Here is a 144179-nt window from a genome sequence, read left to right on the forward strand (position 1 = left end):
AATAAAATATTTCAATAACTACTTAAACCTTTTTGTGGCTATGTTATTTATTTAAACAGAAAATCTATTTTGTCAGAATTATAAAAATAATGAAATATTTTCAAACAAGCTTGCAAAATAAACGTAATTTTATCAAACTTCCTCACAGTTTTTAGAAGATATTGTTGTAAAATATTAATTATTAAAATAAAATCTTTAATTTACAATGTTTAAAACACCTAAAAGTAAATTCTAAGCAAAATTAGATTTATTCTCAAGATTTAGAGTAGCTGCGCTAATTAAAAAAACATCTAGTATTGAAACCTACAGCTGATCAAAAATCAATAGTCATAAATTGGTGGTTTACAGATATCTAAACATATATATACACCTTACAGATTTATTTTTAAGATGGAATGTAAAGTATATTATACGAGATGTCATTTAGTCAAATTTTAAACAAAATAATTTTCATTAATTCATTAACAAAAAATAATGTTATAAATTTAAACTCACAATGAGACTATTGTGTATTTTAATATTATGTTCTTTCTGCAATCTAATTCAAAACAAACTTTTTCTCTCATTCAAGTCAGGGATGAGTTTAGTACCAAAAAAAATAAAACAAGTTAAAATACTTTTGATTTAATTTGATATTATTGTATAATATTTTTTTTTATATATAATTTAAGAAGTATATTTATAAAATATTTACCTGTCATAAAGACGACATATAAAAACAACATCCTTTTAAGGAAATTAAAATCTATTTTCAAAATTTTCAAATTCATTTTATGCTTAAGAAAGGACGAGAAGGAATTGAAATTCAACATTAACTTGTTATTTTGCTTGTATATTTATCATATTTGTTTACAGTTTATTGGTAAAGTTTGGTAATACTTTATTTCGAGTCTATGCCATTGTGCATTATTCAGCTAAACTTGTAAAATTGAACATGCAATCTTGTTTTTTTTGGGGGGGGTTTGTTTTGGTTAATTATGAGAAAATATATCAACAGTAACAAAAAACTGATAAATTTTCTCATAATTAAGTAAAACATACCCTATGGTTTAAACAAAATTAATTTTAAAGTAGTTTTTTTTGTGTCCCATTTATGCAGGTTTAACAGGAAGGGATAGTTCATCTGTCAAGAGTAATAAGGGAAGATTTAGCCAACCTCCCTGGATAACCTTTTCTATTTATATTACCTCATATATTTAAGACTCTTTGGTAATAGTTATTTCTTTCATCTTATTATAAACCGCTTTCCGCGGATATAGAATGTACAATCATAAGATTAAAACTAGTTTTTTTTAACCCCGAGGTGCCGAAGGCTTAGGCTTACTAGTATTACATCCAATTTTCTACGAATATAAATATTGGTTTTAATCTTCGCTTTTAGATAGAAGGGTATAAGTACTGGTATTAAATAGCATCCTTTCTGGAATAAATTTTATAAATTTAAGATTTAAAATTTATTACAAAATTAACACGAACATTTAAATAATAGCAAGTTTATCAAAACATTTATAGTAGATTACAACAACGGCAAAACCTTTGGCGTGAATTGTTTGCCGATGGCGGAGGTGTTACTGGTGCAAAGTATGCGTGCACTCGAACATTAGGCAAATGGTTTCTCAGACGCCGAATTCCTGCTCGTGTAATTAACTGACAATCATAAAGTTCAATTCTTTGTAAATTGTGACAATTAATGAGATGATGCAGAGATAAGTCAGTAATGAGGGGACAGTTGTCTAGTTCGAGGACAGTAAGAAACTCACTGGCACAGGATGCTGCTCCAAGATGGCGAATACCTGCAATAGAGAAAGAAATAAGGGTCTACTTACATTTTTAATAAAATGTTGATAAATTCAAGGGAAATAGCGATGCTGCAAAGTGCAATTAATTCATTCTTAAGGTAATTGTTATAAATATCATATTTATACATCTTTGCTCTTATTGTGTTATAATTTTTGTATATTAACTCAACGTCGTCGTCATTAGTGTCTCCAAATTGTTAATATTAAACAGTTTTTAAGTTATTCTCATTGACTGTTTTAATAAATCACATGATAATATCTTTAACGCGGCAAAGAGGATGTTGTGACTCGTTACTCGACATTCCACCAATTTTATTTAAGGAGCTACTCCCTTAGTTTTAAAAATCTTTTGGGTTCGGTCAATAATTAAAAACAAAAATTTCCCCTTGTAATTAACCCTGTGGTTGGACTTTTTTTCTTAAAATTCTCGTTTATCGAGGTATATCTTAAATTCAGTGCTTCTACTTTGCTTTTTCTACAAGAAATGCAAAAAAAAAAAATTACGACGGCGGAAAACGTCGGGAGCGGCGGTCAACCTACCATTTTTTTATCCAAATATTTTTTAAGTAGCTTTTCAGCCGCTATTATTTTTCAACACTGATTTTCTCGGCTCATGTAATAGAAAGAGGGCTGAAACTTCTTATCAACATTCCCATTAATACGGCGAATAATTAAGTATAAAACACCAATAGCGGTCAGACTGCTTTTACGCAGCTTTTTAGCAACTTTTACTTTTTACAACAGATTTTCTCGTATCCATTCCAATCCAGTGGATAGGAACCGGTTCTCATCCATACGAAAAAACTATGTCTAGCATCGTATTATATCCAGTTTTCTACGAATATAGAAATGTATAATCATAAGATTATACCAGTTTTTTAAGTCCGTGCCTTTAACACCTCGGGGCTAAAAAAACTAGTTTTAATCTTATAATTGTACATTCTATATCCGCGGAAAGCCGTTTATAATACGATGCGAGAAATAACTATTCTCGGATCCTACAAACGATACACATATGATAACAGTTAATATGCTCTATAAATCACTTTGTCCGTTTGTATATTTCATAATAGATTTTGTACTTCGATACTTAAGGATGTTGTCATCCTTGTTTTTTAATTTCATTTTTAAAATTTTAACGAGATTATTTTTCCTGGTTCCTTTTTAAACTGAAAAAAGACAAATGTCTTATCGTGTAAAGACATACAAACCTAGTGTTTTAGCAAAGTTGAAGTTCTCGAATCTTATACTAAATATCGTTATATCAAAAAAAAAAACAGTCTGTGAAAGAACTTGAGGTAGATTCTAAAAAAAGAATAATATAGATAGACCAAAATCATTTTATATCAGAAATCTCCATCTTATACCAACCACAAAATTATTTTTTTTTTAAAGCACGAAACCACGGATAAGGGATGGGAAACGCAGGAAATTATCATTTCAGGCCTATTTCAAGCCTACGCTCGAAAAAGACCAGTTATTGGATGGTGCATTAGTTCGTTAATTACTTTAATGAAATAGCTAACACGGGTAGGCTAAAAAAATCCAGGTTTTTGAAAATACCCATTAAAGCGGATTGCACAGTCTTAAAGTCTTGGTATACTGGAAAAAGTAAAATCAAATTTTCTACTTGGCCCTTTTTGAGAAAATCCGCAAAAATTTTTTTTTCCTATTTTCGTCTAAAATCCTCTAAAAATAAGGTAAAAAATGTTAGGGTAGGCTTTTTAAAACTGTTATTGCTCAGCCCATAGTTATCCTAAAAAATTTTTAGACATACCAATGGAAAGCTTATCTCTTCAATTTTTTAAAATTATAAACATTTTTAACGTGCATTGTATGGTTTTGTATCTATGTTGCTAAATGTAAAAAGTATCATCAATTACATTAACATGTACATGTGCATGGTTTAATTGTGCAACACCCCCTTTTTTCAGTATACCAAGACATGTGACTTTAAGGCTGTGCAAACCGCTTAAATGGGTATTTTCAAAAACCTGGATTTTTTTTAGCCTACCCGTGCTAAATAAGTGTTAAGAAGATATAGTATACAGGGGGTTTAAAAAAAAACTGCGTTTTCCGATTTTGGGAAACAACCAGTAGGAGTATGAAAAAAATAATTATATATTCTTATTCTCTAAAAAAAATATGGATTAATTTTATAAAAGGTGTTTATTGATTACTCTAAAAACAACGGCGCATTTTAGAGTTGATTAATTCTGAAAAGCATGAATGATAATTTATTCGGTCAGTTTTTAAGGCTTTTTATATTGTTTTATATAAAAAATACTATTTTATTTTCATTTCAATTTTTATTCAACTTATTTACAGGTTTACTGAAACATAAAACGCATTTTTTTATCATAGACAATTCCGGTCAAACTTTAAAACCTCTGCCCACTTTTGGCATCTAATTGAACTGGAACTACTTAACGAACATTTATAATCCACCCCTCCCCCCTTCAAATACGGATCAAATGTTTTATATTTACGGTCAAACCATAAATCTCAAGTGCATACATCAACATTTGAGTTATTAATTTGTAGGTTGCACTTTTAAGTAAATAAAACAAACTGCTGTAACTTTTTTGTTTTTAAAGATAACTTCTTGGGATAAAAAGTATTTTAATTTTTATGTTATAATCTAAAATACTATAAAGAGTTAGTCACCTAAAGTTTGTTCAACCAAGAGAAACGAGCAATATTGCAATTTGTAAGGATCTAAAAAGCGTTTTTCAGAGAAAAAAAAGGAAAATAATGACAAAAAATTAAACTTGCACTTTCATTTAACCATTTACCATATTATTAATGGGATTTTAAAACTTTTTTCTTAAAAATTTACAAGTTATTTCAATCAAATTGATATATCAAATTTAACATCAAGCATTTTTCTCCTACATGTACCTATCAGAAAAGCCGTATTTTTATAGATATTAAAAAACACCTTAAGCAAATCTGGTGTACATTTATACATAGAATATGGACCTATAATCATTTTTTTCATACTCCTACTGGTTGTTTCCCAAAACCGGAAAACGCAGTTTTTTTTTAAACGCCCTGTAGAATAAATTCAAGTAGCTAGTCTAAAGTAAAAATAGAACTTTGTATAAACCAATATATTAAGGGTTTCTGTTAAAATCAAGCTATGATGTTTTTTAACCCCAAAATTTTTTTATCTTTTACTTTAGTAATTTGAATTTTAAGGAAAGCTATCATTGGGTTTGCCTCAGACAGATTTTAGGATGTGTTGTTCGCATTTTATTAATTGAGAAAAAATTTTATTTGAAAATATTATTTTGTCATGGCTTATTAAAATTCAAAATAAATAAATAAAGGGGGGGGGGGTAAAATGTGGTGATTCATAACACAACATAACAGCAATTTTATTTTGGGCAACACTCCCTTAGTTTTAGTGATAATTGGGTAAAATCTTTTGGGTTGTGTCACTAATTACCCCAAGTTTTAGTATCTTTCTCAAAAAAATGGCGGGGGGACCGTCACTCCCGCCATTCTCCGCTGTTCAAAAATTTTTTTTATTGCATTTGGGCAAATTGGAATCATTTGAGACAATGTTATTTTTTTCTAAAATTTTTCCTTTTATAAGCAACCCTGCAAATTCTCGTTTATCAAGGTATTTTAGAAACAAAACTTGGGGTAGTTAGTGACACAATCCAAAAGATTTTACCCAATTATCTCTAAAACTAAAGCAGTAGCACCCAACATAAAATTGCAGGTGTGTCATGTTACAAGTCACCACATTTTACCCCCCCCCCCCTTTTTCAATCAATTTCATGTAAAATTTTTAAATGTAAAATACAACATTTCATTTAAAAACTACCAAATGAAAAATGCATAGCTACCCACTTTCAAAGAAAAACCCCTCTATTTTTGTTATTTCTAAATGGTACTTTTAGAAAGTTAACTCTGGGCAGATTTGATAATTAAGCTGATGTGATACAAAACAAGCTGATACTTATTGGTTTAGAGCAATAGCCAATTGGGAGCATCCACTAATGATGTCATTTAATTAGGAAATGGTAAAAGTTGCAATATCCCTTTCAAAACTAGGCTGGGACCTAATTTATAGCCAGGTTTTCTATCCCTTATCCCTGCAGGAAACATATACATGATTTTTAGCTGTCATTCGGGAGCAAAACTTAGTAGAATTGAAGACCTTATTATCTGACCCCCCCAACCCCCCCCACCCCAAACAAAATTCTTTTAGATTTATTTCACTTGTTGGCTATACCTTATTCCGGATAAAATCAAAGAAATATCAAGTAAGGTGATCTGACTACTACTAATTGAGCAATAAATGTTGTTTTTATATGTTAAGAACCCACCTTAAAACGAGTCCATATGAAGATTCCTGAAGCACTCCAAAATTAGTATCATTTAGGGTGTTTTAGATGTTCCATACAAATGACGGGAAAATATTGATTTTTTAAAAATTGGTGTAAGTAGTTAAAATCAAGGCATAAAAATACCTAAGGATACAGTGCCAATTATTATGAAACAAGAATGACAACATCCAAAAGTAACGAACCTCATCTATAATACAAAGTCTGTCCATCAGTCTGAAGCTTAAGATCTCAGTAACCACTGAAGTAATTGGGCTCTACTCTTCAGGGAATATAGCTATCCTGGTCCTGATGGTTTTAAGCTATTTTCTTGGAGAGTGAGACACACCTGTTGGGCGAAGCAAGTAAAAAAAAGTATGAGAAAAGCCTTTCATATAATAGACAGGGGGTGCTATTCAGCCAATTAATTCCATTTGACATTGCCGAAGATTCATCGTTTTTTTTAAATGGCTTTTTATAGGTTATTTTAGGTTATACTGGGTTAGGTGATTGCCCCGCAGGGTTAGAGATCCCCCAGGGGCTAGAAATAGGAGAAAAACTACTGTGAAAAATACAAAGAATCACACCTTAAGGTGCGTTGCCACGAAAGGGACTATACACAAACTTTTTTTGGTGTAACTGAAAGAGAAGTGGGTATGAAGGGGAGAAAAAAAGAGAAGGGGGTTGAGGGGAAATTTTCACTTCGAGTTATTTGTCAGAATCACAATACCATTTCACTGATGAAAGGAAAAAAAACTATAGATGCTCATTATAGCAGCTAACGCCAACTATGTTCCCAATAGAAAGCCTCGCAATGCTCTGTTGGAAACAATTATACGAGAAGAAGCATTGAGTATTAGTATAATGCTCACGTCCTAGCCCTGTTGAAGATGAACCACCTTGTTATAAAGATTGAGCTATTCTGCAGAATGCTCATGTCCCAGCCCATTTTTTGGTATCAAGACATTGTTAAGAAGAATGAGTTATATTCAAACGTTGTAATTTAGCAACACCATATGAAGAATAAGCTACTATGTATTGTAAAGTCCCTGTTCAAGCCCTGTTCACCATATTGTTATGAAGAATGTCCAAGCCAGGTTGCCGATAAGGAACATTGTTAGAACAAGTGCGCAAGTTACCATACTCATGTCTCAGCACCAGTCACCAATAGAATTCAACCTAAATAAAATTATTGCCACCTATCTACCAACATGGTTATGTATATTCTGACATACAATCACCACCTACCAGTGACACCTCTTAACCCATCTGCTTCTTGGTTGTGACCGCTAAGCTGTGAATACTATTCCTACCATTAGCAAAACAAGGGAAATATGTAGTATAGAATTGTGTCCGTGAGCCTATAAATTCTTGGAGAAAATCTTTTAGTTTTCTGTATATAGAACCTGTTCTGTTAAATTGCTTTCAAGGTTGAAGCTGATTGGAAATTAAGAAGCTTAATGATAAGTTGTAGGAGCCCCAAAACCTTCCAAAGTTCCAGGTGTGGTTCTGAAAAAAACAGGTTATGGGTTGTTGGAGCCCCAAGAACCTTCTAGGTCTAGTCCTGACCAAACTAATGGTTGGGCTGTGTAGCATGCGGATATGTTACTAGAACAAAAGGCTGTCTGATTGTGCTTTATAATTCTACTACAAATTTCTGTATTAGAGTTTACTCTAAATAATATTTGTTAATTGGTCCTTAATTGGATTTAGAAGTTAGAGGATCTATGTGTTGATTGGTTGCACAAACAAAACTAGCTGTAGAGAAGCTATAATACTTTTTTGTTTTTACAAAGAAAAGCTATGTGGATGAAGGATTGGATAGACAGAATAATAACCGTATGCGCGACCATACATTATTGATCTGGACACAAAATCATTAATGTCCCCTAACCGATTGCGAAAAATGATTCTTCAATATAAAGCATTGCTGTCCGTCAGACATGCGTAAAACCTAACTGTACATCGCTGTCATCGACGACTGAACCTCCCCCACGTCTCCCAAGAAGGCAACAGTAGAATATAATATAAGGAACGTGTTATTCAAGATTGAAAAAAGAAGATTAAAATAGACATTAAAATCGAGACTTCTTTGTGGAAAGCTTTTATGCAAGAAAAGACATATTTACTTTAAGAATCAAAGCACTACAGTCTCAGTGAAAACAAAGAGACAATAAAGTTATGAATTTGAATAACAGAATGCCGACATCGTTGTGTCCTGTACAAACGTTTGACCACTACACATTTCATTTTCAGAAAGTATATACTTTCTTGAAGCCAATCTTTACGAGGAAGGTATTTTTGGAAAGGGGAAAATGTGTAGAAAACACCCATGTAAATTTTAAAATCCGCAGAAATCATTTTTAAAAATTATTTGCAAAATTTTGCAATGTTAATGTGCAAAATTAATATCATGCCTTAAATGACATATCTTTAAATAAATATTTTTAGAAAAGTTTTCATGTATAGAGCATGCATAAGACAAAAAAATATCTTCAGTGTCAGTCATAAAAGCGAAGCACTGAAACGGTAGTACAAACGGACATTAACACCTATATAGTGTCAGAACTGAATAATCAGAATATAACTGTATAAGAGTCGAAGCAAAATTGTAAATAAATTTGTTGAAAAACTGCTTTATACAGAATAATGTTTATGGACATACTTACATTTTTAGGACTTGATTATAGAGTTGCTTCGCTTAAAAAATTATACTTTGTTGTCGCAGGAATCACTATACCAAAAATCAGATCAATCAGATGATTAGATCACATAAAAAGGGAGAGGTCATTTTCTAGTAAATCCCGTAAAGGTGTGTGTTATAAGGCCTAAAAATAGTAGTAGAACGATAAGGTGCTCTATATATTTGTATTTCCTATTGAATAGAACAATAGGGAAGAAATTTTTTTTTTTTTTTTGATAACCGTACCTGGAATATCTGAAATTTCTATCAAACGCTTTGTTTGGCTCAAACTGACACAAATAAAAAAAAATATAATTATAATAAATCAACCTGTAAAGAATGACTTCTTCCTTTGTTTAATGGTATAGATTGTTCTTAACCTTTACCTTGTACCTATAGAAAACATTATTATTATTATTATAATTATATTTTTTTTAAATTTTTGTCAGTTTGAGCCAAACAAAGCGTTTGATAGAAATTTCGTATTTTTTTTAGATAATCCAGGTACGGTTATCAAAAAAAAAAAAAAAATTTCCCTATTGTTCTATTCAATAGGGAATACATATATCTAGAGCACCTTATCGTTCTACAACTATTTTTAGGCCTTATAACACACACCTTTACGGGATTTACTAGAAAATGACCTCTCCCTTTGTTGTTAAAAAAGTAAAAAAATCAACATGTTTAAAATGGACGTAAGGACATTTTGGTAATGATTATAGAGTTGCTACGCTTTCTACATCGTACCTAACTACTAAAGGAATCACCATAAAAATTTGAAATCGATAGGACAATTATAAAATGCCTAAATTAACGAAAAAAGCTATCCGTGACTGACGGACGGACGTACGGACGGACCTACCCTAATTATAGAAAAGCTTCGCTTTTAAAAAGGCATTTCATTATAAAAAAAAATGCATATAAACAGATATTATGATTTTAATTAGTCAACAGTAACACAATAAATGATATAATAGTTATTTCTCGTATCGTATTATAAACGGCTTTCCGCGGATATAGAATGTACAATTATAAGATTAAAACTAGTTTTTTTAGTCCCGTGGTGCCGAAGGCACCGGCTAAAAAAACTAGTTTTAATTTTATGATTGTATATTTCTATATTCGTAGAAAACTGTATATAATACGATGCTAGACATAGTTTTTTCGTATGGATGAGAACCGGTTCCTATTCACCGGATTCGAATGAATACGAGAAAATCTATTATTTTAAATGTGAAAGTCAGATAAAGAATCCTTTTAAGAGCAAATATAGTACAAAAAGTAACCAAGGCGTTTCAGCAAAGTATGAATATCTAAAGAAATAAATACTTTTAAATTTTGATATACAAATCAGATAAAAGTATATAAAACAAGGATGACAACACCCATAAGTAGCGAAGCTCAAAAATTATGATTGTATTTCTGGAAAAAAATACTATAAAGCAGTGTAATATAATACCTTTATATTAACACCTTTAAAATCACGCAACCTTATAATCATGAAAACTTAAAAATCTAGAAATCGATCTAGCACCGCAATTAATAGACAAATATTAATAAAACTTTGTGAAAATATGTAGAATATAAAATTAATTAATCCTTGAAAATTTCAGCCCTTTATCTTGAAAAGGAGTTTAGAAAATCATGAAAACGTAAAAATCTAGGAATCTATCTAGCACCCCAATTAATAAAAAAATATTAATAAAACTTCGTGAAAATATGTAGAATCTAAAATTAATTAATCCTTGAAAATTTTAGCCCTTTATCTTGAAAAGTAAAAATCTAGGAATTGATCTAGCACCCTAAATAAAAAACAGACGGACAAAACATATAGAGTGGGAATCTTCACTAAAAAAAATCAGCTGTCTATCTTGAATAGGAGCCAAGAAAATCACATTTCCCCCAATTCATTAATTAAAAACAGACGGACATTGTGAATTTAGAGTAGCTTCGCAACTAAAAAAAAAAAAAAAAGAGATCCAAATCTATAAAACAGGGTATGTTTTTTCCCTCTGTCACTGACTATAGAGCACTTTTAGGTTTGATTATAACCAATGCAGCATAATAACACTCATTTTTTAAGGAAATTAAACAAAATGAATGTAATTATACAATTAAGCCAGTTTTATAATGCAGTAAGCCTTTTTGTGACTATTTTTTTTGTAGAAATTATTCTTTATGTCTGTAATTAACTTACTTAAAATCTAATGATTTAAAAATTCGTGATTAGGAACTTCATATTTACACTGTTTGGACATATAAATTTCAAAGAAAAAGATTAAATCCTTTAAGTTTAAATAATACTTTATTTATTTACATAAAAAAAAACGTTAAAACTATTAAAGATTCAAAAAAAAATAAGCCATTAATCATTAAATTCTGATAACTATAAGTGGGGTAAAATTGCTTTCAAAAAAGTTCTCATAAAAAAAACACACTGTATTTGTCGCTAGATGTCACAAAAACTTAATAATTATGATTTGCAGAAAGTATTCACATCATTAGAAAAAAAAGCCTTGTTAATCAAAAATAACTTTGTTTATAATTGCAGTAGTGTACATCAGAAAAGATGATTAAGTATACATATAATTTTAAAGTTAGAGAAATTGTGAGAAATTGATAATGGTAGTTTTAAATTTTTTCACATTTGTTTGGACATAAATGACAATTTTTCACAAAAATTGTTTCAATCGAAAACACTAGTAATATAAATATTAACGGGATTTTTTTATTGTCTAACTGTGTGTAAGTATCTGACGCTCTGTACCAAAGGATCTCGCTAACTGTTGAGCCTATATGGTTCTTATTTAGTAATTTACAATGTAGCTTCTCATGGATCCAGGGAAGGTCTATAACAATTTTGTGGGAGGTTTATACCAACCTCCAAAGATAAATAGAAAAAAATACATCCCCAATTTTTTTTACTTTTTATTTTTAAAACTAAAAAGAGCAAAAAAACATTTTACCTTCGTCAGTAATCAACTCACAATGTGAGAGAGACAATGATTCAAGGTAAGGACAATGGAAGGCCAATTGTGTTACTGTGTGATCTGTTATCAAAACACATTCTTCCAAATCCATTCTCTCCAGCTTGTGACAGCTTCGTGCTAAAGCCTAATTTAAAAAAACTTAAAAGGTATGAGCAGAATTATGTATTAACCAGTAGTTAAAATCATGCAGGAAAATGCTTTACATATTTCACTGGTTTTTACTTGGTCATGAATGGGCTACATTGCACAATGAAAATTCCACGATGATTTATTGACATTCAGAACAACATTTCATACGATAGGATAATTTTATACAAATTTATTCTTTGTGGCTGAAAACTGCACCAGCGGTTGCAGGTAAGCTTCTAGGTAGTAAAATTTTAAAAATAAAAAATACAAGGCATTGTTTCTAGTCTTCCATAGAGAAAAAAATATTTTTTCCTTATGTAGCCTTCCTACATGAAAAGTTTTTGGGTTGAGCTTATTTTTATACGTGAAACAACCTCCCCCCGCCCAGCATTTATTATAACATATCAAATTCCATCCCCTAAAAGCTTTCACTAATTTATGATAAAAAAATATTCCTTTGTTTAACTAAACGAAAAAATATGAATATGCAGGGTGACCACTCAAAATTTACAAATGTATAGAACATTTATAGTACCAAAAATTTTTCATATAGTACTAAAATTTTAACTAATGTAGTACAATATAGTACCAAAATTATAACTAATATAGTACCATATAGTACCAAATTTTAACTAATATAGTACCATGTAGTATCAAAATTTTAACTAATATATGTAGTAATACCATATAGTACTAAACATTTACAAAAGTAGTATAGATCTTATTAAATAAGGTAGTAAGGGTTTATGTCTGAAGCTTAAAATCTAATTAACTACTGAACCATGAGTTCTCAATTTTAGGTAAGCTTCACAGAGGTTCGTATGATGGTTTTAGGCTATTTTATTTTCAGATTTATGTCCTGGGATGGTTTTTAGCTATTTTTCTAGCACTTCTCTGCCATTCTAATATAGAGCTCCTAGATGCTAGGGACTTAGCTGCTAGTCTATAATACAAATTAGCTTGATGTCTTTCCGTCTGAAGATTAAGATTTTGGTAACTGCTGAACCGATTGGGCTCTACTCTCCAGGGAATATACATACTGGTCATGTGGTGGTTTTAAGCAATTTTTGTTGGGGTGGGAAATCCTAACCCCCTCAAAAAAGAAAAAAATATCCCCCACCAAAATTTTTGTTTCTTTTTTTTTGTAAATAAATAGTAATTGCTGACCCAATTGGGCTCTTTTCTTCAGGGAATATTCACACTGGTCCTGTGGTGCTTTTAAGTACATTGTGGCGAAGCTCTCGTGAAAAAAAAACACATAAAAGGGTAATGGGAAACTTAACAAACCTCCCCCTCAAAAAAAGAAAAGAAAGGGGACTATCCATGAACAAGAGCAAGTGATTCTAAGCACCTTCAAGCATTGATCCATAGTATTTTTTTAGTTAATATGCTAGGTTTATGTTTGATATTTGGTTTATCGACTAAAAAGTTATGCTTCAACATGGTTTTTATAAAAAAAAAATTTGAAAAGTAAAGCAATTTTTTGATGTAAATCATCAAATGCTTTGTTGAGTTTAAAGGACAAAATAAAATAAAAGTATCAAATGCTGTAAATTGCAAAAGTACATTGATTAAACTGTTAAAAATATTACAAGCTACCAACCCTTTTTCTAAATATACATTTTTAATCAAAATAATATACTTTTGTGTCAAAGCTTTCAAACAACAGTTTGAACTCATCAAAACATTTGATGATATTGCACTTAAAAATACTTAACATTTCAAAGTTTTTTCGGTATAATACTATGTTGAAAACTAACTTTTTATAAACCAAATATTAAACACTAGTGGCTTCGCCCCTAGCCTCTAGGGGCTTTGCCCCAAGAGGTATAATTACATCTTCTATTACTTACCCAGCAGAACGGATCACAAATTTTCGCACCTACCCAGCAGGAAAACATTTTGCGATTAAATTCGCAAAATTCGTAAAATTCGTAAATTTCGTAAAATTTGTAAAATTCGTAAAATTCGTAAAATTTGTAAAATTCGTAAAATTCGTAAAATTTGTAGAAAAAAAAAAAAAAAAAAAATGGGGGGGATTTTTTTGTTTTTGGGGGGGTTGTGGGTGTCCCACCCCCAAAGAAAATAGCTTAAAACCACTGAAGGACCAATAGGTATATACCCTGAAGAGTAGAATCCAATCGGTTCAGTGGTTACCGAGATCTTAAGGGACAGACAGACGGACAGACGGACAGACAGACAGACAGACGGACAGACGGACAGACATCAAGCTACTTTGTATTATAGATAAACCTAATATATTCACTAAAAAATGCTATGGTTTTCATGAAAACTGAGGACTTTTTAACTGAAATAATAAGGTTTTTGTCTTTTTAAGCTGTCCATCTTCAATAGCGGCCGAGAAATACACCACCAGTGTCCTGGACAGGAAACAGGTTTTTTTGAGTTACGTATGGCAAGACCTATATTTCTATGACCGGGCGTGTATGACAGTTCAGCACATAACTTTCATTAAATCACAGCTGATCATTTTTGTGGATTTTTTTTGAAAATTACTTTTTTACCCAAATTTTCATAGTTTTTCCCAAAAAAGGATCACAATATTCTTACATTTCCAGCTTAATTCTTCTAAATTTTTGTAAAAAAGTATAATAGATGACAGCTATAACAAGATCAATAACCTCAATTGACTATTCTAAGATTTTTAGGTAAAACATAGATCCTGGTTGTGATAAGATGTTCCTCTGAGGTTCCACGAAATAAGTTTAAACAAATCAGAATCAGGAATGATTTTGTACAATGTTTTCATTGTAGTATTGACAAGTAAATCATTTCTAGATACCAAGCATATGGAGAAATGGTAAAATTATTTCATTACTGAAACCAGGGAAACCTGACAATCAGGGTTCCAGCTACTGTCCTGTATCCCTCATTTTTCCTGCCTGCATGATTCGTCCCTACCTGAATGATGCTGTTAAACTTGCAGACCAACAACATGGCTTTCACACAGGCAGGTTCACCACCACTGCCTTACAGAGTATTAAAACCTTAATCAACAACAGCCTAAACAATAAGAAACCAGTTTTCAGAACAGTGCCAGTTGCCATTTTTCCTTTAAAGGCTTTTGACACTGTAAACTATGAACTTCTACTGCATGATAGTAATGCACTAGACTTGAATTAGTACATGAAACGTTTTCATGTGAATACCTAAGCGGTAGACAACAATTTGTTGTTATCATATACCTAGATCTGCATAAAAATTTGCCAAACAGGCTGTCCTTTAAGGAGGGGTCCTATACCATGTACTCATCAATCTGTAAATTTCATCAATGCCAACACCTCACTCTAACCTACATCTAGTTTCCTGTGCTGACAACTCTAGCAGCATAGGTACCCTTATTGATCCTTATGTCAAGGACAAAAGCTTACTTAGCAGTTCTTGATAATTGGTTAAAAAGTCAGAATCCAGTCATTTCTCCAGTCAAATCGTCTGCATTAGTCTTTACCACCTTTTATAATGAAGCAGGCACTGAAGTCATTGTAAAGGTCAATGTTAAAACAGTACCATAAGTCAGACATCCTAAGTTCTTAGGTGTTACATGTGCAGTGACAATCTTTTCTATTTCAACTATCTTGTTAAGGAGCCTAGAAACAAACTTAACTCTGAAAACAAAATGCTTGAACCTCTCTCCACCAGAGGGAAAGAAAAGTAAGTAAATACATACAAAGCAATTTGCCAGTCCCTGATAATTTACTGCAGTCCCAAATTCAGTAATGCCAGCTGGAACAGCCTCCAGTTTGCTGGAAATGCTGCTCTAAGAACAGCCATCTGCTGTCACGTCATGGCCATTGTGACAAACTTCATGCAAAGACCAAGATTATGCCAGTGAAAGACCATTAACAAATGCTAACAGTTTCTTCTGTCAACAAAAACACTAAATCACCTCTACATGACAAATCTGGTCCCACCTCCCCAAAAACACCAGGTGAAAAACTCTGTAATATCACTTTAAGGCAGAGAAAAAAAGGGATTTCCCAACTAGATCTGTCTGAGAAGACCTACAAATCCAGACTTAAGGAGATACACACAGAAATTTTCAGAAATACCAACAGAAACCAAAATGACAATAAAGTTCCAAACATACCAGCCCCAGCCATCAGAAAACATGAAAACTCATTACCCAGAACAGCTAAAAACACCCTTGCCCAATTCTTTCAGGTTACAATGAATATCTTGAAGGCCAGAGTAAACAAGAACCCAGCGCAGTTTGTGTCTGACACTGGCAAGAGTTACACACAACCACCATCATTTCAACTGCAACCACAACCCATCATCACCTAGAGACCTTTGAAAGCAGCCAGATTCCTGAACTGACTGTTTCCAATGATGATGAGCAGGAACATACAGGAAAACTTTATACAGAATCATTGCTGATTCTGAAGCATGTTAGTTTAAACTTCATTGGTGGAACCTCTGAGAGTGACATCTTATTACTACAGCCAGTAACTATGCTATAACAATTCATAAGCCATGCATGAGGGACATGAAAAGTGATTTTTTTTTGTGTTGACCACCAAAACAAACTTAAGTTTTGTTTAACTGTTTAGACACTAATTCAAATAATAACTTCAAATAACTCTTACCCAACTTCTAGACTACAAATCTTAGATTAGTCAATTGATTCTGAAAGATCTTGTTATTGAAGATAACATAATCTTTGGTTCAGCTGTCATCTATTATACTTTTTTATTAATAAATTTAGATTAACTAAGCTGCAAATGTGATTTTTTTGGGAAAAACTATGAAAATTTGGGTAGAAAAGTAATTTTCAAAAAAATCCACAAAAATGATCAGCTGTGATTTAATGAAAGTTATGTGCTGAACTGTCATACAAGCCCGGTCATAGAAATATAGGTCTTGTCATACATAACTCAAAAAAAACCTGTTTCCTATCCAGGACACCGGTGACACATGCACTTTCAGACAGACAAAATACACAAATATAATAGGGAAAAAAATTATCAAAAAATAAGAACCTACTGAGAAGCATTTCTTTTATACACTGTCAGATTGCGAAAATTCATGATAAGTAGAAAGTTTTTAAAATTGGGAGGTAGCTTTCGCAGAATTCCCTAAAGTTTGAGTTTTAAGACTTTAAAATTTGAGTAGAACTCTAAAATTTGGTATCGCAGTTGCTCTAATATGGTACAGTATACAAGTGTGTGGAGAAAATAAAGGGAAAATTTTTTAGCAAAAAAGTTTGTCTTAAAGGATTCAAAATTGTATAGGTAATTTGGCAAGAAAACGTGAAGAAAAAAAAATTTGAGGTTCTCGGCGGGAGTGACAGTTTGTCCGCCATTTTTTTTTTTTAAATCCACGATATATCTTTTTAAAGCAACTACCATGCCAAATATTAGAGTTCTACTTCTCACATCTTTGCGGAGTTCTACGAAAGCTACCTACTCCTTTGTTCTCAATACATTGAATATTGCCTGGTAAAGTAATTTCAAATTAAAAGCGGAATATATAAATAAAATCTGCGGATAAAGTGTACAGACAGCTCTAAAATCTAGTGTATAACAATAAAAGGTAAATCATTTTCTAAGTGTCCTAACAATTGGCTGATTTATAGACTTGAGCATCTACTTCTGTATTTAGTACATATAAGTGTATCGTTTGGTGTAACAAACACACAAACTTTTTCGGTACGAATATTTTTGGGTACAAGATGGGTACAAGAAGGCGATAGAAATGATGAGGGAGCATTAAATTTAAAATTTGTGAGGCTGCAGTGAATTTAAAAAATATTAAAAAGCATTTTTGTAATATAAATAAATACTCAATAATGATTTTAATATTAGTGTGGATGAATTGTTATCCCGAGTAGATGAATTATGTCAAAGAAAGTATAAACTAAAATCATAAAAATAATATAAAAACAAGGGAGACAACATCCAATAAAGCGAAGCACTGAAACGGTAGGACAAACAGACACTAACACTTGTATAGTGTCTGAACTGAATAATCAGAATATAAAAGTATAAGAGTCGAAGCAAAATTGTAAGTATATTTGTTGAAAAACTGCTTGATACAGGATAATGTTATTACATTTTTAATACTTTATTATCGAGTTGCTTCGCTTATAATATTGTTCTTTGTTGTCCCAGGAATCAATATACCAAAAATCAGATCAAACGGATAATTATATCACATAAAAATTTGTTGTTAAAAAAGTAGAAAAATCAACATGTTTAAAATAAACGTACGGATATTCTGGTAATGATTAGAGTTGCTACGTTTTCTAAATCGTACCTAACTACTACAGGAATCATCATGCAAAGTTTGAAATCGAAATTATAGAAAAGCTTCGCTTTTTAAAAATAGGTAAAATAAATACCTATTATCACTATTATTTTGTAAGTAAAATGTTATATTACAATATTATCATACTTACCTAATAAATTTTAAAATGATATTAAAAAAAATTTCATATAGTAACATATAGTACCCAAATTTCAACTAATATAGTACATATAGTACCAAGTTTGTCATATAGTACAAATTTCAAAGACCTCTTTCGTCTGCTACTTGGCTGTGTTAATATAAGCGACACAATTGGTTGATTTTCAATGACCTAATACAAATATTGCACAAGGCTGTTGCGATGGGGAGATACAGTTATTTAACCCTACCTCCCTCTAGTGTTTTACTCTAATACTACAGCCTTACCTGAAAGCCAGCATCTGTGAGTTGAGAGAGACCAGCACATTCAAAGGTTTGTAAATTTATACAATTATTTGCTATGGCAATTAAACTCTGATCTGTCAGGTTATTGCAATTAGATATACAAATATATCTAAGCTTTGCACATCTTTCTGATAATTCTATCAATCCTTCGTCCTAAAAAAAGGGGGGAGGGGGGTTAAGTCAACCATCTCGTAATCAATGTTTAAATGACACTTAGAATTCGAATTTCGATCTGAAATTTTTCATGAGTAATCCTTGGTAGGTCTATTTTCCCTAAATCGATCAAAAAGTTAGAAAAGTAACGGCTGGTAGCTCAGCCGTTTAGCCGTTTTTGGCCTATTTAAAGACAAATTCATCATTAATTACGTAGGAATCAACTTTTCAAAACATAATTTTGATTTAATTTATGTGAAATGATAGCAATAACCAATTTTTAAATTTCTAGTATCAACAGCTACCGGCTAGAACCGTTTGATAAGGTTTTTGAGCGACAAAAAGTATTATGTGGAGATAGGTTTCGTGACTAACTTGCTCTTAACATAGCCAAAAAATGGCAAAACGGCTGAGCCGCTAGCCGTTACTTTTCCAACTTTTTGTTCGATTTGGGGAAAATAGACCTACCAAGGATTATTTATGCAAAATATAGATCAAAATTCGAATTCAAAGTGCCATTTAATCATTGATTACGAGATGGCTGCATTAAACCCCCCCTTCACAGGGACTCTGATAGGAAATTGACAACATATTCATAAGTGCTGTACTAAATCAATCATTACTTGGACTAAGGGGGGGGGGGGGTTAATGCAACCATCTTGTAATCAATGATTAAATGGCACTTTGAATTAGAATTTTGATCTGAAATTTTGCATGAGTAATCCTTGGTAGGTCTATTTTCCCTAAATCGAACAAAAAGTTGGAAAAGTAACGGCTAGCGGCTCAGCCGTTTTTTGCCTATTTTCAGGGTAAATCCATCATCAATTACGTAGGAATCAACTTTTAAAACATATTTTTGATTTAATTCATGTTAAATGATAGCAATAACCAATTTTAAAACTTCTAGTACCAACAGCTACCGTCTAGAACCGTTTGATAGCGTTTTGGAGTAGAAAAGAGTATTATGTTGAGAGAGGTTTCGTGAATAATTTGCAATATAGATATCAAACAAATGGCAAAACAGATGAGCCGCCAGCCGTTAGCCGTTACTTTTCCAACTTTTTGTTCAATTTAGGGAAAATAGACCTACCAAGGATTACTCATGCAAAATTATAGATGGAAATTCGAATTCTAAGTGCCATTTGCTCACTGATTACGAGATGGTTGCATTAACCCCCCCCCCCCCCCCCTTTAACCAAATTAGGTTTTTTTTTAGGTTTTTGATAATTCTTACAACCCCCTTAAGTTATTCATTACAATAAAATACAATTTTAAAATTTATTTACTGTGTAAATATACATAAATATGACGTTTTTACTGACAATTAGGTTGATTTTTACTCAAAGCATATTTCTTGTAGACAATAAAATGATTATAAATTTCGTTCTATTTAAGATAAATTGATGAAATAAAAAGTATATTCAATTTTATTATGCTGAGAAGTCACTTATTGATTTTAAGAAATAATAAACCCCTTTGAGTGGGGGAGGGGGGGAGGGCGTTGAGTATCAAAATAAGAAACTAATGTAAATTTCTTTTCTATTGTGGGTTTTAATGATTCATATAGCAGCCAAACTGTTTTTAGGCAATACCCATTTGTCTTTCTGTCCCTCTGTCTGACTGTCCTTTTGTCTGTCTGTCCCTCTGTCTGACTGTCCTTTTGTCTGTCTGTCCCACCTCTTGTCTGTCTATCTGTCTAACTGCCTCTCTTTTGGATTTCAATGAATCATCTAGCATAGCCTAATTGTAATTTGTTAATGCCTCAAAGACTGTCTGTTACTATTTACCTGTCCCTCTGTCTGTCTGTCTGTATGTCTGTCTGTCTGTCCGTCCGTCTGTCTGTCCCTCCGTCTTTCTGATCATTCACAGGTTCTCTATTGAATTTTATCTAATTAATTGTCTATTAAAGTCAAACTTTGATAATTCTTCTTGCCTGTCTGTCTGTCTATCTGCTGAGTTTCTACCCATGGTCTAACAGACTGATTCACTTAATTTATAAAAAATTATATTTAACTAATATTTTGGTGGTATCTTGTACCAAGAGATACACAAATAACCTTGTATTGATAAAAACAAATAAAAAATTATTCAATTTCTTCTATGAAAAAAAGTGTAATAAATGTTCTTTTAATCTCTTTGTACATCAAAAATATGTTTCAAATTTATAATATCAGGTTATATTCCATTAATTTATTAACAACTAAATTTTTTGACACCCCACTTATGACTTTTAACAGCCCCCTTTAACTAAAATCAGGGGTGATTTTATTAAGATTTTACCAAAACTACTTTACATAAGAAATTTATTAAATTTTAAAATTTTTTTATGAAAAGAGGATTGGGATATATCTCCGTCCCAACATTAACTTTGAGCACTGTTGTAAAATATATTAAAAGGTTTAAACATATATCTATCAAGCTCATTAAAGGAATTAACTCAAGTTTAAGGGGAAGGGGTTAATGCAACCATCTCGTAATCAATGCGCAAATTGCACTTAGAATTCGAATTTAGTTACAAAACTTGGCATGAGTAATCCTTGGTATATCTATTTTCCTAAAATGGAACAAAAAGTTGGAAAAGTGACGGCTAACAGCTGGCGGCTCAGTCGTTTAGCCGTTTTTGGGCTATATTCAGGGCAAAACTATCATTAATTACATAGGAATCAACTTTTTGAAACATATTTTTGCTTTAAAATTTCCATTTTTAAAATTTCTTGTACCGGGTGCTAAATGGCTAGAACTGGCTGAAAATGGCTGGGAGCAGCTAAGAGTATGAAGAGTAGATAGGGCTTGTGACATGTCTAGGGGTAGGTTTTTATTGGTACTGAGCTAAAAAATACTACTATAAATAGTGGGGGTCCATTCATTTGGCAGCTGGGGCTGTTACACAGACTGTTAAAAACCTACCTAGAGACACGTCACAAGCCCTATCTACTCATTCTACTCTTGGCCGCTCCCAGCTGAGCTGCGGCCATTAGCAAGCTGCCATATGGATTTTTTGTAATATTTTTGAGCTCAGCACCCATAAAAACCTACCCTTAGACACATCAAAAGCCCTATCTACTCATCATACTCTTGGCCACTCCCAGCTGTTTTCAGCCAGTTCTAGCTGGTAAGTGGGTGGTACTTAAAATTAAAATATGGTTATTGGTATAATTTAACATACATTAAAGCAAAAGTATGTTTTTGAAAAAACCTACCCTAGACATGTCACATCTTCCAAAGTCAAAATTGCATACATATAAAATACAATATTTGAGGTCATAATTTACTATCAATATTAACACTATCTGTGTAAAAACTTTGAGGGAAACCCAAAATAAAATTAATGGTCTTCTTATCAATAAAGGGCGGGGGGTTTGGTGCTGGAAGGTGAGCAAAATTGATTGAATATTAAGCTAAAATTTTGAAACTGCCTGGTCCAGTAGTTACTGCATCTAAATAAAAAACAAAATTAAAATTTTTATTTTTAAGTTAGGTAAGAAAAACTCTGCAAAAATGGAATTTGACTTTGCAGATTACTTGCTACACCTTCATATGTTATAATTGAGACTGCTCCATTTTTTTGGTAAATTTCAGGTTTATATTGACATACTAGAATTGAAATTTTGTAAAAATCTTTAAAATTGAGATCACACAAAAGAACTAAAAAAACATTCTTTTTGCAGATTTCAAAAAACAACTTTGCAGTGCTCGTGAGGTCACAATTATTGCATCACAGAAAAAAATATTTGGCATGGGTCATTTTATTGCTTAAATCTACTGCTTATTTGCTTTTACTGGGAGCAAAAATTTTATCAAAATTTTTCCAGGGCAGGATGATTTAATCTACAATATGTACTTTTGGCTGTTGACAGCTGTTCTCAGCCATTTTTGACAGTTTTCAGCTGTTATGACAGCGAAATCTAGAAATTAAAAAAGTGTTTTTAGTAATATGTCCATGACATAAAGTTATAATGTTAATTAAGAAAAGTTTCATTCCATGGAAATGTTCAATTTTTTTATATCCTTATAAGCCATTTCCCAGCTGCCACTATTTTTGGTAGTATTTTTCAGCTCAGCACCCATTAAAACCTATCCCTAATGGATGATTCCTACGTAATTATTGATGGATTTGCCCTGAAAATAGCCCAAAAACGGCTAAACAGCTGAACAAACAGCCATTAGCCATTTTGGGAAAATAGATCTACCAAGGATTACTCATGCCAAGTTTTGTAATGAAATTCGAATTCTAAGTGCTATTTGTGCATTAATTACATGATGGTTGCCTTAACCCCCCCTCCCCTTCTTAAGCTTAATTTTTTGTTAAATTTTGAAAAACAGACCTACCAAGGATTACACATGCCAATTTTCATAACAAAATTTGGATTAATTGATAATGGGATGGTTGCATTAACTCCCCCCCCCCCCTACATATGTATGAGAGCTTCCTCATGTCTCAATTTACTAATTAAAAGTTGTACAGTACAGTTGTACAGAATATTGCAAGATTTTTTTAGTAAAGTCTGGTAAGGGGGGGGGGAAGTATTGACACATTTGCGTAAACAGTGAGTACAGGTTTTATCTTTGGACTTAGAGGATAGGTTATTAGGGATAAAATCATTCTTATATGATGGATTTTCCCAAGTTTAAAGATTTTTTGGATATGTCACCAAGTTCAGGAGCTGCAGGCCTCCAGGTCCTCTCTGTACAGGTAAAAATTTAAAAAAAAATTTTTTTTTTGGAAGAGTTAGAATTCTACTTATGAAACAAAATATGCATCTTTTTCTTCAAATATGTGGTTAACATTCAAAAATATGCATATTTTGTTTCCGAGAGGACCTGGAGGCCGTCAGCTCCTGAACTTGGAGGCCTATCCAAAAAATCTTAAAACTTGGGAAAATTCATCATATAAGAATGATTTTATCCCTAATAACCTATCCTCTAAGTCCAAAGATAAAGCCTATACTCACTGTTTAAGCAAATGTGTCAAAACTCCCCCCCCCCCCTTAATTCATCTAAAAATAGATAGTATAGAATTATCTGAATCAGTGACTTGCTTATATACACCCTCCTTAAACACCCCCAACCCCACTTTATTTTAAGGGGTGTAAATTTATTTCCTTTACACCCCCTTGGAATTTATAGAGGGGTGTATCTGAGTGTGTAGGCTCTTGTCAAGAGGGTGGACATGGGTGGACACCTAGGGAGGACATGCAAAATTTCCTAACAGAATTCGGATTCTAAATGCCATTTGCACACTGATTACGAGATTGATCTTTACATGAAAAGGAAATAATCTCTTTTTTTCAAAAAGGCATCCATTATTATGAAAACTAATGTTGTTTATGCCTTTCTTTTAAAAAGCTCACGTTTTTTAATCCTTCCACCAGTTAATTTTTAGTGTTTTCTCGTAATTTACATGGTCTTTTGGAACTATAAACTGTAAACTGTTGTGCAAATCAATAAAAAATCGGATTAAACTATTTTAGACTTCTATAAAGTGTCTATCAAGTAAAATTAAATATTTTTTGCTGTAGTGAATAAGAAAAAAAAGTTACTAGCCCAGGGCGATCTGCAAAACTATATTTTAATCCAGTCTTTGACTCACTGTGCAGTAATCTCCAAAAAGTTTGTCTTGTGTGTTACACATTATTTCAACAGGGTTTTTGAAAATATTTTTTTTTACAAAACTAACATCATATTTATTGTGGGATAACTAAAATGATTCAAAATTGTCAAATTTTGAGAGAAACATGTAAAAAAACGAAGTAAAAAATCGGCGGCAATAGGCAGTTTTCAGCGGCATTGATGGTTCAGCTGCAGATTCTTTACATTTACACATTGTACTTATTTAAAGTAACTGTGATGCCAAATCCCAGCGCTTCTCTTAGTCGAGTTCCTTTGTCGGAAAACAATTAGGGGCACATCCGCCTTCCCTCTTATTGCAAGGGAAAGCACCAATTTTTATTAAAAAGGCACACGGACTCTATTTACTTTAAAGCGGGAAGTTTGTAAACATTTTACTCAAAAGCACAAAATCGTTACAATTTTCATGAGAAATACTCATTTTATAAGGCATACAAAACGCTTTAATTTTTGTTCTATTTAACGTCATATTGTAATTTTTTCTGCTGGTTATTTTATAATTTTTGGAGAAATTAATGCTTAAACTAAGGGTATCTTTAGACGCAAAATTGACGCACTTAGAATACAAAATGCGTATTGAGTACAAAGGGGTGATAATTTCAAGACATGAATGTTCCAAAGAAATCTTTTTTTCCATAAAATTGTAATGTTTAGTTCACGGCAGATTACCCTGAAAATTATATATCAATTTAGGAAGATAATTTTTGTAGAATAATTACAGAATTTACAACTTTATGTACTCTGAAAGTATAGTTAAGATAAAAGGCGTGCAAAAGGTTGGTATTGGGGTTGTTTACACCACCCTTGTAAAATTAAGGGGGGTGGATACACAAGCAAACAACTTAGTCATTTTTATCAAATTCTCGTTTATCAAGGTTTATCTTAAATTCAGTGCTACTCCTGTGCTTTTAAAGATATTGAAACAAAATCTTTTTGGGTAGGTCAGTAAAAAAATATTTGAATAAAAAATGGCGGCGGGACCACCGCTTCCGCGTCCGCCGCCGTTTTCCGCCGCCACCAAAAAATTTTTTTTATTGCATTTCTCGCCGAATCAGGCAATTTGGAATCATTTGAGACCATGTTATTTTTTTCAAAAAATTTTCCCCTTACAAGCAACCCTGCAGGGGGGACTTTTTTTCAAATTCTCGTTTATCAAGGTATATCTTAAATACAGTACTACTCCTGTGCTTTTGAAGATATTGAAACAAAATCTTTTTAGATTGGTAAGTAAAAAATATTTGAATTAAGAAAATGGCAGCGGGACCGCCGCTTCCGCCGACCGCCACCGTTTTCCGCCGCTACAAAAAAAATTATTGCATTTCTCGCCGAATTAGGCAATTTGGAAACATGTGAGACCAAGTATTTTTTTTTTAAATTTCCCCCTTACAAGCAACCTTGCTCCCGGCAGCCGCCGCCGCCGTTTTCTGCCACCGCCCCCCAAAAAATTTGAAAAAATAACATATGATTCAAAATTGCCTAATTTGGCGAGAAATGCAATAAATAAAATTTTTTTTGGGTGGCCGCGTAAAACAATGGCGGACGTGGAAGCGGTGGTCCCGCCGCCATTTTTTATTCAAATATTTTTTTTTCAATATCTTTAAAAGCACAGGAGTAGCACTGAATTTAAGATATACCTTGATAAACAAGAATTTGAAAAAAAGTCCCCTCGCAGGGTTGCTTGTAAGGGGAAAAATTATTGAAAAAAATAACATGGTCTCAAATGATTCCAAATTGCCTAATTTGGCGAGAAATGCAATAAAAATTTTTTTTGGTGGCGGTGGTCCCGCCGCCGTTTTCTTAATTCAAATATTTTTTACTTACCAACCTAAAAAGATTTTTGCTTCAATATCTTCAAAATCACAGTATTAAATAAATACTGTATTTAAGATATACCTTGATAAACGAGAATTTGAAAAAAATGACTTTTTTTTTTGAAAGATACCAAAACTTGGGGTAATTTGTGACACAATCAAAAAGATTTCACCCAATTATCTCTAAAACTAAGGGAGTAGCACCCAAAATAAAATTGCTGGTATGTCATGTGACGAGTCACCACATTTCCCCCCCCCCCCCCTTTTAAATTTATGAAAATGTTGGAAAAAATATTATTTTTTTTAATCCTGATGTCAACCAATAAGAAATAGGCATGATATAGTAAAAGTTTGGAAAAAAATATAAACATTTCATATTTTTATTCCAAACTTTTGTTACATAATGCCTATATCTTATTGGTGGAAACTAAAATTCAAAAAAATAATGTTTGTTCCTGTATGACTGGAAATAAATTTGAAAAAAAATAATTTTCCTTCCCCTATATTTATTAGGTACTCCAATATGCTTAGAATTAATTTTGAAAAAAAATTATTTTCTTTCCTATATTTATTATCCTTTTTCTTATTGGATGTCATTTCATGTCCAATAAGAGACTAGTGTTTAAATATTTTAAGGGTTCTTATTGTATTTATTTTGAATGAGAGAATAGCAACATTATCTCACTTAATACAATAAATTAAATTACCTAAATAAAAGTATTTCAGAGTGATCTTGATAAATCAGCGTCTTCTCACCAATAATGCGCATAAAATCCTCGGGAACGACAAAAAACGTCAAAAATTCCCCCTTGGCGGTGAATAACGGCAAAACGGTTCGCTTTTTGCATCTTTTTTTTTTTATAAAATTCGTTTTTTGTATAATTCTTTATTTAAAAGCGCAAATACAATTTAAGTTATTAATTTGGACATCCGTGATAGGTGGATTGAAAACTACCTGCGCCTTAATTGGTTGAATGATGTACGACACTTAAGCTTCTCCAATCACAGATGTCACGAGTTAATTACCTAAAACTGCATTTGCGCTTTTAAATAAAGAATTATACAAAAAACTAATTTTATAAAAAAAAATCCTTAAAATTTGATGCAGATTTCAAATCTACCTATAACATTAAAATTCTTTCCATCTTATACATATAGTCTAATATAAAGGTAATAATTCTATTTTTCGTTTGTGATTAGTAATATAAGTCTAAGTACTCTACTCATCTATAACCGTTTTTGGTCTTGTTTTTTCTTGCAATATGAAAGTTTTGTGAACACTTCAATTAAGCTCTAAAATAATCCCAAGTTTTCAAAATTTTAGGTACCTTATCAAAGCACTAAATTTTTATCACGCTATATTTGTAATAATTTACCTGAATATTCTTGCAACTGTGTAGATTTACAATTTCCAAATTCCGACAGTTTCTTGCAAGATGAAAGAGAGCCTCATTTCCGAAATTTATGCATCCCTAGACATAACAATAATAAAAAACAAGAGAACAAGAATAGTTTTCATGAAAACGGATGTCCTCTTTAAATGAAAATAAATGAAAAAAAAAGATTAATTTCCTTTCGTGGAGACTTATAGAATTATACTGCCCTCTAAAATCACCTAAATAATAATAAAAACTGACCAAAAAAGAACCATTCTTCTAGCCATATTATAGCCAAAGTTTTTTTTGTTAAAGGAACCATGCAAGAAATAAACCGCTTCAACTGCTGAAAGACTGCCACGAGTAGAACCAATACTTAAAATTTGAAGCCTCCAGCATCAAAAACAAAAAAGTTATGGACATTTCAAAATCACATTTTTAGTACTATGAAACTTTTGAAAGTTTTTCATTGCTAATAATAGAATTTTCATTATTAAAATACGTCGCCTAGAAAGAAAATTATAATCTTATTTTTGGCAGAAACTTAGCATACCAGTAACTGATAACGTTTATACAATAAAAACACTCTTCTTTATAGTCAAAATCATTAAAAAAATTCAGTTTATATTGCGTTTTATTAAGAGTACTGTAGCGTGAGAATGCCAGCCTCTAGGATTTCCAGCCAATCAGAAGCCTGAGTCCACGCTAAGTCCGCTGAACAACCAATCACAGCTGAGCATCTGTATTACTTACATTGGTTTAATTTTTCCCCGCTATGATTTTACGCTTTCAAACGCAATTTAAACCGAATTTTTAAAAAACTTTTGACTATAAAAAGGGGCGTTTTTATTGCAATAATGTTATCAGTTACTGGCAGTCTAAAATTCTGACAAATGCTTCCAGACGACGTATTTTAATGTTGAAATTTTCTTATAGTACAATGAAAATCTTTCAAAATTTCCATTGTACTAAAAGAATCGTTTTAAAATGTCTGTAACTTTTTTGCTATTGAAGCTGGAGGCTTCAAATTTTGGGTATTGGGTCTACTCGTGGCAGGCTTTAAGCAGTTAAAGCGCGATATTTCTTGCAGGGTTCCTTTAACTTTCTTAGATGGACGGACGGACGGACAGACAGACGGGCATACAAATGAAAGAATGCAGACTCCGTAGTGTCCTGTCCAAACGCTTTAACCATTAATTGTAATAAAATATTCACTGAATGAAAAAGTCATTGATACTTCTTAGTTATTTATTGAAATACATATATTTCGGTGGACATATAAATCATATTAATTTAATTTACATATTAAAAGATAAGTAAAAAGAAATTTGTAGAACTATCCCTTTAAGACAGAAACATATTAAATATGATTATGATTTAAGTAAGAAGCAATAGCCCTGCCCCCCCCTAGACCTTTGTGGCTCAATAAAACCTTAAAAATTGACATAACTATAGTTTTCCCTGGAACCACTTGATGAACTGTGCAGATATTTTATACTTTAGCTTTTAAGGGTATAAACTAACTTTTGGTTTAGAAGTAATGAACTAATCATGATATATTCAGGCTGGCCACAGTATAAATATTTTTCAAAAAGTTTAAAACATTATGCATTAAAAACATGAATAGTATGCAATAGAATGTAAAAAGGGGGGGGGGGGGGTGCTAGGTGCCGGAAGCTCGTAAACCATGAGCAAAATTGACAAAATATTGGGCTAGAATTTTGAAACTTGGTACATAAGCCTAGTCCAACAGCAGACCGGCCAGTCAATTTTGAAAATAAAAAACGTATATAACATACACCAAAAAATTACGTTACATACATAAAAACAAACAAAATCGTACATACCTAATAAAATAATGTTTATTTTCTTCTAATTACTTAGTTACTAGTTTCTAGTTACTGAGTCAATACATTTAAACTGTTTTTAACCTATTTTTAAAAGGTATATCAAAATATACTATGACACCAGTAGAATCAGACTGCAGAGCTTAAATTTGAATTAAGCCCCAGATTAACTTTATGGGGGGAATTTAATTAATTTTTAACTGTTGCTTGGCCAATTTTATACAGAGCAAAAGGTCTTTTTTATATTCGGGGGTTAAATTCTTAGCTTTTAGAGTGTTTTAATTCATAAATATTGTATTCTGGTATAGAGTAAAATTAGGCCTTTTTATTTCATCTATCAAAATTCATTAAAAAAATTAATTCTTTACAATGAATCAACATGAAAATGTTTGTGTTTTATCACCCATTGAAAACACATAAAAATTGGATGTAAAGGGTTAAATTTGTAAGATGAAAATAAATGAATTAAATAATACAACAAGTATATTTTTGTCACATATACAAATATGATATAAAATAAGATTACCTATTCAAACTTATTTTTAAAAAAATATTTTTTATGTGTATGATTTTCATTCTTTCCATTTTAATTAAATAAAAATGTTTTAACTACATTGGAAATAAGTCACTTTGTGAAAACACTCTTTCTGAAATGTAAAGAATTCAAGATTTCTTACTAGTTTATTCTTAGCATTATGTGTTTTATTGTATTATGTTAGATTTTTCAATGCAATTAATTGTTATAATTCCATTTATATTTCCTTTGAACATGATGTTTTTTTTATTGCATTAATATGAAGTGAATTATATAAAACTAGCGGCTACGCCTCTAGAAGCTTCTAGGGTAATTCGGGCTTAAATTAGACTCTCTTTCACATAGCTTGCATAGCAAGGTTTTCCAAGTGTTCTTTTTTGTCAATTCTGACACTTCTTTGGATTTCGCTGCTGAGCATCTTATACAGTCTTTATCTTCTGGAGAGTTTCTAGAGTGTCTTTTGTCTTACCTCACTTCTTTGATCCATGAGATTAATGGATCTTTGAGTGATCCACGGCTTTTGGTTAGTCTTATTGAAACCTAATTTTTCTTGGCTAGTATCATTATTAACTTTTTTGATACCTTGCCAAATATCTTCAACTCCATCTTCCTCTTGAAGAGTCAACAACTCAAATCTGTTCTTTAGAGTGAGCTTAAACTCTTGTAGCTTTTCAGAGTTTTGAAGGGTTGTTAAATTATATTTCTTTCTGGGGTTAGGCTTTGAGTCCTGCTTTTTAAATCTAAGCTGAACTTTAGAAGATAGAAGATAATGGTCTGAATTAACATCAGGTCCTCTTTCAACCCTGACATCAAGGAGAGAACCTTTAAAACGTCTAGATATACAGATGTGGTCTATCTGGTTAAAGGTTCTTTGATCTGGTGATCTCCAGGTGGCAGTATGAATCTTCTTGTGTTTAAAGATGGTTCCACCAATGACAAGTTTGTTTTCAGTACAAAAACTTACAAGTATATTACCATTGTCATTTTCCCTGCCATTACTTAAGCCTAGGCCATATTTGCCCATAACTTCTTCTAAATTCTCATTATTACTCCCCACATGAGCATTAAAATCTCCTAGGAGCATGGTCAAGTCCTTTTCTTTATGACCATTCTTAAATACAGAGTCAAGCTGGACATAAAATTCGTTTTTGACCTCTGCATCTGCTTGTTCTGTAGGAGCATTTGCTACTATAATTCTCAGTTTGGTGTTTTTATCTGAGGATTTGAAATAAGCCTCCATAATTCCAGGACCAAGGGGGGGGGGGGGGGAGTTTGTACACTTATAGGAAATGAAATTCAGTATCAAAGTTTGGGAGGGTCGTGTGGGCTTGTTTTTGAAGTTATCAACTTAATTATTTTTGTAGGCTCTCTTATATGACTGGCTATACACGGAAAACTTTGAAAATTGAATTTCGGCACTTTCCTTCTAGGGGCTTGTGGAGCAAAAGACCCCCCAAAACACTAAAAATATGAGTTCTGACCTTATTTTTAAAGATATCAACCTGATTTTTTTACAATACTTTTTTAACATAACCAAACTAAGAAACCATTACAGATTTCATTTTGGGACTTTCCTTCTAGGGGCTTGTGGAGAAAAGATCCCCAAAAACACACAAAAAAAGAGTTCTGTACTTATTTTTAAAGATATCAACCTGATTTTAAAAAAATAATACTATTTTAACATAAACGAATCAACAAACCATTACAGATTTCATTTTGGGACTTTCCTTCTAGGGCCTTGTCGAGCAAAAGACCCCCAAAAACACTTAAAATATTAGTTCTGACCTTATTTTTAAAGATATCAACCTGATTTTTTAAAATAATACTTTTTTAACATAACCGAACTAAGAAACCATTACAGATTTCATTTTGAAACTTTCCTTCTAGGGTCTAGTGGAGCAAATGACCCCCTTAACACTAAAAATATGAGTTCTGACCTTATTGTTAAAGATATCAACCTGATTTTTTTAGGAACACTTTTTAACATAACCGAACTTGGTAACTATTACAGATTTCATTTTGGGACTCTCCTTCTAGAAGCTAGTGGGGCAAAAGACCCCAAAAAAATATTTTTAGAGATATTGAGCTGATTTTTTTCATGAAAACTTTTTTTACATTTTTGAACTAGGTAGCCACTAATGATTTCATTTTGGCACTTTCCTTTTAGGGGAAAGTAGGGTAAAACACCTCAAACAAAATAAATTATGTTCTCAGCTTATTTTATCAGAATTAGTTTTTAAAAGTGGAGAAAAGGGCAAAACAAACGTTTTCCCATCAATTTTCTTTTGATTTGCATAATGAAGTGGATCGGTAAAAAATACAAAAATATAGATTTTGATTGAAATATAAGCATTTTACTCTAAAAAGAATCTTTTTCTTTTAACATACGTGTTGCTTTAACAAATAGAAACAATGTAATGTAAAGCTGAACACTTATGGACTACCGTAGAAAAAATATCTAGGAAAATGTAGATTGCATAATGAAGTGGTTCTGGGTTTAGTTCAGTTATTTTTAAAGTTTTCTTTAAACCAGGTTTATATCTATCAAAATAAGCTTAGAACTCCTATTTTTAGTTTTTGGGACTTTTGCTCCACAAGCCCCTAGAAGGAAAGACCCAAAATAAAATGTGTCATTGTAACTTAGTTTGGTTATTCTTAAAAAGTTTTCTTTTAAAAAATCATGCTGTTCTCTTAAAAAATAAGCTTATAACTCCTAATTTTAGTTTTGGGGGGTCTTTTGCTTCACATGCCCCTAGAAGGAAAGACCCTAAATAAAATGTGTAATGGTTACTTAGTTCAGTTATTTTTAAAAAGTTTTCTTTTAAAAAAACATGCTGTTCTCTTTAAAAAAAAAAGCTCACAACTGCTATTCTTAGTTTTGGGGGGTCTTTTGCTCCACAAGCCCCTAGAAGGAAAGTCCCAAAATAATATGTGTACCTAGTGGTTACTTAGTTACTAAATTAGGGGTTTGGGGGTGTGTGGGTGGTCAACAATATTTCTAAGAGCAACTATATGCCTACAAAAGTTTTACCCTAAGGTTTGCTCCATTTATATCAAGTGGTTACTGAGAAACACCATATAGTATAATCCACCTGCTCCCCCCTCTAAATTAGGGGTTTGGGGGTGGGTGGGTAGTCATGATAAATCTAAAATCAAATATAGGCCTACAAAAGTTTTATCCTAAGGTTGGCTCCATTTATCTCAAATCGTCTCAGAGAAACACCCTATAAAATAATTCATCTGCCCCCCCCCCCCTAAGTTAGGGGTTTGGGGGTGGGTGGATGGTCAACCATAGTTCTAAAAGCAAATATAGGCCTACAAAAGTTTTATCCTAAGGTTTGCTCCATTTATCTCAAGTTGTTTCTGAGAAACACCCTATAGTATAATCCACCCGCCCCCCCCCCTAAATTAGTGGTTTGGGGGTTGGTGGGTTGTCAATGAATATTCTAAAATCAAATGAGAAACACCCTATAGTATAATCCACTTGCCCCCCCCCCCCTAAATTAGGGGTTTGGGGGTGGGTTGGTGGTCAACGATAATTATAAAATCAAATATAGGCCTACAAAAGTTTTATCCTAAGATTTGCTCCATTTATCTCAAGTCGTTTCTGAGAAACGCCCTATAGTATAATCCACCCCACCCGGGTCGACGATAATTTTAAAAGTAACTTTGGCCCTATAGAAGCTTTAATCAAAAATTAGCTCCCTCTAGCTCTAAGGGTTCTTGAGTTCTTAGCAAAATGTAATTTACTTTGACCGTCAATCTGTCACTCATCCATCATAAAAAATATAAATAAAAAAATACTAAAATTTGTGAAAAAGGTTTCGTTATTTTTCTCCAAAAGATTTATTCTTTTTTTAACTATTGCTCTTAAATGTCCTTGTTCATATTCCATGATTTTTTGTGCTTTGCTACTTACCTATGGATGTTGTCATACTTGTTTTTAAAAGCGAAGCTTTTCTATAATTAGGGTCGGTCCGTAACGGATAGCTTTTTTCGTTAATTTAGACATGTTAGAATTGTCCTATCGATTTCAAATTTTGCATGATGATTCCTTTAGTAGTTAGGTACGATTTAGAAAGCGTAGCAACTCTATAATCATTACCAAAATGTCCGTACGTCCATTTTAAACATGTTGATTTTTTTACTTTTTTAAAAGCTTTTTTCGTCAATTTAGGCATGTTATAATTATCCTATCGATTTCAAATTTTGCATGGTTATTCCTGTAATAGTTACGTACGAGTTAGAAAGCGTAGCAACTCTATAATCGTTAAGAGAATGTCCGTACGTCCATTTTAAAAATGTTGATTTTTTAAACATTTTTAACAAATTTGTATGTGACCTAATTATCCGATTGGTCTGATTTTTGGTATACTGATTCCTGGGACAACAAAGTACAATATTATAAGCGAAGCAACTCTATTATCAAGTCCTAAAAATGTAAGTATGTCCATAATCATTGTCCTGTATCAAGCAGTTTTTTTTAACAAATTTACTTACAATTTTGCTTTGACTCTTATACATTCGCATTCTGATTATTCAGTTCTGACATTATACAAGTGTTAATGTCCGTTTGTCCTACCGTTTCAAAGCTTCGATTTTATGGATGTTGTCATCCTTGTTTTATATTGTTTTACCTTAGCTGTAAAATATTTCAACTCCGTGCATTTTTCCACCAATTGGAATATTCCATTTGAAGTTAAAAGAACACACCAGGATATATTTAAAGACGTTAACTAAAATAAAATAGTTAAAAAGAATAAAACTACATGCCTCGATACAATGCTTTCAATTGAACGTGTAAAAATTTAGTCCTTCTCGATCTGCAATACTGATTCTAAAGGTTTTGCTTTTCTGGGAATACATAAACTCGTCCTGTAGTGGTTTTAAGGCTTTAAGTTATTTTCTAAGGTGGTGGGACGACCTCTCCCTCGAAAAAAAAAATATGCATCTTATTCAAATCTTGCTTTATTGATATGTGACCCAGACCTGTAATTTACAAATTTTAAGAATACTAAGAGTAAGAAATAATCATTACCTGTTGGCAAGAACTGCCAAGAGCTTTAAGGCTAAAATCTGTTATAGCGGAACATGAGGATAAATCTAATACCTAAATAAGGGGGGGGGTAACTTTTGCCACTTTCGCGTAAACAGTGTGTTGTGGGCTAGGAATTGATTTAAGGCCAATTAATATTTAATCATTTTTTGAAAAGGTCTTTAGGTTCAGGTGCTGCAGGCTGGAAGGTCGTTTCTGGACAGGTAAAAAAATTTTAAAAATTTAGTTTGAAGAGTTAGAGAGCAACTTATAAAACAAAATATGCTTCTTTTTGAATGTTATTACCACATTTGCAGAAAAATTAAAAATCAGCCTCCAGGTTCAGGTGCTTCAGGCCTCCAGGTTCACTCTGGACAGGTAAAAATTAAAATTTCTTATTTGAAGAGTTAGAGGTACACTTATAAACAAAATATGCATTTTTTGGATGTTATCATCATATTTGCAGAAAAATTTAAAATCGGCCTCCAGGTTCAGGTACTGCAGGCCTCCAGGTACACTCTGGACGGTCAAACTTAAAATTTCTTATTTGAAGAGTTAGAGGTACACTTTGTTATCATCATATTTGCAGAGAAATTTAAAATCGGCCTCCAGGTTCAGGTGCTGCAGGCCTCCAGGTACACTATGGACAGGTAAAAATTAAAATTTCTTATTTAAAGAGTTAGAGAGCAACTTATAAAACAAAATATGCATCTTTTTGGATGTTATCATCATAATTCATATTAGCAGAAAAATTTAAAATCAGCCTCTAGGTTTAGGTGCTGCAGGCCTCCAGGTCCACTCTGGACAGGTAAAATTTAAAATATCTTATTTGAAGAGTTAGAGGTACACTTATAAAACAAAATATGCATCTTTCTGGATGTTATTAACATATTTGAAGAAAAATGACAAACGGCCTCCAGGTTCAGGTGTTGCAGGCCTCCAGTTCCATTTTGTACAGGTAAAAATTAACATTCTTATTTGAAGATTTAGAGTTACACTTATTAAACCAAATATGCATCTTTTTGAATGTTTTTACCATATATGAAAAAAATGATAATCTGCCTCCAGGTTCAGGTGCTGCAGGCCTCTAGGTACACTCTGGAAAGGTAAAAATCAAAAAGTATCAATTAATAAGTGTACCTCTAACTCTTTAAATAAGAAATTATAATTTTTACCTGTTCAGAATGGACCTGGAAGCCTGCAGCACCTGAAACTGGAGTCTGATTTGAATTGTTTCTGCAAATATGATAATAACATTCAAAACGATGGATATTTCTTTTAGTAAGTGTACCTGTAACTCTTCAAATAAAATTTTTTTATTTTTACCTGTCCAGAATGAACCTGGAGGCCTGCAGCACCTGAACCTGGAGGCGGATTGCCAATGTATCTTTAAATATGATAATAACATCTAAAAACCCGCACATTTAGTTTAATAAAATTAAAAATCAAAAAGTATCAATTAATAAGTGTACCTCCAACTCTTTAAATAAGAAATTACCTATAATTTTTACCTGTTCAGAGTGGACCTGGAGGCAGCACCTGAAACTGGAGTCCGATTTTAATTTAACTGCAAATATGAGGATAAAATCCAAAAAAATGCATATTTGGTTTAATAAGTGTACCTGTAACTCTTCGAATAAAATTTTTAATTTTTACCTGTCCAGAGTGGACCTGGAGGCCTGCAGCACCTGAACATGGAGGCCGATTGTCATTTTTTCTTCAAATATTATAATAATAACATCCAGAAAGATGTATATTTGGTTTAATAAGTGTACCTCTAACTCTTCAAATAAGAAATTTTAATTTTTACCTGTCCAGAGTGGACCTGGAGGCCTGCAGCACCTGAACCTGAAGGCCGATTTTAAATTTTTCTGCAAATATGGTAATAACATTCAAAAAGAAGCATATTTTGTTTTATAGGTGTACCTCTAACTCTTTAAATAAAATTTTTTAATTTTTACCTGTCCAGGTGGACCTGGAGGCCTGCAGCACCTGAACCTGGAGGCCGATTTAAATTTTTTCTGCAGATATGTTAACAACATTCAAAAAGAAGCATATTTTGTTTTATAAGTTGCTTTCTAACTCTTCAAACAAAAAAAATAATTTTTTTCATCTGTCCAGAAACAACATTCCAGCCTGCAGCACCTGAACCCGGAGACCTATTCAAAAAATGATTAAATATACGTGAACTACTACTCAAAAGTAAACTTTTCTCCCAAATAACCTATGGTCTCAAATCAATACCTAGCCCACAACACACTGTTTACGCGAAAGTAGCAAAAGTTACCCCCCCCCCCCTTTATATTATGACGTGGTAAGGCATTCACCATCTTTGTTTAAATTACACAAGGGATTTTCCGGGGATGGGAATCAGAGGCATTTTTTGGATTAAGATTCTAGGACTAATTCGGATTTCAGATTTATTCAGAATAAAATACGGAAATACTGAATTATATGCACAAAACAAATCTTTGCTTTCTAAGGGTCTTGGTTTCCTTTGAAAATATTAATATTTACTCCATTTTTATATTTTATATGCACGTACAAAAAAATCTTTGCTTTCTAAGGGTCTTGGTTTCTTTTGAAAATATTAATATTTACTCCATTTTTTTATATTTTATATTTTTTCTTATTTTTATATGCACAAAAAAATCTTTGCTTTCTAAGGGTCTTGGTTTCCTTTGAAAATATTAATATTTACTCAATTTTTTTTCTCGAAAAAACCGAAAAAAATACCGGATTAGCTCCCCCTCACCCTATTAAAGTTTATCATAGTATGTAAAATAAGCTTATATATTTAAATTGTACCTGAAGTTTGTGGCAATGTTTTGCCAAAGACTGACATGTTCGATCTGTAAGTTTCTTACAACCTTGCAAATTCAATTTTTCGATATTATTGCAATGCTGAGCAAATGTAGATAGCGCGTTATCTCCAACAGCCTAGAAAAAAAAATTAATTGAAAAATTGAAAAAACCTTCATTATTTTTCAGTTGGCTTCACATCTAAAGAAAACAAATTGGAAGGGTGGGAAGGGGGGGGGGGGGTAATCATACATTCTCAGGCTAGCTTCAGTTTATTCTTCAATTGAGTGAATCATTTTAATCATTTCAGACCAGTGGCGTGCGAACCGAAGGGGGCATTTGGGGCAATCGCCCCCCCCCCCCTAGCGACCCCCCCGGGGCACTTTGATTTAAGGGGGGGGCAAAATTTTAAAAAATCTTCAAAATGCCCCCCCCCCTAGACAAAGTGCTTCGCACGCCACTGTTTCAGACCATGTTGTTTTTTTTAAAAAGGAGACATTTTTGCACTAATATGGTAAAATATGGAACCATCAAGAAACGGCTACTAAACCACCGTCGCCGCCGACAAACTAAAACTTCTTTTTTTCATCAACAAAATTTCATTATATTTGCAGTTTTTCCTTATGTTGAAAAGCTGTGGTATGGCCGCCTTTTTTATACTCCGTTATACTCATTTAAAGTAGGGTTGGGCCGGATATCCGGCCATTTTCAATATTCGGTATCCGGCCGAATATTGAATTGAGTGAATCATTAGAATCATTTTAGACCATTTTGATTTTTTTTTAAAGGAGACACTTTTACACTAATATGGTAAAATATGGAACCATCAAGAAACGGCTACTAAACCACCGCCGCCGCTGACAAACTAAAAGACCTTTTATTCATCAACAAAATTTCATTATATTTGCAGTTTTTCCTTATGTTGATAAGCGGTGGTATGGCCGCCGTTTTAATACTCCGTTATACTCATTTAAAGTAGGGTTGGGCTGGATATCCGGCCATTTTCAATATCCGGCCGGATACCAGATATTGAAACTATCCGGCCGGATATTCGGCAATTTAATCTTTTATACTTTACAACAAAATCTCTGCTATTTTAAATGGCTGTAATTTTCTTATTATTGAAGCTAGAAGAACAATTTTTTCTAAATATGTTCATTAAGATATATAAGTTGGAATGAATTTTAATGTTAGAGGGAGATTTGAAATCTGCATCAAATTTAAAGATTTCTTATAAAATTCGTTATTTTGTATAATTCTTTATCTAAACGCGAAAATACAATTTAAGTTAATTAATTTTGACATCTGTGATTGGTGGATTGAAAATTATCTGCGCTCTGATTAGAGAAGCTTAATTGTCGCAGGGCGACCACTCCAAAACCAAAAAAATATAGTATATTTTTAGTATATTTCCCCCCCCCCCCCATATAGTATATATAGTATATTTTTTTTACTCATATAGTATGATATGATATAGTATCGGACTTTGAATTATTTAGTACAACATAGTATATACATCATCAATAATACCTCAAAGCAATGTTATAACAAAGCAATCTCACATATAATTAAGTTAATTCTATGAAAATAACTGATTAAATCATAATCACAAACAATAATATATTTTAAGGGATTTTCTCCATCTCTTTCTTACTGTAGCAGTGGCGTGCGAAGCACTTTGTCTTGAGGGGGGGGGGGGCATTTGAACATTTTGCCCCCCTCCCTCTTAAGAGCCCCTCGGAGGCACTTTGCTTTAGGGGGGCATTTTGATTATATATACCAATTTTAAATAAGGACGTTTTAAGGAGGTGGGATTACTTGATTGGCCTTTAATCCATTCCCCCATCTCTTTATCGCCATCCCTTCTCCCCACCCTGCAATGACTGGGAGCTAAAAGACATCTTGCAAAAAAAAAGAATATTACCCCCCCCCCCCCCGCCCCTCATGGAATTAAAACATTTTTTTATGGGAGGGAGGATGATATAAAAGGATAATTAACCCACCTTAAAAAAAATAGGTGGGGGCGAGATAAAAACTCTCTTTTTGGAAATAATTTGAAAAATCACATTCCCCACATAGCATTACGGACTGACAAACAAAATCAATTACTATCGGTTACGCCCTTAGAGGCCTCTAGTGTCACTTAATTTTTTTTTAATTTCAAATATCTAGTTTGAGAAAAAAAATTTCAATGTTGCGTTCAAATCTCTACGTAAATAACCTTTTTTGTGATTCCTCTTGGGAGGGTGCTGGTACCTTCCCTAAAAATAGTTATAAACCTTCCCGGGACCTAAGGAAAGCTACTCTGTTAAGGAGAACCTGATCGGTTCAGCGGTTAGCAAGATCCTTTGGTACAAACAGACACCCCTGACAGAACTATGACTCTGGCAGAGAACAACTATTTTAGGTTAGGTTATAGGCAGGGGGGGATAAAAATTTTCAAAAGTGAAAAAAATATTACCAAGAGGATAATGCCAAACGTTATATCACCATCTCCCACCCTTTTAAATGGCACTTTAAAAGTCTGTCAATTTTTAAAAGTGGTGTTTGAAAGGATTTGCTAGGGCGGTGCGCAAAACGCTCCTAGAAAATTTTACACCCCCTTTAAACAAAAATGGTGGTGTTATTTCATCAAGTCAGGAATATAGGTAGATTGTTGTGTTTTTAATTAGGGTTTTTAAAAAACATGTCTTTTAAATTGAAATTGAAATTACACACAAAAAAAACGATAAACTTTACTGAACATCATATGATATAGGTTTTTATATAATGTTATTCATTTACACACAAAAAAGACTTAGATATATGTCAAAGCAGTTTAAAATGTACTTGTAAATTAGTAATCCTTGGTAGGTATATTTTCCCTAAATTGAACAAAAAGTTGAAAAAGTAACAGCTAACAGCTCAGCCGTTTAGCTGTTTTTGGCTTTTTTTAGGGCAAATCTGTCATAAATCACATAGCAATCAACATATTTTTGCTTTAAATCATGTGAGATGATACCAAAAACTACTTTGTTAATTTCTAGTACTAGCAACTACCGGCTAGAACAGTTTGAAAACGTTTTTGAGCGGCAAAGAGTATTATGTGGAGATAGGTTTTGTGACGGATTTGCCCTGAAAATAGCTTTAAAAATTGCTAAACGGCTGAGCCACCAACCGTTCGCTGTTACTTTTCTAACTTTTTGTAGTCAAGGATTACTCATGCCAAATTTCGTAACGAAATTCGGATTCTAAGTACCATTTAATCATTGATTACAAGATGGTTGCATTAACCCTTTACAGTCGGGCCCCTTGCCGCACCTTAATCGGTCGGGGGGGGGGGGGCGTTCAACGCCCCCCCTAATTATCTCAGTTTCTATTAGAGCTAGAGGGCTAATTTTTTTTGTGCAAGTCCCCTGTTTGATAATGAATTTCCGACCTTATATAAGTCTAAGTCAATTTTCGCTTCCTTCACCCTTTTATTTAACAACCTTTGTTTTTAGGTCTTTTTTTATTTAAAAATTTCAAACGGCTGTAATTTTTTTATTTTTGAAACTAGAAGAAAAATTTTTTCCCAGAAAATGTTAATTTTTATGTAAATTTTACATTAGAAATATCAAAATATAAATTTCAGCGGCCGCAGCTGTACTTGGCAGCTGCCAGCCGCCGCAGTCGGCGGTCGGCGGGAAAACGGCAGCGGATCTTCATGAAATTTTAATACGTTATGTAGACATGTAAGAAAAGCTTAAGTTTAAAATTTGAAGTCTCTAAGTCAAAAATTGCGGCCACAGGAGCCTTTTAAAGATTTCTGGAGACCTGGAGGATCAGGACCTGCAGGATCATACCTGGAACCTGAAAGTGACTTGAACACCTGTAATTCATATAAGGATGTACTACTAGAGGATTTTTTAGTATTTTGGTATGATAAAATGCTTTGTTTTAGTCAAAAAAATATTTTTGCTCTTTACCTGGATGACCCTGCCAGGTTTGCTGGCATCCTGTGCCCGCCAGGATGGAGATATTCAAAAAATTCCAACTCTCAGTTATGTGTCATACCCATACTTAAAAAGTCAAGCAGTTTGGGCTCTTTATCTTTCACACACAGAAAATGAGATAGAAAAAACCGAATAGGGGGGGCGTTCAACGCCCCCCCCTCCCCGACCGTTAAGGGTTAACCCCCTCCCCCCTTATTGGTCATAATTGGCGAATTCGTAATATAGTAAGATTAAAGGAAACTTTTAAAGGGGCGTTTCATCATATCACAGTGGCTTTAGATATGTTATTTTAGGTTAGGTTAGGTAAGATAAAGGTTAATGATTGCCCCGCAGGGGCTAGAAATAAAAGAAAACCTACTGTGAAAATAAGACCATATTATTTTTTTCAACAATTTTTCCCCTTACAAGCCGTCCTGTGGGCGGCGGAAAATGGCGGTGGATGGCGGGAGCGGTGGTACCGCCGCCATTTTTTATTCAAATATTTTTTTGCTGACCTACCTCAAAAGATTTTGCAGGGTTGGTTATAAGGGGAAAAATTTTTGAAAAAATGATTCCAAATTGCCTACATCGGCGAGAAATGCAATAAAAAAATTTTTGGCGGCGGCGGCGGAAAATGGCGGTGGACGGCGGGAGCGGCGGTACCGCCGCCATTTTTTATTCAAATATTTTTTACTGACCTACCTCAAAAGATTTTGTTTCAATATCTTTAAAAGCTTAGTAGAGGCACTGAATTTAAGATATACCTTGATAAACGAGAATTTGAAAAAAATGACTGGTTATAAGGGGAAAAATTTTTGAAAAAAATAACATGGTCTCAAATGATTCCAAATTACCTAATTAGGCGAGAAATACAATAAAAAAAATTTTGGCGGCGGCGGCGGAAAATGGCGGTGGACGGCGGGAGCGGCGGTACCGCCGCCATTTTTTATTCAAATATTTTTTACTGATCTACCTCAAAAGGTTTTGTCTCAATATCTTTAAAAGCTTAGGAGAGGCACTGAATTTAAGATATACCTTGATAAACGAGAATTTGAAAAAAATGACTAAGTCCCCCCGCAGGGTTGGTTATAAGGGGAAAAATTTTTGAAAAAAAAAACATGGTCTCAAATGATTCCAAATTGCCTAATTCGGCGAGAAATGCAATTTTTTTTGTCGGCGGCGGAAAATGGCGGCGAACGGCGGACCCGCCGCCGTTTTTTTTGAAAGATACCAGTAGTTGGGGTAATTACTGACCCAGCCCAAAAGATTTCACACAATTATCTCTAAAACTAAGGGAGTAGCACCCAAAATAAAATTGCTGGTATGTCGTGGCACGAGTCACCACATTCCACCCCCCCCCCCCCTTTGATTAAATATTTAGTATTAAAAATGCGCGCGAAGCGCAAAATTTTTTTTTGTTACAGATACCCCCCCAAAAAAAATTGTAAGGGGGGGTAAATACCCCCTCCTAAATGGTTGGGGTGCCTACGGCACCCCCTGGGTAGGGGTAAATTTTAAATGGGGGGGGGGGGGGGGTTAAATGAAAAATTCGTTTGGGGGGGGGGGGGTAATCGCCCCTTTACCCCCCCCACAGTGGAATTTTTGGCGGTTTTGGAGATTTTTTAACTTTACCAGTCACAAATGCCAACTAAAGCTTATATTAAATGAAAATAAAGTTAAAACCTATCACATACAGTTAATGGCTTGTATAATATAACATATTATGCACATATTAGTGTAATTCTGGTTAAGAAAATGTCCCTAGAACTAACCTACTCAAATGGTTAAAAATTCAAAATTTCCAATTTAATTCATTTTGGAGAGAAAAGTTTTTTAGCACTGACTTATACCTCAATTATAACTTATTATAACTGTTAGGTCTTATTAAGGTGATTACGATTAATATACATAGTTTTTCAACAATATCATGCAGGGCTCGGCAACCGCGCGTCAGCCGTGTCTAAGCCACAAATTTAGATCCATTTTGATGTTTTAAAAAGATTTCTTTACAAGAGGGAATGCCAAGTTGGGTCAAGTTTAAACTTTCTCTCAGTTGATTTTTAAAATTGTAAAGGGTTTTCCTGAGGCATACAGGCTGCCGAGCCCTATTATGCCATGAAAATAGAAAAAAATAGGTGATGTTGTTAATGATTTTACTTACGTTCTCAAATCGATAAACTGATTTTAATTCATGGTGTTTTTAGTAAGAATATTCTTCAAATCAAATGAATCTACTTTAAATTAAGTGCTAGTGGCTGCGCCCCGGAGTTAAGGGGCTTTGTATTAAAAGAGACAGAGAAGGGCTAGAAAAATACCCTGAAGTCTTAAATCTAAAAATGAAATAGCATAAAACCAACACGGGTTTAATTAAGAAAACCTAATTTCAGTATTTATTAAGATCTTAAGCTTCAGACAAAAAACTTTAGGTTATATTATAGGATATCTAAGAGTGTTGTTCTAGATCATATTATCAATAACAAAAAGTATTACAGCTTATGTATATTATTATGATTTCTACCTAACGTTTTTTTTTATAAATATATATGACTTTTTAAACATCTTAAAAAATATAACATATCAGTCCATAACACCATAGAAGAAATGTGATTTTCACCGCTGTAGTGAAGATTTCTATACATTATTTTGTCCGTTTATCTGTCGGTCATTCTTCAAAAGACATAAGTCTCATTTTTTAGAGGTTTTGTGATTTTTTTGAGTTTTTCCATAATCTCTCTCTCTCTCTTTTGTTATGACTGACAACTGAACAACTGTTCCACCACCCCATTTTGCCTTTTTGTATATTCTAATTTTTTTGTGCTTCGCTACTTATGGATATTGTCATTCTTGTTATATTGTAAACTTTTAAAATTTTTCAAATCTTTTAAATGTTAAGAATATTATAAGTTGGACGAACATTGAGGTAATAGAGTAAATGAAAGTAGATTATAAGATTAATTCCATTACATTTAGAGACCAATAGCACTTAATAGTTGATATTTTACCTTTAATATAATTAAATATTTTACACAGAGTTATATAAGAACAGACGGACAAAAAATGTAGAAAAAAGCTAGTTTGTCAATTTCAGATAGGCAGACAGCATGACCTTCATGTATTTAGAAATATTGAGCTTGGATCCAAAAAGTATCATATATAAATTATTCTAAACCAAAACTCTTATTAAGACTAGCACAAAAATTTTATCTAATTGTAAAGCCATTTTATGAAAGATGACCGCTAAAGCATTACAGACATACTGACGTACCAATCAAGATATAGATATGAGGAAAATTATTATTATATAAAAATCAGCTGTTTATTTAAAATAACAGCTAAGTAAATGAAATTTTTAAATTACAAATCAATTGTCTGTCAGAGAATTAACAATAGACTGACAGACTAATATTATTATAAACTGGCTGCTCATTAGTGTAGGGAATATTCACATTCATTTTCAGATGTCTCTTGAATAGCTACTGAGAAATTCATATTTCCGCCAATAACATTTCTTGCGTACAAATGGACAGATTTACAGACATACGGACATTATGATTTATAGATTAGTTGTGCTATAAATAGGTTTATATCTTCTATAATACAAAGTAGAACGAAGCTTAAGATCTCGGTAACCACTGAACCGAATGGGCATATATACCTATTGGTCCTGCGGTGGTTTTAAGCTATTTTCTTGGGGGGTGGGACACCCCCAACCCCCCAAAAAACAAAAAATTCCCCCCCCATTTTTTTTTTTTACAAATTTTACGAATTTTATGAATTTTACGAATTTTGCGAATTTAATCGCAAAATGTTTTCCTGCTGGGTAGGTGCGAAAATTTGGTTCTGCTGGGTAAGTAATAGAAGATGTAATTATACCTCTTGGGGTAAAGCCCCTAGAGGCTAGGGGCGAAGCCACTAGTATTATATAAAGTAGTAAGTTTTTAAGTCTTAAGCTTAAAATTTCAATAACTACCTAATTGATTGAGTTCTTCATTTTAAGAAAGATTTACATACATAGGTCCTAGGAAGGTTTTAAGGTATTTTTTAAACCTCTTCTCACTTCTTTAATACAGAGCCATTAATTGATAGGGATGCAGCCTCTAGTAAAATATATATATTATATTAAACTCTTTTAAAAGATGGTATTTTGACTTCATAATAGCACTTGATATATATGGTGCATTATTTGCCAAATGTACCACTTTTCTGCACTACCTCTCCGATTTTGTTAATACTCTATATTTTGGTCCGTTGGGTCATTCAAGGATGCTGGATGGCCAAAAAAAAGTTTCAGAGTCCCTGGATGTCTAGATATCTAGCTATCTATGAAGGTAGGTAACAAAAATGTAAAAAACACCCATTTTTTCACAATTTTAAAAATTAATTTTTTCATCAATCTTACATCCAATCTATACATTTTATACACCAAAATGATCGTTTATTCATGTAAAAAGCGCACATAATGCTATTTTGGCCAAAATTTTACAGGGTGTCCAACAAAAAGTGTATTTTGGATATCTAGCGTAATACCCAAAATACCTGTCCGAAAAAAATCATTTTTTTGGCTTAAATCCTGTGTTTTATCTGTGTGCATATGTGGTATATAACGGTTCGGACCACCCGGGACTATAAGGTTGTCAAATTTCACTTTGGGACACCCTGTAAATGTGATTTTTGCGTCTGTAGAGCTAAAACTTGGTCCAAATTAGCTATTTTTTTCAAATTACTCTAATATGTGTCTTAGTATGTTTGGCCATAGTGTTTTCTGACCAGATCAATATTTTCATATTTTTTGGACACCCTGTATTTTCAAAAAAAGAGAAAATCTTTTTTTGTTTTTTTTATAATTTTTTTTCTATTTTTAAGTTACTTAAAACTGTCATATAGATACAGATTTTGACTAATAACAATAATATTTGCCTATTTTACAATTTTTTACATTTTTGGGACACCCTGTGCATGTTTTTGAAAAATGATGGTTTTTGCCCATTTTTTGGGGGAAGGAGTCGTTTTAGGGCCATAGACTATTTCTTCATTTTTGTAGAACTTTTCAAGACACATCATTTGTTATTCATGCAAAAACCGAAGGCGGAATTTTTTTACGTTTTTGCCGTTCCGGAGGTTGTAATGGGCATTTGTGGTAAGAAAACGTTGATTTATCAAGATAAATTAATTTACTTTCATATTAAGTAAAATTTTTGGTGCAGCTAACCGTTTTTCGTCAAGATGGATTTCAATTGTTAAAACAAGAAAATTAAGTGAATATAGCATAAATAATTGCTATAACATAGGTGATAAAAGAAACATAAATCATGTGCATTTGAAATTCCTTTTGACAAAAAATCGGTTGGATATACAAGAAAAATTACTTCACATGAAATTTAGTAAATTAAAATGCCTAAATAAAAGTATTTCACAGTTATCTTGATAAATCAACGTCTTCTTTTTGGCCATCCAGCATCCTTGAATGGACCCAACGGACCAAAATATAGAGTATTAACAAAATCGGAGAGGTAGTGCAGAAAAGTGGTACATTTGTCAAATAATGCACCATATAAATAAGATTAAGAATTGTCCATTTTTAAAGCTAATTTACCATTTTGGGGCTACGAGGTGCCAAGAATTATCAACTAATCTTGAATTATGAATACTTGAATTTAATCAGGGCCTAAATAACTTTTGGCACCTCGTAGCCCCAAGTTAGAAAAACCTTTAAACGTAAAAAATACATGTTATTTTCAGATGCAATTTGAGGTGTTCTTGGATTTTAAATTACAGATTTATGACAACTTTTCTTATTTTTCTTGGCATTTTAAAGTAGAAACATCTGTCTATATCAATGAAATATTGTTACATATCATTTAATCAGATTTTTACACCAATTTATTCTAGGAAAAAGTAGGAAAAGCAATGTATGATGATTTTAATGAAAAAATTCACTTTTTAAAAATATTCCTTTGACCACGTTCAGCAAAACTGCTGTATTTTGCCTAAAATTTTATAGTATATAAAAAAATCTGTTGTATGGCAACTTTTGAATGGTAATGGTTTGGGACATTTAACTCAAAATTGAGGAAATTTAAAAAATGACCAAAAATCCTACTGTGCCCCCCCCCCCTTGGACGACTATGGGTGGGGGGTGGGGGGGGTTCAACGCCACCTTCCCGCCCATCCTCCTACCGTTAGGGGTTAATATTACAGATTGAGGGTATTAATTGTTCAGTAAATTATTTTCATTTAATAGTTACTTAATTTTTAAGTTTTGACCTTGATTTTATAAAAATAAAACCCCAGTTTATAAAGATTTTTTTGGCTACTTCAATATCTAATAAATTGGCCATATATCCGGCCAAAACATTATCCGGCCCAACCCTAATTTAAAGCAAAATGCAAAATTTCAGAGTTCAATTCCTATTTTAAAGTCCTAGAAAAAACACCTTTACGGAAAATCCGCTCAAACAATGACTTCCTTTGCCCCCTGACAACTAAATACTACCGCCGCAAAGGTAATAGTAGGGGGGATTGAGTGTAAAGGGGAAGAAAAAGGGAAGGCACAACGAAATCTATTTTAGGTTAGGTTAGGTTATAGGCTAGGGAGCCGAGCACTGTGGCTAGGCAGGCAAGGGGGCCTAGCGCTGTGGCTAGGCAGGCAAGGGGGCCGACAAAAAAAACTATTTTAGGTTGGGTTAGGTCATAGGCTAGGAAGACGAGCGCTGCTGCTAGGCAGGCTAGGGAGCCGAGCGCTCTGAAAAGAGTAGTTCGTTGTCTGGAGGGGGGGGGGGGGGGGGGGGCGGGATACTCAAATTTTCAAAATTGAAAAAAAAATTATGTGCTTGCCCTACTCTTTGCCTTTCTCCCTTGTCGTGTCTCTCATATATCATCTTGCGCTCCTTTGTACCCAAATTTCAAAATATAAAAAACACAGCGTAAGAGGAAATTACCGGGTTTTTTTACCCAACTGGCCCCTAGAAGGAAAGTGCCAAAATAAAATCTGTATTAGTTACTTAGTTCTGCTATGTGAAAAAAGTTTAAATGAAAAAATAAGCACGATATCATTAAAGATAAGCTCTGAACTCTGATTTTTTTGGAGGTTGGAGTTTATATCCCACTAGCCCCTAGAAGGAAAATTCCAAAATGAAATCTAAAATGGCAACTTAGTTCAGATGAGTAAATAAAGTTTCCATTAAAACTCAGCTTGATAAATTTAAAATAAATTTAAAGATAAGCTTAGTGCTTTTAGTGTTTTGGGGGTTGTTTTAACTCACTAGCCCCTAGTAGGAAAGTTCTAAAATTAAATTTTCAAGTTTTACAGGTAGATCCAATCATATAAGAGATTTAACAACAAGAATTAGTTGTTTAGTGTAAGCTCTCATAGCATGCAGTCGCATGCACAATGTGAAAGCTGAAGTGAACTAACTTGTGACTTAAGTAAGTAACTTCACACAAAAATCCAACTTTAGTTATATAAAAATATTTATTTTAAGACAAAACTTCTAGAATCTACATTTAAAATGGATTTAAGTGATAATATCTACAAACCCAAATTCAATGTCAACCAAGTTTCCAAGCCAATAACTACCCTTCATCTTCAAATTTTATAATCGTCATAAATTCAAATCGCTACTATGTCATCTCCGCCTTCACTTATAAAAATAAAATTCTTCAAATTTAAAATATTTTACCTAAAACGGCCACTTCTTCCCAAGAAAATAAATAATATTACATAGTCCATCTAACCTTCAAAAAATAATCTTCCATCTAATCTTCCACTACAACTTAATCTTCAAAAAATAATCTTCTATCTAATCTTCTAATACAACTTAATCTGCTAGATATTAGTTATAGAATTATACTTATATATATTCACTTCTGCAACATACATAACAAATTTGGCCTAGCATCAGAATGTTGCTAGCTAAGGTTGGGGGTTAGCATTTTTCTATTATGTAGGTCTCCCAAAAATAAGTCCTTAGATTTATACAATTTAATCTTCAACAAGGATGACAACATTTATAAGTAGCGAAGCTCAAAATTTATTGATAGACATCCGGAAAAATAATCTTTTGAGTATGTTAAAAGACATAGGTAAATGAAATAAATCAAGAAACCTTTTAAGAATGTATATTATCGTTTGAAGCATTAAGCTAAGAAGAAAAACGTGAAATCTGGAATCGATCTAGCACCCCAACCAATAGAAAGTCTTTAACAAACTTGGTGAAAATATGTATAATGTTGACTTAATAAATCTCTAAAAATTGCAGCTGTTTATCTTGAACAGGAGTCGAAAAAAATCATGAAAACTTTAAAACTAGGAATCGATCTAGCACCCCAACCAATTATCATATCTTTAAAAACTTAGAAATGTGTGGAATGTTGACTTAATTAATCCCTTAAAGAAGGTGTATCAACTTTTTTTTTATAGCTAGCCGGTTCTTTTAGTAAGTAGTAGATGTAAAATTTTTCATAGAATTTAGATATGCAATCGGTTTTTTTGTAGACCTCTTATTTTTTAAGTAATTTAAGTTTAAAAAAAAAAAAATGAAGTCGATTTTAAGGTACTAAAATGCAACAAAAAAAAGAAAGAAAATGGCCATTATGAACAAAAATAGTAAGATCTTTAATTTGACACCTTACTTTGTCAATTCTGTCAGGTAATTATTGAAAAAATCGATTTTTTTAACCCACGAGAATAAAAACTTTGAACTTAATTTTATTATTTCACATATAAAAAAATATGGGTTCATATATACCTTTAGAATCAGAAAAATATTACGAATTCATTGTAAGCAAAATTGAAAAAAAAAGTTTACAACATAGTATATAAACTACAATAAAAGGAATTATATGAAAATATCATATTATATTGTACAGGCAACGTCTTAATTCTTGAATTGAGTATAAAAATGGGAAGGGGATAAAGAGGGGGTAAAAAAGGGAAGACGATAGTGTTGCCTGAACAAAAAATACAATTGGCCATTTGTTTAATTTTTAATTTTTTTCAATTTTGCTTACAATGGATTCGTAATATTTTTCTGATTCTAAAGGTATATATGAACCCATGTTTTTTATGTCTGTTTGAGAAAATATTTAGGTCTAAAGTTTTTATTAAACCGAGGTTAAAAAAATAGATTTTTTCAATAATTACTCAACAGAATTTTAAAAGTAAGGTGTCAAATTAAAGATCTTACTATTTTTGTTCTTACTGGCCATTTTCTTCTTTTATTTTGTTGCGTTTTAGTACCTTAAAACCGACTTAATTATTTTTTTAAAAAACTTAAATTACTTAAAAAATAAGAGGTCTACAAAAAAACCGATTGCATATCTGAATTCTATGAAAAATTTTACATCTACTACTTACTAAAAGAACCGGCTAGCTATAAAAAAAAAGTTGATACACCTTCTTTCCAACAGTTTATCTTGAACAGGAGTTGAGATAATCATGAAAACTTGAAAAACTAGGAATCGATCTAGCACCCCAATCAATATACAAATCATAATGAAACTTAGTAAAAATATGTTGGATGTGGATGCAAATTTCCTTAATCCCTGAAAATTTCAGTTGTTTGTCTTGAGAAGGAGTCGAGAAAATTAAAAAAACAAAAAGTCTAGGAATCGATCTAGCACCCCAATTAACATACAGAACAATGTATAGATTAGATGTGCATATGTCATAGGAATCTTCACTAAAAATTTCAGCTGTCTATCTTTAATAGAAGCTGAGAAAATCACGTTTCCCCCACTTTGTCTCAGACAGTTGGACGGACGGACAGATGATCAGACGGACGGACGGACGGACATTTCCAATTATAGAGTAGCTTCGCTACTAAAAATAATCTCCCATCTAATCTTCTAATACAACTTAATGCCAGACAAATGCCAGACATCTATAATACAAAGTAGCTTGATGTCTGTCCGTCTGTCTGTCTGTCTGTCCGTCTGAAGCTTAAGATCTCAGTAACCACTGAACTGATTGGGCTCTACTCTTCAGTGATTATACCTACTGGTCCTGTGGTGGTTTTATGCTATTTTCCTTGGGGGTGGGACACCCCCAACCCCCCCAAAAACTAAAAAAAAACCACCCTCCCAAATTTTTTTACATTTTTTGTAAAATCTCAGTAACTGCTGAACAAATTGGGGTCTACTCTTCTGGGAATATACTTACTGGTCCTCCGGTGGTTTTAGGTTATTTTTACCATTTCCAAATATTTTATTTTCTTTTATTTTTGTCAACAACCTGGGTTTAATTTTACTAAAGAGTAATTCGGTAAAGAATAACTTTTTTGAAGGGTTGACTTTCCATTACCTCATGGGGCGAAGCCCCTAGAGGCTAGGGGCGAAGTATAATACAAAGTAGCTTGATGTCTATCCCTCCGTCCGTCTGAAGCTTAAGATCTCGGTAACCACTGAACCGATCGGATTCTACTCTTCAGGGAATATACCTACTGGTCCTGTGGTGGTTTTAGGCTATTTTCTTTGGGGGTGGGACACCCCCAACCCCCCCAAAAAGAAAAAAATTCCTCCCCCATTTTTTTTTTGTAGGAGATATCCTTGGTCATTATTTTTTTTACGAATTTCACCTTAACTTTTTTTTATCATCTCTTGGGGCAAAGCCCCTAGAGGCTAGGGGCGAAGCCGCTAGTTAGTTAAAAAATTACACTAAGTTTTTGTGATTTATTCTATTTATGTTTTTTTAACATACTCAAAAGATTACTTTTTTTCCAGATGTCTATCAATAAATTTTGAGCTGGAATTTTTAGGAATTAATTAGGTCAACATTATATATATTTTCATAAAGTTTAATAAAGACTCGCTATTCATAGATTTTACGTTTTTCTTTTTAGCTAAATGCCTCAAAAGACATACATTTTTAAAGTTTTTGTGATTTATTCCATTTATGTTTTTTTTTAACATACTCAAAAGATTACTTTTTTCCTGATGTCTATCAATAAATTTTGAGCTTCGCTACTTATGGATGTTGTCATCCTTGTTGAACTTCATTATTTCTACAATTTTTTTATATATACAAACAAATTCCAATATAAACACATAATAACCACCATTTTTATCACATTGAATTTAATGCAGTTTAAATAACTGCAATCATCTCCAAGGATTTTTTACTCCCTTATCAGAAAACACAAACAGCGGCTTGGGTAAACCCTCAAACTTCACAGAATGGTCATAAATGAGGTGTCAAGTCGCAATTATTTACTTATGACTATATGTTCTTTCTTGTATTATGATTAATTATATCCAATTTTTTTTCTTCTATAATCCACTTACAAAAACGTTATCATATGTATAATAATTGAATTTGAAATATACACACACAGAATTAGGTTGATAACTATAAAAACAAGCCCAACCATCCACTGCAAAATTTGATACTGAATTTCATTTCAAATAAGTGTACAACCCCCCCCCCCCCCCCCTCCTTACCTGACAACCGCTCAAACTCAAAACTTTCAGAAACCCTCCACATCTTCTAGCAAGATTTTCTACAACATAGCTATCAATATCGACCTAAAATGATGAAAAATTAAGTAAATATAAATATAGAGGGGAAAAATGACACTTACAATAAGGCGAAAAAAGGAAGAAAACCAAGAAAAAAATTTCGTAATCAAAAAAATTTCGTAATCAATGCACAAATGGCACTTAGAATCCGAATTTTGTTATGAAACTTCGCCAAATTAGAGAGTTCTCAATCATCTTAGATAAACTTCTTATAAAAATTTCCCTTATATTTTCACGTGACACTTGTAATATTTCAAACATGTTAATATAAGTGTCAAGTGAAAATAAAGGCGAAATTTTTATGAAAAAAAAGTTTATCTCAGATGATTGAAAATTGTCTATAATGGCTAGAAAAGGCAAAAAAAATTCGGCGGGAAGCGGCGGTCCCCCCGCCGTTTCTTCACAGTTCCATATTGTTCACCACAATAGCAACTGCTGTGCAGAATTTTAGAGCTGTAACTCTTTTATGGGCTGAGATCATGCACGTTTTACTTTTGGTTTCAAAAAGTGGCACATCCGCCTCCCCCCTATGTATGTGATAAAATCATCCGATTAGCTTGATTTTTGGAATACTGATTCCTAGGACAACAAAGTACAATGTTATAAGCAAAGCATCTCTATAATCAAGTCCTAAAAATGTAAGTATGTCCTAAAACATTATCCTGTATTTAAGCAGTTTTTCAATTAAAATTTTGATTCGACATTTATAATTACGTTCTGATTTTTCAGTTCTGACACACTACAAGTATAAATGTTCGTTTGTCCTACCGTTTCAGAGCTTCGCTTTTATGGATGTTGTCATCCTTGTTTTTTGGTAAATTTCAGAGGTGAATTCTTAAAAAACTTTTGCCCCACTCAAATTTTCAAAATTGAAAATAAAGTGGAGAACGCCAAATATTTTGCATGGGTCAAGTTTTTGCATAAATCAACCATATTTTGGCTGGGGGTCAAAATGTTAACAAAATATTTCTAGGACGCGACACTGTAATGTACATCTAATTCTAAAATAAACTAACTTGAAACTGAAAAAAGTCTACACTTTGCCAATTTGATCCATCTAGAGCAAGATTGTTCCAGGATTTTGATACCTAAAAATTATATAGTTTTATTTGATACATATAAGTTTACTTTTTGGGGTGTCGACTGTCGATTGCCATATTTTGGCATATATTTTGTAGGTACCTAATTTTGACTCCTATTTATTTTTATCTCACAAGTTTTATCAACAAAATATAGATAATCTAGAGACATACTATCTAAATCAACAAATAGGATAAAAGTGGAGTTACATTCCAGACATGTCATAGGTTGAAACATTTTACAGATTTTCGTACGTAAGGGCGCAACTTTTTATTTAGTTAACATCATAAGTCAAAGCAAATAATAAGTGATTAATAGTTAAATTTTCCCCCTCGCTTCACGGGGTTTAAAATCCCACAAAAATGAACCTAACCGTAACTATCTCATAAACCATTTGATCATCAGAGCATATTTTTTAATCTAATCTATCAGAGACGTGATCTACAGTTTGATCGAGAAGCAACACCCCAGCCAACCCCCCAGCCCGAAGCTCTATAAAACCCATAAAAACCGATCTAACCTTAATGAACCATGCAGATATGTTGAAATTAAACTTTTATGGGTATAAATCTCTAAAACCATTTTGTAAGACTTGTTTAGACTTGAGCTGTCAGAGGCTGGAGCTATAGTTTAAAGGAAGCCTGCAAGAAATACACCGATATAACTGCTGAAAGACTGCCACTAGTAGACCCTAAAAATGTTCTAAATGTTTTTTTGGTGAATATTCTACGGTTATGTTTAATATCGTAACATCAATTTTTAAAAATAAGTTTCACCATGGTTTTCTATAAAAAAAAAACTTGGAAATGTTAATAATTTTTATGAAACATCATTAAATGTTTAGTTGAGTTCAAAGGTTCAAATAAAATAACACGCCAAAACATAATCAATTGCTGTAAGGGGGGGGGGGGGGGGGTGCGTAATGACATAAGTTCTGAACCGTGAGCAAAATGGTCTAAATATTTAGCTAGACCCTTCAAACTTAATATATAAGCCTACTCCTATATGTATTACATCTAAATGGCAAAAAAATCCAAAATTGGCCCGCAGGGGTTGAGTGCATTTTTCCCAATATATATGTTGTGATACATCAAAGTATAGGTTATTTAGGTCAAGGAACTCAAATTCAGAGCTAAAATAAGCATTAGACTAATCTGAAGCTAGCCCCAGCGGGCTAGGTTGGTGGCCCGCAGGGGTTAAGTGCATTTATTCCAATATATATCTTGTTATATATCAAAATATAGGTTTTTTAGGTCAAGAAACTCAAATTCTGAGCAAAAATTAGCATTAGACTAACCTGAAGCTAACCCCCCCGGGCTAGGTTGGTTTTCTGCAGAGCTTAAGAGCATTTACCTTACCTAACCTAGTACTTTACTTATATTTTTACAGTTTTTTTCTTGAATAAACTGTGTCTATTAATTAGGATTTTATTTAAGATGATCCAGCAAGTTGAGGACCGTTCCAATCAAGGCACTGCAAGTTGACCATTATCCAATGCTATGCCCCAACAAATCACAAAAGTGAAGAAGTAAAACAAGAGTTTTATGATCAACTGCAATCAATCAGAAACTCAGTACCCAAACATGACATGTGTCTAGTTCTTGGAGATATGAATGCTAAAGTAGGAACTGACAGGACTGGAGTGGAAAATGCAATGGGACACTTTGGCATAGGTACAAGAAATGAAAATGGAGAACTTTTACTTGAATTCTGTTTAAATAATGATATGGTCGTAGGAGGTACATTATTCCAACACAAAAACATTCACAAATATACCTGGACAACACCTGATGGACAAACAAGAAACATGATTGACCATATTATGATCAATAGAAAATGGGTCAAATCAATGCAAGACTGTAGGAGCTATAGAGGAGCCGACATATTCAGTGACCATGAACTAGTTGTCAGTAAGATTAAATTAAAGCTGAAGCGTACTGGCCATGATAAAAAGAGTGAGATTGGCAGACAATATGATTCTTCAAGATTAAAGGACCCAGTGATAAAGAATGAATTTGTCTTAAAACTCAGAAATAGATTTCAAGTCTTAGAGGACCTAAATGACGAGACTGAGATCACTTGGACTTCAATTAAAGAAAACTTTCAATCTACTGCTAAGGAAATCCTAGGACACAAGAAACCAGAGAAAAAGGACTGGATCTCTGAAGAAACATGGAACAAAATAGAAGAGAGAAAGAATCTTAAAAACAAAATTCATAATGCTCAACATTTGGCTGACATGGGCAATTTAAGAGCTGAATATACTGCTAAAGACAAAGAAGTCAAAAAGCGCACAAGGAAAGACAAGAGAGATTACATTGACAATCTGGCTGAAAAGGCCCAGAGAGCAGCTGACTTCGGTAACATGAAAACAGTATACAACATAACCAAGCAATTAAGTGGCAAATATAACAAAAAGAGTGGTGAAACTATCAAGGCTAAAGATGGTAAATTACTCACTACAGAAAAAGAAGTTGCTGAAAGGTGGAAATCGCATTTTGAAGAAGTGTTGAACAGACCTGAACCTGAAATTACTGCTGAACCAGAACCAGGACATGAAATAGACATAGACACAAGACCACCAACTATTCAAGAAGTTAAAGCTGCTATACATAGTCTAAAGAACGACAAAGCACCTGGACCTGACTTGATAACTGCTGAAATGCTTAAGGCAGACATAGATCTTTCTGCTAGGACTCTGACTGATCTCTTTGATAAAATTTGGAGACAAGAAAAGATACCAACTGACTGGTCTAAAGGTATAATCATAAAACTACCTAAGAAGGGAGATTTGAACAATTGTGATAATTGGAGAGGAATTATGCTGCTTTCTATCCCAAGCAAGGTCCTATGTAAAGTTATTTTAAACAGAATTGATGAGAAAATTGACAATAAACTAAGAGAAGAACAAGCTGGGTTCCGTGCTGGAAGAGGCTGTGTTGACCAAATTTTCACCCTTAGGACAGTTATTGAACAATGTGTTGAATTTAACAAGCCACTCCATGTAAATTTTGTTGATTTCTCTAAGGCCTTTGACTCCATACACAGACAAACACTCTGGAAAATACTAAGAAGTTATGGTATACCTGAAAAGATGATAATTATGATAACTAAATTTTATGACAACTTCCAAGCCTGTGTTTCAGTTGGAAACAATAAGACATCTGATTTCTTTAAAATAAGCACTGGAGTTAGACAGGGATGCATTTTATCACCTATTCTATTTATATTGGTCATTGACTGGGTGATGAAGAAAACCACAGAGGACAAAAAACGTGGTCTCCAGCTGGGCATACTAGGACACCTAGAAGATCTGGACTTTGCTGATGATCTGGCACTGATTTCAGAAACAATTAAACATCTACAAGCTAAGACAGATAGACTAGTCAAATACGCAGGACAAGTCGGGCTCTTTGTTAATGTCAAGAAGACTGAAATTATGAATATACCTACAAACCCTGATCAAACTATAACAATAAATGGTGAACAATTGAAACAAAGCAACAAATTCACCTATTTGGGGAGTGTTATCAGCAGTGAAAATGGCTCAAAAGCTGATATTAAAACCAGGATTGATAAGGCTAGGGTTGCTTTCAACAGTCTACACAACGTTTGGAATTCAAAGAAACTTGCTCTGAAAACAAAAATCAGACTTTACAACAGTAATGTAAAATCAGTTCTTCTTTATGGAGCTGAATGCTGGAGAACTGTGAAAACTGAAACAAATCAACTTAATGCATTTCACAATAGCTGCCTAAGAAGAATTTGCAAAATATTCTGGCCAAACAAAATATCAAACATTGAGCTGTATGCTAAGACCAAGTGCAATAGTATTGAAGCAGAAGTGAAATTTAAAAGACTAAGATGGCTAGGACATGTGCTCAGAATGGAACAAAATAGGTTTCCAAAAAAGTGCTTAAAATGGAACCCCACCACTGGTAAACGTAAACGGGGACAACCAAAAATGACCTGGAGGCGGAGCACTGAAAAGGACCTCTTTAATTTGAAATTAACATGGGGAGAAGCTGAAGCACTTGCCACAAAAAGGAATTCATGGAGGAGCAGGGTGGCCGTATTCTCTGGACTCCACAGTCCAAAAGAGAGACGCGACTGAACTGAACTGAATTAATTAGGATTTTATTTAAGATGATCCAGCAAGTCGAGGACCGACCCCAGCGGGCTAGGTGGGTGGCCCGCAGGGGTTAGGTTCATTTTACCCATCATACATACATACAAATTATAAGTTTTTTAGGTCAGTTAACTCAAATTCAGAGCTAGAATTAGCATAAGACTAATCTGAAGCTAGCTCCAGCGGGCTAGGTTGGTGGCCCGCAGGGGTTAAATGCATTATTGTCCATTATATATCTTGTTATATATAAAAATATAGGTTTTTAAGGTCAAGAAACTCAAATTCAGGGCTACAATTGGAATAAGACTTACCTGAAGCTAACCCCTGCTGGTTAGGTAGATTTTCCGCAGGGCTTATGTGCATTTTACCTAACCTAACCTAGAAACTTACTTATTCTTTTTGTTATTTCCTTGAATAAACTGTGTCTATTAATGAGGACATTATTTTAGATAAGCAAGTTGGGGACCAATCCCAGCGGGCTATGTGGGTGGCCCACAAGGGTGTAGTGCACTTTTCTGTGTATCTAAGTAAAACCTAGCCCGCAGGAGCTAGCTTCAGATTAGTCTGATTCTATTATTAGCTCTAAATTTGAATTTCTGGACCTAAAAAACCTATAATTTTATGTATGACAACACATACTTTGGCTCAATTCCAGCTGAGTATCCACGTGGATATTCAGCTACTATTGGGGTAATTTTTGGATACTCAGCTACCATTGGGAAAATGTGTGGATATTCAACTACCATTGGGGGGGGGGGGGGGGGGGGGAAGTTTTTAAACGTTTATTGTGGTTAGCTTTTTTGTTAATTTATACATGTTAGAATTGTCCTATCGATTTAATACAAAAGGTACTATTTAGGAAGCGTAGCAACTCTATAATAGAAAGTCCGTAGGTCAATTTTAAACATGTTGCTTTTTAACCTTTTTCATATAATGTATAAATGAAAGCAAAGTTTTTCTACATTTCTAGGAAATTATATCAACTCTATAAAATCGTGGCTTTAGAAATTTTTGGTCCAAAAAAAATATTGGATTATAAGCCCTGTAGATTGATCATTTTAAAAAATAAGGGTCTGTGCGTCTGTCCGTCCGTCGATTTCAAACTTGGCTTTATGATTCCTGTAAAGCAGATTATAAAGAACGTAATTACCAACAAACAAATTGATTATTGTATGCCCAACTACGCTTTTAATGATTTTGTCATCCTTGTTTTAACGTGCAAGGTGCAATAAGTGGGTGGAGATTTTTCGGATTCTTTGAACAACTTAAATTATAGACAAAAACATACGTAGATTAATTTATATCTAAATGGTGTTTACTATTTATAAGTTTAAGGATATATAATTTATGGAATACTGATTCTTATTACGATAAGGTACAATAATCAAGTCCCAAAAATGTCAGTATGTCCTTAAACAGTAGCATATACTTAAGCAAATTTGCAACAAATTTACTATAATTAAAATAATTTTATATAGACTTATGCATTATTATCCTGTTAATGTTAGTTTGTCCTTTCATTTCAGAGCTTCGCTTCTATGGATTTTCAATATTTGGTTCCTTTATCTGTATTAAAGTTAAATGATAAGTGTGAATTGCTTGCATTAATGTGCTTTATTGTCATGGGAATCAGCATTATGAAAGGATATAATGGAAATACCAATAGGAAACTATTGTGGATATTCAACTACCATAGGGGAAAAGTGTGGATATTCAACTACTCTTGGGAAATATGCGTGGATACTCAGCTACTATTGGGGAATTTGTGGATACTCAGCTGGTATTGAGCCCATACTTTTTAAAAATGCACTTAACCCCTGCGGGCCACCCACCTAGCCTGCTGGGGTCGGTCCCCGACTTGCTTGATTATCTTAAATAATGTTCTCATAAATAGACACAGGTTATTCTAGAAAAAAAACCTAAAAAACAAGTAAGGTTCTAGGTTGGGTTAGGTAAAATGCACTTAAGACTTGCAGGCAACCCACCTAGCCCGCTGGGGCTAGCTTCAGATTAGTCTGATGCTTTAATTAGCTCTAAATTTGAGTTTCTTGACCTATAAAACCTATAATTTGATGTTTAATAACACATACTTAAAAAAAAATGCATTTACCCCTGCGGGCCACCCACCTAGCCCACTGAGGTCAGTCTTCGACTTGCTGGATCATCTAAAATAAGGTCCTCATGAATGGACAGGTAAAATGCACTTAAGCCCTGTGGGCCACCCACCACCAGCCTAGTCCTCATTAATACACAGTTTATTCAAGAAAAAAACCTGTGAAAATATAAGTAAGTTTCTAGGTTAGGTTAGGTAAATGCTCTTAAGCCGTGTGGAGGATTAGCTTCAGGTTAGTCCAATGCTAATTTTCGCTCAGAATTTGAGTTTCTTGACCTAAAAAATCTATATTTTGATATATAACAAGATATATATTGGAAAAAATGCACTTAACCCCTGCGGGCCACCAACCTAGCCCGCTGGGGCTAGCTTCAGATTAGTCTATTGATTATTTTAGCTCTGAATTTGAGTTCCTTGGCCTAAAAAACCTATAATTTTATGTATAACAACATATATATTGGGAAAAATGCACTTAACCCCTGCGGGCAACCAACCTAGCCCGCTGGGGCTAGCTTCAGATTAGTCTATTGCTTATTTTAGCTCTGAATTTGAGTTCTTTGACTTAAAAAAACCTATAATTTGATGTATCACCACATATATATTGGGGAAAATGCACTTGACCCCTGCGGGCCCCCTGGGGTCGGTCCCCAACTTGCTGAATTATCTTAAATAATGTCCATATGAATAGGCACAGTGTATTTAAGTTAAAACCTTAAAACCCTAAGAAAAAACAATTTAGGGCAAGTTTCCACATCAAAATAGACCAAAATAAGCCTAAAAACCCCATTTCCGCAGGGTTTTTCTTACCTAACCTAACCTTAAAATAAAAATTTTTGAATTTTTTTGCCATTTAGATGTAATACCTATAGGATAGGCTTATATACCAAGTTTGAAGGGTCTAGCTAAATATTTAGACCATTTTGCTCACGGTTCAGAACTTATGTCATTACGCCCCCCCCCCCTTACGAAAGTAAATATTAAACTGTTAATAATATTACAGATTATCATTCCTTTTTCTAAATTAACATTTTTCAGCAGTTTGAACTCAACAAAACATTTACTGATGTATTGTTAAATACATAACATTTCAAATTTTTTTCATATACAACCATGGAGAAGCTTATTAGTTTAAATTGACATGACAATATTAAACACAACCCTAGTATATATCACTGCTGGAAGGTGCTTAGTATCTCTTGCTCTCGTTTGTGCATACTCCTCTTTGAAGCCTTCAGCTTTAATAAAAACAAGGATGACAACATCCATTAAAAGCGAAGCTCTAAAATTATGGATACACATCTGGAAAAAGTTATCAATAGAGTATGTCATAAAAAAAACTTTTTTAAAATAAATCACGAAACCTTTTAAAATGTATAATGGTCTTTAAAATTAAGCTTATAAGAAAAACGTTAAAATCTAGGAATCGCTCTAGTACCCCAACACTTATAGAAAATGAAAATTCAGGGCAAAATTTCATCAAATGATTACCATTTATTGCAGAATGTTGGAATGTAATGATATTTTATCATTAAAATTGGAAGATTTAAGATTTTAATCATTAAAATTGGAAGATTTTCATGCAATTATATCATTACATTGAAACAAAAAAAATAATTTTCTGCTTATTCTCATAATTGTGTCAATTAATTAATTAATTTATTTGATAAATACAGATATAATGTTACACCATTTGCAGCTTCAGACCTTCTAGCATTACGATTTTTTTAATGTCTTTTGTAGCAACGGCTAGTTGGTCTTTTGTAGCAACGCCAGTTTTTGGCCAATTTTGGAATCCGAATCCGGAATCCGTTATTTAATAGCGGATTCGGATTCTTAATTTTTAAGCTAAAATTAGCGTCTTGAGTTTTTTTGGTCCGAATATATTCATTTTTTAACAGTCATTTTGGCAGCTGTAGGGTCTAGAAATAGAAAAAAAACTACTGTGAAAATATGAAAAAGCGCAGCTTTAGATTCTGCCCAGTACCCGGTAAAATTGAATCCCTAAATTTTTTTAAAAGGCTTTTAAAATATTGCTAGAATCCGGAATCCGTCATAATAAGAATCCGGAATCTGCGGAGAATCCGTTTTATTTTTGGACGGATTCTTGTAAGAATCCGAATCTGGTCCAAAAATTAGACGGATTGCCATCCCTAAAAAAATATGTAGACTGTGAATTTGTTTAAAACCTGAAAATAACAGTCGTCTGTCTTGAAAAGAAGTCGAGAAAATTAGAAAACATAAAAATCTAAGAATCGATCTAGCACCCCCAATTAACAGACAGATGGACAAAACAATGTATAGATTAGATGAACATATATCATAGGAATCTTTAAAATCTATTTTATTGGTTTTTATTTGTCAAGAACATAAAATCAAAAACAAATTACTACATACCTAGGCAAAATATAAAATTTAAATTCATTTTCAATTAATAACATTCAGGTTTCTTTAAATTGCTCTAGTTCACGTATATTTAATCATTTTTTGAATAGGTCTCCAGGTTCAGGTGCTGCAGGCTAGAAGGTCGTTTCTGGACAGGTTAAAAATTTTGTTTGAAGAGTTAGAGAGCAATTTATAAAACAAAATATGCTTCTTTTTGAATGTTATTTGCAGAAAAATTAAAAATCAGCCTCCAGGTTCAGTTGCTGCAGGCCTCCAGGTACACTCTGGACAGGTAAAAATTAAAACTTCTTATTTAAAGAGTTAGAGGTACACTTATAAAAAACAAAATATGCATCTTTTTGGATGTTATCATCATATTTGCAGAGAAATTTAAAATTGGCCTCCAGGTTCAGGTGCTGCAGGCCTCCAGGTACACTCTGGACGGTAAAACTTAAAATTTCTTATTTAAAGAGTTAGAGGTACACTTATAAAACAAAATACCTATGCTTCTTTTGGGATGTTATCATCATATTTGCAGAAAAATTTAAAATCGGCCTCCAGGTTCAGGTGCTGCAGGCATCCAGGTACACTCTGGACAGGTAAAAAATAAAATTTCTTATTTAAAGAGTTAGAGGTACACTTATAAAACAAAATATGCATCTTTTTAGATGTCATCATCATATTTGCAGAGAAATTTAAAATCGGCCTCCAGGTTCAGGTGCTGCAGGCCTCCAGGTACACTCTGGACAGGTGAAAATTCAAATTTCTTATTTGAAGAGTTAGAGGTATTTAACCAAATATGCATCTTTCTGGATGTTATTACCATATTTGAAGAAAAAATGACAAACGGCCTCCAGGTCCACTCTGGACAGGTAAAAATTAACATTCTTATTTGAAGATTTAGATGTACACTTATTAAACCAAATATGCATCTTTTTGGATGTTATTACCATATATAATTAAAATCGGACCCCAGTTTCAGGTGCTGCAGGCCTCCAGGTACACTCTGGAAAGGTAAAAATTAAAAATCAAAAAGTATAAAAAAATATTATAACTACCTGTCCAGAGTTGACCTGGAGGCCTCCAGTACCTGAGGCCTATTGTCAATTTATCTTGAAATATGATAATAACATCCAAAAACACGCACATTTGGATTAATTAGTGGACCTGGAGGCCTGCAGCACCTGAAACTGGAGTCTGATTTGAATTTTTTTCTGCAAATATGATAATAACATCCAAAACGATGGATATTTGTTTTAGTAAGTGTACCTGTTACTCTTCAAATAAAGTTTTTAATTTTTACCTGTCCAGAATGAGCTGGAGGCCTGCAGCACCTGAACCTGGAAGCCAATTGTCAATGTATCTTTAAATATAATAATAACATCCAAAAACACGCACATTTAGTTTAATAAGTGTACCTCTAACTCTTTAAATAAGAAGTTATAATTTTTACCTGTTCAGAGTGGACCTGAAGGCCTGCAGCACCTGAAACTGGAGTCCGATTTTAAATTAACTGCAAATATGATGAATGATGATAAATACAAAAAGATGCATATTTGGTTTGGTTTAATACATGTACCTGTAACTCTTCTAATAAAAGTATTAATTTTTACCTGTCCAGAGTAAACCTGGAGGCCTGCAGCACCTGAACCTGGAGGCCAATTGTCATTTTTACTTAAAATATGATAATAACATCCAGAAAGATGCATATTTGGTTTAATAAGTGTACCTCTAACTCTTCAAATTAGAAATTTTTATTTGATGATAAAATACAAAAAGATGCATATTTGGTTTAATACATGTACCTGTAACTCTTCTAATAAAAGTATTAATTTTTACCTGTCGTCCAGAGTGGACCTGGAGGCCTGCAGCACCTGAACCTTGAGGCCGATTTTAAATTTTTCTTCAAATATGTAAATAACATCCAAAAGGATGCATATTTGTTTTATTAAGTGTACCTCTAACTCTTCAAATAAATTTTTTTAATTTTTACCTGTCCAGAGTGTACCTGGATGCCTGCAGCACCTTAACCTGGAGGCCGATATTAAATTTTTCTTCAAATATGGTAATGACATCCAAAAAGATGCATATTTGCTTTCTTAAGTGCACCTCTAACTCTTCAAATAAAAATTTTTAATTTATACCTGTCCAGAGTGTACCTGGATGCCTGCAGCACCTTAACCTGGAGGCTGATCTTAAATTTTTCTGCCAATATGGTAATAACATTCAAAAAGAAGCATATTTTGTTTTATAAGTGTACCTCTAACACTTCAAATAATTTTTTTTAATTTTTACCTGTACAGAGTGGACCTGGAGGCCTGCAGCACCTGAACCTGGAGGCCGATTTAAATTTTTTCTGCAGATATGTTTATAACATTGAAAAAGAAGCATATTTTGTTTTATAAGTTGCTCTGTAACTCTTCAAACAAATTTTTTAAAATTTTTTACCTGTCCAGAAACGACCTTCCAGTCTGCAGCACCTGAACCTGGATACCTATTAAAAAAATGATTAAATATACTACCCAAAAGTTAACTTTTTTCCCAAATAACCTATGGTCCCAAATCAATACCTAGCCCACAACACACTGTTTACGCGAAAGTGGCAAAAGTTACCCCCCCCCCCCCTTATTGTTTTCTCTCAGAGAGTGCAATGGCATCTTTTCATTAATACATGATCTAAGGGGGGGGGGGGGCCCCAGGGGGGGATATATATATCATGCATAATATTCATTACTACAAAGTACATATTGCCTTTTATGTGTTTTAAGAAGCATTAGTCATAGTTTAAATGCTAAAATTAAAATACCTCACCTCTTTCCCTTTTTATTATACAAAATTACCCCCCCCCCCACTCGTTCCTTACCTCCACTGCAAGAAAAAAATCATCTTTTGTTTTTAATAAACAGTATAGAATTTATGCTCATTAAAGCATCATGTATTTTTATTTATCTAACTGAAGATTGTTCTTGACATGAAACACTGTGTATTGGACTTATCAAATAAAAATAACATGTTTAATTAAACTGTGTTGATCACTCTATGAGATAACTTAAAGTAAGGTTAGGTCATATTTTAGGATTTTTATAGAACCCTGCAAGGCTAGGGGAGAAGGGGCTGGGGGGTTGCTTTTGGTTAAACTATAATTCATGCTTATGATAGCTTAAAGCTTATAAAATTGCTCTGATGATCAAATGGTTCATGAGATAGTTAAGGTTAAGTTCATTTTTTTAGGGGTTTTTGAGCCCCCGTAGAGCTAGTAAAGGGTGGCAAGGAGGTAACTTCTAAATTAAAAGTTAGTTTATACCCATAAAATCTTCAAATATCTGCATGTTTCATTAAGTGGTTTAAAAGATAACCAAGGTTGCAACCTCATCATTATCAAGTATGGAAAATTATGGATGGTACAACTATTACAAAAAACGGCTCTTAGTATAGTTAGTACATAAGGGTATAAATTTACTAAACCTCCTCAAAATAGTGTACACTAATAAATAAGAAAAAAGCAGACCGATTAATATAAACAAACACAGATTTGGGATCTACTGCAGTTCATGGTAAAATATTGCTGGTAACGAATGCTTCCTGTTTCCTGGCAATATTGGAAGCTTCCTGGATCTAGCATAACAAGAAATAATTCTGGAGCTACCAATGTTTAACTTTTCTGGTTGCTGGCAATTTATGCATATTTCTGGCCACTGGCATGTTTGAAATATTCCTGTTAAAAAGCAATATTTCCCTTTTTAATTCCCATTTCCCTTTTATTACGCTTACCCCACAATTAGAGGTGGCTTTTTTGGCATGTTTGTCTGATGTGGTGGGGGGTGGGAGGGTAGTGGTGTTTCTCTGTACTAATTGGGGGAGTTAGGATAAGGTATAAATTTTGCTCCGTTCTACAACAATTCATAGTAAATTAAAAACCTTAAACTGATCAAATGTAAATAATGAATTAGAGAGAGAGAGAGGGGGGGGGGGGTGAGACAAGACAAATATGATAAATATTCCGTATTTCTGATTTTTATCTACAGTTAATAATACAACGTTTACGTAGGCGTAAAAAGTAACAATATAAAAGTAGTCAGGAAAAACTTTAAGGGTAATAGGTCCTGGGAAGGTTTTTAATTATTTTAGTTTGATTTGGAAGTCTAAAAAGGGGATGAAATAGAATTATTTGAAATAAAAATCTCCCGCCATAATCTAATTACCTTCATGGTTTCACTCAAATCAATATCTACCATAAGAGTAAAGCTTTTCTTATCATGGTCTGTATGTCAGTTACGCTACTAGAATTGTTGGAGTTATTCTCTTAAATTTTTTTTTTCAATTTTGAAATATTGGTCCCCCCCCCCTAACTAAACCATCAAACCTGGCCGCGGCACTTTTTTATAATTAGGTTATTTTAGGTTACAGGGGCTAGTATTAAGTTTTGCATTCTATAGGCGTTCAAATTGTTGGTTTTACTGTTTGATTTCAGAGCCTCACTTAGAAAAAATTAAAAATTAATTTATTAATTAATATGATTAAAATTACGAATGGTTCTTCCCTCCCCCCTTTTTAATATATTATAAAGATAAATAGGACCGCCCAAATTTTGGCGCGAAAGTGGATATTAAGATAGAAACAGTTAAATTTAAAGGTAAAGATCCCACTCTCTTAAATCCTTACCCAACCTCAATTAGGAATGCACATCGATTACTGTCCCTTATTAATTGTTGCTGTTTACCCCCTAAGAAATTGTGAAAAAGGGTATGGGGTAAAAACTCCTGTAAGCCAGTAATCTTCTGTCATTGCTGGTAACTTGGAAAATTTGCAGATTGCCAGCAAACAGGAACCTAGGATTTAGGGGAATTTGCGTGATGCTGGATCCAGGAATCTTGTAATGTTGCCAGGAACCAGGAAGCATTCGTTACCAGCAATATTTTACCATGAACTGCAGTAGATCCCAGATTTGTTTAGTAAGAAATTAGTAAGATGTAGGGAGATTAAAAAAATATTTTTAAATACTTCCTACAATTAAAATCTTTAAATTGTTTTCTTATCCATAAAATTTGTAACTGTTCAAAGACAAAAAACAAAATTTTTCAACAAATTTTTACTCCGACGAATTTTCAAACACTTTTATTAACCCCTTAAAGCAAGTTAAGGTAAAAGTTTTAAAATGATTCAATAACTTAAAAACCATCTTACTTTTAAGCTCAAAAATAAAATTCATTGTTCATTACTTATTTAAGAAAAAAAAATAACCATGAAAAATAAAATACTAAACTCTATCTAGAAGCAAGAAGTTGTCAAGAAATACAATATGATACCACAACAAATATTATAAAATGTATGATTAGTAAAAGCATAGTTATGTAGTTAATTTTATTGATAGGTGTCATAAAACTTTTATATTTTAAATTTGTAGATGAAATAAATATTTAAACAATCTTAAATATTTTTCAAATTATTATAGCTATCCATTATTTGGGATTTTCAATAAATTTTATTCACTATTTAACATATAATTTACGAGTAGACTACAGTTTAGATAAAATATCTAAAAGATTTTAAAAAGCTTTATTTCTGCTCGTACATCTCAAAACTAAACATGGAACTAATCTCTGACAATCATTTTTGCATGGCTTAAGTAAAGAAGGCAAAAACTGCTAGAGTTTTTTTATCAAATTCTGCCAAAAGTTGCTTAGTCTCATCATCAAGATTAAACTGGAAATCTATGAAATCAGCTCTAAAGCATTGTTTCCCAAAATAGCATTCCCTTGTCCCTGGGTGTAACTAATCACTCCAAGTTTTGGTATCTATAAAAAAAAAAACGGCGGCGGGACCGCCATTTTCCACCGCCGAAAAAACAACATTGTCTCAAATGATTCCAAATTTCCCAATTCGGCGAGAATGCAAAAACAAATTTGGCGGCGGCAAAAAACGGCGGTAAACGGCAGGAGCGGCGGTTGGTTATAAGGGGAAAAATTTTGAAAAAAATAACATGGTCTCAAATGATTCCAAATTGCCTAATTCGGCGAGAAATGCAATTTTTTTTGGCAGCGGCGGAAAACGCGGTGAACGGAGGGAGCGGCGGTATTGCCACCGTTTTTTTGAAAGATACCAAACCTTGGGGTGATTAGTGACCCCCTAAAAATCCTTTATCTTCAAAAGCACAGGAACAGCGCTGAATTTAAGATATACCTTGATAAACAAGAATTTAAATACAATGACATTGTCTTAAATGATTCCAAATTGCCTAATTCGGCGAGAAATGCAATTTTTGGCGGCGGCGGAAAACGGCAAGAGATTTTACCCAATTATCTCTAAAACTAAGGGAGTAGAGCCCAAAATAAAGGGGGGGGGGGGGCGTAATGACATCTATTCGTAAACCGTGAGCAAAATGGTCTAAATATTTAGATGGATCCTTCAAACTTGGTATTATAAGCATAGTCCTATAGGTTTTACATCTAAATGGCAAAAAATCCAAAAAAAATTATTTTAAGGTTAGGTTAGGTTAGGTAAGAAAAACCCTGCGGAAATGGGGTTATAAGACTTTTTTTGGTCTATTTTGATGTGGAAACTTACCTTAAATTGGTGTTTCTTAGGGTTTTAACTTAAATACACTGTGCCTATTCATATGGACATTATTTAAGATAATTCAGCAAGTTGGGGACCGACCCCAGGGGGCCCGCAGGGGTCAAGTGCATTTTCCCCAATATATATGTGGTGATACATCAAATTATAGGTTTTTTTAAGTCAAAGAACTCAAGTTCAGAGCTAAAATAAGCATTAGACTAATCTGAATCTAATCCCAGCGGGCTAGGTGGGTTGCCCACAGGGCTAAAGTGCATTTTACCTAACCCAACCTAGAAACTTACATTTAATATTTTTTTCTCAAATAAACTGTCCATTTATGAGGACCTTATTTCAGATGATCCAGCAAGTCGAAGACCGACCCCAGCGGGCTAGGTGGGTGGCCCGCAGGGGATAAATGCATTTTTAAAAAAAAAAAGTATGTGTTGCCATACATCAAATTATAGGTTTTTTAGGTCAAGAAACTCAAATTTACAGCTAGTAAAAGCATCATACTAATCTGAAGCTAGCCCCAGTGGACTAGGTGGGTTGCCTGCAAGTCTTAAGTGCATTTTGCCTAACCTAACCTAAAACATTAGGGTAAAGCGGGGCGATCTCGGTATTGGGGCGAAGTCTTTTTTTTTTACACACCTTTATTAAATGATATTTTTCTCCATGTTCTAATCGACTGACAGAAATAAACATAAAATCAGATTAAATTGCCTACAAAAAAGTAGAAAAAGAAATTTTTGTGAGATGAATTTTTAGGGTACTAATTGTGTCTCAAAGTCGTACGACAAAAAATTTTTTTTTTTTTTTGCTTCGGTCGGAAAAACGGTAAGTTGGACAAAAACTGGTAAGAGCTAGAGCTTAGACGTCTTCAGGGGACTTATTACGAATCTAATGGGCTATCCATTTCCGTTTAAAACTTTAAAAAAGCTAGTATAGTTTTTTCTCAAATCGACCTTTTATGAGGCGGGGCGAACTCTGTTTTTTCACTTTTTATACTAACTTTACAAGGAGGATGTGCTTAAGGACCATTTGGGCAGGGGGGGGGGGGGTTTACTCGAGAACCCTTAGAGCTAGAGGGAGCTAATTTTGGATTTAAGCTTCTATGGGGCCAAAGTTACTTTTAAAATTATCGTCGACCCCCCAACCCCCCCCAAAAAAATTTTTTAAAATAAGCTCAGAACGCACATTTTTAGTGTTTTTGGGGGTCTTTTGCTCCACAAGCCCCTAGAAGGAAAGTCCCAAAATGAAATCTGTAATAGTTCGTTGATTCAGTTAAGTTAAAAAAGTATCATTTAAAAAAAAATCAGGTTGATATCTTTAAAAATAAGCTCAGAACGCATTATTTTTAGTTTTTGGGGGTCTTTTGCTCCACAAGCCCCTAGAAGGAAAGTCCCAAAATGAAATCTGTAATGGTTCGTTGATTCAGTTATGTTAACAAAGTATCATTTAAAAAAATCAGGTTGATATCTTTAAAAATAAGCTCAGAACTCATATTTTTAGCGTTTGGGGAGGTTTTGTGCTCCAATAGCCCCAAGAAGGAAAGTGCCGAAATTCAATTTTCAAAGTTTTATGTGTACATCCAGTCATATAAGAGAGCCTACAAAAAGAATTAGGTTGATAACTATAAAAACAAGCCCACACGGCCCTCCCAAACTTTTATACTGAATTTCATTTCCTATTTTCAAATTCTCGTTTATGAAGGTATATCTTAAATACAGTATGCTACTCCCTTAGTTTTAGAGATAATTGGATGAAATCTTTTTGATTGTGTCACTTATTACCCCAAGTTTTGGTATCTTTAAAAAAAACGATGGCGGGACCGCCGCTCCCGCCGTCCGCCGCCGTTTTCCGTTTTGAAAAAAATAACATGGTCTCAAATGATTCCAAATTGCCCAATTTGGCAAGAAATGCAATAAAAAAAAAATTTTTATTACCCCAAGTTTTGGTATCTTTAAAAAAAAACGGCGGCGGGACCGCCGCTCCCGCCGTCCGCCGCCATTTTCCGTTTTGAAAAAAATAACATGGTCTCAAATGATTCCAAATTGCCCAATTCGGCAAGAAATGCAATAAAAAAAAAATTTTGGTGGCGGACGGCGGGAGCGGCGGTCCCGCCGCCGTTTTTTTTATAAAGATACCAAAACTTGAAGTAAGGGGGGGGGGGGAAGTTTGTACAGTTATAGGAAATGAAATTCAGTATAAAAGTTTGGGAGGGCCGTGTGGGTTTGTTTTTATAGTTATCAACCTAATTCTTTTAGTAGGCTCTCTTATATGACTGGATGTACACATAAAATTTTGAAAATTGAATTTCGGCACTTTCCTTCTTGGGGCTTGTGGAGCACAAAAACCCCCCAAACGCTAAAAATATGAGTTCTGAGCTTATTTTTAAAGATATCAACCTGATTTTTAAAAAATAATACTCTTTTAACATAACTGAATCAACGAACTATTACAGATTTCATTTTGGGACTTTCCTTCTTAGGGCTTGTGGAGCACAAAAACCCCCAAACACTAAAAATATGAGTTCTGAGCTTATTATTAAAGATATCAACCTGGTTTTTTTATATAATACTTTTTTAACATAACTGAATCAACGAACCATTACAGATTTCATTTTGGGACTTTCCTTCTTTGGGCTTGTGGAGCACAAAAAAACCCCAAACACTAAAATATGAGTTCTGAGCTTATTTTTAAAGATATCAACCTGATTTTTTTAAATAATACTTTTTAAACATAGCTGAATCAATGAACCATTACAGATTTCATATTGGGACTTTCCTTCTAGGGGCTTGTGGAGCAAAAGATCCCCCCAAAACACTAAAAATATGAGTTCTAAGCTTATTTTAAAAGATATCAACCTGATTTTTTTTAAATAATACTTTTTTAACATAACCGAATCAACAAACCATTACAGATTTTATTTGGAACTTTCCTTTTAGGGGCTTGTGGAGCAAAAGACCCCCAAAAACTAAAAATAAGAGATCTAAGCTTATTTTTAAATAATACTTTTTTAACATAACCGAATCAACAAATCACTACAGATTTGATTTTGGGACTTTCCTTCTAGGGGCTTGTGGAGCAAACGACCCTTAAACCACTAAAAATATGAGTTCTGAGCTTATTTTAAAGATGTCAACCTGATTTTTTTTAAAGAAAACTTTCTTAACATACCTGAATTAAGGAACCATTACAGATTTCATTTTGGACTTTCCTTTAAGGGTCTAGTGGAGCAAAAGACCCCCAAAAACACTAAAAATATGAGTTTTGAGCTTATTTTTAAAGATATCAACCTGATTTTTTTAAAATAATACTTTTTTAACATAACCGAATCAACGAACCATTACAGATTTTATTTTGGGACTTTTATTCTTGTGATTTGTGAAGCAAAAGACCCCCAAAAACACTAAAAGTATGAGTTCTGAGCTTATTTTTAAATATATCAACCTGATTTTTTGAAAATAATACTTTTTTAACATAATACTTTTTGGGGGTCTTTTGCCCCACTAGCTTCTAGAAGGATAGTCCCTAAATGAATTCTGTAAAAGTTCGGTTATGTTAAAAAAGTGTTCTTAAAAAAATCAGGTTGATATCTTTAAAAATAAGGTCAGAACTAATATTTTAGTGTTTTGTGGTTCTTTTGCTCCACAAGCCCCTAAAAGGAAAGTCCCAATATTTTTAGTGTTTTGGGGGTCTTTTGCTCCAGTAGACCCTAGAAGGAAAGTCCGAAATAGAAATCTGTAATGGTTCGTTGATTCAGTTATGTTAAAAAAGTATTATTTAAAAAAAAATCAGGTTGGTATCTTTAAAATAAGCTCAGAACGCACATTTTTAGTGTTTTTGGGGGTCTTTTGCTCCACAAGCCCCTGGAAGGAAAGTCCCAAAATGAAATCTGTAATGTTAAAAAAGTATCATTTAAAAAAAAAATCAGGTTGATATCTTTAAAAATAAGCTCAGAACGCATATTTTTAGTTTTTGGGGGTCTTTTGCTCCACAAGCCCCTAGAAGGAAAGTCCCAAAATGAAATCTGTAATGGTTCGTTGATTCAGTTATGTTAAAAAAGTATCATTTAAAAAAATCAGGTTGATATCTTTAAAAATAAGCTCAGAACTCATATTTTTAGCGTTTGGGGGGGGTTTTGTGCTCCACAAGCCCCAAGAAGGAAAGTGCCGAAATTCAATTTTCAAAGTTTTATGTGTACATCCAGTCATATAAGAGAGCCTACAAAAAGAATTAGGTTGATAACTATAAAAAAAAGCCCACACGGCCCTCCCAAACTTTTATACTGAATTCATTTTTTTCAAATTCTCGTTTATGAAGGTATATCTTAAATACAGTATGCTACTCTCTTAGTTTTAGAGATAATTGGATGAAATCTTTTTGATTGTGTCACTAAAGGGGGGGGGGAGTTTGTACAGTTATATGAAATGAAATTCAGTATGTTAAAAAAGTATCATTTAAAAAAATCAGGTTGATATCTTTAAAAATAAGCTCAGAACTCATATTCTTAGCGTTTAGAGATAATTGGATGAAATCTTTTTGATTGTGTCACTTATTACCCCAAGTTTTGGTATCTTTAAAAAAAAACAGCGGCGGGACCGCCGCTCCCGCCGTCCGCCGCCGTTTTCCGTTTTGAAAAAAATAACATGGTCTCAAATGATTCCAAATTGCCCAATCCGGCAAGAAATGCAATAAAAAAAAATTTTTTGGTGGCGGACGGCGGGAGTTTCCCTAAAAAAATCAGGTTGATATCTTTAAAAATAAGCTCAGAACTCATATTTTTAGTGTTTTTGGGGGTCTTTTGCTCCACAAGCCCCTAGAAGGAAAGTCCAAAAATGAAATCTGTAATGGTTCGTTGATTCAGTTATGTTTAAAAAGTATTATTTAAAAAAAATCAGGTTGGTATCTTTAAAATAAGCTCAGAACGCACATTTTTAGTGTTTTTGGGGGTCTTTTGCTCCACAAGCCCCTAGAAGGAAAGTCCCAAAATGAAATCTGTAATAGTTCGTTGATTCAGTTAAGTTAAAAAAGTATCATTTAAAAAAAAAATCAGGTTGATATCTTTAAAAATAAGCTCAGAACGCATATTTTTAGTTTTTGGGGGTCTTTTGCTCCACAAGCCCCTAGAAGGAAAGTCCAAAAAATGAAATCTGTAATGGTTCGTTGATTCAGTTATGTTAAAAAAGTATCATTAAAAAAATCAGGTTGATATCTTTAAAAATAAGCTCAGAACTCATATTTTTAGCGTTTGGGGGGGTTTTGTGCTCCACAAGCCCCAAGAAGGAAAGTGCTGAAATTCAATTTTCAAAGTTTTATGTGTACATCCAGTCATATAAGAGAGCTTACAAAAAGAATTAGGTTGATAACTATAAAAACAAGCCCACACGGCCCTCCCAAACTTTCATACTGAATTTCATTTCCTATAACTGTACAAACTTCCCCCCCCCCCCTTAGTGACACAATCAAAAAGATTTCATCCAATTATCTCTAAAACTAATAGAGTAGCATACTGTATTTAAGATATACCTTCATAAACGAGAATTTGAAAAAAATGACTAAGTCCCCCCCGCAGGGTTGCTTGTTAGGGGAAAATTTTTTGAAAAAATAACATGGGCTCAAATGATTCTAAATTGCCTAATTCGGCGAGAAATGCAATAAAAATTTTTTTTTTTGGTGGCGGCGGAAAACGGCGGCGGACAACGGGAGCGGCGGTCCCGCCGCCGTTTTTTTTTAAAGATACCAAAACTTGGGGTAATTAGTGACACAATCAAAAAGATTTCATCCAATTATCTCTAAAACTAAGAGAGTAGCATAATGTATTTAAGATATACCTTCATAAACGAGAATTTGAAAAAAATGAATTCAGTATAAAAGTTTGGGAGGGCCGTGTGGGCTTGTTTTTATAGTTATCAACCTAATTCTTTTTGTAGGCTTTCTTATATGACTGGATGTACACATAAAACTTTGAAAATTGAATTTCGGCACTTTCCTTCTTGGGGCTTGTGGAGCACAAAACCCCCCCAAATGCTAAAAATATGAGTTCTGAGCTTATTTTTAAAGATATCAACCTGATTTTTTTAAATGATACTTTTTTAACATACTGAATTTCATTTCCTATAACTGTACAAACTTCCCCCCCCCTTAGTGACACAATCAAAAAGATTTCATCCAATTATCTCTAAAACTAAGAGAGTAGCATACTGTATTTAAGATATACCTTCATAAACGAGAATTTGAAAAAAATGAATTCAGTATAAAAGTTTGGGAGGGCTGTGTGGGCTTGTTTTTATAGTTATCAACCTAATTCTTTTTGTAGGCTCTCTTATATGACTGGATGTACACATAAAACTTTGAAAATTGAATTTCGGCACTTTCCTTCTTGGGGCTTGTGGAGCACAAAACCCCCCTCAAATGCTAAAAATATGAGTTCTGAGCTTATTTTTAAAGATATTAACCTGATTTTTTTTTAAATGATACTTTTTTAACTTAACTGAATCAACGAACCATTACAGATTTCATTTTGGGACTTTCCTTCTAGGGGCTTGTGGAGCAAAAGACCCCCAAAAACACTAAAAATGTGCGTTCTATACTGAATTTCATTTCCTATAACTGTACAAACTTCCCCCCCCCCCCCTTAGTGTAACTTGGGGTAATTAGTGACACAATCAAAAAGATTTCATCCAATTATCTCTAAAACTAAGAGAGTAGCATACTGTATTTAAGATATACCTTCATAAACGAGAATTTGAAAAAAATGAATTCAGTATAAAAGTTTGGGAGGGCCGTGTGGGCTTGTTTTTATAGTTATCAACCTAATTCTTTTTGTAGGCTCTCTTATATGACTGGATGTACACATAAAACTTTGAAAATTGAATTTCAGCACTTTCCTTCCTGGGGCTTGTGGAGCACAAAACCCCCCCAAACGCTAAAAATATGAGTTCTGAGCTTATTTTTAAAGATATCAACCTGATTTTTTTAAATGATACTTTTTTAACATAACTGAATCAACGAACCATTACAGATTTCATTTTGGGACTTTCCTTCCAGGGGCTTGTGGAGCAAAAGACCCCCAAAAACACTAAAAATGTGCGTTCTGAGCTTATTTTAAAGATACCAACCTGATTTTTTTTAAATAATACTTTTTAAACATAACTGAATCAACGAACCATTACAGATTTCATTTTGGGACTTTCCTTCTAGGGGCTTGTGGAGCAAAAGACCCCCAAAAACACTAAAAATATGAGTTCTGAGCTTATTTTTAAAGATATCAACCTGATTTTTTTAGGGAAACTCCCGCCGTCCGCAACCAAAAAATTTTTTTTTATTGCATTTCTTGCCGAATTGGGCAATTTGGAATCATTTGAGACCATGTTATTTTTTCAAAACGGAAAACGGCGGCGGACAGCGGGAGTGGCGGTCCCGCCGCCGTTTTTTTTTAAAGATACCAAAACTTGGGGTAATAAGTGACACAATCAAAAAGATTTCATCCAATTATCTCTAAAACTAAGGGAGTAGCATACTGTATTTAAGATATACCTTCATAAACGAGAATTTGAAAAAAATGAATTCAGTATAAAAGTTTGGGAGGGCCGTGTGGGCTTGTTTTTATAGTTATCAACCTAATTCTTTTTGTAGGCTCTCTTATATGACTGGATGTACACATAAAACTTTGAAAATTGAATTTCGGCACTTTCCTTCTTGGGGCTTGTGGAGCACAAAACCCCCCCCCAAACGCTAAAAATATGAGTTCTGAGCTTATTTTTAAAGATATCAACCTGATTTTTCTAAATGATACTTTTTTAACATAACTGAATTTCATTTCCTATAACTGTACAATCTCCCCCCCCCCCTTAGTGACACAATCAAAAAGATTTCATCCAATTATCTCTAAAACTAAGAGAGTAGCATACTGTATTTAAGATATACCCCCGCAGGGTTGGTTGTAAGGGGAAAAATTTTTGAAAAAAATAACATGAACTCAAATGATTCCAAATTGCCTAATTCCGCGAGAAATATAATAAAAAAAAATTTTTGGTGGCGGCGGAAAAGGCGGTGGGAGCGGCGGTCCCGCCGCCGTTTTTTTTTTAAAGATACCAATAGTTGGGGTAATTAGTGACCCAGCCCAAAAGATTTCATCCAATTATCTCTAAAACTAAGAGAGTAGCATACTGTATTTAAGATATACCTTCATAAACGAGAATTTGAAAAAGTACCCCCCGCAGGGTTGCTTGTTAGGGGAAAAATTTTTGAAAAAATAACATGGTCTCAAATGATTCTAAATTGCCTAATTCGGCGAGAAATGCAATCAAAAATTTCTTTTTTGGTGGCGGCGGAAAACGGCGGCGGACGGCGGGAGCGGCGGTCCCGCCGCCGTTTTTTTTTAAAGATACCAAAACTTGGGGTAATTAGTGACACAATCAAAAAGATTTCATCCAATTATCTTTAAAACTAAGAGAGTAGCATACTGTATTTAAGATATACCTTCATAAACGAGAATTTGAAAAAAATGACTAAGTCCCCCCGCAGGGTTGCTTGTAAGGCGAAAAATTTTTGACAAAAAATAACATGGTCTCAAATGATTCGAAATTGCCTAATTCGGCGAGAAATGCAATAAAAAAAATTTTTATCCTCCCCCAAAAAAAAATTTTTGGGGGGGGGGGGTGGGGGGTCGACGATAATTTTAAAAGTAACTTTGGCCCCATAGAAGCTTAAATCCAAAATTAGCTCCCTCTAGCTCTAAGGTTTCTCGAGTAAACCCCCCCCCCCTGCCCAAATGGTCCTTAAGCACATCCTCCTTTTATATAAAAAAGTGAAATTTTCGAGAAAAAAAGTCAAATTTCTCGTTCTTTGAAATTTTTTTATTTTTTTTTGTAGAAAAAATTGTCCGATCTTTATAATTTTTTTGTGAATGCTCTTTATTACATTTGGCAACTTAACCTTAAGGGCTGCTGTAATTAAATCAATATGTCATAGGTTTTTTAAAGCTGGAAAATCGACCACAGATTTTGTCAAACTTCTCTTTTTTTTCAACTTGAATTTTTCAGGAAATTTTGCTAATAGAATAAATTTTTTTTGGCCAAATCTATTCAAAATTGCCTGAATTTTAAGGATCAGGCCTAGGTTTACGTCCTTTTAGGACCTGATCGACTTTTCCGAGATCTTTCTAATGGTCTTGGTCCTATTTAAAAAAATTATTTTTACGATTTGCAGGTTCAAAAAACCGAAAAAAGCACAGAGTTCGCCCCGCTTTACCCTACTTGTTTATTTGGTTTTTTTTTATGGAATAAATTAACGTGTCTATTTATGAAACCATTATTTAAGATGATCAAGCAAGTCGGGGACCAACCCCAGCAGGCTAAGTGGGTGGCCCACAGAAGTTAAGTGCATTTTTAAAAAGTATGTGTTGTCATACATAAAAGGGGGGAGGCGGATGTGCCACTTTTTGAAACCAAAAGTAAAAGTCAACAAAGGAACTCAACTAAAAAAAGAGTTACAGGTCTGAGATTTTGCATGGCAGTTGCTTTATAGGGGTACAATATGGAACTGTGAAGAAACGGCGGCGCAACCGCCGAAAACCGCCGTTTCCCGCCGAAATTTTTTTTGCCTTTTCTCGACGGTTTTCGGCGGTTGCGCTGCCATTTCTTCACAGTTCCATATTGTACCCCTATAAAGCAAATGCCATGCAAAATGTCAGACCTGTAACTCTTTTTTTAGTTGAGTTCCTTTGACTTTTAGTTTTGGTTTCAAAAAGTGGCACATCCGCCTCCCCCCTTATAGGTTTTTTAGGTCCAGAAATTCAAATTTAGAGCTAATGATAGAATCAGACCAATCTGAAGCTAGCCCCTGCGGACTAGATGGATGCCTGCAAGGCTTAAATGCATTTTACCAAACCTAACCTAGAATCTTACTTTTTTAAAGGTTGTTTTAATTAAATAAACTATGTTTATTCATGAGAACATTATTTAAGATGATCCAGCAAGTCGGGGACTGACCCAGGCGGGCTAGATTTTACTTAGATATACAGTAATCATTCCTAAAAGAACTTTCTATAATGAGTTATTTTGAACCTAATTTGACTGACAATTGCCTTTTAAACGTGCTTTTAAAAATCATTACAATAGACTTATTAGAAATAGAAAAAAAAGAATATTATTCTGAACTCTTAACATCAAATCATGGTGATACCAAAAAATGTTGGGAAATTACTAAAGAGGCTGCTGGTCTTTCTAAAACTAAGGACAAGTCTGTCACAGATAAATTGTTTATTAATGATAATGAGGTCACAGGTGGAATAAATATCTGTAATACTTTTAATTAGGGTTGGCAATACGGAATCCCTGGATCTGGAATCTACCCAATTTTCGGCCAATTTTGGAATCCGAATCCGGAATCCATTTTTTAACAGCCGATTCCGGATTCTTATTTGGTAGGCTTAAACTGTTTTTAACCTATTTTTAAAACGTATATAAAAAATATACTATGACACCAGTAAAATCAGACTGCAGAGCCTAAATTTGAATTAAGTCCCCAATAAACTTTTTTGGGGGGATTTAAATATTAATTTTTACTGTTGCCGTAGTCATTTTGATCAAAGCAAAAGGTCTTTTTTTTTATTTGGGTAAAATTCGTAGCTTTTAGGGTGTTTTGCTTCATAAATATTGTATTCTGGTATAGAGTAAAATTAGGCCTTATGATTTTACTATAAAAATTCACTAAATAGTTAAATCTTTACAATATACCAATGAATTAACATTAACATGTTTGTGTTCGATCAACCTATTTTAAACACATAAAAATTGGCTGTAAAGGGTTAAATTTGATGTCAACATGACAAGATGTCAACAAATGTTTATGCAATACAACAAAATTATTTTTGACACATATACAAATATGATATAAAATAAAATTATTCAAACTTATTTTTTTTAAATATTTTTAAAAATTATGTATCTTTTACGTGTATAGTTTTCATTCTTTTCATTTTGATTAAATAAAAATTATTTACCTACATTGTAAATAAGTCACTTTGTGAAAACACTCTTTCGGAAATCATAAAAAATTGAAATGAAACAAGAAATCTTATTGGTTTAACTTTAGCAAATGTGTTTTATTGTATTATGTTAATTTTTTTACTGAAATTGATTGTTTAGAAAAAAAATTATTTCCATCGAACAGAGTAGAGTTTTTTTTATTATTGTATTGATATAAACTGAATCATATAAAATTGTTCTGTAAGAAACAATTTAACCCCAAACTAAAAGTTGCTTTTGCTTCCGTCAAAATGATCACAGCAACATATAAAATTAATTTTTAAATCCCCCCAAAAAAGTTTATTGGGGACTTAATTCAAATTTGGGCTCTGCAGTCTGTTTCTACTGATGTCATAGTATATTTTTGATATATGATTAAAAAATAGGTTAAAAACAGTTTAAGTTAGCGGCTTGAGTTTTTTCTTTCAACTCCTCCTCTTTGAAGGCAAAGATTTTCATCATATATAATATCTTATAAAATCTGGTTTGATTCTCAGAAGTGAATTATAGAGAACACCAAGAACATTAATTTTTAGGACATATGTAGCACTTAATTTAAAAAAAAAAATTTAAAAATCCTTTTAAAATATTGCTAGTATCCGGAATCCAAATCTGGAATCCACCAAAAATAAGAATCCGGAATCTCAATGCATGTCACCCCCTGCCTTGAAGACTGTTGTTTTGGCTATTTTAAGTTTTGTTGGCACTTTCCCTGATTTGATGGAAAGATTAAATATATGACAGAGAGGTTTTTTTTTTACAGAATCAATAATCTTTTTACAAAGCTTCTTTTGTTTTGCCATTTTAAGACCACCTCAACTATTTGAGCAGTGGTATTTTCAGGTATTGAAAAGATGTGTCCTGATTCTTCAAGGTAAGAATCAGGTGGTCTATCAGATGGTTCGATCCTTTCATTTATTGTGCTTGCTATTGAGGTAAAATGTTGATTAAAAGTAGTAATTGCAATTTGTCGAATTTTTGAGCCAGATTCGGATTCCGGATTCTTAAAGAATCTGTCAAAAAAAGTGGTGGATTCCTTGTCATTATATAGCCCATACTGGTCCATTATTTAAAACACTAAAAATTCTACCATTTGAATTGTTAGTGCAATACTTCAGAGTTAAATTCATGTATGAATTTAAACTTAACCCATTAGTGACGAACCGGGTATTAAAACCCGGTTCCAGAAAATGTAAAAAAAAAAACGGTTTCCAGCTTCATAATTGCATCATTCTCAGTATAAATCCCCCCTTGATTGATTGATTAGCCTCCAGGGGAAATCTCGTCAGTGGAATGAATCTGTGTTTTCTGTTCAAGTTACGCCCTCGTCAAGTTTAAGAAAATTCGCCGCCAAAACAGGCTGAGTCCATAGTGATAAAACTGTAAGATGCGTTGGATTGTTGGGGCAGTTGAACAGGTGAACAGTGTCGTGTGGTGTTTGGTTGCAGAGCGGGCATTTATCTTCAATATTCTCGTCAATTCTATGTAGATATGAGTTTAAAAGTCTACTATAGCCAGATCTTAATTGAGATAGTTGGGAACGTATAGATCTAGTTAAATTAGCCTCCATTTTGTTGACCTCTGGGGGGTTGGCCTGGAGGACTTTATTTGGTGGATAGTTTGCCAGAATTCTGGTAACTTCTCTGGTGTGTATAATTTTCTGCTTGGCTTTAAGGTTGTCTCTGGATACAGGTAGCAGGTCTCGAGGTTGTCGAGGAAGAGCCTGTCCAAGGTGCAACTACCTGGAGCCGCCACACCATCAGCAGCGCCAGCAAAGTCTTCCACTCTACTCCTCTCAGAGGATCTCAAGTCAGTGCTTATGAATCCCCCCTCTACTACCCTGGCTTTCATTCCCCCTGGAGCAGGCAGTTTTGCTTACTTCCGTTTGCCGGTATAGTTTAACAATCATGAAAATTTAGGTAAATTCAAAATACCCCTTCTAACTTTTTTGTTTTTATAGTAAAGTTGCTGATTTTTTTCATGAAATCTAAAGTTTATTGACAAGTACAACTATTTGTGAATTCGTTTTATTCAAATTATCATTTTTTATATGATTTTTTTATCGTTTTTTTACGCCCTATTAGGACCCGGTTCAGCATGGCCATAAATACCCAACAGTTTTAAAACCCTGCTCGGTTTTGGTTTTATTACCCAGTTTTAACTTTTCAACCATTAAATATTTGTTTATGATTTATTATTCTTGAGCCACCCTTATCAGCATACCCTAGTAATCTCTATATGTGTCACCCAATATTGTTAAGCTCTTTTTCTGATATGTAACACCCAAATTTTATATGTTCTTTTTTGTAGTGTGTGTGTTTTAAAACTTCCACAAACAGGTTTTTTTAACTGAAAACGGCAGCACCTATAGCCAAAACACTAAATTGGATATAAATCGCTTCATATATTACTTGTAGCTCTTAAGATTACATGAGGTTGTGTAGTTTTCAATTACAGATGGTATCAAAGTTCTAAAAAGTGTTCATCTCACTTTGGGCGTTCAAAAATTACATTTTACATTTTTTTGTCGAAATAACCGGGTATTTAGGAAAAAACGGGTTTTAATGCCAGCAGAAAACCACCCAAAACGGGTCAAAATACCCGTTGTGCATTTATGGCCATGCCGAACCAGGTTTTTTTGCAACTTTCCTGTGCACACCACTAGAGCAAAACAAAAAAATTGGAATTTCGTTTTGACCATTATAAAGCTTACCCGAGATTTTCAGCTCGTTCAGCCCATAAAAGTGGCACTCGGCACTAATGGGTTACCATAGTTCCTCGCTCATTTTTTAACATGTAAAAAACATGAGGACATATGTCCCAGGGTAATATTAGACTTAAAAACCAAGAAGATTATAGCATACCATTTGCCAGAGTTTCCGATCCAGATCCGCAAGGATCCGCAAATTTTTAAGTCCAAGGATCCAGATCCGCAAAAAAATGCGGATCCGGATCCTTGGACTCAAAAAAATGCGGAAAAAATGGAAAAATCTACCTAAATTTATATAAAATCTCAGACATTCTCTTGATGAGAGCCAATCTTTAAGGTTTAGGGTCAGACTTGAAAATTAAAAGTATTTTTGACTTCGAATTAAAGAATAAATATTTTTGAAAAAGGGGGGGGGGCAAAAGTGACATTTTTTGTAACCAAAACTAAAAGTCAACAAAGGAACTCAACTAAAAAAAGAGTTACAGGTCTGAGATTTTGCATGGCAGTTGCTTTAAAGGGGTACAATATGGAACTGTGAAGAAACGGCGGCACAAACGCCGGAAACCGCCGTTTCCTGCCGAATTTTTTTGCCTTTTCTCGGCGGTTTTCAGTGGTTGCGCCGCCGTTTTTTCACAGTTCAATATTGTACCCCTATAAAGCAACTGCCATGCAAAATGTCAGACCTGTAACTCTTTTTTTAGTTGAGTTCCTTTGACTTTTAGTTTTGGTTTCAAAAAGTGTCACTTTCGCCCCCTCCCTTTGGTGATTTTATTTTTATTGTCAAGGATCCGGAACCGGATCCGGATCCGCACTAACCAAATTTGGAGGATCTGGAAAAAAATCAATGCGGATCCGAAACACTGCCATTTGCCAGATTAAACTTGGTTAATAATCTTCTAGGACATAACCAAGGGGTGGCTCTCATGCTGACCAAGCAAGCAGAGCAGGCCATGATCAGTTGGCAACCCCATGGTCCAAGAATCATGGAGGCTTACTTCAAATCCTCAGATAAAAACATCAATCTGAGAATAATAGTAGCATATGCTCCTACAGAACAAGCAGATACAGAGATCAAAAATGAATTTTATGACCAGCTTGACTCTGTATTTAAGAATGGTCATAAAGAGAAGGACCTGACCATGCTCCTAGGAGATTTCAATGCTCAAGTGGGGAGTAAGTAATAATGAGAATTTAGAAGAAGTCATGGGCAGATATGGCCTAGGCTTAAGTAATGGCAAGGAAAATGACAATGGTGATAGACTTGTAAGTTTTTGTACTGAAAACAAACTTGTCATTGGTGGAACCATCTTTAAACACAAGAAGATTCAAATTGCCACCTGGAGAACACCAGATCAAAGAACCTTTAATCAGATAGACCACATCTGTATATCTAGACGTTTTAAAGGGTCTCTCCTTGATGTCAGGGTTGAAAGAGGACCTGATGTTAATTCAGACCATTATCTTCTATCTTCTAAAATTCGGCTTAGATTTAAAAAGCTGGACACAAAGCCTAACCCCAGGAAAAAATATAATTTAACAACCCTTCAAAACTCTGAAAAGCTACAAGAGTTTAAGCTCACTCTAAAGAACAGATTTGAGTTGCTGACTCTTCAAGAGGATGATGGAGTTGAAGATATTTGGCAAGGTATCAAAAAAGTTTATAATGATACTAGCCAAGAAAAATTAGGTTTCAAAAAAGCTAACCTAAAGCCGTGGATCACTCAAAGATCCATTGATCTCATGGATAAAAGAAGAGAGGTAAGACAAAAGACACTCTATAGATACTCTCCAGAAGATAAAGACCTGTATAAGATGCTTAGCAGGGAAATCCAAAGAAGTGTCAGAATTGACAAAAAAGAACACTTGGAAAACCTTGCTATGCAAGCAGAAAATGCTGCTAATCAAAATAGAATGAAAGATGTCTATGAGATTACTAAGAGCATTGCAGGTAAAGTACACAAATCAGGATCACACATCAGGGACAAGGATGGTTCACTCCTTTAAACTGATGAAGATATTTTAAATAGATGGGCAGAGCACTTCACTGAACTGCTGAATATTCCAGTTCCAGAGGAAGAAACTGAGATCCCACCCTCAGATGCACTTGACATTGACTGTCGAGCGCCAAATCTATTGGAAATCAAGGAGGCCATTAAAAGTTTGAAAAATAACAAGGCCGCTGGACCTGATAACATCCCAGATGAGGTCATAAAAGCAGACCTAGATACATCTGCTGAGGCATTCCTACCTTTGATCACTAAGATATGGAATGAAGAGTTATGCCCAGAGGACTGGAAAAATGGACATATCTCAATACTGGCCAAAAAAGGAGACTTGACCCAATGTGGAAACTACAGAGGGATAATGCTCCTTTCAGTACCTGGACGTATCCTTAGTAAGATTCTTCTTAATAGAATAAAGAAGAAGGTTAATGAAAAGCTAAGACCTAATCAGGCTGGATTTAGACCAAACCTTTCCACTATTGATCAGATAACCTCTCTAAGAATCATCATAGAGCAATCCAAGGAATGGAACTCTGAGCTTTTTGTAAACTTTATTGACTACAAAAAAGCATTTGATTCTTTAGACAGAAGATCTCTCTGGAAAATCTGCCGACACTATGGCATTCCAGAAAAGATAATCAATATCATAAAAGCTATCTATCATAAAGGAGGTGGAAATGTTATGTATATAGGTAAACTATCAACCTTTTTTGAGATTGTAACAGGCGTCAGACAAGGATGCCTTCTTTCTCCCTTCCTTTTTCTCCTTGCCATTGACTGGATCATGAAGAACTGTGAAAGTAATGATGACATCCGCTGGGAGCTATTTGGCAATCCCAAATATTTAGGAGATCTGGACTTTGCTTTGTTAACAAGCAATAGAAGTCAAATGCAAAGAAGGACTAACAGGATAGCTGAAACCTCCCAAGAAAATTGGACTAGAAATAAATGTTCCTAAAACCAAAATACTCAGATTAAATGCAAATTCCCAAGAACCAATAACTATTGGAGACCAAATTCTTGAGGATGTAGATTGTTTTGAGTATCTTGGAAGTAAAATTGATAAAGCTGGAGGCACTTTGACAGACGTTAAAGCTAGAATTAACAAATCTAGGACAGCCTTTGCCAGCCTGAACAAAATTTGAAATTCCAACAACATCTCCATAAAGACTAAGTTAAGACTGTTCAAGTCAAATGTTCTTACTGTTTTGCTGTATGGGGCTGAAACTTGGTTCCTAAACACAGCAGTGGTCTCCAAGCTACAGACATATGTCAATAAATGTCTCAGTAGAATCCACAAGATCTTTTGGCCAAATAAGATCACAAATGCTGAGCTTCTAGAGCGCAGTGATATGTCAGACATTAAACTGACAATAAAACAGAGAAAATGGAGATGGTTGGGGCACACTCTAAGGAAAGGGCATGATGATATAACCAATCAAGCCTTGACTTGGAACCCCCACATAGGAAAGAGGAAACCAGGTAGACCAAAAACAACCTGGAGGAGGGAACTCTTAAATGAACTGAAAGCTAAGGAAATTCCATCTTTCAGCAATGCCTCAAAACGTGCCAAATCAAAGGAAGATTGGAGAACCATTGTGCATGGCCTACGTTCTGCCAAGAACTAAAAGGCAATGATGATGATGAATAATCTTCCACTTTGAACTCTTCCAGCCACCTGGAATGCGTTTTTCATTAACAATAGCTTAATAGTGGAACAGGCATTCTCAAGATTTAGATTTAATAAAAAAAAATTTCAAAAAATGCTTTTAGACAGTATTGTAGTTGCCTGTGAAAAGCTATTGTGTCCCTCCTGTGACCTTAACATTAATATATGATTGTTCAAGTCAACCTGTAACTTATCTTTTGATTGCTCAAAATATATAGGGTAGCGTGGGGTTATTCCAGTCACTTTTTTGCTTCAACCTCCAGTTTTTTTTATTGCAAATGAACGATATGGCAATAAGGAAAAAGCCTGTCTTGGTCCCATTAAGATCTTGCAACTAGAAGTTGGTTTAAAGGACGGCGGTTGGCCTATACCGGAATTACCCCACGCATGGAGTAATTCCGGTAACTTGACTTTAGGGGGGTGGTACACCCCCTTAAAATAATTCTTTTTAACATTTTAAACTATGAGTAGAAAGCTGAGATCATTATCTATCTAACAATACTAGTTGCATGCAGATCGGACAATTTTTTGACCACTTTATTCCAATTTGAAAAAAGTCGGTCGAATCGCAAAAACAAAATCATTTTTTTCATGCAAACTTTTTTTTTTAAATCATACATTTTATTATATGATTATGTTTTTTTAAGCTTTTTAAATAAATTAGAGGCAATTTCTGATTCGTAGGTCTTGGAATTTCTTGAAAAATGTGATTTTTCCCCAAAAAATTTATAATTTTAAAAATTCTGCCAGTTTTGACAGCAGTTTTTGATACATTTTTTCATGTCTCAAATTGGCTAGGATTGACCTAAAAGGGTGGTTAAGGTGTCTAAAGATGCAGAATTACATGCCTGACAATAAACTTGAAATGATATGGGGTCTAACTATAATATTTCAACACATTTTATGCAACAGGAATTTTAAAAAATAAAAAATCTTGAATATGTACTCTAAATCTTGGAGATAGAACCCATATCCTAGTGAGTTTTTGTTAGGACATGCAAAGAGCTTTCTATAGACACCTTAAACACCTTTCTAGCTTAATGCTAGCCGATTTGACATAAAAAATCCAAACCTCGCAAAAATTGCAAACACCCTCTTATACAAAAAAGATGCAAGGGTTTCATATGAAATTTTAAATCTACTAGCGGCCTTTCTAACAGACATACCCCTTCTTACATGAGCCAATGCAGCTGATACATCTTCAGGCATATATTTAAGGCGTTTCTTTGGGTGATATACTCTTCCCATTACTATAAAAATGTGTCTGAAAAATTTTAAATGTCTTTACAAATTGAAAAGCTTAGGCAACAAAATATGATATAATACAAGCAGTAAAATGACTAGTAATGTACATCACACAAAAGGCAAGGCAATAATTAAAGCTTAGGTCATGCATTTAGGTTGTTTATGCTTCCAGATCACCTAAATAAAACATTAGGGTATTATACAGTAAAACATACAGTTGTAAAAAAAAATTTGGGTGACCGGAATATCCCCATTTTTTTTAAATGAAAAAAAAAATATGAAAAAATCAAGTTGGAACAACGCCTCCAATTGCAAACGATAACTGAAGGCCATAGTTTTCATTTACAAAAACCGGATCTACTGCAGTTCATGGTAAAATATTGCTGGTAACGAATGCTTTCTGGTTCCTGGCAATATTACAAGATTCCTGGATCCAGCAGCACGCAAATTCCTCTAAATCCTAAGTTCCTGTTAGCTGGCAATCTGCAAATTTTCCAAGTTACCAGCAATGACAGAAGATTACTGGCTTACAGGAGTTTTTACCCCATACCCTTTTTCACAATTTCTTAGGGGGTAAACAGCAACAATTAATAAGGGACAGTAATTTCAATTATTTTATGTGCATTCCTAATAGAGGTGGGGGAAGGATTCAAGAGAGTGGGATCTTTACCATTACCTTTAACTGTTTCTATCTTAATATCCACTTTCGCGCCAAAATTTGGACGGTCCTCTTTATTTTTATAATATATTAAAAAGGGGGGAGGGAAGATACATTCGTAATTTTAATCATATTAATTAATAAATTATTTTTTTCTAAGTGTGGCTCTGAAATCAAACAGTAAAACCAACGATTTTTAATGCCTATAGAATGCAAAACTTAATACTAGCCCCTGTAACCTAAAATAACTAAATTAAAAAAGTGCCGCGGCCAGGTTTGATGGTTTATTTGGGGGGGGGGGGGGGGGATCAAAATTTTCAAAATTGAAGAAAAAAATTTTAAGAGGATAACAACAACAATTCTAGTGGCTTTACTCTTAATAATTCATAGGTAGATAATTGATTTTTTGTGAAACCATGAAGGTAATTAGATTATGGCGGGAGATTTTTATTTCAAATAAATCTATTCCCTCCCCTCTTTAGACTTCCAAATCAACTAAAATAGTTAAAAACCTTCCCAGGACCTATTACCCTTAAAGTTTTTCCTGACTACTTTTATATTGTTACTATTTACGCCTACTTAAACGTTGTATTATTAACTGTAGATAAAAATCAGAAATACGGATTATTTATCATATTTGTCTAGTCTCACCCCTCCCCCCCCTCTCTCTCTAATTCATTATTTACATTTGCTCAGTTTAAGGTTTTGAATTTACTATGAATTGTTGTAGAACGGAGCAAAATTTATACCTTATCCTAACTCCCCCAATTAGTACAGAGAAACACCACTTCCCTCCCACCCCCCACCACATCAGACAAACAGGCCAAAAAAGCCACTTTGGTGTAGAGTGAATCTTATCAACCTCTAATTGTGGGGTAAGTGTAATAAAAGGGAAATGGGAATTAAAAAGGGAAATGTTGCTTTTTAACAGGAATATTTCAAACATGCCAGTGGCCAGGAATATGCATAAATTGCCAGCAACCAGGAAAGTTAAACATTGGTAGCTCCAGAAATATTTCTTGTTATGCTATATCCAGGAATCTTCTAATATTGCCAGGAAACAGGAAGCATTCGTTACCAGCAATATTTTACCATGAACTGCAGTAGATCCCAAAAACCCTCAGGTCGCTAGGACTTACCATTTTTTCACAATTTTAGATTTAACACGGCCTATTTTGAAATTTTTTTTCTTCTTTTTTGATTCATTTTTGAGGGCAAAAAAATCATAGAAGGAGTGATCTGACAAAAATTTGCTGAAGTAAGAAATGAAAGTATAGGCAATAAACAACAAGCTTTTCCGAAGATCTCTCGCAAACGTTTAGAACATTGTTAAAACACTGTTTTAAAAAAGTTGGTTGGGGTGACCGGAATTGACCCCCCCTACCGCAATTACCCCACGCTACCCTACATTTTTATAATCACACAGAGACCTCATTTTTCTCCACTCTCCTATCCCCCCCCCCCCCTCTCACACTTTTCCTAAACAGCCTTCTTAGCATATTGCTGTATATAGTGTACATTTATTACTTATATAACAGACAGCTTAAGAAAACATTTAAATCTAAGTTTATAATTAAAAGGCTGTCTACACCGCCCCCAGACGTTTTTCAGTCCTTGGATACTTGTATTATATTGTGTTAAACTATAGTATTCATTGTCCCAATAAATATTTGAATTTGATTTGTCAGAGAAAAGACAATCCTGGCGAATTTGTGTTAATTGGAATCAGTCGGAGTAAATATGAAAATAATAGGAGTGTAAAGTCTAATGTCAGAATATATCTATCTGATTTAGACATTGTATCCTGTGTTTTACATGAGGGGTAAGTAGCATTGTTTTAAAATATTATTATATTAAAAATATTTTTTCATAGAATTTATGAGCGCTAAAGATATATAAAATTTGAATTAATATAGAATCAAATGGTAGACAAAATATTAATATAATGTTACTTTTTGTTTTAGAAGAAATAGCGAAGGTGGCCACTATATTTGTGCATCAACAATTAACAACACTTTTTATCTAAACAAGAACAACAACAAAAACAACAAGAGAGTGCAGATTGTTAGTAAAATGGAAGTTGAAAAAAAAGTGACTTTATTTTTAATTAAGAAGAAGAAATCTTAAAGAACGGACAATCATTCCATCAATTTAATCTAACTTAAAGGTTTGATAGTACAATGTTAGCGGTGGAAGATTTAATATGCTAAAAGGATACAATCCTATTATATAAAGTATTAAGCGTTTTTGTTTGTAGCGAAGGATCTCGCTAACCACTGAACCGATATGGTTCTCCTTTAGAGGAAGGCTTCTTATAGGCCCTGAAATGGTTTTAGGATATTTTATTTTTATAAATAAGTCTGGGTATGGTTTTAAGCTATTTTCTCTATCCCTTCTAATATAGAGCCTCTAGATGCTAGGAACGCAGCTCCTAGTTTTTAATATAATGTATACCACATACCTTGAAAAAGCTAGCCTCAGGTTGGTATTGTGTTTTATTAGCTCCGAATTTAATTTCTTGACTTAAAAACCTATAGTTTGATGTATAACAACTAGGGTTGGCAATCCGGATCCGGAATCCGCCCAATTTTTTGCCAATTTTGGAATCTGAATCCGGAATCCGTTTTTTAATAGCGGATTCCGGATTCTTATTTGGTAAGCTAAAAATAGCGTCTTCAGTTTTTTCTTTCAACTCCTCCTCTTTGAAGACAAAGATTTTCATCATTATATATATTATCTTTTAAAATCTGGTTCGATTCTCGGAAGTGAATTATAGAGAACACTAAGAACATTGATTTTTAGGACATATGTAGCACTTAATTTTTAAATTTTATTAAAAAATCCTTTTAAAATATTGCTAGAATCCGGAATCCGCCACTTTTTTTGACGGATTCTTTAAGAATCTGGAATCCGAATCCGGCCCAAAAATTCGACGGATTGCCATCACTAATAACAACACATAATTTGGAAAATTAACCCCTTCAGGCCACCCACCTAATCCGCGGGGGTTAGCCTTAGGTCAGTCTAATGCTTAAAATAGCTCTGAATTTGAGTTTCTTGACCTAAAAACCTATAATTTGATGTATGACAACTCATACTTTAGAAAAAATGCACTACAACCCTGTAAGCCACCCACATAGCCCGCTGTTGTCGGTCCCCAACTTGCTGAATTATCTAAAATAATGTCTTCATTAATAGACACAGTTTATTCAAGGAAAAAACCAAAAAGAATAAGTAAGTTTCTATAATAGGTTAGGTAAAATGCACATAAGCCCTGCGGAAAATCTACCTAGCCCGCGGGGGTTAGCTTCAGGTAAGTCTTATGCAAATTTTAGCTCTGAATTTGAGTTTCTTGACCTTAAAAACCAATATTTTTATATATAACAAGATATATATTGGAAAATAATACATTTAACCCCTGCGGGCCACCGACCTAGCCCGCTGGGACTAGCTTCAGATTAGTCTTATGTTAATTCTAGCTCTAAGTTTGAGTTACTGACCTAAAAAACGGATCTACTGCAGTTCACGGTAAAATATTGCTGGTAACGAATAATGCTAAAAATTTATGAATTTTAGAGGCTGCTAACTGCCAAACGGCTGAACGTACAGATCATACTTGCACTCTGTTCTAAGCGGCATAAGAAGTCCTACAAATAATCTGGAATAGCCATAAATCAATAATGCATAATTATCTCGCAGTGCAGAGAAATGCGCGAAAAAGACCTATTTTACGCGGTTTTTCTTCGGTAAAGCTTTAAATGTTGTTGGGGGAAAAAATGATAAAATTAAGAGAAATGAAAACATTTTTATCCACTTTTCTCCACACCTTGGAAAAAAAAAAAATGTGTAGGAGGGGGGTTATTGTAAAAAAAAAAAAAAAAAAAAAAAAAAAAAAAAAAAAAAAAAAAAAGAGTTCTGAAATTTAAATTTTCCCCCTTCCCTGTTTGAAAAAAAACCAGGAGGGGAAAAAAATTTACAGCAGGGGAAAAAAAAAATTTTGTTCAGAATATACACCCCTGATTTTGTTTGAACTCATAGAGAATACCTAGGTATTTAAAAATTTTTGATAAAATACTGTCAAATTAGAAATACATCTTGATAAACATAAGAGGACTTTAAATTTATATAGTCCAGGATTTTTTTTTATATTTTTTGGAAATCATACTTTACTTCTCCAGAATCTACCTGGAGCTTTTATAAGGGTATGCATGCATCCAGTATCCACCATTAAGCCTTTAGTATTAAAACCCGGTGGCCCAAAACTTTTATGTGTAATTACCTCCCCACCCTCCCCCCAGCGGACGACGATTTAAAAACGAAAGAACCATCCTTCTTGCCCTAATGTCAAAGTTATAGTTTTTTTCCTAACTTGGACGTTATGAATGACAGAATGCAAAAAGCATTCAACTTTTTTGAAATGGTGGAGAAAGTGAAGACTAAATGCCTTTCTTTAAAGACATAATTAATTACCTGAGCGCATCTGCATAATGATACAATATCCAACCAAGAAAATATCTTTAAAAGTAATTCTTTAGGTAATTTTCTATTGATAGGAGACTCGTCAGTTTCTACAAACAGTCCACGAGAAACCTTCCAATATGATCCATTGTTGGAATTATTGTTGCTCGAAGACGTCCCATTCCTAAAACATTAACAGGTTTAATTTCATAAAGGGCATCATTTATTTCGCGTATTTTCTGTATAAGTTGGTGATTTAAGACTTTAAATTTAAAGTAAGAGTATAACTCTAAAATTTAGCATGGCAGTTGCTTTCACTTTTCCTCGCCACATTTGAAAATTTTGTATCATTTCCTCTATAGCTTCACCTATCACATGTGCTTTTCCTTTAAGGCATGTTTTTAAAAGCGAAGCTTTTTAAAAGCGAAGCTTTTCTATAATTAGGGTCGGTCCGTCCGTACGTCCGTACGTCCGTCCGTACGTCCGTAACGGATAGCTTTTTCCGTTAATTTAGGCATGTTAGAATTGCCCTATCGATTTCAAATTTTGCATGGTGATTCCTTTAGTAGTTAGGTACGATTTAGAAAGCGTAGTAACTCTATAATCATTACCAAAATGTCCGTACGTCCATTTTAAACATGTTGATTTTTTTACTTTTTTAACAACAAATTTTTATGTGATCAAATCATCGGATTGATCTGATTTTTTGTATATTGATTCCTGGGACAACAAAGTATAATGTAATAAGCGAAGCAACTCTATAATCAAGCCCTAAAAATGTAAGTATGTCCATAAAAATTATCCTGTATCAAGCAGTTTTACAACAAATTTACTTACAATTTTGCTTTGACTCTTATAAATTTATATTATGATAATTAAGTTCTAATACTATACAATTGTGAATGTCCGTTTGTCCTACCGTTTCAGTGCTTCGCTTTTATGGATGTTGTCATCCTTGTTAATATATATATAAAATTCAAATCCAAAGTGTCAAGATCAAATATTAAGGTGAACTTTATAAGAAAATAAGAAGTTTGTTTTAAATGATTAAATTTCTGTTATTTAGCGAGAAAAAGCAAAAAAGAAACCGCCGTTTAGCCGTTTTAACTACCATGCCAAATTTTAGTTTTCTGCTCCTGTTTTTAAGTCTTAAAACACACTTTTACGGAAAATACAAGACAAAAATTATATATGCGCGGCTCACATGAAGGAGACTACACCATTTGGGGCTAGGGTTCTTCATCCTTAAGATTTATAAGATTTCTAATAGTGGGAGGGATTTTAGGTGTAAAAGGTTTAAACGAATTTTATCCAATTGAATGTGTGAAAATGAGGGAGGAACAATTTATAGGTTATTAGAAAGAGGCGTAATACATAATACAATTAAGAAGGATCAAAGCAAATGCTTAAATGCCTTTAACAATTTATGTTATCATATATCTAGGTATTCAATTTCCATTGTAATTATAATATAATTATTGATTGATATACGATGCTGGTCTCCTTCATGTGAGCCTATGTGCTTTATCACAAAGTGTCTGTTAAACACTTACCCCACCCCCCTACTTATTCTTTAAAAAATTAAATAACAAGGGTGAGGGGTTGGACGGGTTATTAACTTATTATTCTATGCATGACCCCTGCGGGGTAGTCAAACCACAAGCGGGGCCTATATATTAAGTGCCCTAACACTCCGGTGCATAACCTAAGCCTGAAATCAATAGTGACAATTTTAATGATTCATATAAAAGAAATTGGTGGAAGTTGCAAAATACAGTTAATAAAGACCTTACATTATAATATTTTAAAAAGTAACTTAAAATTGTTTGGCCCAATAGAAACTCCGAATCCGAGGTTAGCTCCCTCAAGCTCTACGGGTTTACGAGTACCGCCCCCCCCCCCCCCCGTCCTCTGTACGAAAACATCTTAAAACACACATCCCTCTTTTAAGCATTTTAATTATTACCTTATTGGAACAAGATTCATACATTCAGGGTTTTTATTTTTCTTGATATATGAATTTTGCTCATAACCATTAGAATCTTGTCTGACCATTGTCTGTATTTGTTTTATCCAATTTAACTTTAAAAAAAATTTAATAATCTGTTAAAAGTATAAGATTTAGCTTTCTATCACAGTGAAAACCTACAAAAGATATCATTGTAATCATCTGTAATTTGAAGAGTATAATTTGATAGAAAGAATTAGGTAAATTTTCTACCGTACCGGTAAACAAAGAATTGCAATTATGAAATCAATAACAAGAATTACGTTTAACAAAAACAGTGTGTGTGGGTAGAAGAAAGTAAAGGTGGGTTCTATAGTCGGAACTGTGATCACAGTTCTATCACATTGCTGTTCTATCACGGTATCTCACATTGCGGTACCTCGGGCGGCCATTTTTGTGTGTCGGTGCGTTCTATAAACATTACTGTGAGAGATAATACGGTAATATGGTACAGTGATAGAACTGCAATACTGCAGCTGTCATCAACAACAAAATCAACAGCAAAACTACAATAAATGGGATGTTAAGCAAATGTCGTCTTTGAATTTTGGTCAATTCAGCCTATTTTTTTAAAGTACAGAAAATGTGAAGGGAGAGGGGGAAAGAAAATGCCCCTCCCCCCCCCCCGGAAAATTTTTTTTTTTACTCACTTATAGATTACCTAATTTTTTTTCAATTATATATTTTTTTCTACAAAATTTAAAAAAAAAATTTTAATTTCCATTACCTATCAAAAATTTTATATTGAAAATATCTATTTTTATAATAATTATTCAAATTTTTTTACTTAAAATTTTTCATCCCCTGCATAGAGATCTGTTGGGAATGCCCCGTTTTTTTCATCATAAACCATGCTTTCAATGCATGATTTATTGTTTTATTTACATAATTTTTGTCTGCAAAAGCAGGAATTTTGACAGCTTTTGATAGCTTGTACTGTGAGATGCTGTTCATCTCCCTGATCCATCTGTGAAATCAACAGCAATGTGAGATGACGTCATAACAGCGATATGTTACAGCGATTGCGTATACCGTGAGATGACTTCTGAACGTCTAGCGTCAGATTTTTGTTGTTGATACCGTATTTGCAGCTGTCAATACCATAACAGTTTTGTTTATAGAACCCACCTTAAGTGACTGTCTGTGAGAAAGGGAAGTCCGAGTTAAAGGACATTCAGTGTTTTTGTTAACACTCTTGCCGTTGCCGTTGCAGCTGCCAGGGGTACAGCCACTAACCTAATAGCGATCTTAAAAGGAACTCAGCATGGAATTAACCGTTTTAATTGCTGAAAGTCTGCCATGAATAGACACAAAATTTACAGACATTTTAAAATTATTTTTTTAGTACAATAAAATTTTTGAAAGATTTTCATTGCTCCCCAGCGAAACTTTAAACTGTTTTTAACCTATTTTTAAAACATATATAAAAAATATACTATGACACCAGTAGAATGAGACTTCAGAGCCTAAATTTGAATTAAGTCCCCAATAAACTTTTTTGGGGGGATTTAAATATTAATTTTTACTGTTGCCGTGATCATTTTGACCAAAGCAAAAGGTCTTTTTTTTTATTTGGGTAAAATTCGTAGCTTTTAGAGTGTTTTGCTTCATAAATATTGTATTCTGGTATAGAGTAAAATTAGGCCTTATGATTTTACTATAAAAATTCACTAAAAAGTTAATTCTTTATAATATATCAACGAATTAACATTAACATGTTTGTGCTCTCTCACTTATTTTAAAAACATAAAAAATGGCTGTAAAGGGTTAAATGACAACAAATAAGATTATTCAAACTTATCTTTTAAAATAATTTTAAAAAGTATGTATCTTTTATGTGTATGGTTTTCATTCTTTTCATTTTAATTAAATAAAAATATTTAACTACCTAGGAAATATGTCACTTTGTGAAAACACTCTTTTTTTGAATTGTAAAGAATTATATAAAACAAGACTTCTTATTGGTTAGATTTCAGAATTATTTGTTTTATTGTAAATGTTAGATTTTTCAATGAAATTAATTGGTTTGGAAAAAAAAATTATTTCCAATGAACAGAGTAATGTTTTTTTATTGTATCAATATAAAGTGAATTATATAAAAATGTTCTGTAAGCCACAATATTACCTGAAGTAAAAAAAGAGCTTTTGCTTCGGTCAAAATGATTACAGCAACACTAAAAATTAATTTTTAAATCCCCCAAAAAAAGTTTATTGGGGACTTAATTCAAATTTGGGCTCTGCAGTCTGATTCTATAGGTGTCCTAGTATATTTTTGACCCCCCATTCAAAAATAGGTTAAAAACAGTTTAAAAAAAGGTAGCATGCTACATTGTTCGATATCTCAAATGGTAGCTTTTGAATTACCACCTAATTTTTTGGCAATAAACTTTGGAAAATCAGTCTTTTAAGCAAAAGGTAGCATGCAAGTTCGCCATCAATATAGTAACAGAGTATGGGGCAAAGTAGCACAATAGTAGCATAAATTAAAGTAATGCTGCTCTCTATATGGTTCTTTTTAAAGTATAAAAGCCTCTCAACTCTTTATTCTCACTTCTTTTATATTTATCCTCTCTCTCTCTCTCTTTTAATTTATGCTACTATTGTGATACTTCGCCTTAAACTCTGCTACAATATTGATAACAAACTTGCATGCTACCTTTTGCTTGAATGGCCAATTTTCCAAAGTTTATCAAAAAAAAAATTAGGTGTTAATTCATGGCAAATGGGATTCAAGGCAGCATAGGAATTGGTTCATATATTGCACGAACTTGAAGGCGACTCTATGGCAAAATATCTTGCTTCGTCATGATGGAAATTTCAATATTAAATTACGTTGTCTGAAAGCAAAATTAAAAGCTTGTTTTGGTCAAAAACTTAGGCTGCATTAACTAATAACATTTTTACAATTAAAACACACCTTTTCATAGTCAAAATCTCTTTTAAAAATTCAGTTTAAATTGCATTTGTAAGTGTAAAGTCATAGCGGGAAAGAATAAAACTATTGTCAGTAATACAGATGTCCAGCTGTGATATATAACTATGTAGTGAAATTGATTCAATTTTCTATATAACTGTTTATTTTTATTAAACTGTTTTTAACCCATTTTTAAAAGGTAAATAAAAGAGATACTTTGATACCTGTAGAATCATTCTGCAGAGCTAAAATATGAATTGAATGCTCCATTGAAATGATCTTGCTAACCGCTGAACCGATCTTCTCATACTGTCCCAGGAAGGTTTATAACTATTTTGGGGGAGGGTACCACCACCCTCCCAAGAGAACTCTCCCCTAGAAAAAAATTATTAATAAAGCAGCTACTCTTTAGTTTACAAGTTCATCCATCTATGTACATAATTTATTTACTGGTTGATTTGTCAACTGTTTATTTGTGTTACAAATAAATTAATGATATCAAAATATATTCTTACTAGCGGCTTCGCCCCTAGCCTCTAGGGGCTTTGTCCCAAGAGATATAATTTTATCTTCTATTACTTACCCAGCAGAATGGATTGCAAATTTTCGCACCTACCCAGCAGGAAAACATTTTCTCGTTTAAATAACGAATTCGTAAAAAAAAATAGTCTAATGTGTTCTCAAGAAAATTATTTTTTTTGGAGGGGGGGTAAATTTTTATTTTTTGGGAGGGTTGGGGGTGTCCCACCCTCCAAGAAAATAGCTTAAAACCACCACAGGAACGATAGGTATATACCCTGAAGAGTAGAATCCAATCGGTTCAGTGGTTACTGAGATCTTAAGCTTTAGACGGACAGACATCAAGCTACTTTGTATTATAGATTAATCCATTGCTAGATATAAAACAATGCTTTGTTTTTTTAAAATGTATTTTAGAGAAAAGCATTTTCTAAGATAAGCATTTTTTGGGATAGTTGTTTAATAAGATGACACATAATTGATGGTCCCAAGATTAGCTCAATTTTATGTTTCAATAATAACATTATCGAATGCCTGTATGTATCTTGTTCAATGGTTATATTACATTTTATCATATACATACAAAGCAAATAACTGATTTAAAATGATTTTTTAACATCATAAATCTAAAGCCATGTAGATATTTATATAAATCTTTAATTAAATGAAAAATTAAAAATTCAGGTACCATAGTCAGTGATATTATTTTCCATATATGGCTCTATTTCTTTGACCATCGGAAGAAAATCTTTAATCTATCTGTAGAAAGCAATTTCAACATTTTTTGGTTAGTTTAATAGGGTACTTAAAGGAAGCCTGCAAGAAATACCACGCTTTAACTGCTGAAAGACTGCCAAAAGTAGAACAAATACCCCAAATTTGAAGCCTTCAGCTTCTATAACAAAAAAGTTCTAGGCATTTTAAAATGACATTTTATGTACAATGGAAATTTTGAAAGAATTGCAATGCTCATGTTGAAAACTTTAAAATTAAACTACGTGGCCTAGAAACAAAATTATAAGCTTATTTTTGTCATAAATTTAGGTTTCCAGTAACTAATTATATTTTTACAATAAAAATACCCATTTTTATAGTCAAAATCATTAAAAAAAATTAAGTTTTACTTGCGTTGTACCGAATGTACTGTAGCCAATCAGAAGGCTGAATCAGCTTAACAACCAATCACAGCTAAGCTCGTATTAGTTTACCCCTTTGTTTCCGCTATGATTTTCGTTTAAAAATGCAATTTAAATCGAATTTTTTTCAAAGATTTTGACTATGAAATGTGGTGTTTTTATTGTAAAAATGTAATCAGTTACAGGCAATCTAAGTTTCTGACAAAGATAAGGTTATAATTTTATGTCTAGGCAACGTAATTTAATATTGTTTTTTCTTTTATGAGCATTGGAAATCTTTCAAAAATTCCATTGTACATAAAATGCTATTTTGAAATGCCTAGAACTTTTTTGTTATTGAAGCTGAAGGCTTATAATTGGGGGTATTGGGTCTTCTTGTGGCAGTCTTTTAGCAGTTAAAGCGTGTTATTTCTTGCAGGCGTCCTTTAACAAAAGCTTTTATTTTACTATAAAGAACCACGTACATCTTAATCTTGGAACATTTATTTTCTCTTAAAAGCATAGAATAGTTAATATTAAAGGTTTTTTTGTACTTATTTTTTGTGTAGATTTGATATTTGAAGCCAGATTAAATAGAGAATTTGTAGTTTTTGAGATATTTGACCTATTAAGAAGCCCCTTAATAAAAAAAATTAAAATACCAACAAAGCCACTAAATATAATACCAACAATATAAGCTTCATGTATTAATTTAAAAAAAATTATTTATAATTTGGTTTACTTTACAATAAGCTTTTGTTTCATGTTATTGGGTTTAATCATCCTCAATATTAGAATTACAGTAAAATATAAGTCTAATAACAGTTCTTTAATACAAACTTTTTTGAGAAACAGCATAAGTCACCCCTTTTTCCTTGAATCTCCAATATTTCTATTGATCTCCTTTCTTTCTCCTTTTACACCATATACAAAAAAATGGCATACCTTCCCAGCAAGACATTTTGCCGTAGAGTCGCCTTCAAGCTTGTGCAAGTCCTATGCTACCTCAAATCCCATTCGCTATGAATTAACACCTAATTTTTTGGCAATAAAAGCATCCTCTCAAGCAAAAGGTAGCATGCATCTTTGCTAGTGATATAGTGGGAGAGTAGCCAGCTACCTCGTAACAGAGTAGCTAGTGACCTTGTTATTTGTCGAGAATATTTATGCATCACAGAGTGAGGGGGAGAAGCAATCAGAGGGAGGGGGAAAATGCAAGGAGGGGATGTAAGCATGTGAAAAGGGGAAAGAAAAGGGGAAGGGTTAAAAACATTACAATTATTGGGCTTTTTGACAAAAGATTACACATGTTAAAATGGGGCTAATGCACATTAAACTGTTTTTAACCTATTTTTGAATGGGGGGTCAAAAATATACTAGGACACCTATAGAGTCAGACTGCAGAGCCCAAATTTGAATTAAGTCCCAAATAAACTTTTTGGGGGGATTTAAAAATTAATTTTTAGTGTTGCTGAAGTCATTTTGACCGGAGCAAAAGTTTTTTTTTACTTCGGGTAATATTGTGGCTTACAGAACATTTTTATATAATTCACTTTATATTGATACAATAAAAAAACATTACTCTGTTCATTGGAAATAATTTTTTTTCCAAAACAATTATTTTCATTAAAAAATCTAACATTTACAATAAAACAAATAATTCCGAAGTCTAACCAATAAGATGTCTTGTTTTATTTCAATTCTTTACAATCAAAAAAAAGAGTGTTTTCACAAAGTGACTTATTTCCAATATAGTTATATAATTTTTATTTAATTAAAATGAAAAGAATGAAAACCATACAAATAAAAGTTACATACTTTTTAAAATTATTTAAAAAATAAGTTTGAACAATCTTATTTTACATCACATTTGTATATGTGACAAAAATAAATTTGTTGTATTGCATAAACATTTGTTGTCATTTTAATTTTGAAATATTTTTTAAATATTAGTTTTCAGCCCTCCCTTTTTCAATGTACTTTTACAAAATTATGTTATGAAAAATTTATTTGATCAAAAGTAAAAGTTGCAGCATCCTTTTTTTTCCATTCCTTTCGTCTTAATTATGAATATGATTGAACAAAAGCTTTATAATACAACCTTCCGACGCAGCCTTGTGTGATGCAGGGATGTTTGGATTTCTTAGGGAACCACACTAGTTACGCAAAATGGCGTAATTATATCAACGAATCAGTTCGGTTTTAGGCTTGATACAGACTTATACAGTTAAATATGTCAATGTCTTTAAGTTATTTATAATCTATATAATTGCACGCTTGAAATAAGCTCAAATCATATCAAACCTATATTTGCCCTTTATGTAGGTGTTAGACAATCTTTTATCTTTGCTGTTGTTTTAAAAAAAAAATGCTTTTCAAAAAATACTTTTTCACGATTGGTTATCAATACATAATCTATAATACAAAGTAGCTTGATGTCTGTCCGTCCGTCTGAAGCTTAAGATCTCGATTCTACTCTTCAGGGTATAAACCTATCAGTCACGTGGTGGTTTTAAGCTATTTTTTTGGGTTGTGGGACACCCCCAACCCTCCAAAAATGAAAATTTACCCCCCCCCAAAAAAAAAAATTCCTTGAGAACACATTAGACTATTTTTTTTATGAATTTTGCGAATTCGTTGTTTAAACAAGAAAATATTTTCCTGCTGGGTAGGTGCGAAAATTTGCGATCCTTTCTGCTGGGTAAGTAATAGAAGATGTAATTATACCTCTTATTCTCTCCTAACAATTTTTATCATGTGTTAATTGTGTGTTTGATGTATGTGTGTGTTAACAATATAAAATGATATGTTTAAAGGGACTTTGAACGAGAAAATTTCTCATCAGATTATCTAACCTTAACATTATCTCATTCATATAATCTCAAATATAGGGCAAAACTGTCTCTTGTTTCCTTAAAAAACGGCTTTTTCCGCCAATTTTTACTATGTCCAAGATTGGGGAAAAAATTTCCGGATTATATGAATGTGCAGTTAAAACTAAACTTTTTGACATAGTTCTCTATTTTTCCTAATGGTTAAGCTGACTTTTTTAACATAATCCTTGCTTTAAACCATGCAATGTATAGTTACTTTGAAATTAATAAAATAAGCAATTATTTTTATTGAAAACCAAATACAATAACAAAGCTAGAAACAGGTTTTTTATTAGTATCCAAGTAACTTTAGATGGCCCATCTCTCGCTTCCTTTAATTACAAGTTTGTAAATAATAAAGGTGCAATATTTCTTTATAAACAGTCTGATAAAAGTGTAAACTAATTCTCTAAAGTGGGTTATTTATTGTCCAACACAATAAAAAAGGATATTATTATTTTAAATAACCTTTGAGATTCAACCCTTTGTAGACAGTGAGGTATTTTTTTGTCAATAATACAAATTTAAAATAAATCTTTATTACCTAATTACTACGTTATAAAAAACTAATTGGCAATTTTATATCATAAAATAAACTTTAACAGTAAGTAAATTGTTTCAACTATATATAACAAGTTAAATATCCCTACAAACATTATAAGAAACAAAGATGTTCAGATTTGCCCTGTTTTTTCCTTTTTCCCTCCCAAAATACCATAAAATCAAGGCATTATTCCTAGATATTTTTGTTAATAGGACATTTTTGGTTGATCAGTGTAGTGAAATGTGCTTAGAAAATGTTAAGATTTGATAATCAGATGAGAAATTTTTACATTCACACTCCCTTTAAGTGACAACGCGTTTTTTCTTCAGCTAGTATTAACGAGATCACAAATGTTAGCAGAAAAGATAATTTATGTAGTAGCAAGCTACTAAATTAGGACCTCAAAAATACTAGCTTGCAAAAGTTTACCAATAAGCTACTCTTTGAGATATCGAAAATGTAGCATGCTACCTTTTTTTTTCTAAAGTTTTGCTGGGTTGGGAGGGGTGTTAATGTAACTATCTCGTAATCAATTTGTATCAATGTTCTATTTAACATATTTTTTATTATGACTACAAAAATTTGTTGAGTTCTACACAATTTACTCTCTGATGAGGTACTGCCTTCCCCCATTTGAAAGCACCCTCAAATCATCATACATATTTAAACTGTTTTTAAACTATTTTTGAAAGGTATATAAAAAACATACTCTGACACCTGTAGAATCATACTGCAAAGCCAAAAATGAGAACAATTACCCACGTCGATTTTTATTAGGATTTTAAACTGTTTTTAACCTATTTTTGAATGGGGGGTCAAAAATATACTAGGACACCTATAGAATCAGACTGCAGAGCCCAAATTTGAATTAAGTCCCCAATAAACTTTTTTGGGGGGATTCAAAAATTAATTTTTAGTGTTGCTGTAATCATTTTGACCGAAGCAAAAGCTCTTTTTTTACTTCAAGTAATATTGTGGCCTACAGAACATTTCTATATAATTCACTTTATATTAATACAATAAAAAAAAAATTACTCTGTTCATTGGAAATTTTTCCAAAACAATTGATTTCATTGAAAAATCTAACATTTACAATAAAACAAATAATTCTGAAATCTAACCAATAAGAAGTCTCGTTTTATTTCAATTCCTAACAATTCAAAAAAAAGTGTTTTCACAAAGTGACTTATTTCCAATGTAGTTAAATAATTTTTATTTAATTAAAATGAAAAGAATGAAAACCATACACATAAAAGATACATTCTTTTTAAAATTATTTTAAAAAATAAGTTTGAATAATCTTATTTTACAACGCATTTGTATATGTGACAAAAATAAATTTGTTGTATTGCATAAACATTTGTTGTCATTTAACCCTTTACAGCCATTTTTTAGGTTTTTAAAATAAGTGAGAGAACACAAACATGTTAATGTTAATTCGTTGATATATTATAAAGAATTAACTTTTTAGTGAATTTTTATAGTAAAATCATAAGGCCTAATTTTACTCTATACCAGAATACAATATTTATGAAGCAAAACACTCTAAAATCTACGAATTTTACCCAAATAAAAAAAAAATTTTGCTTCGGTCAAAATGATCACGGCAACTGTAAAGATTAATATTTAAATCCCCCCAAAAAAGTTTATTGGGAATTTAATTCAAATTTAGGCTCTGCAGTCTCATTCTACTGGTGTCATAGTATATTTTTTATATACGTTTTAAAAATAGGTTAAAAACAGTTTAAAGTTTATTTTTTACTATGGATTCAATAAATTTTACTGAATCATGATGTTTCTTTCCTTTGTGGGTAAAATACTCAGCTTTTAGAGTGTCTTGCTTCATAAATATTGTATGCTAGTATACAGTAAAGTTAGGTCTTTTGATTTTATCAATCAAAACTAATTAAAGATTAATTCTTTATAATATATCAATGAATTAACATAAAAATGTTTCATGTCTCTTATACATTAAAACATAAAAAAATTGGCTGTAAAGGGTTAAACAATGTAAGATGACAACAAATGTTTATGCAATACAAAACAAATTTATTTTCATCACATATACAAATATGAAATAAAAAAAGATTATTCAAACTTATTAATTAAAATATTTTTAAAGGGCGAATATAGGTTGAATATAATATGGGCTCAAAAAAACCGTGCAATTCCATAGATTATAAGTAACTTTAAGATATTGACATATCCAAATGTATAAGTCTGTTATAGCTTAAAACCTGAACATTCTCAGGATAAATTTATGTAATAAGTGTGGTTCCCTAAGAACTCCAAACACCCTAGCATCACACAAGGCTTTGGTTTAAGGTTGAATTAAAAAGTTTTCGTTAAATGATAGTCTTAATAAAAGTGGAAACCAGTTATCAATCTATTTTTTTGTATTGTGGATTGTTTCTTCCTTGACAATATTCCCCAACAAAGTGTAAAGTATATGAATTTTATTTTTTTTAAAAAACCTTTACAGGAGAAATTTTATTTCATGTAAGTATGAAAATTATATGGTAATTGTTATAATTAATTTAAAGAGGACAAAAATAATAGTTGAATAGTGTTTTTTTTCTTATATTTTTTTCTGGAGAAAATCTGGCGATCGGTGCGTTTGTGTGTGTGTGTTGAAAAATGCGTACTAGGGTAATTATATCATCAAGAATTAATCATTGATCTTTATACAGAAAAAAAAACTTTAAAACGTATTATTTACCCTAGTAATTACTCCGGACGCAAATTGACGCAAATTATTTTATGCTTTTTAAAAATTCAATAAAATAGTATATAATATAAAAAAAATAAACACTTTAATTATTAATTAAGATGCATGCCAATGTAATAGTCAATTAAACTTAAGAAAAATAGTCAAAAAAGTCTTGTAAAGGGCTAAAATAAACGATTTTGTTGACTTTCTCATTTATCATATGTTGAAGTAAAAGCAAAAATTGCAAAATCTACTTAAGGATTTTTTTGATTTTTTAAATTTAACATAGATATTTTAAAAGTATGTAATGGCACCTTTCATATAAGCTCATATCATATTGAAACTATATTCGCCCTTTAAAAAGTATGTATCTTTAATGTTTATAGTTTTCATTCTTTTCATTTTAATTAAATAAAAGTTATTCTATTATATTGGAAATATGTCACTTTGTGAAAACACTATATTTAAAATTTAAAGATTTCTAGCTTTGTCATTGGTTAATGCTGAATCCTCATAGTTTTTATGTTAATTTAAAGATATATCCTACATCTTTCACTATCAATGAATAATTATAAATATAAAATCAAAAGAGCTATTTTTTTACTATCATTATCTTTTTATCATACTATCAAGAAAAATGCTTTGAAGCAAGAATTTTACCCAAAAACAAAAGACAGTTCACAATTCGGTAAAATTTACTTAATCCATAGTAAAAAATAAACTTTAAAATCCTAATAAAAATCAATGTGGGCTATTATTCTTATTTTTAGCTCTGCAGTTCGATTCTACAAGTGTCAGAGTATATTTTTGATATACCTTTTAAAAATAGTTTAAAAACAGTTTAAATAATCTTTGATGAGGGGAAAATATTTCATTCAGTTTGCCCTTTTTGTGTTCACTAATACTTCCTAAACTGTTTTTAACCTATTTTTAAAACATATATAAAAAATATACTATGACACCAGTAGAATGAGACTGCAGAGCCTAAATTTGAATTAAATCCCCAATAAACTTTTTTGGGGGGATTTAAATATTAATTTTTACTGTTGCCGTGATCATTTTGACCGAAGCAAAAGGTCTTTTTTTATTTGGGTAAAATTCATAGCTTTTAGAGTGTTTTGCTTCATAAATATTGTATTCTGGTATAGAGTAAAATTAGGCCTTATGATTTTACGATAAAAATTCACTAAAAAGTTAAAATTAATTTCTAAATCCCCCAAAAAAGTTGATTGGGGACTTAATTCAAATTTGGGCTCTGCAGTCTGATTCTATAGGTGTCCTAGTATATTTTTGACCCCCCATTCAAAAATAGGTCAAAAACAGTTTAATCCTGACCCAATACCAAAATAGTATTTAGATTACCAATTCCCCTTAAAATGTTAAATGGAACCTTACAAGAAGGCATTTTTGCCTCTAAAAGCAATAGATGGCATGAAGATTTAGATGGGCACTCCATATACATGATTTGTTTCTTCTGATTTTAGTGTACCTCATGCTTTTTTTCCATACTGAAGTCTTTTATTTGCATTCAGAAGAGGTATAAGTTGTGTTTCCAGGATACATTATTCTACTCTTGTTCTGATTGCCTGTTATGTTAGTTGCACTACAATAAGCTGAGAAATATCTTTTTAGTCAATTGGTGCAACATGTTTAAACCTTGTTTGCAACTTTTTCAATTGTCAATAAGCAAAATTGATAACAACAGTATAAAAAGCAGTAATTTATCTCTTATTTTACAAGTATTGATTTTATTAAATCCATCTGTGTTAAGAGAAATGCCAACAAATTTAAAAGTTTGTTTAGCACATAATTGTGTAAATAAATTTAAGTGGTACTGTAGCAAATTTAAAAATAAAAGGTTTAAGGTACTTTTTATATCAAATAAAGCTAAATTTTTGTCATAATTCTAATCAACTAAGTAATTCCAAATATATATCAAATTTTTAAAACTTGCTTCTAAATCACTTTAACCAATAACAAAACTGGAATTTATTAAATTTGAAAAGGAGTGTTTTCATAAAGTGACTTAAATCCAAAATAATCTATATTTGATTAAAATTAAAAGTATTAAGATTAAAGTTACATATTTTTAAAAATATTGAAAAAAATTAAGTTTGAATCATCTGACTTTATATCATATTTGTATATGTAATAAAAATAAAGTTGAGTTGCATTATACATTCAATTATCATTTTACAAATTTAACCCTGTACATCAGAATTTTATGTGTTTTAAATAGATGCTAAATTACCTAACACTTTTTTGTTGATTCATTGATATATTCTAAAGTTTTAGTACTTTTTAGAATTTTGACAGATAAAATCAAAAGACTCTGCAGTATAATTCTACATGTGTCAGAGTATATATTTCTAAAATATATTTCAAAAATGGGTTAAAAACAGTTTAACTTACTAAACCTTCATTAAATTTAAACAGTGTTAAGTGACGACATACACTACTATTTCAGATTGTTAACATAGTCAGTGTATGTTCTTAAAGGAACCCTGCAAAAAAATATACCACTTTGACTGCTGAAAGCCTGCCACGAGTAGACCAAATACCCAAAATTTGAAGCCTCCAGCTTCAATAACAAAATTACAAACATTTCAAAATGATTTGTTAGTACAATAAAAATTTTGAAAGATTTTCATTGCTCATGATGGAAATTTCAATATCAAATTACTTACTATTGAAAGCTTATTTTTGTCAGAAACTTAGACTGCCAGTAACTGATAACATTTTACAATAAAAACACCCCTTTTCATAGTCAAAATCTCTGTAAAAATTCTGATTAAATTCGTTTGTAAGCGTAAAATCATGGTTGGAAAAAATGAAACTAATGAAACTAAAAATATCATTTTGAAATGTCTAGAACTTTTTGGTTATTGAAGCTGGAGGCTTCAAATTTTGAGTATTGGGTCTACTTATGGCAGTCTTTCGGCAGTTGAAGCGGTATATTTCTTGCAGGGTTCCTTTAACCCTTGGTGGTACAAATTTCATAAAAATTTAAGTGTTAAAAAACTATTTGTTTTTAAAACCAAGGCTGGAACAGGAAATCTGAGTGGTCAACAGAAAATATTTATCCCAAAAAAAATAGAAACAGGATAAAACTTTCAAGTTTAATTTTTATCAACTAAGTTATCTATAATACAAAGTAGAACGATGTCTGTCCGTCTGTCTGTCTGTCTGTCCGTCTGAAGCTTAAGAACAAAAAAATTCCCCCCCTCCTTTTTTTTTTTTTGCAGGAGATTTCCTTGGTCCTTTTACGAATTTCACCTTAATTTTTTTTATCACCTCTTGGGGCAAAGCCCCTAGAGGCTAGGGGCGAAGCCACTAGTCTATAATACAAAGTAGCTTGATGTCTGTCCATCTGAAGCTTAATATCTTAGTAACCGCTGAACTGATTGGGCTCTACTCTTCAGGGATTATATCTACTGGTCCTGTGATGGTTTTAAACTATTTTCCTGGGGGGTGGGACACCCCCAACCCCCCCAAAAACTAAAAAAACCACCCCCCCAAAATTTTTTTTTTTACATTTTTTGTATAATCTCAGTAACTGCTGAACAAATTGGGCTCTACTCTTCTGGGAATGTACCTACTGGTCCTCTGGTGGTTTTATGCTATTTTCTAGGAGGGTGGAACACCCCAACCCCCCTTAAAATAAAAAAACCCCATTTGCAATTTTTTATTTTTTTTTATTTTTGTAAACAAAAACCAGTAATTGGGTTCAGGGAACCCCACTGCATCATGGGGCAAAGCCCCCATGAACCCCCCCCCCCCAAAAAAAAAAAAAATTTCACTAAAAAATTTTTTAAAAGTTGTTGCAATTATAGGTATTAAATAAACTTTACAGAGGAGAGTTTTCAATTTTTGTATATATGTGGTCCAATCAGTGAGACTATCGGAGCTTGCGCCGCATATGGGGTACTCGCTTATGCTCACCCTGTAAGAGATATACGGTGAACAACCTGGGTTTAATTTTTTTTCAAATTGAAATTTTTGTGCATACGGCGCACAACCTAGATTTAATTTTACCAAAGAGTAACTTTTTGAAAATAAAACTATAAAATTATTCTGGACGGTTGACTTTCCATTACCTCATGGGGCGAAGCCCCTAGAGACTAGGGGCAAAGCCACTAGTAAGATATAAAGAAAATAAACCCTTAATATTCAAGATTACAGAATATTTTATTATCAATTCTTTAGACTTTTAGATGGAAATTTTAAGAGGGAAAATAACTCTGGAGGAATTGTCCTCAGTATAAAGAACCAATGAGCATAATTGAAAGGTTAGTTCTAAAAACCAATTTGTCACAAATTTACAGCTCAATCGCAGGTAGCAATTTATTTTTATTAAAGGGACTGCGAATGTAAAAATTTCTCTTTATATTATCAAATCTTGACATTTTCTAAGCACCTTTCACTATACTGATCAACCAAAAACGTCATATTAACAAAAATATTGATGATTTATGCCTTGATTTTACTGCAACTCAGGAGGGAAAAATGGAAAAACAGGAAAAATCTGGACGTTTTTATTTATTAAAATGTTTCTAGGGATATTTAACTTGTCAATTTACTCACTGTTAATAATTTTTTTATGACATGAAATTGCCAATTTATGTTTTAAAAAGGTAATAAAGATTTATTTTAAATTTGTATAATTGACAAAAAATACCTAACTGTCTACAAAGGGTTGAATCTCAGAGGTTATTTGAAATGATAATATCCTTTTTTATTGTGTCGGACAATAAATAACCCACTTAGGAGATTTAGATTACACTTTTATCAGACTGTTTATAAAGAAATATTGCACCTTTATTATTTTCAAAGGACCAAGGAATTCTTATGTAAATTTTCCTAGAGGCATTTACATGAAATAAGTGTTAATGCAATTTTGTGAAATTTTAATTAAAGATTTCTTAAATGCTATTAGTTTTTTTAAAAATAATTACTATGTATTTTTTTCATAAAAAAAATTAAATCAGCGGATTTCCAAAAGAAACCACCTTTAAAAAAAATATTAACATCCAGTTTAGGAATTTTACTGCAAGTTTAGCAAAGTTAAACATGTTACTTGTAAGTGCAGCGCTGCATCTACAAAAACTTTTTTTTATACCTCCCTTTATCATGTTACTTGTAGGTTTAGCAAAGTTAAACATGTTACTTGTAAGTGCAGCGCTGCATCTACAAGTATCATGATCCCTTTTTTTATAAAATATTGTTTTAGTGTATTTAAATACATTAAGGTAAAAAAACATTCTTTTATAATATATATATACCAAATGAAGCTAGCTTTTTATAAGAAAGTGAAAAATCATTAATATTCAAATTCTGAACACAAAGACGACATTTTAACAGCGGTTTTAATCAAGAATATATCTTACTTTTTTTCACAAAGCGGTATTTTGTTAAAATGTGTTGATTAAATTTTTTCTTTAAAAAAAACATAGAAATAATCAAAAATTTTTTAAAAATCAACATAATTTTTGAAATCTACATAAAAAAATTCTCAAATATATTATACAAACATGGATGCAGGGATAAGGGATTTGTTGAAGATTTCCTAGCTCCTTTGTAAGTAAAGGTGGGTGAGAGATGTTACTTGGATACTATAATAAAAAAAACCTGTTTTTTACTTTGTTATTGTATTTGATATTATAGAAAAAAGTTATAGCTATAGAAGAAAAAAAAGGCAATCAATTGTAAATTTATATACCCCGGAAATTTTTTCCCTAATCTTGGACATAGTAAAAATTGGCGGAAATAGCCATTTTACCCTATCTTTGAGATTATACAGTGTGTTTTTTTTATGAGAACCTTTTTGAAAGCAATTTTACCCCACTTATAGTTATCAGAATTTAATGATTAATGGCTTATTTTCTTCGTTTTAAGAAAGTAAGCCATTAATCATTAAATTCTGATAACTATAAGTGGGGTAAAATTGCTTTCAAAAAAGTTCTCATAAAAAAAACACACTGTATGTATGAGATAATGTTGAGGTTTGATAATCTGATGAGAAATTTTTTCGCTCACAGTCCCTTTAAACCTAGTCATACATATATTATGGACACACTTTCCCTCTTAATTTCTTCATGAAACTGATCAGTATCTGTTAACCGATATCAATTATTCCTATGAAAACGGACTGAAAAGTTCCGAAACAGCTGTTGCTACAGAACTTTGCGAGAGCTCAGCTTGTCGTCAAACATACACACATATAGATATTCATCGTTTGTTTACTTATTTCTGTAAGAACAATTTGAAATTATAATAAATGTTCAATAAAATTGTCGAATAAAGTGATTATCTTTTCCATTCTTTATAATAGTCACAATAATTAAGACTTATAAACACAAAATTAAATGATATTTAATTCCCTATTAATTTTCTTTAAAAAAATTTAAAAACCTTTTTCATAACATCGAAAAATCAGCTTTACAGACCTATCATTGTTTATTAATTGAGCCAATTTTTATTATATTTGTACGTGCTATATGAAATGAGTTTTTACTTTATTATCTATCATAAAAAACCGGTCGCAGATGACTAGCAGGTATCCTTATCTTACTAATTTAATTATTTAAAAATTTAAAATGGGCATATTTTAGTCTCTCTTTTACGTCAGGGAAACAGGAATGGCACAGTTCAAAGATGTAATGATCATACCGATATATGCATATGTCGCTTAACACAATAGAACGTACAGTTTAATAGATTTTTTAATTACAGAGAACGCTCAAATTTAAGTATTTTTAATTTTTTTTAGTCAAAACACCTTTGTAATTAAGAAATAAATGATTTCTGAAATAAAATTGAAAGGGGGAGGGGTTGGAAATATATATATTTTCGTGTTTAAGGGTATCAGCAATTTTATTTTGTGAGCTTTTCCCTTGGTTTTAGAGATTATTGAGTGAAACCTTCCGAATCGAGTTAATTATTACCCTAACTAGCCATATCTTCTATAATGACTGACCGTGGGACCGAAGCTTTCGCTGTTTTCCGTCGAATTAGACGATTTTTATATAATTTTTGACTAATGTTTAACTTTCCTTAGTCTGTTGGTAACATGAAAAAGGAAGATTGTGTAAAGGGGAGAGGTAGACAGTGTTAGTGCAATTTATATTATTAAAAATAAGAGTATTTTAGTCATTTTGGGAGAACATCGAAATCCCAAACAATTTAACCCCATTGAGTCATTATCGCCGAATAACAAGCTATGCGACGTTGTCATAGAACCTTCTTACAAAGTTGAAATACTTTTAATTTTTCCAGTCCCCATATAAAAAACTTTAATAATTGATTACACCGGCTAGAAGCAATATTAAATTGGCCATTAAAGTAGAATGCCAGCCAGTAACTGATACTAATTTGAAAATAAAAACACAACTTTTCAATGTTAAAATCTGTCCATATAAATGAGGAAACTAACATTTACCGGGGGCTCCACAATTTCCTAAAAATTGACCTAACCTTGATTTTCTCAGAAACTACTTGATCAACCATGCAGATATTTTGAACTTAAACTGTTTTTAACCTATTTTTAAAACGTATATAAAAAATATACTATGACACCAGTAGAATGAGACTGCAGAGCCTAAATTTGAATTAAATCCCCAATAAACTTTTTGGGGGGGATTTAAATATTAATTTTTACTGTTGCCGTGATCATTTTGACCGAAGCAAAAGGTTTTTGTTATTTGGGTAAAATTCGTAGCTTTTAGAGTGTTTTGCTTCATAAATATTGTATTCTGGTATAGAGTAAAATTAGGCCTTATGATTTTACTATAAAAATTCACTAAAAAGTTACTTCTTTATAATATATCAATGAATTAACATTAACATGTTTGTGTTCTCTCATTTATTTTGAAAACATAAAAAATGGCTGTAAAGGGTTAAATGACAACAAATGTTTATGCAATACAACAAATTTATTTTTGTCACATATACAAATGCGTTATAAAATAAGATTATTCAAACTTATTTTTTAAAATAATTTTAAAAAGAATGTATCTTTTATGTGTATGGTTTTCATTCTTTTCATTTTAATTACCTAAACTGTTTTTAACCTATTTTTAAAACGTATATAAAAAATATACTATGACCAGTGGCGTGCGAACCGAAGGGGGCATTTGGGGCAATCGCCCCCCCCCCCTAGCGACCAAAACGCCCCCCCCTTCCCTGCCCCCCCCCCTAGCCACCGCCCCCCCTGCCCCCCCTAAATGTTGAAAAATGCCCCATTTTGCCCCCCCCCCCCTGGTCAATAAAAATGCCCCTTTTTGCCCCCTACCCTACAAAAAGCAAAACTATCCCAGTTTCAAAAAAAAAGATCAAGAAATACTCCAAAAAAAATTTTTGCCGCTTCGCGCCAAACAGACAGTTACTATTCATTTAACCTTACCAAATTTTTTAATTAGTGTAGAAATTAGGTTATAATCTTTTTTCACTGAACATAACAAACCAGGTAATAGGAAGTATTTTATTTTGTATAATATAAACTTTTTACCAAAGAAATTTTGTACATCCCCAATGATGATACACAAAATCACAAACCCTTATTTAGATTACAATTAGTGGATGAAATGTATTGAAACTCGACTTAATTAACCAACCAATCAAAATTCCATTTAAGTCCCCAAAGTTGTTGAGCCAACGAATAAGAAAATTTTATATGAAATATTGGGGACTAGTGTAATAAATAGCCCAAAAACCCCTCCCTCCCTGCATATTTGAAGAAAAAAATTTGTGCTTCGCGCCCTTCCAAACAGTTTCTGCTTTTTATCACATTGCATTGTATATTGTGTTTTTATTTCTTTAAAAACATGTTGAAACAGCGTTGATATTTATCTAAACCTTTTTCTCAACACTGTATGCAGGGCGACCACTTCATACTATATATACTATTTATACTATATTGGATGAGTTTGGATACTACATACTATATGACAAAAATTTACTATATATACTATACAATATTACCTTTATTTGACCAAAAATTACTATATATACTATATGATATTAAATTTAAATAACAAAAACGAATATTGTCAGTTTTGAGACAACGCCTCTGAAGGAGCGTTTTGTCTTATTTTCACAGTAGGTTTTCTCCTATTTCTAGCCCCTGCGGGGGGCTTTATCTCTGAGGGGAAATCGTTAACCTTTGACTTACCCAACTTAACCTAAAATAACCCATTAAAAAATATTGTGATATGACAAAAATGCATAAAGCTCTACAGTAATTGAGAAAATCCTGAAAATATATTATTGTTTGTGATTATGTTTTAAATATCAGTTATTTTTCATAGAATTAACTTAAGGGAGCGAAAAGTTTTGCCACTTTCGCCTACTCCGTGATTATTAAGCTAGCTCTTATTGTGAGACTATAGGTTAGTTGGGATAAAAGTTTACTTTTGGGTATTAGTTCTCTTTGATTTATTATTTTTTTGGATAGGTTTCCAGGTTCAGGTGCTGCAGGCTGGAAGGTGGTTTCTGGACAGGTAAAAAAATTTAAAAATTTTGTTTGAAGATTTAGAGATCAATTTATTTTAAACAAAATATGCACCTTTTAGGATGTTATTAACATCTGAAGAAAAAATGAAAATTAGCCTCCAGGGTCAGGTCCTGCAGGCCTCCAGGTTCACTCTGGACAGGTAAAAAATATAATTTTTATTTTAAGAGTTAGAGGTCAACGTTTAAAACAGAATATGTATTTTTTGATCTTATTAACATATATGAAGAAAATATATAAATCGGCCTTCAAGTTCAGGTCTTGCAGGCCTCCAGGTCCACTCTGGACAGGTAAACAATCAAATTTCTTATATGAAGAGTTAGAGGTCAATTTATATAACAGAATATGCATTTATTTGGATAATAATAACATATTATTATATATTAACATAATATTTTACCTGTTCAGAGTCCATCTAGCTGGGGCCTGCAGCACCTTAACCTAGCCTGGAGGTCGATTGTCATTTTTTCTTTAAAACACATAAATATTATCTAAAAAAGATGCTTATGTTGTTTAATAAACTAACCGGTATTATCCTTTTAGAAATTTTTTTTTCAATTTTGAAAATTTGAGTTCTTCCACCCCCCCCCCCCCCCCCTCCGACAGCGAACTATGATCTCTGGCCGCAGCGCTCGGCTCCCTAGGCTGCCTAGCCGCAGCGCTCGGCTCCCTGGGCTGCCTAGCCGCAGCGCTCGGCCCCCTTGCCTGCCTAGCCGCAGCGCTCGGCTCCCTAGCCTAAAACCTAACCTAACCTAAGTCCACCTGGAGGCCTGAAGCACCTAAACCTGGAGGCTAATTTTATTTTTTCCTTAAAATATATAAATAACATTCAAATATAAGCTCATTTTGTTTAACAAATATTCCATTAACTGTTCAAATCAGAAGTTTGATTTTTACCTTCCCAGAGTCCACCTGAGGTTCTCCAGCACTTAAACCTGGAGGCTAAATGTCATTTTTTTCTTCAAATGTGTAAAAAAAATATCCAAAATGATGCATACTTTGTTTTATACGTTGACCTTTAACTCTTCAAACAAGAAAGGGGGGAGGGGGATGTCCCACTTTTTGAAACCAAAAGTAAAACGTGCATGATCTCGGCCCATAAAAGAGTTATAGCTCTTAAATTCTGCACAGCAGTTGCTTTTGTGGTGAACAATATGGAACTGTTAAGAAATGGCGGCGGAACCGCCGCTCCCGCCAAAAACCGCCGTTTCCCGCCGAATTTTGTTTTGCCTTTTCTCGCCATAATAGACAATTTTCAATCATCTGAGATAAACTTTTTTTTATAATAATTTTGCTTATATTTTACTTGACACTTGTAAGATTTTACACTTTTTGCAATTTTTTTTTAAATATTGACATGACATCACTGAAAATATAAGGAAATTTTTATTAGAAAAAAAGTTTATCTACGATGATTGAGAACTGTCTAATTTGGTGAAAAAACGGGAAAAAAATCGGCGGGAAATGGCGGTTTTCGGCGAGAGCGGCGGTTCCGCCGCCGTTTATTCACAGTTCAATATTGTTCACCATAAAAGCAACTGCTGTGCCGAATCTTAGAGTTATAACTCTTTTATGCGCTGAGATCATCCACGTTTTACTTTTGGTTTCAAAAAGTGGCACATCCGCCTCCCCCCTTTGAATTTTATCTGTCCAGAGTGGACCTGGAGGCCTGCAGAACCAGATCTTGGACGTCGATTTTAATTTTTTCTTCAGTTATATTAATAACATCCAAAATGATGCATTTTCTGTTTTATAAGTTGACCTCTAACTATTCTAATAAGAAATTTGAATTTTTCACCTGTCCAGAGTGAACCTGGAGGCCTGCAGGACCATAAATTGGAGTCTAATTTTAATTTTTTTCTTCAGATATGTTAATAACATAAAGATACATATTTTGTTTAATAAGTTGATCTCTAACTCTTCAAACAGAAATTTAAATTTTTTTTACTTGTTCAGAAACCACCTTCCAGCTAGCCTGCAGCACCTGAACCTGGAGACCTATCCAAAAAATGATTAAATATACGTGAATTTCTACCCCAAAAGTAAACTTTTATCCCTAATGACCTATAGACTCATATTAATACCTAGCCTAATAATCAAAGAGATTTATATACTACTAGCGGCTACGCCCCTAGAGGCCTCTAGTGGCACTTTAAATGTTGTTGTTTGTTAAAGTTAATTTTTTATGTACGATACCACCTTATTTGACGTTGAAGTCTCCTCTAAATTTGAAATTTTTATGATTTTTTTGTCATTTCTCTTGGGAGGGTGGTGGTACCCTCCCCCAAAATAGTTATAAACCTTCCCGGGACTTATGAGAAGCTACCCTGTTAAGGAGAACCCGATCGGTTCAGCGGTTAGCAAGATCCTTCGGTACAGACACACACACAGACACACAGACATCCTGTTACTTTAGTATAAGGATGTATTACTAAATAAAACAAAGTCCGATACTATATCATACTATATGAGTAAGAAAAAATATACTATATATACTATATGGATTAAAAAAATATACTATAATAATACTATATTTATTTGGTTTTGGAGTGGTCGCCCTGTGTATGTCTGTCTAAATGAATAACTATATATGATGTCATTTTATTTTGAGGATAAGTTTATCATTTTTTTTGTGTACATACCCTTACAAAAAGACATGTTTTTTTATGGCAATTTCCTTTAAAAACCATTAAAACTAACTACACCCTATATTCCTAACCTGATCAAATACGCCACTCTTGTTGTCTTTAATTGATTTTAGTTCAAAGGGGGAGTAAATATTTTAGGTGCGCTTCACGCACCGCCCTTATAAATCCTTGGAAACACCACTTAATTAAAAATTAACAGAGTTTTAAAGTGCAATTTAAAGAGGGTAGGATATGTTGATATAACTTTTTAGCTTCTCTATAATTCACTATCACTATGTGATTTTTTCAACTGCAATTAAAGATAGAAGACTAAAACTTAATGTTAACATTCCCATCATTATGGAGTATAATTAACTATTAAAAATTCATGGAGGTTGGACTGCTTTTCAGAACGTTTTTGGCTATTTTTGTATCTTTTAAATTTCAGGTATAGTGACATTGCCTCTTAAGGTGCATTTTGTCGTATTTTCACAGTAACTTTTCACCTATTTATAGCTCCTGCGGGGCCAATTGCCTAACCCTGCAGGGGAATCACCTGACCTAACTTAACCTGGAATAACCTTTTAAAAGCTACTATGAAAATACGACGAAATGCCCCTTAAGAGGCGTTGCCACAAAAGAGACTATACCCTATATTTCTAAGAGATTTTTATATCTGTAGATGAAAGGACAAGTAATTTTTTTGTGGATTATAATATTTTAAAAAATAAAATTTCTCGCTGATTCGAGCATCCAGTATGTAATTTACTTTGACTGTCATCACACAACATACAGGAAAAAGGATTTGTGACTTTTTCTACCTAAAATATATATTTATTTCAACAGATACTTGTCTGTATTCTTATTCATGATTTTTTGTTCTTTGCTACTTAAAGATGTTGTCATCCTTGTTGTCATTCAATAAATAAATATTTAAAATCAGTTTTACATATTAAGTTAATTTTTGGAAAATTATTTCCAAAATGAGTGTTTTTATCTCCCCCCCCAAAAAAAATTTTTTTAATGAGGTTTTTAATCCTTCCTTCTGAGATTTTATAACATCCCCTTCCACCCATAAAAAATGTTGGGTGGTGGGGGGGGGAGGTTAATTTATCTTCTGAGAGGAGTTTTTAAATAGCTTAAAATGAGAATACACGGCCCCCCCCCATAAAAGAGTATGGGGGCCCCCATACTCTTTTTTACTCCCCTCAACCCCCCATCTCTTTTTAGGGGCAGAGAATAGGGAAACAGAGAAGGGAGGTGGAGATAAGGAGCAAGGGATTTGAACAGCGAGAAAAGGGATAGTCAAATATTCTTGCCAAGCAGGCAGGCGTGTCGGGCCAGTTTCTTGCCACAGGCAGGCAAGCGTGCTGGGACACATTATATGTTAATTGGGTAAGGGAAAAGGGAGATGAACGCAAGGAGCAAGCAATATACACAGGGAGAAAAGGGGAAGGTGCTATTAGTACTAGTAATGGTTGCCAACTAAAAATGAAAATAAGATTTCTAATATTTTTTATAATCCTTCTAGCTTTCTTTTACTATTATATCTTACGAGTAATATTTTAATACCACATCCTTTTACATTATTAAAAAAATGTAATTTCTAGTTGGCAACTGTTGAATGCTTACCCCTTTTCTCCCACTTCATATCGCTTGCTCCTTACTTTCACCTCCCTTCTCCCTATCCCAATCAACATATGATGTTGTCCCAGCCCGCTTGCCTGCCTGTGGCAAGAAACTGGCCCGACACGCCTCCATACTCTTTTTTTTTGGGGGGGGGCGTGTATTCTCATTTTAAGCTATTTAAAAACTCCTCTCTGTACTTTTTTTTTCAAAGATGCTTTCTAGCTCCCTTCCCTTCGGTCATTGCAGGGTGGGGAGAAGGGATGGGGGAGAAGCGATGGGGGAGAAGAGATGGGGGGGGAAGATGTGGGATATAAATGGGAAAAAGGGATGGGGGAAGGAATGGGGAAGAAGGGATAAGAACTAGAAGGCCCATAATCAAATAATCCCACCCCTTAAAACGCCCTTATTTAAAATTAGTATATATAATCAAAATGCCCCCCCCTAAAGCAAAGTGCCCCCCCGGGGCACTTTGATTTAGGGGGGGGCAAAATTTTACAAAATCTTCAAAATGCCCCCCCCTAGACAAAGTGCTTCGCACGCCACTGACTATAACACCAGTAGAATCAGACTGCAGAGCCTAAATTTGAATTAAATCCCCAATAAACTTTTTTGGGGGGATTTAAATATTAATTTTTACTGTTGCCGTGATCATTTTGACCGAAGCAAAAGTTTTTTTTTTTATTTGGGTAAAATTCGTAGCTTTTAGAGTGTTTTGCTTCATAAATATTGTATTCTGGTATAGAGTAAAATTAGGCCTTATGATTTTACTATAAAAATTCACTTAAAAGTTAATTCTTTATAATATATCAACAAATTAACATTAACATGTTTGTGTTCTCTCACTTATTTTAAAAACATAAAAAATGGCTGTAAAGGGTTAAATGACAACAAATGTTTATGCAATACAACAAATTTATTTTTGTCACATATACAAATGCGTTATAAAATAAGATTATTCAAACTTATTTTTTAAAATAATTTTAAAAATAATGTATCTTTTATGTGTATGGTTTTCATTCTTTTTATTTTAATTAAATAAAAATTATTTAACTACATTGGAAATAAGTCACTTTGTGAAAACACTCTTTTTTTGAATTGTTAGGAATTGAAATAAAACAAGACTTCTTATTGGTTAGATTTCAGAATTATTTGTTTTATTGTAAATGTTAGATTTTTCAATGAAATTAATTGGTTTGGAAAAAAAATTATGTCCAATGAACAGAGTAATGTTTTTTTTATTGTATCAATATAAAGTGAATTATATAAAAATGTTCTGTAAGCCACAATATTACCCGAAGTAAAAAAAGAGCTTTTGCTTTGGTCAAAATGATTACAGCAACACTAAAAACTAATTTTTAAATCCCCCAAAAAAAGTTTATTGGGGACTTAATTCAAATTTGGGCTCTGCAGTCTGATTCTATAGGTGTCCTAGTATATTTTAGACCCCCCATTCAAAAATAGGTTAAAAACAGTTTAAATAAAAATTATTTAACTACATTGGAAATAAGTCACTTTGTGAAAACACTCTTTTTTTGAATTGTTAGGAATTGAAATAAAGCAAGACTTTTTATTGGTTAGATTTCAGAATTATTTGTTTTATTGTAAATGTTAGATTTTTCAATGAAATTAATTGTTTTGGAAAAAATAATTATTTCCAATGAACAGAGTAATGTTTTTTTTATTGTATCAATATAAAGTGAATTATATAAAAATGTTCTGTAAGCCACAATATTACCCGAAGTAAAAAAAGAGCTTTTGCTTCGGTCAAAATGATTACAGCAACACTAAAAATTAATTTTTGAATCCCCCCAAAAAAGTTTATTGGGGACTTAATTCAAATTTGGGCTCTGCAGTCTGATTCTATAGGTGTCCTAGTATATTTTTGACCCCCCATTCAAAAATAGGTTAAAAACAGTTTAAGATTTAATGGGTACAAATAGCTTTTTTGTATAAATCACTTCCCAAGCTCCCCCGGGGCTCAAGAACCCCAAAAAATGGACCTAGCCTTAATTTTCTCAGAAACCACTACATGAACAAAGCAGATTTTTAAAGGTAGCCTGCAGGATATACATCCCTCTAACTGATTCAAGATATATATAATGATATCCAAAATGATGCATATACCTCTAACTCTTCAAATAAGAAATTTTAATTTTTACCTTTCCAGAGTGGACCTTAAAAATTGCAGCACTTGAACCTGGAGACCGATTTTGATTTTTTCTGCAAATACAAAATGATGTATATTTGGTTTCAGAAGTGTACCTTGTTCAAATAAGAAATTTTAATTTTTACCTGTCTGGAGTAAACCTAAAGAGACCGATTTTGAATTTTTCTGCATATATGATTATAACATCCAAAATGATGTATATTTGTTTTCATAAGTGTACCTCTAACTCTTCGGATAAGAAATTTTAATTTCTTCCTGTCCAGAGTTGATCTGGAGGCCTGCAGCACCTGAACCTGGAGGCCAATTTTGAATTTTCTGCTAATATGATAATAACATCCAAAATTTTGCATATTTAGTTTGATAAGTTTACCTCTAACTCTTCAGATAAGAAATTTTAATTTCTACCTGTCCAGAGTGAACCTGGAGGCCGATTGTCATTTTTTCTACAAATATGACAAGAACATTCATAAAAATGCACATTTTGATTTATAAGTTGCACTCTTACTCTTCAAACAAATTTTTTTTTTAAATTTTTATCTGTCAAGAACCACCATCCAGCGTGCAGCACCTGAACCTGGAGACATATTCAAAAAATGATTTATTATTTGTGAACTACTTCCCACATGTAAACTTTTTTCCCAAATAACCTATAGTCTCACATTAACCCCTAGCCCACACTGAATACGCGAAAGTTGCAAAACTTCGGCCCCCCTTAAATTTTTCAATAAAAATACCTACCTACTCTTTAGTCAAAATCTCTCCAAAAATATACATTTTATCTTTTATGACTAAATGTCAAATTCTTATGGTATAATAGGGAAACTAATATTTTATTGGTAAAATAAAATTAAATTTCTGATTTAACGACTGGAAAAATTGTGAAGCAATTTCAACTCCCTAGCACGTCAATTCAATATGCTTCTAACTCTTTTGTTATTAGAGCTGAGGCTTCAAATTTAGGGTATTGTGTCGAAGTGGAAGTCCTTCAGCAGTTGGTGTGATGTATTTCCTGAAGGCTTTCTTTTTCCTTTAAGCTTTTAAACTAAAAACTAACTTTACACATTTCGATTTTTCCAAGGAAACTATGAACTAACTTCTTTTTCAGAACTCAACTTCTAGGCAGGAACACAACAAAAAAAATTGCTGGTACCTAATTAAGTATCTGATCCCCCTCCCCTCTTTGCTTAGTAAATTTGTTTGTTTTTAAATCTCTGGTACATTTTGAAGACAATGGTTCCCAAAAAGTATTCTGTGTCCTGTGTCACACTTCTTTTTATGGGTATCTTTTTATTTATTTTAATGTGTATTGTTTAAAGCAAAAATAACGAGAAACATTATATACAACAGTTTTTTTTTCAGAACAAAAAGTTTTGAATTTCCTTTCATTTAAGGAATTAATCCTTGTTTTAAAATGTCATGTATACATGGAAAAATTAAATGCAAAGAATGGAAAGTTTTGATCGAAGAACTTGGCCCTTTGTTTCTCCCCTGTGAAACGGATAATGAAAATTCGTCTTCACTATACCTAGGGGATGTGATGAAACTACCCAAAGAGGAGATGCACACTTACGGTCTGTGTCCCAATTGGGACCGCTTTGTTGTTATAAAATGTGATAAATGTAACAGAAAAATTAAAGCGGAGGCTTTAGAATCCCACATTACTCTAAGACATGGGAGCAAATCGGAACGTAATGCTTATTTCAAAATTTTAGCCTATAAGGCTAAGACAAGCGCTGACCTAAGAAACTGCCAATTAAAGTTTACACCAATCATCAGGTTGTGCGATAATGAAGACCAAAAGCTCTGTGATAACAATTCTGATCTAACTCTAAATTCTGGTTACTCTAGCTCTACTTCTCCAACACTTCCATCCCATCCTTCAACGCCTCCACCGTTTAGGGGATCTAGCTTAAGTCCTTTTCCAACGTCAACGCCACCTTTGTCTACTGAGGCCTCTAACAAGCAATTAGTTAACGTTTCAGCCCCTGAAACGCGCAGTCCTTCCCCAGATGAGGTATTGTCAAGGCACAATGACCAATCTGACATAGTGGATGACTTGGACATTGATTTCATCGATCAAATTCCCGATGATGAAGAAATGAAATCATTTGACGCATCTACGGCTCCGACTCTTAATTCCGTGGAGTACAAGCAAACTTCAATGACCTTATCTAAGTCTGAACAGTTTAAAACAATTAATAAATCTGAAATTGGGCCAACTTTATCTCTTGTATCATCTCCGGCAATCATTGACAGTGTTAGGGAAGCGGATAGTACAACTAACAATGTCATCAGTATCCCAGACTCAGATGACATATCTAACATTGAGATTGATATAATTTCTGAAGGGCAGGTCACAGACTCTATCAATACTAAATACAACGTAACGTTAATGAAACCAGACCTTGGTATAGTTGGTGTCTCTCGAATACCTACAAGTGTTTCTCCTACACGATCAAAAATCCTTTCTAGAAATTCAAACAAAGCAATCATACAACAAATATTAGATAAAAAGACACATAGTGTTCCGAAACCGATTTCTCTACCACCACGCCAAAATGTGTTTGTTACTAAAACATTCAAAGGTTGTTCTCCGAGACTAGAAAGTTTAGACTCGCCGCCGGCTGCTACAACAATTAGTACCAACACAGCAACAACAACTCATTTTTCTAATAGTTCATCTTTATTCAACAAAATAAGTCCAAAGAAGTCGGTTCTATTAAAAACTGCATTAGAAAGCAAAAAGACCTTTGGCCGAGAACGCGAGTATGACCCAAATAAGCACTGTGGTGTATGGGATGAAGAAGGTAAGCGTCACTGTACTCGATCCCTTACATGCAAATCTCATTCAGTGTACTTGAAGCGCAAGGTTTTTAATAGGTCTGGGCCCTTTGATCAGTTGTTAGCCACCCATAAAGCAGACAAGGAAGCTATGAACAAAGGTGTAGAAACCAGCAATGTTAACACTGTATCAATCATTAATGTAATTGATAAAATTGATACGGAATCAATATTGACCAGACGACAAATACCAAGCATTCCGATAAATCAACAATTAATTAGAAAGACTTGGGAATTGAAAGAAACCCCAAAAAACAATTCTTTGCTGAAACCAATCATAAATAAAAATATGTTAGTTGGAAGAAACTTTATGACCAAGAATTTATTGTGGGATGAAAATTTAGACTTTTCAACAGGTAATGACTTATTTTTAATCTAATCTGTAAAATAAATACCTATTGTAGTTCTATTTTCTTAAATTGGGATTTAAACACGCCCCGTGTGACGGGAAGTAAGATATATTACGTTACAAGCAATCTGTTACTTTATTATCACATCAACCTAACCTGAATTAGTTTGGAAGATGTCCTACACTTAAGTAAAATATAGTTTCAGTATTTATCTATAATACAAAGTAGAACGATGTCTGTCTGTCTGTTTGTACCGAAGGATCTCGCTAACCACAGAACCGATCGGGTTCTCCTTTCAGAGATGGTAAAAAAACAGGTTTTTAAAAAAAAAAGAACAAACCAGTTTTTTTTTGTTTAAAATGGTTGTTTTTATTAAAAAAACATTTTTTGGTTTTTAAAATAATATCCAAATTATACCTAACGTAGATATTCTAATAAAGTATAAAGTTGAATTTTTATGGAACCTATTGAATGTTTTAACTTAAATACCTAAACAATGTATAATAATGCATTTAAACTTCTTTTAGAAAAATTATTTGCCTTTAGAAAAGTATTAAATTGTCTAAGAATTTTATATCAGGTATTTAGGTTTTTGGCACTAATTTACTGTATCATTTACATTATAAAAAGATATAACTAGAAAGATAGGCCTTTGTATAAATATTTTTTTTTAAACCATCCCCACCTTGTTTTTTTTGGGTTTTTTAAGCTTGTTTTTTTTTTGGTTTAAACCAAGTGGTTTTTTTATGCCAACTCTGTCTCCTTTACAGTGTAGTTCTCATAGGTCCCAAAAGGTTTATAACTATTTTCTTGGGGGTGGGACACTCCGAACTCCCCCCCCCCCCTCCCAATTTTTTTTTTATTATAAAAAAGTTTTAATTTGTTTAAAATCTAAAATTCGAAAAATTAAGGGGGGGGGGAAGTTCTGACACTTTTGCGTAAACAGTGATTATAGGCTTTGTCTTTGGACTGAGAGGATAGGTTATTAGGGATAAAATCATTCCTATATGATGAATTTCCCCCAGATTTAAGATTTTTTGGTTAGGCCTCCAGGTTCAGGAGCTCCAGGCCTCCAAGTGGTCTCTGTACAGGTAAAAATTAAAAATAAGATTTTTTTTGAAGAGTTAGAAGTTAACTTATAAATCAAAATATACTTCTTTTTGATTGTTATTCACATATTTGAAGAAAAAACAAACATATTTTGTCTCATAAGCTGACATCTAACTCTTTAAAAAAAATTTTTTTTTTCATTTTTACCTGTAGAGACGCCTGGAGCTCCGGAACCTGGAGGCCTATCCAAAAAATCTTAAATTTTGGGGAAATTTATCATATAAGAATGATTTTATCCCTAATAACCTTTCCTCTCAGTCCAAAGACAAAGCCTATAATCACTGTTTACGCGAAAGTGTCAGAACTTCCCCCCCCCCCCCTTGATCAAACCTCTAAAATCTAAAATTCGAAAAATTAATTGATCAAACCTCTTGTGGAAAAAAGCCCCTAGAGGCTAGAGGCGAAGCCGAGAACCCTTTTAACTAGAGCGAGCTAATTTCGGAATTATAGGGCCAAAGTTACTTCTAAGAATATCGGTGACCGCCGCTAAAATTTTTTTTGCGTTTCTCGTCTAATTAGGCAATTTGGAATCATTTGAGACCATGTTATTTTTTTCAAAAAATTTTCCCCTTAAAACTAACCCTGCGGAGGGGGAACTCAAAATTCTCGTTTATCCTTGTATATCTTAAATTCAGTGCTTCTCCTGTGCTTTTGAAGTTATTGGAATACAATCTTTTTTTGTGGGTCAGTAAATTAAGATTAATAAAAAAAGGCGGGTTGACTGCTGATCCCGCCGTTTTACGCCGCCGCAAAAAATTTCAAATTCTCGTTTATTAAGACATTCTTTACTTTTCCTGTGCTTTTAACGTTATTTTTTTGGTTTGGCCATTAGAAAAAAATTTAAATAAAACGGCGAGGTGACCGTCGTTCTTCGCCGTTTTCCGCCACCGCCAAAACAGTTACATTGTCTCAAATGATTTTAAATCGCCCAATTCAGCGATAAATGTAAAAAAAATTTAGCGGCGGCGTAAAAAAACGGCGGGAGCGGCGGTCAACCCGCCATTTTTATATTAATCATTCTTTATTTACTGACCCACTAAGTAAGATTTTGTTCCAATATCTTCAAAAGCTCAGGAGAAGCACCAAATCTCAGATATACCTTGATAAACAAGAATCTGAAAGTACCCCCGAAGGGTTAGTTTTTTAGCGGCGGCTGTTTTCAGCGGGAGCGGCAGTCACTGATATATGTAACTTTGGCCCTATAGAAGCTTATAGCCGAAATTAGCTCACTCTAGCTCTAAGGGTTCTCGAGTAAACCCCCCCTCCCCTGCCCAAACCATTTTAGTTCCCATCCTCCTTTTATTGTCAGGGGGCTATAAACACCTCCCTACTAACCAACATACTCTAATAATTAAATCTCGCTATTTAAAAGGCATCGTAAAACTAAACTTCTATCTAAAATAACCTTTCCACTAAATCCAAAGATAAAACCAATAATAACTTTAAACTATTTAAGTTCGAAACTAAATTCTCATATTATACTTTAATTTTGTTTTTATTTAAAATTACCTACCTACCTACTTAATATTTTGTTCTCGTTTTACGCTCTTGTATGGTCTAACTATTTTTTTTTTAATTTTGAATTTTATCAATTATTATTGTGTTTTTTTAGAACACCCAAAACCTCTGGCTGTGTGCACCTTTGGTGGTAAACGAGTTGGTGGTTCCTTTACGACTGACAGACCCAAGTTTTTAACAAGAAAGTTTATGCGTCTGGCAGTATCTAATCTTGGATTTTCGAAGTATCAGGTTGGTGGGATTCAAGGTGTAACGAGGCTTTCAGGCATTGCCAATGTACCTGTGACAATGCGTCAGCAATCTATGCCATACCTTGTTAGTGTTCAACCAGGTAAAAGTGCTGGATCTAACATTCTTGCAAAATCTGGATCTTTTGGAGATGGATTAGGCATGCGTAGGTTCGGATACAATGGAAGCCGAACTCATTTTGTTGTTCAAGATTCATTCAAGACGGACATCCAAGATTTCAAAGGGGGAATTAAATTTGAATTTGGAAAGAATACACAGAATGCAATAAAAGATACAGGAAGTAATTAGGAAAATTTAATTTGTTGTGATTTTCAGCTTTATGTTGTTCTATGGTTTTTGTATTTAATAATTTTACTCATACTGTCTTGAATTTAAATAAAATTTTATTTTTAAATTATATTTGTAAATTATTTTTTTCTAGCCATGCTACTCTTTACCTAATCCGTCGTTTTCCTTGTTTCAAATTACTCGGTTACATACTAAATTGGTATTTAAACTTGAATTTAGTAAACTGCATATTTTTTTCCTGTTCAATGGTTAAAATAAACAATTAGGTAGGTATAGGGTATACTATTGAAAAAAAAAAAAAATTTCTACCATGTCGTTTTAAAAATATTAAGACTTGAAAATTGGTTTCTTGTAATTTATAAAGCTGGCTTACTGTCAGGAAAAAGCAAATTAATTTAAAAGTTGATTTAGGGGGCAAAATAACGCAACCTTTATTAAATTGCCTTTTTCAGCTGTCGTTGGGGGGGCAAAATTTGTATTTCACCCTCAATAAAATATATTATAAATCGCGGCATTGTGTGCATTATCAATAACCAAAATCATTTATTAATAGCAGATGATAATTATGAGAATGAAAAGGACTGTCCACAGGAAGAAAAGTTTGAATTCTAAGCATATTAATTTAAAGAGTGTGCAAAAATGCGTGCATTTTAAAAAATCAAATTGCGCGTTGCTTGTCTTAATAGTAGAAAAATGTTACGCATACCGTTAGAATTGTCATATTTAGAAATATATGTATCATATTCATGCTATTTGTAGTATAGAAGCTACGTTTGAAAATGTAAGAAAGGTTGAAAAGTTTTAAGTAAGTTGGGACATTTTACCACGTATCTCCTAAACTATACGTAACACCCAAAAACTAGAGTTTATGACAATTCTAACAATATGCATAACATTTTTATACTATTAGCACAAGCCGCGCAACGAGATCAGCCAGTCCAATCTTGGAGTTTTAAACGAGGAACAGCCTACAAGACTACCTACAAATGGCCAACCAACATCTCCAGATATTTCCCTGGCCTCACTTTCCCTTTTACCTAATATAAAATGGGAAGTAAAAAAGAGTCTTGGTTCAGATCACCTCCCTATCATAATAACCATCTCAACATCACTAAAACAGTCTAAATCCATCAAAAGAACATATGTGAACTTTAAGAAAGCAGATTGGGATAAATTTACAGCCATCACTGAAGAAAAGTTCTCAACTCTCTCTGCACCTACAAATATCTTCGAAGCAGAGAAAACATTCAGACGCATTATCAACAAAGCAGCTAAAACATCCATACCTGCCGGCAGAATTAAGGATACCATCCCTGAAATTCCCACATCAGCTATGGACAAAATAAATAGACGAAACGAACTTAGAGACAGCAACCCTTCTTCTCCAGAAATACACCAACTAAATAATGAAATTAACTCTGAAATCAACACCTTCAGAAAAGAGAAATGGAAAGAAACGGTAAATAACATAAATGGAAATTCTTCAAAATTGTTCAAACTAATTAAAAACCTTAGCAACAAAGATATAGCAAACCCTAACCAAGCCATCAGATTTAAAGGGAAATACCTCTCTCTAGGCAGAGACATTGCTACTGGTTTTGTAAAACAATTTACATCTATTATTCGTCATGAGAGCTCCAAAAGTTCAAGAAAAGTGACCAAAGATATTAAGAAGAATAACCTTGACGAATCTGTCTCATTTACCCACGAACAAACTAGAGAAGCCATCAAAAGGTGTAAAGCCTCAAAAGCTGTCGGACCAGATGGGATGTCAAACTTACACCTGAAACACCTTGGACAGAAAGGTATAGAATACCTCACAAAGATCTTTAATTTATCAGTCCAAAATAGTTTAATTCCGGATATCTGGAAACAGTCTTTTGTTATACCTCTGCTAAAACCTGGAAAGGATAAAGGAGATTCCAACTCCTATCGACCTGTATCTCTTCTTTGCCCAGCCATCAAAATATTGGAGAGATTGATATTGCCAACACTACAGGAAAACCTACCTATTCCAGATTTTCAACATGGTTTTAGACAACTTCACTCAACTGTCACAGCCCTAAATGAATTTAACATCCAAGTTTCTGAGGGTTTTTCCAAAAAACGGCCACCTGACAGGACAGTTTTACTGCAGTTAGACTTGTCTAAAGCATTTGATATGGTGAACCTAGATAAATTATTGAAAGAATTGAACCAGTCTACTCTACCCTCACCTTTAAAGAGATGGTTTTGCTGTTACTTAAAAGGTAGACAAGCTCAAGTACATTTTCGTAACTCTACATCAAGTTTTAAAAATGTACGGACAGGAGTACCTCAGGGAGCAGTAACCTCCCCTGTACTATTTAACTTTTACCTGTCAAATCTTCCTATACCACCAAAGGGAGTATATGTTGTACAATATGCTGACGACATATCAATCTTTACCTCTGGTAATGATATTGAAGCTATGACTGAGAAAATCAATTCTTATGCCAAAGAAGTTGCAGATTACTTAAAGGAAAGGAAACTTATTGTATCAGCTGAAAAATCAACAGTCACACTCTTCACCCCCGACACCAAAGAGTACAACATCCATCCTCAAGTAATTATTAACAACACAGTTGTCCCGCTAGAAAGGAACCCAAAATTGCTGGGTGTCATTTTTGACACAATGCACACCTTTACCCCACATGTAAACAACACCATAGACAAGGCAAAATCAAAAATCAACCTAATGAAAACTGTGGCAGGCAACAACTGGGGACAAAATAAAGAAATGTTAACCATAACATACAAATCTTTGGCTAGAAGCACCCTTGAATACGCCGTTCCAATCTGGAGCCCTATAATTTCATCTACATGCTGGACCAAATTACAAACAGTACAGAATCAAGCATTAAGAGTCATAACAGGCTGTCTACAAATGACCCCCATCGTTCATTTACACAGGGAAACCAAGATTCTACCCCTGAAAGAACATGGAGAAATGCTTACCAAACAATTTCTGTTGAACTGTCACCTTCCTGGTCATCCAAGTAATAAACATCTTGACCGTCCGGCTCCAGACAGACCAAACAGGAAGCCAACACTTTTAAGACTGAATAATTCTATCAACCATCTCATCCCTGTACTTGATAAAACATCGCTAAAACAAAGTATTAAAAGAGTACACACAGAAACAGTTCAGTCAACAATCAGCCAATATGAGAACAACAAAGTTCTAAACAACATACCACCTGAAATAAGCTCAGAAGAAGAAAATCTATCCAGAAAAGAAAGATGTCTTCTCTCACAGTTAAGATCTGGTTACAGCAGCTTACTTTATTCCTACAAACACAGAATTGACAACACAGACACAATCCAAGATATGTGTCCAAAATGCGGAGCATCCCCCCATGACACGCCCCATCTGTTTAACTGCAGACTAAATCCTACCAACCTTACTCCTATCAACCTCTGGACAACGCCACATCAGGCCGCTAACTTTTTAAAACTCGACGATGGAATCACCTGAAGATATTTCTACCCAGTTAGCGGTTCTTGGTGTGACCTTCAGTGGCTAAACAAACAAAGGGGGGGGGGGCGTAATGACATTTATTCTTAATCCATGAGCAAAATGGTCTAAATATTTAGCTAGACCCTTCAAACTTGGTATATAAGCCTAGTCCTATAGGTATTACATCTAAATGGCAAAAAATTCAAAAAAAATTATTGTTAGGTTAGGTAAGAAAAACCCTGCGGAAATGGGGGTTTTAGGCTTTTTTTGGTCTATTTTAATGTGAAAACTTGCCTTAAATTGTTTTTTCTCAGGTTTTTAACTTAAATACACTGTATCTATTCATATGGACATTATTTAAGATGATTTAGCAAGTCGGGGACCGACTCCAGGAGGCTAGGTGGGTGGCCCGCAGGGGTTAAGTACATTTTTCCCAATATATATGTTGTGATACATCAAATTATAGGTTTTTAAGGTCAAGGAACTCAAATTCACAGCTAAAATAAGCATTAGACTAATCTGAGCTAGCCCCAGCGGTCTAGGATGGTGGCCCGCAGGGGTTAAGTGCCTTTTTTCCAATATATATCTTGTTATACATCAAAATATAGGTATTTTAGGTCAAGAAACTCAAATTCAGAGCGAAAATTAGCATTAGACTAACCTGAATCTACCCCCCCCCCCCCCCGGGCTAGGTTGGTTTTCTGCAGGGCTTAAGAGCATTTACCTAACCTAACCTAGAAACTTACTTATATTTTTACAGTTTTTTTTCTTAGTAAACTGTGTCTATTAATGAGGACTTTATTTAAGATGATCCAGCTAGTCTGGGACCAACCCCAGCAAGCTAGGTGGGTGGCCCGCAGGGGTTAAGTGCACTTTTCTCAATATATATGTTGTGATACATCAAATTATAGGTTTCTTAGGTCAAGGAACTCAAATTCAGAGCTAAAATGAGCATTAGACTAATCTGAAGCTAGCCCCAGCGGGCTAGGTTGGTAACCGCATGGGTTAAGTGCATTTTTTCCAATATATCTTGTTATATATCAAAATATAGGTTTATTAGGTCAAGAAACTCCAATTCAGATCGAAAATTAGCATTAGACTAACCTGAAGCTAACCCCCCCCCCCCCCCCCGGGCTAGGTTGGTTTTCTGCAGGGCTTAAGAGCATTTACCTAACCTAACCTAGAAACTTACTTATATTTTTACAGGTTTTTTTCTTAAATAAACTGTGTCTATTAATGAGGACTTTATTTAAGATGATCTAGCAAGTCGTGGACCGACCCCAGCGGGCTAGGTGGTTGGCCCGCAGGTTAGGTTTGGTAAAATGTATTTAAGCCTTGCAGGCAACCCACCTAGCCCGCAGGGGCTAGCTTCAGATTAGTCTGATTTTATTATTAGATCTAAATTTAAATTTCTAGACCTAAAAAATCTATAATTTTATGTATGACAACACATACTTTTTAAAAATGCACTTAACCCCTGCGGGCCTCCCACCTAGCCTGCTGGGGTCTGTCCCAAACTTGCTTTATCATCTTAAATAATGTTCTCATAAATAGACGCAGTTTATTACAGAAAAAAAACCTAAAAAAATAAGTAAGGTTCTAGGTTAGACTTACTTGCAGGCAACCCACCTAGCCCGCTGAGTCTAGCTTCAGATTAGTCTGATGCTTTTATTAGCTTAAATTTGAGTTTCTTGACCTAAAAACCTATAATTTGATGTATGACAACACATACTTTCAGAAAAAATGCATTTAACCCCTGCGGGCCACCCACCTAGCCCGCTGGGGTCGGTCCCAGACTTGATGGATCATCTTAAATAAAGTCCTCATTAATAGACACAGTTTATTCAAGAAAAAAACCTGTAAAAATATAAGTAAGTTTCTAGGGTAGGTTAGGTAAAATGCACTTAAGCCCTGTGGGCAACCTACCTAGCCCGCTGAAGTTAGCTTCAGATTGGTCTTATGCTTATTTTAGCTCTGAATTTAAGTTCTTTGACCTAAAAAAACCTATAATTTGATGTATCACAACATATATATTGAGAAAAATGCACTTAACCCCTGCGGGCCACCCACCTAGCCCCCTGGGGTCGGTCCCAGACTTGCTAAATCATCTTAAATAATGTCCTTATAAATAGACACAGTGTATTGAAGTTAAAACCCTAAGAAAAAACAATTTAGGGTAAGTTTTCACATCAAAATAGACCAAAATTTGAGTTTCTTGACCTAAAAACCTATAATTTGATGTATGACAACACATACTTTCAGAAAAAAAATGCATTTAACCCCTGCGGGCCACCCACCTAGCCCGCTGGGGTCGGTCCCAGACTTGTTGGATCATCTTAAATAAAGTCCTCATTAATAGACACAGTTGATTCTAGAAAAAAACCTGTAAAAATATAAGCAAGTTCCTAGGTTAGGTTAGGTAAATGCTCTTAAGCTCTGCAGAAAACCAACCTAGCCCGGGAGGGTTAGCTTCAGGTTAGGCTAATGCTAATTTTCGCTCTGAATTTGAGTTTCTTGACCTAAATAACCTATGTTTTAATATATAACAAGATATATATTAGAAAAAATGCACTTAACCCCTGCAGGCCACCAACCTAGCCCGCTGGGGCTAGCTTCAGATTAGTCTAATGCTTATTTTAGCTCTGAATTTGAGTTCCTAAACCTAAAAAACCTGTAATTTGATGTATCACAACATATATAATGAGAAAAATGCACTTAACCCCTGCGAGCCACCCACCTAGCCCGCTGGGGTCGGTCCCAGACTTGGTGGATCATCTTAAATTAAGTCCTTATTAATAGACACAGTTTATTTAAGAAAAAAACCTGTAAAAATATAAGTAAGTTTCTAGGTTAGGTTAGGTAAAATGCACTTAAGCCCTGTGGGCAACCCACCTAGCCCGCTGAAGTTAGCTTCAGATTGGTCTTATGCTTATTTTAGCTCTGAATTTAAGTTCTTTGACCTAAAAAACCTATAATTTGATGTATCACAACATATATATTGGGAAAAATGCACTTAACCCCTGCGGGCCACCCACCTAGCCCCCTGGGGTCGGTCCCCGACTTGCTAAATCATCTTAAACAATTTTCTTATGAACAGACAGTGTATTGAAGTTAAAACCCTAAGAAAAAAACAATTTAAGGTAAGTTTCCACATCAAAGTAGACCAAAAAAAGCCTAAAAACCCCATTTCCGCAGGGTTTTTCTTACCTAACCTAACCTTAAAATAAAAATTTTTGGATTTTTTGCCATTTAGATGTAATACCAATAGGACTAGGCTTATATACCAAGTTTGAAGGGTCTAGCTAAATATTTAGACCATTTTGCTCACGGATTAAGAACAGATGTCATTACGCCCCCCCCCCCTCCCTTCCCCCCCTCCCTTTTTAAATATACGCATTTTTGCACATTCTTCAAATTGGTTATGATCCAAAAAACGGTTTTTAAGGCATAACTTGTTGAAAATCGCTAAATATTTTTTTCTTATACAAATTGCTTTAACTTAATAAAGAAATTAAGATATAGATTATTAATTTCTGTCAATGGCAAGTGGGTTATATTAAGCAATACTTTTGTCCTAATAAAAAAAAACACCCTGAATTTATGATATCGCATTATTCCAATTGTAAAAGAAAGCCCATATTATACCCAATCGTATCTACAACAGAAGCGCTCTTGATTTTTTATTTAAAAGTAATCTTAAATTTTTCCCGTAATTTTACTTTTAAAAAAAATTAAAGAGATACAGCTAAAAAAAAAATTTTATTTTTCTCATAAAAATCAAATAAGGAGGCTAAACTAGAATAGCGCTCTTAAATGCTGCTCATATTAACCCCTTCTAAATCACTGCACTGTTAAGTTGGAAATTAGCTACAGAAAGACTTTAACAGAATCAAGATCTAATCCCTTTAAGAAGTGATATAATTGCTATGCTGTCGTAGTTTAAATAAAATCCTAACAGAAACCAACAGTTATATGTATAAAGTTAAAGACATACTTCCATTTCTTTTTTTTTTCATTCTAATTGAGAATGAAAAATTCAGGTCAGCTAAATCTTAGTTTCCGACTCATCCTATCTTAATATTTACTACTAGCTAAAAATGCTTCAAACTTGCAAAAAAAAAAATTTTTAAGGTAAATTGTATTAATCGTTTATACATTATATAGCTTTTCTTTTTAACCGGGATAGCTGAAGATAGCTTTGCAATAGTTGAGTTATTAGTTGTACAACTTCAGAAATTATTAAAGAAATGGGTAATCAATTTTTATTTGATCCAAATTCAAGTTTTAGATTTATAATTTAGAAAGGTGTAGTTGATCTAGATGGTCAATCTGGCCTCTTATTCCGAATAACAATGAATTTCTAAAAAGACAAAACTTTTTTGTTTATTTATACTTACCTGGGATTTGTTCCATTAATTCAAATGTTATTTTTTAGTTATATAATTTTCTGGCAGCAATTTTATCATTAGAAATTAAGTTATGCTTATCTGACTTATTATTTGTTTTCTCAAATGTTTCACTTTTAACGTAGCTAAAGAAAATGCTTTATCCTAAGCTTTATTTGTACATTTTCTATCAACTGTTATCCCGTTGGCCGATTTATAGAATATGTATCTAGATTAGGGTTGGGCCGGATATCCGGCCGGATATTGAAACTATCCGGCTTTTATATTTTACAACAAAAATCTCTGTTTAAATTTTAAATGGCTGTAATTTTCTTCTTGAAGCTAGAAGAACAATTTTTCCTAATTATGTTCGTCTTTATGAAAATTTTATATTAGAAATTTCAAAGCATAAATTTTGGGTGCTGCTGCTGTACTTGGCAGCTGCCAACCGCAAGTCGGCGGTCGGCAGGTAAACGGCAATAGATTTTATGGAATTGCAATATGTTATAAAATAATATGTAAAAAAGCCTAAGTTTAAACTTCGAAGTCTCTAAGTAAAAAATTGCGGTGGGTTTAAAAAAATTTATTACTTAAAAAATAAGCAATTTTTTTTTATAACTTAAATTACTTAAAAAATAAGAAGTCTACAAAAAAATCTGATTGCAAATCTGAATTCTATGAAAAATTTTACTTAAAAACACCGGCTAGCTATATAAAAAAATTTAATACACCTTCTTTATTATGTATTAGTACAATGGAAATTTTAAAAGTTTTTTATTGCTTATAATGGAATTTGTATTATGCTATTAACAAATAACATTTTTACAATAAAAACCCTCTTTTTTAGTCAAAATCATAAAAAAAAATCAGTTTAGTTTGCGTTGTATGAAATATACTGTAGCATGAGAATGCCAGGTTTTAGGATTTCTAGCCAATTATACGTCTTAGTCCGTTAAACAACTATTCACAGCTAAACATCTTTATTAGTTTAATTTTTTTTTGCTTTTTACGCTTTAAAACGCAATTTAAATTGAAATTTTTGATTTTGAAATTGAAATACATTTTGACTATAAAAAGAAATGTTTTTTTAGAAATGTTATTAGTTACTGGCAATCAAAATTTATAAAAAAAACTTTAAATTTTTTGTTTCTAGACGACGTAATTTAATATTAAAATTTTCTTCATAAGCAATAAAAACCTTTTAAAATTTTCATTTTGTCATTTTTAAATGTCTGTAACTTTCTTGTTATTGAAACTAAAGGCTTTAAATTTTGGGTACTGGGTCTACTTGTGGCAGGCTTTAAGCAGAAAAAGCGAAGTATTTTCAGAGTATTTTTACTTTAGACTGTTATTTATTTTAATTAATGCATAGTTTTTTTAAAAATTTTTCTTATCAAATCAATCTTATAAAGATTTATCAAATAAACTTTTTCCACTAATTTTCTTTAGATTTGCTAGCAAAATAAATAAAAAAAATTATAGTTTTTGAATGATATAAAAGCATTTTACTCTAAAAGAAATCTTTTTTTTTAATCTTACGGGTTGCTTAATCACAAACGGTTTATTCGGGACCCCTTAAAAATAAGAATATCTTTAGCTTTACTTTAGTTTAGGGGAGATAGTCTACCCTTAAATTTAGTAATGTCAAGCTTTGGTAAAGATTTTGATAGGAATACTTTAGCCTTACATAAACCTATCATATCAATATAAGGTACCCTAGTTGTCTTCCTTTGCCAGCTCTTCCCTCCACATCTACCCTTTTCAAACGATCCCTTCCCCCCCCCCCCCCCCCCCCAATGAATAGCCATAACACTCACCATTTTCCTCCTCCCCCCGTCCGTTGGTGTTCTTTCATAAAATTCTCCACCTAGGGTTACCTAAGGGTGTCGTTAATTTATTTTAAAAAATAATGAATAAAATTGTTTCTTAGCTTAACAATTTGATATATTTTTTCAACAAAAAATTTTGTAGATTAAATTAAACTTTAATACAATAGAAAAAAATCTTATAGAATCATATAGAACTAAAAGCATACTCTTTGTAATAAGTTTTTAATATAACTCTGTGTAGAATTTAATTTTCACATCTACATAGTTGTTTATTCAAGAAAATACCATTAGGGACACTTATCTTCGTTTGTGATTCTCATTAATGTACTATGAAATTGTGATCAGCTTCAAATAAATTTTCTATTCTAGCCCTAGTTTCTTAAAATGTACAGCAAATAAACCAATTATTGCAGACCGTTTTTTCAGCTACGAAAATTTTATTAACTTTAGAATGCATGTAAAGCAAAAAAATTGTATATTCAAGCGATTTTGGTCAAAATAAATTGCAATTGTTACAAGAAGAAAAAAAGTAAATTTTTAATAAAATCACGCCTTATTGCAATTTAATTTGACAAAAGTTACCTATATGTACATAAAAATTTGTTTTACATGAATTTTAGTAACTTTAAATAAATTCAGAGTTGCATTTTTGTCCAATTGGAAGTAAAAAAATAATTTTTTTTTATCTTAAGTGCTTATTAAACCTAAAAAACAGCATAAACTTCAAAAATTCTGCCTTTGGCGGTAAAAAACGGCAAAACAGTACGTTAGAGGCAACTAATGCTAAAACAAAAATTTTTGCGCTTTAAAAGTTATTAAAACTATAAAAAAAAGGTCTATGGACTTAAAACGACTCTTTTCTACTTTAATGGTGCAAAAACTTTTTTTTAACAACATGTCCTTAAAGTTAAAAAAATTGTCAATTTGTAATTTTTACTCTGTTTAAATCACTTAGAATTAAAAAATAAATTTTTTTTTTAAAACAAAAAATCTATAGCTTATTATTCTGATAAAAAAAATTATATATGAAACATGTAGGTAAGTTAAAACACCACAGTGAAAATATAGAGAAAAATTTGTACTTAAAATAAAATAAAAAAGTTAAAAATTACCCAACTTTAAGCTGTATAACCAAAAAATTGGGATAGGAAATTTTTATTAAAATTTAAAACCTAAAGCAGAAAAATGTTTTATTTGCAAATAATGAGCTTAAAATAAAAATTAAGCTAAAAATGAGTTTATTAAATTTTTTTGCTACTAAATTTGTAGAAGTTTTTTAGAAGCAAAGCAACTATAATTTTAAATAAAATAATTTCTTAAATTCTATAAAAAATTGATGTTAAAAAGTTTTTTTTATTGTTATGTTCATTAAAAACATTAAACAAAATATCTAGTTTAAAAAATATATATAAATTTTTGTCTGGTCAAAAAACACTACAGACTAACATATCCACTCCAATTTTTTTATAATTATTTACCTTTTAAAGCAAGATTTAAACAAAAATTGTTTTTTTTTTACAGTGTTAAAAGTTCTAAAAACGTATTTTGACAAATTTGTTATTTTTTTTATAACAATTTTGTAGTATTTTATTCTATTTTATAGTATTCCATGTAGTATTTTATGTAGTATTTTACTGCACATCTTTTATAATTAAGTTGTAATTTGCATTGCTATATGCCTGTTTTTTTATAGCTAAAAATGAAAAGTAAAAAGATTAAAACTAGTTTTGTAAGCTTTTAAAGGCCAAGAATATAAACAAAATTGGTTTTAAGTTTTCTAATGCCTGCAATGTCAGTTACTTACAATTTAGCACTTTAAAACAAATGTTTTGTAAATAAAACTTACGCAACCTTAAAAAAAAATTTTAAGTTAAATGTAAAAAGTATGAGTTTAAATGCAAAAAGTATTTTGTAAATGCTATTTACTTTTTATTTTAAAGAATTTGCAAAAGACGTTTTATTGTTATGATAAAAATATGTTAAAATTTATTTAAAACTTAAAATTACAAAAAAAAATACGAATAAATCAAAGTTAAGCGTAGACTGAAATACTAAGTATGCAAAGAAAGTACAATTTCTTGCATAAATAGGGCGCAGGAAGAGAAAATTAAAAAGTTTACAGTATACTAGTGAAATAACAGTAGAGAAATTACTCAAAAGACATATTGTCTGATAATACTAATAGCAAGAGAGTAATAAAAAACATAAAACGCTATATTTCATTACATTTTATGTCTTTTTTATTAGTTGATTTTTTAAGATTTTGAAATTAAAATTTTTGAGAAAAATGGACCTTAAAACTTAAAAGTAACCGTCCTTGTCTTTCAACTTTAACAAGTATGCCTCATAACAACTAAACAGGGTATCTTTCTCCACCCTGGTATAGTTATACCTCTATTTTAACTGGCTAACATGGTTCACTTAGACTATAAATCTAGGTAAAAGTGAGTTTAAAATTCTGACTTTGTTTGGTAATCAACAATTCACAAGCTTTTGGCCCTTCTTTAAAATTCTTTTTAACTTCTCGTTATGGTACTTGTTTGCTATTGAACTTGTGGTTTGACTTTTGCAATATGAAGAGATAACCTTAAGATTCAGAATAAAATTTCAGGTATTCTTACTTTTTACTTTTTTAAATTTCCTGTGAAGAAGTCATGGAGATCTTTTCATGCTATATGGTCTTTAAGACTTCCTTGTTTTAAAGAAATGTTTTAATTTATTATTTATTGTAAAATGAAGTTCGGTAGGTTAAAAAAACTGCAAAAAATACACCAAAACCACATAAAGGAGTGGTCAGAGGTGAACTGTTTAAAATTTAAAAAATTTGGTGTTTAAACTTTAAAATTTTTGGTGTTTAAACTTTAAATTTTTGGTAAAAATCCGCAAAAAATCATTAAACTAGTTAAAGGAGTATTTTGAGTTAAATTGTACATAAAAGCAAAGTTGCTTAAAATTAAAAAATATGAAATTGTTTTTTTGGTGTTTAAACTGTAAAATGAAGTTAAAAAGTAATTTTTTTTTAATCCGCCAAAAATATTAAATAACATGAAAGAGTAGACAAAGGTTAACTGTATAAAAAAGCAAAGTTGGTTAAAATTAAAAAATATAAAATTTTTCTTTTGATGTTAAAACTTTAAAATGAATTTTAGTAGTAATTGAAAAAAAAATCCGCGAAAATTCATTTAAAACTAAATATACACAATTAGGCAAACTTTTAATTTTTTGCATAGATAGACATTTCATGTTTTACATTTTTTTCTGTAAAACCAATAGTTTTTAAGTTATTAAATTTTGAACCGTTTTGGTTAATTCTGGCCCACTGTAACAGGTTTAAAATAACTCTAATGTTTTAAGTTAGAAAAAAAAGTTTATTTTGACCATAAACAAGTTTTGAATGGGTTTTTTTTCCTCTTGCTATCAATAGAATCAAACATTATGTCTTTTAAATAATTTCTTTACTTAAACTTTAATAATATACTGTAAAAAATATTTTCAAAAAACTTTCTCTTTCTGCGCTTTATTTATGCTTAGATGCAAAAAATTGTACTTTTTCTGTTCACATTATATTTCAATCAGGTTTTAATTAAATCATGACAAAAATAAGTGTTGTGCAGTAAAAAAATATGGTAAAAATAGACATAGAATAGGTTTTTTTTGCAATTTTATGTTCTAAAAAAATATATAAAAATATAATAAAAACAAACCAAAAATGAAACAAAGTAGGGGAAACGTGATTTTTTCAGCTCCTATAAAAGATAAACAGCTAAAATTTTTAGTAAAAATTTTCATGAAATAGGCGCATCTAATCTATACATTGTTATTTAGAGTGCTTAATCGATTCCTAAATTTTTTTGTTTTTGTAATTTTTTCGACTCTTTTTTAAGACTTAAAAAAATTTGGAAAATTGGACTATCTACATCAAAATATAGAAAAATTTTAAAATAACTATAAATCTGCAAAAAGGAAGCCTGACTATCAAAGTTGTTTTCTTTCAACAACAAAAAATTTAATTTAGATATGTATAACTGAAATTTTGGAAATCAGACCATAAACATTAAAGATATGGAAAAAAAATGTAAAAATACAAATAAAGCCTAAAACCCTCTTAAAGGCAGTCTATTTGTCATTTTTGGTTTTTTGTTGAAAATTTATTTTAGATATTTATGACTGAAAAATAAAAATTAACTGAATTTAATTTGTTGTAGATAAGACTAAACCTTGTATAATTGTTAGAAAATGTTTTAAAATATAAATTAGTAAAGGGGTAGAGAAAGAAAGGGGATAAAATGTTTGAAAAACAGGAATCTTTATTTTATTAGAACTTCTGTTCAATCTAACTAGAATTATGCAAACCATAGCAAAAACAAAAATATTAAATTAAAATAACGGTATTTTTAAAGCTTGAAGTATTCAGAATAGCATAATTGTTGCCTAAATTGTGAAACTAGTTTAAAATCTACTGGTACTTTAACATTTTGGAGATGCATTCATGGTTTATTAGAATCTTTTTCACGATAGGAAATAAATAAAGATAAAATGAAAATAGCACCATAAACACAAAAGATATTGAGAAAAATGTGAAAAATACAAAAATAGCCTAAAACTTTTTATCCTACTGTTATCGATGTTTTATACTTAATTGTGCTCCTAATAATGGAAATGTTGTCATAAAATTTCAGCATTCTATCTTTTAAAGAAGCTGAGTAAATCCCAATTCCCCCATAGCATTATGGACTGACGGACGGACTGACAAACGCACGGACAAAGTGAATTATATAAATATTATGAAATTTTTAAAAATATGAAATTGTTCTTTTGATGTTGAAACTTTAAAATGAAGTTTAGTAGTAAATTTTTTTAAATTTCGCAAAAAAAACACCAAAACTACATAAAGGAGTGGTCAGAGGTTAATTATTTTTAGGTGAACTGTACAAAAGAGCAAAGTTGCTTAAAATTTAAAAATATGAAATTGTTCTTATGTGTTAAAACTGTAAAATAAATTTAAGTAGTAAATTTTTTTTAAAATTCGCAAAAAATACACCAAAACTACATAAAGGAGTGGTTAGAGGTTAATCGTACATAAAAGCAAAGTTGCTTAAAATTATAAAATTGTTTTTTTGATGTTGAAACTGTAAAATGAAGTTAAGTAGTAATTTAAAAAAAAAAACTCCGCAAAAATTACCCCAAAACACACACAAAAAAATTTTAAGCAGTTTGCACACATTTACCCATTTTACCGGTTTATATGTTTTAGTAAATTATTTAAAATAAAAATAAAACAAGGATGACAATATTTATAAATAGCGAAGCAAAAAATAAAATCATGGTACTACGTACAAGTAGATTTAAAGTGTATTTATTAATTGATTTATTAGAAAAACACAAAACTCTGTTTTATTTTGTATAATAATGAAAATCAAAGTAAATAACATAAAACATTTTGCTCAAAACAATAAGAAAAATTATTTTAAGATTAAACCAAAAACACCAAAAATATTAGGAAATATGTAAAACATATAAAAATAGCAAAATTCTGCTAAAAAGCTGTCTAAATGCTATGTTTGTTTTCTTAAAACGACAAAAAATTTAATTTTGAAATCCTTAACTTAAAAAAATTTCAAAAATTGGACTATCTACATCAAAATATAGAAAAATTTTAAAATAGCCATAAATCTGCAAAAAGGAAGCCTGACTATCATAGTTGTTTTCTTTCAACAACAAAAAATTTAATTTAGATATGTATAACTGAAATTTTGGAAATCAGACCATAAACATTAAAGATATGGAAAAAAAATGTTAAAATACAAATAAAGCCTAAAACCCTCTTAAAGGCAGTCTATTCGTCATTCTTGGTTTTTTGTTGAAAATTTATTTTAGATATTTATGACTGAAAAATAAAAATTAACTGAATTTAATTTGTTGTAGATAAGACTAAACCTTGTATAATTGTTAGAAAATGTTTTAAAATATTGATTAGTAGGGAAATAGAGAAAGAAAGGGGATAAATTGTTTGAAAAACAGGAATCTTTATTTTATTAGAACTTCTGTTCAATCTAACAAGAACTATGCAAACCATAGCAAAAACAAAAATATTAAATTAAAATAACTGTATTTTTAAAGCTTGAAGTATTCAGAATAGCATGGTTGTTGCTTAAATTGTGAAACTAGTTTATAATCTA

At 32.7% G+C, this 144179-nt stretch overlaps 3 protein-coding genes and 1 long non-coding RNA gene across 5 annotated transcripts; 3 read left to right on the forward strand and 1 right to left on the reverse strand.

Moving 5' to 3' along the window:
• Positions 1-1439: 1439 nt before the first annotated feature.
• On the reverse strand, positions 1440-95627 carry LOC145318067 (F-box/LRR-repeat protein 20). Of its 2 annotated transcripts, XM_080159398.1 has the most exons (11): positions 95305-95627; positions 93351-93522; positions 54320-54391; positions 53226-53309; positions 37843-37974; positions 35038-35109; positions 34637-34735; positions 27618-27713; positions 18632-18802; positions 11786-11933; positions 1440-1793 (listed from the first exon to the last, which is right to left on the reverse strand). In XM_080159398.1, the coding sequence occupies exons 1-11, from the start codon at positions 95391-95393 to the stop codon at positions 1507-1509; spliced, it is 1422 nt and encodes a 473-aa protein (XP_080015524.1). In that variant the 5' UTR covers positions 95394-95627; the 3' UTR covers positions 1440-1506. The 2 variants fall into 2 exon arrangements, with proteins under 2 accessions (XP_080015524.1, XP_080015525.1); XM_080159399.1 differs by lacking the exons at positions 34637-34735; positions 35038-35109.
• On the forward strand, positions 80719-82960 carry LOC145318284 (uncharacterized). The gene is made up of 2 exons (XR_013879293.1): positions 80719-82168; positions 82303-82960. It is a non-coding gene; the product is annotated as an uncharacterized LOC145318284 (long non-coding RNA).
• A 27646-nt stretch (positions 95628-123273) lies between the features above and the next one.
• Positions 123274-128414, forward strand: LOC145318068 (uncharacterized). Its single transcript, XM_080159400.1, has 2 exons — positions 123274-125149; positions 127866-128414. The coding sequence occupies exons 1-2, from the start codon at positions 123364-123366 to the stop codon at positions 128306-128308; spliced, it is 2229 nt and encodes a 742-aa protein (XP_080015526.1). The 5' UTR covers positions 123274-123363; the 3' UTR covers positions 128309-128414.
• Positions 128415-128879: 465 nt separating this feature from the next.
• On the forward strand, positions 128880-131804 carry LOC145315413 (uncharacterized). Its single transcript, XM_080155395.1, has 2 exons — positions 128880-128939; positions 129219-131804. The coding sequence occupies exons 1-2, from the start codon at positions 128880-128882 to the stop codon at positions 131802-131804; spliced, it is 2646 nt and encodes an 881-aa protein (XP_080011521.1).
• Positions 131805-144179: the final 12375 nt, after the last annotated feature.

This window comes from Acartia tonsa, chromosome 4 (assembly GCF_053477335.1).
Source record: "Acartia tonsa isolate MP-2025a chromosome 4, ASM5347733v1, whole genome shotgun sequence".
Classification (NCBI taxonomy): domain Eukaryota; kingdom Metazoa; phylum Arthropoda; class Copepoda; order Calanoida; family Acartiidae; genus Acartia; species Acartia tonsa.

Bases quoted from the DNA above. Each gene is read 5' to 3' on its own strand.
- LOC145318068 (XM_080159400.1), top strand. From the start codon at position 123,364: ATGTCATGTATACATGGAAAAATTAAATGCAAAGAATGGAAAGTTTTG. The intron at 125,150-127,865 runs GTAATGACTTAT...GTGTTTTTTTAG, and splicing joins AAATTTAGACTTTTCAACAG to AACACCCAAAACCTCTGGCT.
- LOC145318067 (XM_080159398.1), bottom strand. From the start codon at position 95,393: ATGGTCAGACAAGATTCTAATGGTTATGAGCAAAATTCATATATCAAG. The intron at 11,934-18,631 runs GTAAGGCTGTAG...TTTTTAAATTAG, and splicing joins TCACAGATGCTGGCTTTCAG to GCTTTAGCACGAAGCTGTCA. The intron at 1,794-11,785 runs GTAAAATGTTTT...TCTCTATTGCAG, and splicing joins TGAGTTGATTACTGACGAAG to GTATTCGCCATCTTGGAGCA.
- LOC145315413 (XM_080155395.1), top strand. From the start codon at position 128,880: ATGAAAAGGACTGTCCACAGGAAGAAAAGTTTGAATTCTAAGCATATT. The intron at 128,940-129,218 runs GTGCAAAAATGC...TTATACTATTAG, and splicing joins AGCATATTAATTTAAAGAGT to CACAAGCCGCGCAACGAGAT.